Below are 138,261 nucleotides of genomic sequence, written 5' to 3'. Positions count from 1 at the left end.
GTGGCTGACAATGGTGGGGTCACACTGCTTGCTGTTCCCCTGCACCTCAGCTCACGGATCACCCATGGAGACAGATCTCATCCTCCCAAGTTATCTACCCTACCACATTCAAGCCACGCCTCTTCCATGGCTGTCTGCAGTGTCCTGGGGCCTTGCAAAGAAACCCTTCACCCCACAGTGCTGGGAGCTTCTCCCTCAGGGTATCGCCACCTCCCTTCTCCCCCCTCCCTGCACTGCAAAGAGGCTGCACACATGCGACCTTCGCCACGCTCCGGGGGAAGCAGGTGTGGGGTCCTGGGGAAAGGGCAGATGGACTGAGCAGCTATCCAGGGAACAGCCTCTGGCATTTCTCTTCTTCCCATCTTCTGTCTATCACAACAGCATACCTGGAAAAGATCGTTTTGGATCTCCAGCACCTCCCTGGGCAGCTGAGCGATGCAGCAGAGTGCTACAGCTGGGACACAGTGGATAATGGCCAGATGAACCAACCTACAGAGGGTTAATGGTGACAGGAGAGAAAAAAAAGAAAAATAAGTCCTGAGTGCCATGCTCAAGAGCAGAGATCCTTCCCTGCTGCATAAAGGAACAACCTCCCTGCCTCTTCCAGTCTCCTTCCCTCCAGCCTTGAGGTCCTCCATCTTGCCCTCTCCCTGGGGAAGCTCAGCAGAAGGCCAAGGAAGGAACATGGTCTGAGGCTCCACAGGGCAGTACTTTACTCTGATCCCCATGGGGAACAGACCCTCTCATCGCTGCTAGGCGACACAGGGTCCTCCCTCAGACCTCACAGCATGTGTAGTAGTGTTTCAATCTGCCCAAAGCCATGCCTCCAACTGGTGTAGGTCCAAAGAGCCTGGGATGTCTTTCCCAGAGTCCAAGAGCTGAGTTGCGTGGCTGTGGAGAGAGGTCTGGACTCTGGCAGCTGCCTGGGGAATTCCGGTTCCCTACTGCCAGCTGCACGCTGTACTTCTGCTTTCCACTCCATGAAGGCAAACAGTCAAAGCTGGGCAGGAGCCCAGGGCTGGTCCAAGATCACCTGCATGGCACAGACTTTATGCCAGCCAACCTGCTGGCCCACACCGATTTCCTCTTCTCTCCCCCACATCCTTCCCTTTTAGCACTGTCATGGCAGGGCTGGCACGCAGCCTGTCAGCACAGAGGGACACCAGAGATGCAGCTGTCAGAGCCTGGTGGCAAGCAGGGAGCCCTGGTCCTCAGGACTGCGGTCCCCATAGCCATAGGGTGGCCAGGCACCTCAGAATCCCCTAGCTCAAGGACAGGTTTAATTTCCAGACGGCCTCTGCACAGTCAGAAGAGAAGCGAGAGCACAACAGAGGCAGAGCTGAGAGGGAATTTCCAGTCATCCCTGCCAAGCTCCTGTCTCCCAGGCCCCCTGCACTGAAGGTCCCATCCTCCCACCACAGAACAGCCCCCTCAGGCCAAACCTGGCCACCGGGGTCAGCAGCGAGGAACAGGCAGCAGCTCCCACTCTGCACAGCAAGGCAGGCATGAGCTCAGCCTCCTGACCCCTCACCACTGCATTAGAGTGCCTGGGAAGCCTCTGTCTCTGGAAGGAACCAGCCCCAAACTGAAGGCTGGGCTCTGCCACCTATGCTGCTTTGATGGAGACTGACAGGGCCAAGAGATGGAGGGTGAGAGCTGTGCCAGCCCTGGGAAGACACCTCACCCTCCAGAGAGCCCAGCTTTGGGATGCCACCTGCAATGTGGGGATGGAGAGCATCCCTCCACAGGCAGGATGACGACACCTGGCCCTAAAGCATTGCAGACAAGAAGTGGGGCTAGGGCTGCCTTTTTGCCAGTTGCACTGGGACATGAATGTGCTGAGAAGCTCAGAGGCCAGTCCCCAGGAACGTCCTTTACCGACCTCCTCCCAAGTGCTGCTTGAAGATCAGGCCAGCATCTGGGACTCCAGACATCTTCAGATGAAACCTGATTTTGAAGGCAAAACAAGGCCAGTTCCTCTCCACCCTGCTGCCAGTGGAGGCAGTGCCCAACAGGAGAGGCTTTGTCCCCGGGGAAGCCCCAGGCTATATTACAGAAGGGAATTCCCCACTGGAAGGGGGGGCCACCCGCATTTGCTTGCCATGGGGTCCCCCCTCACTGCCAGCACTCCCAGGACGGGGAGGGGGTGCAAGCAGGGAGCATGCAGCCCCATGGGCAGGGTCTGGCCGCCCTCAGCGGACCATGGGGCAGAGGCACAGCCAAGGGGCTCAGCCCAGGAACAAGCAACCAGCTGTAAGAATAGCCCTCCTCTCATCGGGCTTTTGTAACCCTAGCCTACATACGATCTGAGCAGGGAGATTCCCTGCTGGGTTTTGCATCAGGCCCCCAGTCCCTGTGGTAGCACCTCTGCTGAGGTGTCCTTTGCACACTCACAGGGACAGCCCCTGCTTCTCCCAACTTGCCCCCAGGCACCACGTGCAGGAAGAGGCTGCAGGATCTGCCTTCTTCAGGTACAACAGAGTTAAGACTGCTCAAATAAGGGACTTTCCACGACAATTCAGCTTGAACATTAAACCGCGGGTGCTTTCACTTTCCAGAGCCATGCTGGGCTCCCCAGGGGAGAGCGGCGCTCAGGGTTGTGTCCCACGGCAGACAGCCCTCGTGCCCCAGGAATCCCCCGGGCCCCTCTGTCACTACCCACACCACACTGCCCCGTCATGTGGGGACCAGTGGGGCAGTCATCCAGGGGAGATGGAAACCCCCGAGCAGCCAGCCCTCCGCCACTGCCAGCACCTCACTTTCCCTGGCTCGGCTGCCTTTGCAGCTCAACAAGGCAGTGCAGCCGCTCGGACCTGGGCTGACACTGAGCTACTTTGAGCATCCATGCTGCAGAAGCAACGGGGGTGACCATCCCCCTGGCCAGAGCTCAGGCTTTCACCTTGCAGCTGGGATGTGCCGGCTTTGAAGGACTGCTTTCCCTCCTCCCCTTTCCTTCTCCACCCGGGCGCAGCCTCCTCCGGGGCTTAGCCTCCTCCCGGGCTTTCATTTCTGCATTCGTTCTCGCCTTTCCTCATTACCAGCCCTCAACTTCCTGAAATGGCTTCAAGGACCTGAGCTACTTGGGGGAATCATCACAAGGCCAGTGGGCCGGGAGGAGCCCACATGTGCACGGAGGCACCCTGTGCCACCGGCAGCGCTGCCAACCAGGAACTGGGATTGTCTCCTAAGGCAGGAAACCTTACACCCAGGAGACCTGAGGTGCCAGTCTCCAGTTTTCCACCGAGGCTACAAGCACACCTCTCTCTGTGTCACAGCAGCTGCGTGGTCCAGCTGTTGATGGGCTGCTGCCTGCTGGCACACCGTGTGCCAGAGCCAGGGCATGGCGCTGGAGAGACACCTGCTCGTTGCCAGACCCTCTCCTCGCCCAGCCACAGCAGTGTGCCCTTGCCAGAACAAGCCCTCCGCCCTGCCACGCTCAGATCTTTCCCCATCCCGGGCCACCTGCACATCTCTCCACTGCTTTCCTCTACCTACCTGCTCCTCTCCTCCCCCTGCTCTTGCCTGCAGTGCTCCTGGCTGCAGGAACCGTTAGGAAAGGGCAACAGGGAGTTTTGGACAGGGCAAGGGATGTGGAGTAGCTGTGAACAAGGGAAACCAGCAGGAGTACAGACTGCTGGGCTCATTCTCAGCTTTTCCACTCGCTCACCAGCTCTGTCCTGGCATAAGTGGACTCAGCACTCTGAATCACAAAGGCACAGGACAGCCCTGGCACAAAGTGATCTACTCATCATCAGAGAGATAACAACCCTGGAGCAGAGAGGCTGGGGCTATCCCCGGGGATATCCCTGGGAATGAACATGCCATGCCCAAAGTGGTCCCAAGTTTAGGCACAGGAGAGCATCCATTTCCACAGTGCTGTCCATCTCCAACTTCTGAGTGACCTCAAGTGTCCTGTAGGAAAAGTTGCCACACACGACTGGAGGCAGGAGAACAGGGTAAGGGGTGACATCCAGCTCTGAGACACAAACAGAACTGAAATCCCACCAGTTCTCTGGCTATCCTTTTCCATCTCTCTAGAAAAGGAGCTGACCATGCAGATTCCCCCATCTGTAGAGCAAGACACCTTGTCCACAAAGCAGCCTCTCCCTTCACCATCTCACCCCAAAAGCACCTTCATCAGGGGATCCAGCATTCAACTGAATTTGCTTTGACAAGTTTTTCTCCCTCTCTAGATAAGGTTCCTATCTGCAGCAGGAACAGTTCATTCTCAGCTCCTTGTTTTGGCTGAGTGGAGCAGTAGGAAATCACACAAACAATTCACACAAGAGAAACTTGTTCAGGGGAGGAAATGGCCCCAGCAGCAATAGAAAAAAGAACAAGGGAGGAGGAAAACAGCAGGGGAATTCCACGCTTACTCTGCTCTCTTGTTCCAGCTCTGTAACCTGCACTGCTAACCGCTTCCTCAGCCACCAGCATGAACCTCTGCCAGGGGGCCTAGCAAGCACAGCTCGATCCTGCCCTGCAGCCCTGAACCAGCCCAGCCTGGCTCCCTTCCTTCCTCCCCACATACCAGTGCAATGCTGCCCTGCTCCACAAAGCTATTCCAGCTGCCCTCTGGCAGCTCCAAGGGAGCAGTGGATCTCAGCTGCCTTATCCCCTGTTCTGCGCTCCTGCCCTGCAGGTTTTGTCAGCCCTTCCTTGGGAAGGGCACAGCTTGAATTTGAGTGGAGGGGGGAGGGTTGGGATGGGAGTGGAGGGAGGTTGGGCTAGAGGGATGTAAACCCCCTTCAGCCATGTTCAGCATTCCCAGTCTCCAGTCTGGGCAGCAGCTGCTTCCCAGCCTGCTGCGGCTGGGGCCAGAGTGAGGGGTGGGAACCGACAGGTGAGCAGAGGAGATGGTCTCACCTTTCCTGGGGTGCTCTGCAGAGCGCCTGGTCGGAGTGCTTGAGGATGAGGGGAGCTGGAGGCTGACTGGCAGGAAAGGCATTGCAGGACGGCTGTGGGTGCCTCATTTTTCAGTGAGGTGGGGACAAGAGGGTACCCTGACCTCACAGCCTCCAGATTCTGCACACACACATGTGAGAATTTTGCTTCATTTCTGAGCAGATGGTGGGTCTACGATTGCAGAAGCACTTAAACATCAGATGCATGTGGGCTGTTCCCTGCAAAACAATGGGCCTGTCCCATACTGCTATCTATGCACAGATGGGCCAAGCCAGAAAACAGGTCAGCCCACCCAAGCAGGGGCCAGTCACCGTCAGAGAGGCATGATGAACAATTTCAATAAAAGCAGCAAACATCCCAGAAAGTCCATTAACTGTGGACAGTCCATTTCAAACAGCACAAACTCACACCTGACTCCTTGAGAGGCAAATACATTCTACCGTTTCTGTTACACAAAGAGATATCTTGAGGTCAGAAGAGACTCTTACAAGAAGAAAGTGCCTGGACTTTGCCAGAGCCTGTAAAACACACTCTAGCAATCATTTACAACCCCACAGGTAACCTCACTGTCTCAGGATTTTCTTTTAACAAGGCATGAGCCGTGGGTCTAAGATACCTCAGGGCCCCCCTCAGCTCTGGATCTGCCCCAGTCAGAGGGGCTTCCCAACTCTATGACGCAGAGAGCATCCCACGCAGCTCATTGAGAGGCACTCTCACAACTCAGATCCCACAGCTTCTTCCTACACACTCACGTCTGACTCTTCATTTTTTCACATTATACTAAAAAAACCCAAACCCAAGCCAATAAAAAATAAAATTTTTTGTGTTAAGTTAGCTGAGCTCAACCCTTTCCCAGCAGCAGTCGAGCCTGCCTGCAGGGTGCAAGGACCTGAAGCCCTCCGCACCTTGGCTGATCTGTTACAGTCAGGCTTCTGCATCCCAGGACACAGAAATTTCCAGCCATTCTTTCCCTTCCTCTATGCTGAAGTTCCCTGTGTTTGTCCCCAACTCCGAGGCAAACCTAGGCAGGCGGAAAGTTTGAAGAAACTTCCTCCAAGCCAGGCTGAAGTCATCCAAACAAGAAAAAAAAAACTCTTGCATGCACGATCTCAGAAGGCTGCCAGGACTTACCCACTTTACGCCAAGGCTGTATGTATGTGACCCCTGCAGCAGCCAGCAGCTTCTGGGGCATTCCAAAGCAGCTTGTGCAGAGCTGCCTGGCCTTGCTCAGAGGGACATCAAGCTCTCCTGTTTACCAAACTCCTGAGCACACAGAGAGGAAGAGCTGAGAGTTCAGGGACAGGGAGCTAGACACGGGAAAATCTCCCTCCTGACAGACCCATGTTAGGACTCACTTCCTCCAATGCCCCACAATTGGCAGCACGCTAGGGAATAACTTGGGATGGACTTGAATCCTGGCAACCAAGCAAGGTTTCTGAAGACCTGCTGGTAAAACCAAGAGCATCCCCACTTCCCACTAACTATGGCCATCCCACTGCTGGGCAGCTGGCAACAGCCCAGTCCAGCCCAGCAGAGGGGCTCCCAACCTGACCAGCAACAAGGCGTGCTCTCTGCATCAGATTTCTTTAATCCTTCTCCTAAAACTGAGTCTCTCCAGTCCTCTGCTTCTTTCTCCTTCTTTCCTTTCCTTTTGTCTTTGCTGTCACACTCTGAGCATTCCCCCAGGTACACAGGGCACAGCGGTTCAGCAACACCCTTGTATAGCAGGGCAATCAGTGAGAAAGCAGCCACACCGGAGCAGACAGCCTGAATGGGGACAACTTCTATTTCTCCTGCTCAAGGAAGACCTGCAGCCCAGGACTACATGAGTAGAGAGGGCTATGATTGGCACATGCCAATGAATGGTTAGAAGTGGCTCCTGGCCCCTTCAAGATGAGCCCTCATGCTCAGCGACAACCGCTGCAGGCAAAGGAGGCCCCTTCACTACCATCATGTGAAGAGTTCAGAATGTCAGCTCCCATGGGCCCTGATTTTACTTGATTAACTGTCCCCAAGCCCTTGTTAAGACATTTCAGCCCACAAGTCACTGGCACGTGATTTCTTATCAGCAGATGGGGCAGCACTTGTCTCTGGTGGAAGGAGGAAGTCAGGCTTCCTCTGCTCCCCTCCCTCCCTGAAACAGGCACCCAACCAAAACCGCACGGTCCCATTTTCCATCTGAAGGAGGCCGAGGCCTTCCTTTTGTGACTGCACTGGGGTCCCTCGACCTTCACCCCTGCAGAGGTGCTGCACTGCTTTGCATACAGAGCCCCACGCAGAAGACAGTCACTCCTGCAGAGGTGCAGCCCACAGCCTTTCCATCACCACGGCACCAGGTGCAATGGCAGACAGTGGTGTGTGGCCCAAGGACCAGCACGGGCAGAAAAGAAAACAAGTTTTTAAGTTTAAGACAGACTATATAGTACTAGAGAGAGGAAACTCTGCTCAACTTCACACACTGATGAATCAACTGTGCCTCTCCAGAGCTGGCAGAGGCTGACATCAGTCCATGGAAACAGGGAGGTTTTCTCTCGTGCTGGAACAAAAACAGGTGATCCCTTCACACCCTATTTCACCTCGAAGGAACTGGCCCCATACTCATCCTTTTCCCAGAACACTGGAATTGTGCATCTGCTGGGTGAGGCTGGGAAGGACAGGGTTTCCTCAGTGAATCCTCACAAAGGCTGATGTGGTCTGGACTTCGGGGCACAACAATAAACCTGCCTGCAGTCCACTCAGAGGCACACAGTCCTACAGCTGGAAAGCCCCTCTCTTCACTCCCACACAGGGCAGTCCCATCAGGACCCAAGTCAGCAGAAAAGGAGCTTGTTTCCATGGAAGAGACAGATATTTGGAGTTTTGGGTCACAAGGAAAAGACGGATGCTTGGAGGAGACCATTTGAGCTTGAGTGCACAGGGTTTGTTCTCCACCTTCCCACACGTTAAGGAGATCACTGCCCAAAGTGCGCCCACCATCTTCCGCTTGCCACCCGACTCCTCATGCTTGACTTCTCCTGCCCTCACAGCTGAACCACACTCTCTTGGGGACTAATGTGCCTGATCCCTGTGGCTCTGACTTCCCTGAAGCAGAGGGACTGCCAGTGGCATTGTGGAGCCATGGAGAGAATGACATTTGGGCAAATAATTCTTGGAAGACAGCACCCACGCATTTCACTGGCCATCATACCCCCATCCTTCCTGTTAGCCAATTTCCTTCCTGCTAAACTGAGACTCCTTCTAACTTTGGGCACAGAGGGAGACAGTTTTAGCCCCATTGCTTCATCCTGCCTGCTCTGACGCCCCTGTCCTGCAGAGGCAGGCAGGGAGGTATCCAAGGAAGTTCCTGCTGACGCTCCATGCCCAAGCACATGCTCTTCACCTCCGCCTCCACCTCCCGTTCTTACCCCACAAGTGCCAGGCTGATAAACACAGGCACACCTTGAGATGGCACAGGTGGGTGAGCCTGAGGGAGCTATGGACAGTGAAGATTTTTGTCAGATGCAGAGCCAAGACTTTTGCCAGCTCCCTCTGTGCAAGCCCAATGCTCTTCTCAGCTCAGTACCATCCAGGGCATCTGGGGAAACAGGAACTACGTGGCCAAAACCCGTGAACTTTTTGTATTTTCAAAATTACAATTACAGAGAAGTGTAGTTGCCCGAGTCTTCTGAAATATAATGATAGTATGATTTCAATTCTCTGCCTGGAGCTGTTTTGGGGCAGACATTTAAAAAAAGCACACAAGGAAATGTGCTGCTGACAGACATGAAAAGAAGAAAAGAAGATGGGTTTGTCTGGCCGGATGAAAGGGATGTAGCCTGTGGCCATCTGATCCCTTCTCTCTGGGGACTTTCTGTCACTGAATGAGCAATTGCACCATAGACTTCAGCATTACTGTCAGCCCTGACTCGTTTTCACACACAAGACCTGTGGCAGTTCAATATGTTGCTGGGTGCTCACGGTCCCTGTTTGCATCGACCTGAGTGGTGGATGTTCAGCACTTCTAAATATAAATGCCACCTACCTCTGCCGCAGGGTCAGGAGGAGAGACAAGAATAGCGGAGGCACAAATCCACAGCCTCACCACTCTAACCACAAGAATAGTTTTTTTCCCAGCAGTGGGAGTAGATCCCAGGAAAGCCTGTCTCCTGCATGGACATGGTGAGCCGAGAGCTGTACAGCCAGCAGACCCATCGCTCCCTACCTCACTCTTTACAGATTTGCTGTTCTGAAATGCACTGCGAGTGAGAGAACACAGAAGAGCAAAGGCAACCATTCGAGGAGCTGTCTGAGAGCCTCTCCTGCCTACAGTAACCAAGGCACCACTGATTAATGTTTTCCTAGTTAATAAGATGTTTGTGTTAGGTCTCTCCAAGCAAGTCTGACAAGCAAAAGGCTTCAACCACCAAACAAGACAGCCTCAAGCACTAAAAGCATCTCCAAGCAGCTGCATCTATGGGGCTCAATAATAAAACAGTAAGCGAGGAGCCCTGGGCACGCCGTGACAGACAAACCTGGGGGGAAGTGTTACTTCCATAGCTCTGATTAAAAGATGCCTGGCTCTCTCCATGGGCACCTTGGCTCTAGCGTTACAGCTGGGAAAACTGGCAACGCTCCTCCATTCTGAGGAGCCACAGAATCAGCCTGTAGATAGGACAGGACTAGAAAGCCTGTCTGGGGAGTGTGGGAGGCTGGGTTTAGTCTAACTTTGCTTGCCGTGAGACTTCCAGCCAATCCTCAGAACAGATTCCACAGTCAGCAGTAATGAACTAATTAGCAGATGCACAGACTCCTTCCTAACAGGGAAGTAAACACTCAGGCTGTCTCCCAGCTCATCTTCACCTTCAATCCAGATGTGCTCTGCCAGGCAAGGACACAGCTTTCTTGCTGTTCTTGCTACTGAAGACATTTGCTTGATCATGTCTGCCTCTAAGTTTCTCTTCCTCTTGCACCATTACCCGGTATTAAACTCTAGCCTGGTTTTGGGGCAAAGCTTTGCCCTCAGCTGTGAGAACGCTTCGCTCATGCTCTGCGTGTACACTCATAATGAAAACCTTCCATCGAGGGAACGTACAACATGAAAAAATGCTGTGATTAGCTGAAGGTAATTACCAGAAGCCAAACCAAATAACTCTGGTGTGATGCCTCTGCCCCTGAGAGGGCATTAGGGTTGGGGGAAGCCTCAAACACTTGTCTCCATCACAGAAGTTCAGGAGGGCAGCCCCACATCGGGGTGTGCATCACAACTCTGCCAAAAGCTGCGGCTCTGAGGACAAGTTGGCAAAGCAAGGCGATTCCCACCTGAGAACAAACAGTTCTTGGGTTGCTCGGTTGAGCAGCTTCTAACACAGCCATCGCAAGGTCTTGCCTTGCATGGCCAATCTTGTTTCAGGACTTGCTACGTGCCATCTCAAGCAGCCAAGCCTTTCCCATTGTGGAGGAAGTGTTGCGTTCTCTGGGGAAGAGACACTAGCGGGGGCTTGATTTGCTCCCCCCTTTCTTCTAGTTGCTAGCAGCCCTATGGCAAGCGGAAGCTGGCTTCCTATGGTGGGTCCATTCTGTGCCATGTAGCCTGCGGCGCGTCTCTTCCAGCTCACTCCGCCGGACTTGGCTCAGGTACCTCTCGGGCGGTGAAGGGGGTCATCCCCCAAACCTGAACGCCAAGGCTCTTAGGACAGGGGCCCGGGGAGACCTTAACAACACGGCTGAACGGGCGCTCCTCGGAAGAGGGCTGGGGACCACGGCAAACACAGCCCGGCTTATCTCTAGGCATCGGCGGCGCCCCGTCGGCCGGCCGGCCGCAAGGGGAGCAGCCCGGGGCCGAGGGGGCAATCGCTCGCAGCCCCCGGGGGTCACTCACGTGTCTCCGTCCTCCGAAAGGTAGGTGAGGGCCTCCAGCTGCTGCCGGCTGAGCCCCTCGGGCCGGGGCGGCGGCTCCTCGGGGCGGTCCCCCGGAGCCCCCGGCAGCCCGGGCAGAGCCTCGGGCAGGGCGCCGGAGCCGTAGCTGGAATCCAGCCGCTCCTCGGCGGCGGCGGCCTCGGAGAGGGTCTCCTCCAGGGCCTCGGGGGCGGCACGGGGGCCCTCGGGCGCGGCGGGGGTCTCCCTGCCGCCCGGCAGCGAGCGCAGCGACTCGATGCCCGAGTCGCATTGCCCGTCCTCGCCCTCCCAGCCCGCCGCTTCCTTGCGGCACTCGCCGCCCGCCGCCCGCGACATGGCTCAGCGCCCTCCGTCCGCCGGCCCCGGCCCGGGTCCCGCTTCCGGCCCCGCTGCCGGGGGGCTCATGGCCGGAAAGCCAGCGAGCCGCGGCCGGCGCAGAGTCTAAGGCGCCACGGCCCCGCCTCCGCCGCCTCCTCCTCCTCCGGCTGCCCGTGCCCGCACTGACTCAGTCGCGCCCGGCCCGCCCGCCCGGGATTCCCCCGCCGCCGCCCCGCCCCGGCACAACCAGGGGCTGCCTCTCCCCGCCCTCTTCGCCCGGGGCGCGCAGGGGCACCGGCAGGAAGGGAAGTTACGGTGGCCACGACGGCGTGGGCGAGGGCCGGCACCCGCGGTGCTCGGGGGAGGGAGCGCCGGGGCAACGCTGCGCTTCCCTAGGCCGGGCAATGCGTGCCCGTGTGTCCTGGGCCTGCCTCCCGCCCTGCCCGGTTGGTTTGGGTTCTTTAAATAGCAGGCAGGTCTGCCAGGGGAGGGAGAGGGATCTCGTCCAACCAGCCGTGTGTGGGTGAGGATGCTGTTGCGTGTGCAGGTGCTGAGTGAAGACACAGGCCCTGTGGGAAACAACATGGTGGATGTCGCTTGTGGCAGAGGTGCAAACAAAACATTTGCTTTTCCCGTGTGCGTACATTAAACCGTTCCACCCACTAAGACACCTTCTCAACTAAGACACGGTTCTGCCTTTACAGGAAAAGCCAGGAGGTCACTGCAGCTGGCTGCACAGGCCCCTTGGTTCAGCCACTTCCCAGCACCTTTCTGTGTTGCAAATAGAAAATAGTAGGTTGAATGAAGGCCCAGCTCACTGCCTGTGAATGATTGACCAGACTGCATTTCAATGCTCTCTTCCCAGTGCCAAAACTCCTATGGATCTGCACAGACGTCATGTAATTACTTTCCAGTGTCCCAAGCAGTGGACCTTCCTCAAAAGACAAATTAAGTTCTAAACACAGCTGACACTAAAACCAGTTTCACTTTTTTGCTTTTATTGCTTGAGATGACTTTCTCTCTCTACAGGATGCCCATTCTTGCAGTTCATCTGAGCAGGAGGAAAACGGTCTCCTGCAAGGAGGCTTACCTGGGAAGAGCTTGGTGATGGATACTGGATGGATTCACAGGAACCACATACAGAGCGACAAATATTTCCCTATCCCACACTGCAGCTGTTGCTTTGGGTTTGTAGGAAGAAAGGTTTTGGGGTATGAGGGCAGCAGCAGGGAGACAGGTAAGTCTCTTTCAGCATCAGTGACTTCCAGTCACAAGTTTTCCTCCCATACTCTGTCTTAGTGTCTCCAGTTGGTCTCTGGTACTGTGTCACTGCAAGATTACAATTATTAAAGGAAAGGAGCTTCTCCCACATCTTCAGCTCTGTCCAGTGCAGTGTGGGGATCTGGGTCATATATCCATCTCACTCCCTCTCTCACCCTGGCTGCATCCTAGCTCCACCTGTAGCTGTTGTTCCTGATCCCCACACAGAATTTCTATTCCTTCAGGTTTCCATACTCAACTACCCATACTAGGTTATCCATCAATTGCCTTCTTAGATGCCTTTGCCATTTTCTCTAGTAACATACTAGATACAGCTCCATTGTGGAGTGGTTTCTTTTGCACTTTCCTATGTGGATATTTTTTCCACTATGGAAAAATTGTTCAAATCTACACAAACTTGTGTGGTGATACACAAAGTTTTAAGTTTTCTGTGAACGGGTTGCAGCTTATCTTTGCATCGAGCCCCAGTCACACCTTGATTATATTGTGATGTGCTGTTCCAGTTGGGAAACAGGTGTGAATCCTGATTCCAGGACTAGCACATGTCCAGGAACAGTTCAGCCAAATCACAGAACCTGGAGTAGCAAGCCCTAGACCAGCTCTAGCAAAGAGGCAACTCAAGACCCACCACCGAGGACTCTATAGACCAGTCCATTGCAAGCTGTCTATATCTCTGGCTATCAAGTGGCCTCTGGAAGTGCCCTTCCTTTGCTGCTGATGAGAATTTAGCTGGAGTTTGTGATCTTGCAGCTTCCTTAAGGTGAGCCATGAACCATTTTGAGCTGGCTAGTGCTGTGCCAGGGCTGTGTTGCTGTGGTCTGCTGCAGCTGAGTGGGGAGACCAGGCACGCCCCATTAACATCAGCTTTGCCCCCAGGCATCCAAGACCAGGCACTCTGCTCTGACCTTTTAGCTACAGCCACTAACAACCAGCTCAGGCACCATCTCCTGCCAGCCCTCTTCTGGCTGGGTGTGCTTCTATTAACCTTTCGGACAATTTTACTGGAAAGACTGAAAGAGGAACTTGGACACATTGCCCCATTATTTGCCTTCTGTTACTCATTCTGCAAGGCTTGGGCTCCCTTTTCTGCTGCCTTCCTAACAGAGGACTCTTCTGCCTGGCTGTGCAAGTTTTGGACTTCCATTATTTTCAGAGGCTTTAAACACAAAGAGATATGCATACGCATAGATATCTATATATAATGTACTGAAGACAATGGTAGAAGGATTAAAAACAATTAAATATAATTTGAGGCAAATCTTCATGTTCTGATTTAGTTTTGAAGGTTTTAAAAACGAAGCTCTGATTCTTGGCTCTGTCCAGCCCCCTTTAATATGTGTTACTTAAAATGGTTAAAACTGCGGGGAAAATCTAAAGAGGAAGGAAGGGATCTATTCCCACTAGAGGTCAGTGTCAGCACACGCTGTTCAAGGCACCAGACTCCCCCATCGCGCTGCGCTGCGAGGAGCATCAGGTCAGAGCGCCGACATGGGAAAGAATCCCTAGGCTATCCAGACCGCCAGGTATTGTCCCTGATAATGTCCTGTCCCCAAGCACAGCCCTCTGTTTGACTAAATGAAGCGAAGGCAGCGAAGGGCTGGCCTGGCACCAGCATCTTCTCTGTTCCTTGAGCTGTTAATGGGGTAAAATAAAAGAAATGCAGCTGAAAGGGAGAAAGGGAAATTTATACCCAGCCTATGTCTGGTCTGAGAAAAAAAAAATAATGGTCCTTTAATTACCAGCTGCGGTTCTGTCATTTATAAGCAACATGGGTTACCTGAAATTGTGATAAGCATTTATTGCCACCAGGTGATGTGACTAGTGCTACCTTCCCACCATGGAGACTGTCCACTGCACAGCTTTCATCCCACATGAGCACTGAGCTGCCCCATTCCCTGGAGATGCAGCCCTTTTCCCTCATCCTCAGAATCAGAAATGCTGAGTCCATAAGAAAGGTGCTAGATCCCCACTTGAGGAAGCTCCTGCATTTTCCCCACCAGAGAGGTTGCTGGGCACCCCAAGCTCCAGCTCCAGCTAAAAGAGCTCAGCCTGTGAGCTGGGCATTCAAGGGAAGCAGAAGCCCTGGAAGAGTGATGAAAGTTGCAGGAAAGACAACAAACTCTCTGCTCTGACTGTGATCCCATATAACTGACATCAAATCAGCTCTGTCATGCACCAAACTGGGTCACTTCACTTTCTGCCCCAATAAAGGAAAGGAGGAACATGACTTTTCAAGATTTTATGCTCAGAAGCAAAGCCAGACTTTCCAGCAAAGCAATGCAAAGCAATGCAAAGCAGGTCCTCCTCAGGTACCCATTTTCTGGGGTAGTCAGCCCATAAAGCACTGGCTGCCCTCTCCTGGTAAGTCTGGCTGAAGTCACAGGGTCACTTTGAATCTCTCCAGGGATGCTGCTCTGGGCATCTACTTACTTTTTCAATAAGAGATTATTTCCAGACAGAATTCTCCTTGCAGTCTGTGTTGGATGCCTCCCATACTTCCATTGTGCACCCCTGTACTGTGTTGGAGCCATTGTGCCATTGTGGTGACACGACCCCGAGCAGATCAGGTTTGTCTGCACGTGGTAGGTGGTTGGCAAGTTGCGCAGCTAACGCCCTTCCTGAGAAGATTCCCACTGCTGCTCAGAGTCCCTCAGTGAACAGGGAAGTTTCTACCTTCTTCTGTCATTCACTGTGTATATGTGTGTTATGATGTGTAGGAAGCTGGACAAGAGGATTAGTTAATTCCTTGAATGGGGTTCACACCTAACCCACTCTGCTCTCTGCCGCGGCATTCACTTCCACAAACACAAAGTGATCGGTGTAAAGGTGCACTAAAAATCCTCCACCTTACAAAGTGAATGAGCAAATCCCCTAGATATTTTAACAGAACTTCATTCTAAATTATATCCCTCTTGTGTAATCCCTGTCAGGCTGGTGGCTGCAGCAGCAGCAGCAGCAATGCTCTCTGCTTGCATCTGGGCAAACGCATGGCTGATAGGCCTTGCCATGTATTTATGTGTGTGTGTGCACAGAGCTCTCCCAAAGATGGCACATGTGGTTATGCATGTGGAGGGAGTGGCAGATGGTCTTGGAGAACTGATAATAAACCCATGCTTAAATAGATGGTGAAACTGTGCCCTAGGTGAGAAATCTTGTCACCTGGGGCTCTCTTTATAGCTAGTGATGAGACAGACTCATTTCAGAGGGTGGCTCTGATAACTTCTGTCTGGCCACGTCACTATAATGAAGAACGCTCCTCCCTCCCCATGGAATAGCTGTGGAAGACAGTGCTCCATCGCCGGGCTATCATTTATTCATGACTCTCTAAGTACAGTTCATCTGGCAGAGACTGCCCAAGACAAAACAAAAACCTCAAACCCACTCAAGCATCACTCAGCTCTCCTTGCCGGAGAGCGCAGGACAGGTGCTGCCATTGCTGCTCCTGGGCTTCAGCCTTGCCGCACTGGACCTGATGGCTGGCAGAAGGGAGGAGGGGTTAATTTTCATGGCTTCAGTTGATTCCGCTTGAGTCGCTTTCTGCGTCACCTCAGCCCCTCACCGCAGCCTTGCACCCCCCCTGGCCCAGTCCTTGTCTCCTAGCAGTGCTCAGAGTGGCTAGGTATTACTCATGCAAGCTCAGCTCTGCTCTCAGGAGAGTTAAACCTCCCAGCTGCCAGACCGAATTAGGGCGTGTGTCTTTCCACACTTGCATCAGAGTGAGTTGGGAACAGGCCTGGTGGAGCCACACTACTGAAAGCAAGTGAGGAGCCCAGGCAGGCACTGGGAGAGAGGGGTGAGCAAGGTGGCAGGGAGGGGAGGTGGGGGTGAGTGAGCTGTTTGAAATATTCAGGTGCTGAGCAGGAGCAGGTGGCCATCCCGTTGGACAGAGCAGTTCTGACACCATGAAAAAGTGATGACCGAGTCTGTGTTGCCCAGGCGATGGGGCACACAGAAAGTAGGATTGCAGCCAATCCCCAGGACCCTGGCCACACTGACAGACCTGGCCTGTACAATGACCCCTAAGCATGCAGTGGGTTATAGCTCCTTCCCCAGACCAGCGACTTCCCTGCCTGCCAGGTCCATGGGGAGATCTTGGTGGAGCAGGGATGTTTTTCCAGATCAGGGTATGTCAACTCCAACCCTTCAGTGTGGGGAAGGCAAGTTGCAACAGAAACCCATTTTCTGCTTTTAGGGAGGTCACTCATAGGACCATAACTAGAGATAGACTAAATTCTCTGAGCCATTGGTTTCCCTGGCTTATTCCTTTCTGGGGGTGATGGGCCAAAAATTTAAGTGAGAACAAAGGCTTTAGCAAGGGAGGATTTGGCTCAGTTTCCAGGCACTTGGGGTGGTTGCCACTGCTCTGGAGTTATATCGGACAAAATGTCCCGAGGACTGTCAAACAGCATCTGGGCAGTGCTGAATCCGCTTTTCATTTCTATGGGGGATGTGAGGGAGGGCCCTGGGTATCCTGCTGGGCAACTGCAGAGAGGAAAGTGATTTAACCTGACCCAGAAACCTCTGTGGAGCCTAACAAAAGCTGTGATGATGACAAAATAGACTCTCATGAGGCTGGATGGAAAAACAACAAACTGCATACAGGCAGCCTGTTGGAAAAGAAAGGATCAGAGCGGGGATCAAAGACTTATCAATGACAGCAATTCTGTTCTGTGCCCCAGACCAGCAGCTACAAACCCACCTACTTCGTGAGGTTTAAGATTTTTGAATGTCTGGGGACTGCAGTCATGTACTCCTGTTAGTGATGCTAAACAGAAATGAGCTCCTCAGTCACCAATTAATGACCCCCGGGGGTTTCCTTCCCACAATAAATAAAGGCACACCTGGATTTCCTCCCAGCACACATGAAGTCTGAGTGTAGCAGACGAAAACATAACTAATGGTACATATTTCCTTGAGGACAAAGCTTGCAGAGGTAGATGGCACCCAGAGAGTCAACACCACTGACCGGCAGTGGCAAAGGGTTGTTGCTTAACTGGAGCAAGAGGCACATTCCTTCACCCACATTCCCCTTGTTGCATTAATAAGGAGCAATTTAATTGGAGTGACACATTCTGGAAGGCTCAGGCAGCCAGCACAAAGTATCCTTGAAATTTCTAAATTGAATAGGCATTAATTTCTGAGCATAGAAAATCCTGCATCCTAGCACAAGGGGATTCTCTGCCACACATCTTCTTAAGAGACAAAAAGCACCACACCGCTAGGAATCATTGATTGCTTTGGAACAATAGACTGAGTTTTGATCACACTTGGTCTATTGGAAAAAAAATAAGGCTAAACACAATGATATATATATCTATACAATGCTGTAAAATCCATTTTTATATTTAGGCTACAAATACCAGCACAAGGACAGGTTATCTATGGCCATCTGGTTTAAAATGCAACCTCCGTCAAATTTTTTTCCTAGAAATTGAACACAAATTTGCTGCCTGGGTAAGGACTAATAACACATTTAAGCAGGAACTACAAGGCTATTTTCTGTAACTACCAGAGACAGGAGAGCGAGACCTTTTGCGGTTTGATGCATTATGGAAAGTGAGCGAATCCTGCTAATATGATGTCATGCTTTATGCTTGCTTGGAACAGATATGAATGTCTCTGCAGGGTGGCAGATACAGGGTTTCTGGAGAACAAACCTATTGGTAAGGGCACCACCTCTGCTTCAGTTGCTGTGTCTTCTTAAAAGCCTCCCTGCCTCTTTCAACCATTTTGTCACATCAGAAAAGTCTCCATCCCGGAAATGCCCCACTCTCCAACATGATTTTCTGGTAGAGCATCCTGAAACTTACAGGAATAACTGGAGGGAAATCTCACATATTTTTGTCTCTTGCCCCCAAGAGAAGGAGGGTTGAGTGGATCAGGCAGTGTGTTGTAATTACAACTTCTGGGTTCTCTCTCTGATGATAACACAGAACACAATCTTGGATGCTCTCTGTCTTGCTTTAGTTTCCGAAAGGCCTGAGCATCATATAGTCTTATTTCTTCCACTCCTGTGAGTTCTGTGCCCTTTGTTACACATTATCAGCCATGCCTTTGGGTTCCTGTCCGAGGGTCGAAATCTGCCACGTGCCTGTTTTCATCAGAAAGTGGCTGACAACTTACACAACTCCTGTTCAGACAAAGCAGGGCACACAACCTCTTCTGTGCCACCTCATCTCAAAAATAGCACAGCTGGTGATGTGCTTGACAATGCTGTCTCCAAGATATGCTGCCAAGACCAGTATCAAAGATGCCTGACAAAAAAAAAATCTTCCTCTGGCTCACCGGTGGCCACTGACTCCACCAGTGTAGGATAAATTGTGTTGTGGGTCGCTCCATAAGGGTGGTGGCAGCCTGCTTCCCGAGGGTTAGTGGATAAAAAGCCCATCAAAGGAAACTCCTTGAGTCTGTGGGTGTGCTGCAAAACTCCTTGCCACAGAAGACATGAAGCATCTACAAGTCCAAAATCAAAACAAATTCAAAAGTGAATGGACAAATTCCTTGGAGTAAAAAACACCATGGGCTATTAAATGCAAAGACATAAACTCGTACCACCTTTCCCCCCTTCACGCTTCTGCTTTGCTCTTTTTGTGCGATATTCATGTATTTGAGATGAAACCAGTAGTGTTCCCGGAGGGCATTCATCCCTCAGGCACCTTTTGGTCTAGCTGAGATCACATACTATAAAAAGCAGAAATGCATATAGGAATGCAAATCATTTACAACTGTCTATTGGTGTGCATGGAATAACATTCAGTGCTGCTACAGGATTTGTGGCAGCTCTGGGCTTGTGCCTCTTTGCCTTGCTCTGCCGTGACACAGATGCATGGGTGAGTTCTCCTTGGAGACACGGGATCCATCACGTGAGGGTGGGTCCAAAACCCCCAAGAGCCGAAGTCTGCCGGGATGATTGGGCAGGGGGGTGTCTGAGAGGTAGGCAGCAAAATTCCAAGCAGGCTGCTCCTGCTTGCTGCTGTTCCCATGGAAACAGGGAAAAGGCGAGAGGAAACACATCCCCAGCCTCTTTTGAAGATGAGCTCCTTCAGCAGCACCCCCGGCCATCATATCTGCTCCCGTAAAGAAGCAGGTATTCCTCTCAGATGCATCTCCTTGAGTGAGACCATCAGGCCTACACACTGTTCCTTCCTCATCCCAGGCAACAGTGGACAAGGGCATGCCGATCATCCCATCGCCAAGGCTGAGCCTCAGAGCTCAGAAAAAGAGAAGTTTCCAGCAAATTCCAGCTTATGCTTCTCCCCAGTTTAGATCTGGGGAAGCACCCGCAGAGACACCTGATTTCCTGACTGTCAAGGAAGCCGGGTTGTACCTGCAATATCCAGACCTCAACAAGTACAAACCCCTGCCAAACCCTGTGTCTGCCCTGTCCCCTCTGTGAGTTTAGATTGAGGGTCTGAAGAGACTTTTCCACTCATCCCTGTAACCAAGCAGGTTAGCTCCGTGGAGAAATAAGCCGCAGTTGGCTCTGCAAGAGCTAGCTGAGAACCTTTGGGCCGGGTGCAGGTCACAGCAGGGAAGATCCTGCCCAGCCTAAGGTTTTCAGCGGGTGCCAGCACCGGCACTGACGGTCACCACTACCCCATTTCCCCCGACCAGCTGGGGTGCCCACAGATTAGAAAAGCAGACGGGGCACAGGTAAAATGCTCCTGGTTCTCCCGCTTCATCCCGAGGGAAGGAAAACCCACGGGACCCCTCACCTCTCCATCAGCTGTCCAGCCGGGACCGAAGCCAACCTGACGACCCCTCGGCGCGGCCGAGAGCGGGAGCTTTCCCCGACAGCACCGGGCGGCCGCTCCGCTCCCGGTGGGGCTCGGGAGGGGCGGCGGCACCGGGCTCCCTCCCTCTCTGCCGCCGCCCGGCGCCTCAAGGTCACCCGCCGCTCCGCTCGGGCGGCCGCGCATCCCGCCGCGCCCCCGTCCCCGTCCCCATCCCCATCCCCATCCCCGTCCCCACGCCATCCCCGCGCCGTTCCTCCCGCCTCCGCCGCGGCCCTCCCCCCGCGGCTCTGCCCGCCCTCCGCCGCGTGTAGCGGCGCTGCGCTGCGGCGGGGCCGGGGCCGGGGCCGGCGGGCGGCCAGCGCTGCCGCCGAGCCGCGGTGGGGGCGATGCCGCCGCGCCGCCCGCCCGCCGCGCCGCCCCGCCGCCCGCCCGGCCAGCGGCGAGGCAGCGCCCGGCGGCGGGCGGGATAATGCGGCTGCCCGGCCCGCAGGCACCGCCAGCGGGGCGCCCCCGCCGCCATGTCCCCCCCGGCCTCGGCGGCCGCCGCCAGCGAGGGAGGCAGCAGCACGCCGGTGCCTCCGGAGGAGGAGGCGGAGGGGGCCAGAGAGGAGGTGAGGAGAGCGGCCGCCCCCCCCGCCCGGGGCTGCCCCCTACCACCCTCCCTCCCTCCCTCCCTCCCCGGCCGCTTTGCATGGCGCGTTCATTGACCGCCCCGCCGCGGGCCGGGCCGGGCTTTGCCCGCACAGGTACGGAGCCGCTCGCTGGGAGCCCCTCTCGCCCCGCTCCGGCCCCGGGGATGCGATGCGGGGCGGGCGGGGGGTCCCGAGGGCGAGGATGCCCGCCCGTCGGTCCCCGCCGCCCACGGGCTGCCCCGGCGCGCCTCTTCTCCGTCGCTCGCCCGTCACCTGGGGATCGCCGCGGAGCCTCCGGGGCTGGAAGGGGAGCAGCAGCCGGCGCCGTCCGGAGCGGGGGCCGGGGCTGGAGTGGCCGGGAAGGGAAGGGAAAAAAAATCACAAACGAGAAGCGCAGGGCACCGTTTGGGCTTACTGCCGCGGGCAGAGCTTGTAATGCCTCGGAGGAGCGGACGTGGAGACCCTCTCCTTTGCTGTGCGCTGACTTCTGGGGGGCATCCAGGATGTGGCACAGCTGCCTGGGTCACTGTGAGGAAAGACGCTGTGGGCAGCAGGGTAGAGGGCTTGGAGGCATGGCAAAGCCGGGGGCGGTTGCTGGTGGCTGCTCCCAGCTAGAGGCTGGCTGGGGGAAGTGGAAGGTGCAGACTGGGGCAGGCCAGGTACCAGCACAGCCTTGCCTCCAGGTGTGCTGCAGTCTCCCTCAGCAGATGACTTTTCTGGAGTCCAGGCAGCAAATGCCAGAAAGGGTCAGGAGCGGGGTGCCCTGTGCCTCGGGAGCACCTCCAGGAGGCAGGTGTGCCAGCCCTTTTGTCTGCCTCTACAGATCCTGCTTGCAGCTTGGGCTTCCCAAGAAGAGAGAAAGCAACTGCACTGACTGGTGAGACTCACTTTATGCCGTGGGGCTGTTGACCCATGCAGGGCAACTGGGCAGTGTAGGAAGGGCAGCGTTCTGCTGTGGTGGGCTGTCCTGTCTGATGAGACCACAGCTCAGAGGGCAGCTTGGAGGGGTACTCAGAAGCTGGTGCATCAACTTCCCCTGCTGCTACTGAGCAGCTGCAGTTTGTGAGTGCTGCATAATCCTGGTATTCTCTGCCTCCTTGGCTTGGGCAGAACATGCATGCCCATGCACGGTTATTCTATATATACAGACTTATATTTAGATACAAATAATTGCAGGAGAGGAATGCTGAAGTTCAAGGACTGGGAAGCTGTACAAATACTGTATACTCTGCCCTGTGTCTGTTCCTCTCTGCCTGCCTGCATTCAGCCACTCCTGATGACCTGAGCCCAGCTCTTCAAACAGATCCCGACGAGGGTAGCTGAGCTGTGAGGCGCATTTTTAGCATGAGAATGTGCTTGTGCCGTGCTGCAATCTGGTCTCTTGCTGGTGGCACTCTGGCAGTGTTGGTTCTACTTTCAAGACTTTTCAGAGGTGCCAGAGCAAGAGCCCGTTTGGGTGAAAGAAGTGTAGCAGGGGCAGTGCCCAGACGAGTTTCCCTCACCCACAGTGCCCCCTGGCTCGCAGGGATTATAAGATTGTCTGGTCTTCAGCTACGCTGTGATGGCTGCCAGCTAGGGTGTCAGTATCATACTCGTGGGAGCTGGCAGAAAGGCTCTAGTCCATGACCTGCTCTGTTTAGGCAAAGGGCATCCTTCTGGTGCCCAGAAGCTATCACAGACTTGCATGAAGCAGCTGGTGGAGGAGAGGGAAGCTGCAGCCTCTCGTGATGGTGCCGTGCTTCCTGGTGTCTCATCGGATGCAATGAGGAGAGACTTTAGTGGTGAGCTTGGATTCATGGACTGACCTAGTGCAATCCTCTTGTCTTCAGAGCTATCAGGAGGGGAGAACGTTCCTCCTCCCGTCTAGTGCCGTGTAACACCATACGGGCTGTGCAATGTCCTCATTTCCATCAGAAGCAACTGCTGGCGCCAGCGTTGCTGAGTGTCCCTGCAGTGTGGCTGATTCCCACATGTCAGGGTCCATTGGCCAGGGTGAGTGGGAAGCCAGGGAAGATGTCTGGAAAATGGGTAAAGTGCCCTGTCCTGTTTTGAAGGTGCCTCGTCTTGATATCTCAGGTTGCTGTGTCTGGGAACCAGGCAGGGCTTCAGGTGCTTCTCAGCTTGTCCCAGCAAAGCAAGTAGCAAGAGCTGCTAGCCAGAGCTGACCGAGCCCTTGTTCCATCTTGGCATCACATGCCTACACCCACACTTAGTGGTGGTGAACTGAATTTCACTTATCAGTGCACGCTTGGAGGGTAGGAGATGCCAAGGGACAAGTTCTTCAGCCTGGGAACAAGCAAAAACGTGGCCTTGTCTTGCTGCTCAGGTGGGATCTGATGGAAGGAACCAGTCCTCTTCCAAGTTGCCGTGTAAAATGGAGACCTTGGTACCGCTGCAGAAGCTGACTGCTGGCAGGATTCCCTGTTGATGCTCAGCCTTCCTCTGTCCTCTGCAGTTGGCAACACTGCTAGCCTGGGACCGAGCCACCTCTTTCTTGTAGGCAGGTAGTTCCTGAACCTGGGTTGTAGGGGTGGGATGTGTGATGTGGGTATTTGCTGGGACCATCATGGCCAGGTGTTGCCAGTGTTTGTCCAGAGCCTTGGAAGACACTGGTAATTCCTAGAAATGACTGGATCCTCCCTACCTCCCTTCTTCTCGGGACTGGAGATCAAAGGGATCAGGGCTTATTCGTTTCTTGCATGATGTAAGTGAATCCTGGGGACGAGCCATGGAAACTGATGCTCAGGAGTCCCTCTGGAGTCCCCTGCAAGCTGCTGCCACCACCTGGCACTGGGGAGCTACCTGGGCCTTCGGGCTGCTGCTGCTCTGGGGCTTTTTCGGATTGTTTTTTCAGCCCTCTAGAGGGCTGTCTATAGAACACCTAACCATCTGAACCCCGGGCCGTCTCAAAAAATGAATGTTTAGCTTTTTGGAGGTGAATAGGAGATTTCACAGAAGTCTCTGCAGGGAGAGGCGGGTGAGAGGCATGGGAGGTAATGACATGGAAACACTTGTTAAAAAAAGGGACAGTGGATGGGACCAGGGCCAGGCTGTTACAAGGAGTAGCTTGAAGAACTTGAAGAGTTTTGGTATTCAGAGTTGCAGGGTCAAGGTTACAGGGGTGATTAAGGGATTTTGAGCCATGTGTTTGGCCACTGAGGTGCTGGGCATGTTTGTCCCCTTGAGGCTGTTTTTTCAGAAGAGGATACCCCACATCTCAAAGAAGTTTAGGGCAAGCAGTGATGGGGGTACTCTCTTCTACTGCTTCTACCCTGTACATTGTGGGATCTCCTTTTGCTTCACGGATGGATGTGAGTCATCCCCTCCATCCCCTTCATCCCATCCATCCCTCCCCATGCATCCCAAGCAGCAACTGCAAAGTGTGGGCCTCCATCTCTGTTTTCTTCAGGGGCAATGTCAGAGGTCAGTGCCACACAGGAGGGAGGGAGGCCCAAGCAGCAGCCTCCCCCTTGCCTTTCCCGAGATGTGTCTCTGTTAGTGCCTGCTGGGGGTTGCTCCATGTGTTCTACGAGGTGATCTGAACAGGTTTGGCTAAGCTGTGGCCAGCCTTACCCCCTAGCACTGCAGAGATGTTTCAGTGCACCTGCAATGGCAGATTTGCTTGCCACTGTCCAGTGCTGGAGCCTGAGCAGTGAGGGAGGATCCCAGAGACGGAGGGAAGCCCTGTTTGCAGAGAAGCAGGGCAAGTCTTTGCCTCCTTCCATCAGACTGCAGCGGGCAGATGACGATGGCATTTATATCGGTGCCTGCTCCCCTCCTAGTGACACTGTTCTGAGACAGATTTTTCTTTCCCCAGCTTTTTCATCTGCTTGTTTGCTATGCTGGACTTATCCAAGGCTGGTTAAGAGCTCAAGGAGCCAACTTTATTCAGCTGCTTCTGCGGGGGAATCTGTGGAGCTGATTGTTTGCTCCTGTGAGCCCTTTGCAGCCTGGGAGAGGAGCAAGGATGCTGCAGTTCCTACTGGGATTAGACTCTGCATCTGGCTCCTCCTCTGTCTCTGCTGTGGTTGCATCCCGTCGCTGGCACTTGATCAGCTTTCGGAAACCCCAGCAGTGCAGCCGAGGTGCGTGTGTTTTACCTCAAAAGCCTAGGATAAAGCTGGCTTGTAAACAGGTTACAGCAGGGGTTACTGTGACCCGGTGAAAGCGCCGCAGTATCTAAGTACTGCGTAGTCCTAGGAGGAGACTAATGCATGGGCTAGAGCCCTGCTAACACAGTTCCTGGAACCAAGCCGGGGCTGCATCGTGCTCCCTGCCCTGGGTGGGTAACCGCAGTGGGGCTTGCCTACGTCTCTGCAGGGTGACCGCCGGCATCTCCCTTCCCCTGCGACACGGGCGGTGCGGGAGGTGAAGGGCTGGGGAGCGACTATGAGGTGGAATTTGCTTTTCTGAGACAGCCGTGTCCAAAGACCTGTCATTCTGGTGCCCCTTCCCCGGCTGGTAAATGAATGAGCTGGATGCTTTGCTTTGTTCCTTGTTCTCCGTTTGCAGATCTGCCTCCTAAACAAGGTGCCGTTTCTCAGCACTCACACCCCACAGACAGCCCAGGTTTGGCATGTACTGCTCCAAGGGCCCTGTTCAGACCCTCTCCATGCTCCTCCTTTGACTGAGCAGCTCCTTTAGATCCTCACAGTCAGAGCTGCCGCTGCCAGGGAAAGCCTGCAACGCAGAAGGCAGCAGTGAGAGAGGAACCCTTTAGCTGCCTGGGTAGTGGTACAGTATTCCAGCATGGGAGAGCCGTGCTGCAACCAAGCAAAGACAGAGGGGTCTGAACAGGCTCTTGTAACTGCAGCATTGACCTCAGGAGGGAGAGCACAGCTCAGGTGGCTCTGCCTCCTGAAAGGCCTCCCCTTCTCCTCCTCACTCCCATTTCTCTTACCTGGGGTTGCATTTTTGCCCCATGACTGAGAGGCTGTTGCAGTGGTCACTGGCACTGGGAAGACTGGGCTGCACGTGTGTCCGTGCCAGCACTGCCAGCAGAGCCACCCTGCACCTCTCTGAGTTGCCTGCAGACCAGCACCACCCCACCTGCCAGCCCTGGGCTCTGTCTGTCTGTCTCCAGGTCTTGCTCTCAGCTAGTGGCTTCAAAGAGGGGAGCTCAGCATTACTGACACCTGGCACTGCCACTGGGATGTGCCACCATTCCCTTTTCCAACAGGGGTTTCTCTGGATGTGCCGCTTGCTCTGCTCATCGTGGGCTGGCTGTTGGGGTGGGCAGGCAGGGGACCTCCATGCCTCTAGGAGAGAAACCTCTGTTGGAGATCTGGGCGGGATCCAGCCCTGCTGAGTGCAGTGACAGAAGTCCCCCTGGCAGGCTTTGACAAGGGCAGGGAGGAAAGGTTGGCTGTGGGACTCCAGAGCACCAGGCCAGCAATGAGGGGCTCTTCAGAAGAGCAAGATGCATTTCTTAAAGGAAAGAAGAGCCCCAGATCTATTCCTAGACCTGCCAGTGGCCTTGTGATCTCCGGTTCTTGCTTTAATTTTCCTTTTCATGCCAGAGTGAAAGTGCCCCTCCTGCTTTCTAACAGTGTGAGCCCATTCAGTTGTTTGGGATTCCTGGATGAGAGGCCTCTCCAGCCATGCTCAGGAGTGGAGAATAATGGAGCCAGGCTTGGCGTGCAGTGCCGTGAGCAGTGTCATTACGGCTGGCGTTGTCCCCTGCCACAGCAGAGGTGAGCTCAGGAGCTGCTGCTGCTCGCCGGTGCAGAGGGAGAGCAAAGCTTGAAGCCTCTGAGTGAGTTTTGTGGCATCTGCACAAGGCTGAGGTTCTTGACCCCCTCTCTCAGGTTCCACCTTTGGAGATTGCTGGACGAAATCTTCTGTATGAGAAAGCAAATAATTACTTTGCCTGTTCTTCCTTTGGGTGGGATGATGTCAGATCTCACAGACAAAGCTGGATCAATATTTGAGACTTCAGATTGTTGCAGAGTGGCAGAGGTTTCCTTAACTAAGTTTTTTTTTTCATGGGTTTGTGTGAAACCCTGCACTGTTCTATGGTAAAGGCACAGTGAAATCCCTTTAAAAAGTCCTGCCACTGAAGTTCTGCCTTTTCCTCACCATGAAAGACCTAAGAGCAGTTTTTTGAGAAATATGGGCTGTCACAACTGAATCCAAGTGCAAGCAGGCACATTTGCCAGCAGCTGCGAGTGGCCTCTTACCCTCCTTGCTGCTGCAGATCAGTAGGATGCTCCTCCCTTCTAGCCTGAACGCCTTTTGGGATGTTACTCCATATTTGCTTTCTCTCCTACCAGAGGTGGCTTCATTTCAGTAGTGGAAAAGTACTTTCTTATTGGTGTGGTTTATAAAGCACTTGAGAAGCACTTCAGAGCTCCTTAGGCTGCCAAGTGTTGTAGTGGGAATAGTCATTGCCAAACACAGACCTTCCCAGCCACAGAAGGTCTGTTTCTCCACCTTACAGGCACACCAGGCAGCTTGTGCCGCCCTGGTGGAGAATTTGGAATGTTGCTGTTGGTCATTACTGGGAAGGGGAGGAGAGACTTGCGTACAGTGGGGTGAGCTGTGGTGAGGGTTCAAGTGGGATGACATCAGTTAGACCCGCCTCTGCTGGTGGGGTGGGTGCAAAAGCTGAGGAATGTGGAGGAGATCACCCAGACTCTTACCTTGCGCTCCAATAGCTCTCCCTGGGAAATGGCAGTGGTAGGGGTTGCTCCCTGTTGAAGAAGGGGGATGCTCGGCTGACAGAGCTGTCCTTTGCCGCTCTCCCCCACGTCCAGCTGGGCTCTGTCTGTCTCCCAGGGAGGGGCAGAGCACCAGAGAGGGAGGTGGGGGTGACAGTTGCCTGCACTTCATGGCTGTCATCCTGTGAGGGATCCCAGCCTCTGCCCTGCCCGCTGAGGCCAGGAGCCCCACGGCGTCTGCTGTTTTGTCTCTGCTCGCAGAGCTGTAGGTGCTACCACAGCACCCTGCTGCCTGCTCCCCTTCCCCTGCCGCCTACTGATTCCTCTCTTGTTTTCTCTCTCTCCTTCTCCCCGGTCCCCCGGAGCAGCAGCGGCCAGTGAAGCAGTCTCTCAGCAAGTCCCTGTGCCGAGAGTCCCACTGGAAATGCCTGCTGCTGTCCCTCCTCATGTATGGCTGCATGGGAGCCATGACCTGGTGCCACGTCACCAAGGTGACCCGGCTGACCTTTGACAGCGCGTACAAGGGCAAGTCCATGATGTACCATGACAGCCCCTGTTCCAACGGCTACGTCTACATCCCCTTGGCCTTCCTGGTGATGCTCTACGTGGTGTACCTGGTGGAGTGCTGGCACTGCTACACGCGCAACGAGCTGCAGTACAAAGTGGACGTGGAGAGCGTGCACGAGCGGGTGCAGCGGATGCAGCAGGCGACCCCCTGCATCTGGTGGAAGGCCATCAGCTACCACTACGTCCGCAGGACACGGCAGGTCACCCGCTACCGCAACGGGGACGCCTACACCACCACGCAAGTGTACCACGAGCGGGTCAACACCCACGTGGCGGAGGCCGAGTTTGATTATTCCAACTGTGGAGTTAAGGACATCTCCAAGGACCTCATTGACCTGGAGAGCTACCCAGCCACACGGCTCCGCTTCACCAAGTGTTTCAGCTTTGCCAACGTGGAGTCCGAGAACTCCTATCTGACCCAGCGGGCCCGCTTCTTCACGGAGAACGAGGGCCTAGACGACTACATGGAGGCCAGGGAGGGGATGCACCTCAAAAATGTGGACTTCAAGGAATACATGGTGGCCTTTTCCGACCCGGACAACCTGCCTTGGTACGTATCTCACTATGTCTTCTGGGTGGCGGCTCTGCTGACCCTGTCGTGGCCCCTGCGGGTGCTAAATGAGTACCGCACCTCCTACGTCCATTACCACGTGGAAAAACTCTTTGGGTTCGACTACGTGGCGGTGACGCCGGCCGAGGAGCGCTCCTTCTGCCGGAGGATGCCCCGCGTCAACACGGTGGACAGCACCGAGCTGGAGTGGCACATACGCTCCAACCAGCAGCTGGTGCCCAGCTACTCGGAAGCGGTCCTGATGGACTTGGTGGGGCTCTCCGGCTGCACCAGCTACTCCGCTTGCCGCTACGGGGGCTACCGGCAGAACTGCGAGCGCTGCCACAGGACTATAAGCAGCTCCTCCATCTTCTCCCGCAGTGCTCTGAGCATCTGCAACGGCAGTCCCAGGATTCCCTTCAGCAGCAGCCGCTTCTCCCTGGGCCGCTTGTACGGCTCGCGACGCAGCTGCCTCTGGCAGAGCCGGAGCGGCAGCCTGAACGAGCAGAGCTGCCCCACCGAGCAGACGCGCCTCTCCAGCCAGGTGACTGTGGAGGAGGAAGACCCCCCTCCTTATCAGGATGCCCTCTACTTCCCCGTCCTCATTGTCCACCGCAACGAAGGCTGCCTGAACCACGACCACCGTCACCTCCATCGCAATGGGTCCTGCGTGGAGACCTCACTGTGAGAGCAGAAGGCGGTGAGATCTCATTGTCCATTGCCTGGCCCGAGCCAGCGCAGGATGTGGGGAGAGGAGCACGAGGGGGCGAGCCTAGGAGGATATCAGGATGGAGTGGATGTGGCATCCTGCTCTGGGAGCCAGCAAAAGCTTCCCCCGCTGTGGCTCTGACCTCCCAGAGGGGTGGATGCCGATGCTCCCCCTGACACGGCAAAGAACTCTAGACCGATCACCACATGCAAAAAAAAAAAATAAATTCAACCAAACCAACTGCAAAACTATAATTCATGGTATCAAGACCCAAAAGGGGGAATAAAACGGCAGGCCTGATGCAGGGAGGGGGTGGCTTCAGCTCCTGCCCCTGGCTCCAGGCTGGCTCGTGCTCCAAGGAACCAGCAGCCGCCAAAAAGCACCCTGCTGCACCTCTGCCCGCCCTGCTTCCCACACTGGAGCGAGACCCCTCACAGGGTGGAGGAGAACAGGCCCCTGGGAGCAGGGTGTTACTGCCTGTGATGGAAGATCACCCTGGGTGATCACGGGTACCCAGGCACGTGGAGCTGAGTGGCAGGTTAGAGCAAAGGCTGAAAGCCACAAATCTGCCTCTTCCCCTTCCCCCCTGACCGTTCCCCACCCTCCCCAATTTTTTTTTTTAGACCATGCTCCGACTGTTACTTTGTTCTCACTGCTGGGAATGGCATTGCCTCCAGAGGATCCCAGGCTCAGCTCCTTAGGAAGCTTTGGTGTGCCAGCTGTGAGTCAGCATCCCCTTGGTAAAGGGTTTTCTGTTTGGGCATGCAGCACCGGGGAAGGGATGAATGTGCAAATCCAGGTGGAGCAGAGATCTGCAGTGCTACTGATGTGTTTGCTGGAGGAGGGCTCAGCTGGAAAGAGAAAACGAGAGGCCCCTGGTGAGCTGGGGAAGGGGAAGTGGATGGCGCTGGGACAGACATTGTGGTATCAGGTGGCACGACAAGCAGATGGGGACCCTTCCTGGCTTTGAAGTGGGTCCTAATTGGTTCAGCTAAGCATCAAAGAAGTCTCTGGTAGGTTCAGCTGCAATTCACCTATTGATAATGGAGCAGCAGGTTGGTGCATGTCTGCATGAGTGAATTTTGCGTGAGATCCAGCTGGGCTCTGGCTGTGGACTCTGAGTTGCAGGCTCCTGGAAGCCTCATTTTGGCAGAGAGCTCTTAGGGGATAGGAGGGACAAGTGCAAAAGCGTGCTGGAGAATTGGGAACTTCTACTGGGGAAAGGAGGATCAAAAGGATTTTGTTTCTGTGGGACTCCACTAGTGGTGCAGGACCCATGCAGGAGGCATCTGCAAGATGGATGCTCTGCAGAACAGAGGCTGGGGAGATGTTAGAGGAGAAGCTGATTAAAACTTAATGTTTTGAACAACAGAGGTTTTTGCAGAGAGGTGTCAGGCTGTGAGAAGTGAGGTGACTTCTGTGTAGCTCCTTAGCTACGATGTTCTTCTGCCTTGGTCTTGTCAGGGCAGGTTGCTCTGAACTGTACGCTGCCCCTTCTATCCCGCTGGAAAGGATCTCAGTGACATTGGGCAAAGACCCTTCGTGTCACTGAAGCTGCAACAGTGTTTGCAGCGTGCAGACACCCAGCTTTTCCTCCTGCAGCAATACATCCCCAGATCTCTTGTGTCCCTGTTCTCAGAAAAGCTGTCTCCTTTTCACTCGGCTCTTCGGGAAGTGCGTGCCAAATCAGCCAGCAATTTCTCCAGACAGCACTACTGAGCATCACCCCGCTTCCCTCATCGGCTGTGGTGAACAGAAGCTAAGGGCAGCATGTCTTGGGTGACAAGGGCAAGTCCATTGGCACCTGAGTATTTGTGCTTGTTGTCTGTCTCCCCATCTGCTGCAGAAGGGCAAACAGTGAGGCGTTATATTTACTCCAGCCATCTTCCTCCTGGCAGCTATTAATGAGGGGTCCGTCTCTCATCGTGCTGCTGTACTGCTTTGCCTCCCAGGTCTTGAGGAGGCTGCAAATGCACCCATGTGCCACACTGGTCCTCTTTTGAAAGTCATCTCCTGCTGGCAAGCCTGGAGTGGTCAGCGCTTGTGGGCGTTGTAGGGCTCCACTTTTCATTTCCCCCAGAGCAGTCTGTTCTGCTCTTCATGCCCTGCATATCCGGGTTAGTGGCTCTTGCCCTTCGAGTCAGCTTGTCCTCCTGGATCTCAGGTGCTAGACTACAAACAACAGTGGTTTGAACAGGAAGTCTCCTAAAATCTCACTCTGTTTATGACTCTGTCTTAGCATCTGCCCTCACTCTCACTAGCAGAGCTAGATGTTGGCTTAAAGAAGAGGGTCCCTTGGAGGACAGAAAAGCATAAGGTCTCCGGTGTAGGCACATCCCTCTCTGCGTTTTGTTCTCATTACTTTTGGCATAGATTCAGACTGGGCGAAAGCAGCCCTGGGATTTCCTTGCTTAGTAATGACGTTTGGCTTGCTGTGCACTCGTGCTTCTCTCTCCAAGGGCCTAATGTAAGCCAAGGCCACTGTGGAGTGTCCTCTTGGCTCCAGGGAGATAATGGTGTGTGCTTGTATGTCCCGGTGAATTGAGACAGTGGAGCTGCAATGGGTCATTAGTGAGGAATGAGGTCCCTGCTTGTCCTTCCTGACTGTGTTCTCTTTGAAATCTCCTGCACATTGCTTTAATTAGTCTGTAATGGCTCATCTTCCTATCTCCAGCCTCCAAGGTGCCTTGGACAGATGGATTTATCTAAGTTTTGGCAGGTCTTTTAGCTCCCTGGGGCAAAGACTGTTTTCACAATGGGGACATATTAGCAGGGTCTCTGTGCCCCCCGGCTTTTAGCACCTGCAGCAGAGTTTCAGGCGCTGTGTCCTTGGCTTTTTCTGAGGTTTTCCATGAGAATGTCTTGCCTTGTTCCTCTGACCCCATTTTCACCTATGAAATCTTATTCTGGAGGTGGACAGGTGGATCTTCGAGGCACGGCTGCTGCTCTGACCCACGGGATCCGTACAGTCTTCCTGTTGCTGAATACCTTCCCCAGGTACGTGGTGCCAGCTGTAGTCCCAGTGCTACTGTCTGTGGCTGCTCCAGACCCACAGTACCCTGAGAAGTGGGACCTCTCTAGGCAGTGTTCCCCACTGCATGCCAGGATTTCTCAGAGATCCCATCCCTCATATTCCTGCTACCCAAATGCACCTGGTAGAGCTGCCCCTCTGGTCCATCCTATCCCATTCTCTCACGGGTGGAGACATGCCTCAGGCTCAGGAAAGGGGGATGGTGCACTTGGACATGGTAGGGGAGCAGGACTGGGCAGCAGGGACAGGAGCTGCCTGCTGGCTTGACAGGGAAGTGGTGGAGCTGGAGGAGAAACTGAAACTAGGGTTCATCCTGGTATGTCTAGTCAGGCAGAAAAGTCCAGAGCAGAAAACTGGGCTCTCCCTTCTGTCTCCTGGCATGGGACACCACCAGCAAAGGCGTTTCCTGCTAAGGGTTGGTGAGAGACCGCAGTGCCCCGGGCCAAGGGCAGCTGCTATAATGCTGCGTATGGCTCGGGTTACGAGCACGGATACGCAGAGGTGCCTGTCCCTGTTCTGGTGCACAGCCTCTCCGAGGTGGAGTGGTCCCATCTCCTGGCACATACTCATCACCCACCACAGCTCTGGGCTGTGCAGCAGTCAGGTGTCTGCTCTTCCTGAGGCTTGTGTCTGCTCTCTGCCATATCTGCGTTGGTGATGACGATTCCTTTGGCGGCTTATTCCATGGCCCAATCTGCTCCTCTCAGGATAGCCTTCTCCCTTATACCTGACCTGAGTTCTCCCTGCTGTATCTTAATCCCCTTACTTCTCCTCCATTGACTGGTGAGTCTAACTGGCTCTGTTCCTTTTCCTCATGGCCTTCCTGACACAGGTGGGCCTGTTATCTGTAGCCTTCTCTTCACCAGTCCCAGAGTCTTGATCGCACTTGCCAGACCCTGGCTTGAGTGATGGTGCAGAAGTTTTCACTCTGTAGTGAGTATGTCACTCCTGCTCTGAGCCTGGCCTGGGCAAGCGGTGCCTTGGTCTGTCAGGGTGGCTGTGTCCTCATTTCTGGTGCAGAGGAACTCTTCAAAGTGAGTGGACTATACAGAGCTGCTGGCTGCTTACACAAGGAAAGCAGGACAGCACATATCCCCCTCTGGGAAGGTCAAAGCTGGGTGCTTGTCAGTATGATAGGGGCAATAACTAGAAGGATCTCTGCAGTCAGATGGCTTTGGTTTTTTCCATACATCATTCTAACAGTTCAGTTTTCTATGGGGTGAGGGTCAGGCTCAGCATTGCACTTAGCAGCAGGCTTTCCTTCCAGGAGGGAGGCAGGAGTGCTACCAGCTCCTCTTCGTGGTCCTTCACGGTGCTAATGCAACCCAGAGGAGGGCTAGTCCTTACTGCTGCAAAGCTGGAGAATTAGTTTGGGCTATTTGGGCTATTTGGTGTTTCCCATCTGTCAACGTACTTGTCAGGTACTTAAAAGCTCTCCAGCTTTTCTGAACTAGAGAAAAAGAGAGAGAGAGAGAGAAGTGTGTGAGAAGCTCTGGATTAGTTGATCATCAGGACACATCACCACCCATTTATCTGTCTTTCAGCACAGTGGAAGCTTCCCACATAGTGCCTAGCACCTTGCTTTTGCAGAAGAAGTCGGTGACACCATCCAACCAAGTGGTAATTCTTTGAGCTCTCTGCGTGTCATGTCTCACTCCACACCAAAGAGGGAGGTTTCAGAGAGGGCTGCCAGGGTGAGCAGCTGTAGGAGCATTCATTAGGGTGGGGAGAGGGAGTCTGAGCCTATGGCCGAGGCCAGGCCTTCCAGGCAAATACACAGTATTAAGGCTGGGGAAGCTGCCGTTCATCTATTATCAAACAAATGCACCCCTCCTTCCTTTCTGCTCCCTGTGAAATGCGCATTAGAGATCCAGCTGGTCCCTGCCCCTCCTTGTTTTCTCTTCACTCCAGAGGCTGCAGGGTTGTTTAGTAACTGATGGATGCCAGTGGGCTGAGAACTGCAGGAAAAGTTTTGTTGAGTGGAAATTTAAGAAAGTTGGGCAGCATCCGGTGGCAGTAAAACAGCACCTACTGATTAGCGGGTGGGATGAATAATCTCCCTTCAGCCTGTCCAACCACAGCTTCAATACTGCTATATAATGTGACCAGGGTGCTGCCTTTAGCAGGGCACAGGCTTAGCTGCAGTGTGCTCCTACCCTGCTGCAGTCGCTGTAGGGTCTGAAATTCTACACCACCACCACCAAGATGTTGTGGTCCCAAAGAGCCGTGGGTCTCACGTTGGGATATGTCCTTCTGATCGTGTTTCATTCACATTCAGTGGTTAGAATCAAGTCTGTAGAGTTATGCTCTGGAGCCAGGTAATGTCAGAAATGAAGCATAGTTTAAGTGATAGGTCTGTCTGGTGCCGCTGCCTCCTGTGGTGCACTTGGGCCTACACTTTCCACTGAGCCAGGTATGCATGGGGACCAAAGCCTGGTTCATAGGACCTGGGACCCCAGTGGGGACTTGGGACTGAGCCTGCCTAGGACACTGCATTCTGGAGAAAGTGGAAAGGGGTCATCATCACACTTCAGGTAGAAATTAATGGGCTGTGTTCATTCCTAGTGTTATTTTACTGAAGCCAGTGGTACTATACTAATGTGAAGCTGGCTTAGCAGCTCCTCAGAGGGGTCTGTCCTTGAGTCCAGAAAAATTGATCTGTCACAGTGTTGCTTTGATGCATATGTTGCATGGGGCTTGGCCAACATGAATGAATGTTGAATATCTGTACTTTCTACGAGCGGTGGGTTGAGTTGTTCTGCTCTACTGCCTCTATCGCAGCTGCTCCGCCAAGGGGAATATTATGCCTGTGGATGTGATTTCATCAGCTCCCTCAAAAGCAAGCTAACAAGCAAATTGACCTCCACAGCACTGGGAGAGGAGCCTTCTCCCACAGGACCATAGTCTTTCCACCTCTGGGGTAAAAGAGGTCCCAAGGACAAAACTGAACCTGCAAGACCCATGGCCTCATGGCCTGCCCCTCCTCCTTCCCTCCTTACCTCATGTCTGTCTTGGAGAAGGGACACTTTCCCTGTGGAGTTCGACACGCTCCTCTTCCTGCAGCTCGTAAACAGGCTCTACTGACAGGTATATCATCCACCTATGCAACTCTTCCAGAAGCTGCCAGATTTTCAGGAGCCCATTCCAGTGTGCAGCATGGCCATCCAGCACTGAGAATAAGCACAGCGGCTGCTGGAAAGCTAAGTGGGTTTTATTCCTCCCCCATTCCCCGGGAAGACTCTTTTTGCTGGGCTGTTTTGTTTGTTTGTTTGTTTGGTTTTTGTAAACTTCATTTGGGGGGAATGAAGCTTGTGAGAAATTGGTGCCCATCCCGAACCCTCCCCAGTCCTTCGAACTCTGTGAATGGATGGATCACCTGCTGTCATTATAATTCAGTGGATTTTGTAGAACAAAATAACTTCGCACACAGACACATGAGGTTCTTTCACTCTCCATCAGCACAAGCTGCTTCTGCAATCTTAGCTACTCACATTAGTGAAAGAAAAAGCCTAGCTAGAATGTGGTGAGATGACGTAGTACCCTGTATCAGTCCCACGGTCCCGACGTCCATTAGCAGCGCTGTCAGCTGCCGTGACATGAATTCAGACTTTGGATGGCAGCCCATGGGCCAGTCAGGGTGAAAGTCTGGAAAATCCCAAGCCTGAGTCTATGCACATTTCCAGAAGCAGATGCAGAAGGAGGATCAGCTGAAGGCAGGCATCACCTCCTGCTCGACCCCAGCAGAAGCTGGTGGGCTCTGTTGGTGCTGCACCTGCCCCCCAGGAAGAGCCTGTCCCCAGGGGCCGAGCAGAGGGGAGCGAGAGTGGCAGTGTGTCTGATGGAGCAGCACTGCTCAGCTGGCTGGGGAAACTGGTGACAGCTAGACCCCAAAATAACAGGATTTCACTTTGGGAGTGCCAACGGCTTTTTCAGACTGAAATGCAGCTAGAAGGCCTTAACAGCTGTGAGAAATGTTTCACAATGCTGTTCCTTGCTTAAAAAAATATATATTTTTGGTGATGATGTGGGTTTAAACTCTCCACTCCTTCCATCTCTGTTAGTAATGTGCCAAGCTGGTGGAGAAGGGTGGAGAAGGCAGATCAGGATGGTGGCCCCGTGGCTTTGCAGTGGGTAGGTCGATCAGGAATGGAGGCCAGAGTTTAAAATCTTTCTCTGCCCCTGGAGGCATGGCGTGGCAGGATGGGGTTCTGCGTGCTCGTGCACAGCTGGGACCGGCGGCCCTGCGGAGGGTTGATGAGTCTGTGGCTTTGGTGCGGTGGCACCCATTCACCCTTGCAGCAAGGGCTTTTCAGGGTGACAGAGCACTGCTTGTTCCTCGTGAGAGGAAACTCCTGACCTGGTTTCTGTGAGGAGATGGTGTGAAGTGTCACATTTGCTGCAGCGAGTGGCGGGGAGCAGGGATAAAAGCACGGAGCAAGCTGTGTTTGAGAACACAGAAGCTAATCCATTGCTGGCCGCCTGAAGCCGGAGAGCTGCTGGATCTGCTCCCTGGACAACGCTTTCCAGCTCTTCTCACTCTCCCCAAACCCGATGTGCAAACTGTCATTCCTCTGAGCTAGCCAAAGCGCTCCCCTCCCCGGAACTCCTCCGAGGCCGTGTGTTCACACCGTTTTGGTCCCCTCCCTGCTGGGCGCCGTGGGCCAGCTGTGAGATGCCGGCAGATGCACGATGACCACAGACATGCCGGTGGCCAGCCCTCACCGTACCCTGCCTGTGCACAGCCCGCCAGCAGCGCTCCCCGCCCTGGCGTGCCCACTGCATGCTTGCTGCAGAGCAACCGCAGCACATCCTGGCATCGCTTTGGCATCGCTTTGCGCTTTCCCAGAGAATTTCACAGCGCTTGTCCTAAGTTAGAAAACAGAAGGCCTTGGGGTTTTGGTAATCCTGGTCTGAGGAGAGGAGAGGAGAGGAGAGGAGAGGAGAGGAGAAGAGAGGAGAGGAGAGGAGAGGAGAGGAGAGGAGAGGAGAGGAGAGGAGAGGAGAGGAGAGGAGAGGAGAGGAGAGGAGAGGAGAGGAGAGGAGAGGAGAGAGGAGAGGAGAGGAGAGGAGAGGAGAGGAGAGGAGAGGAGAGGAGAGGAGAGGAGAGGAGAGGAGAGGAGAGGAGAGGAGAGGAGAGGAGAGGAGAGGAGAGGAGAGGAGAGGAGAGGAAAGGAAAGGAAAGGAAAGGAAAGGAAAGGAAAGGAAAGGAAAGGAAAGGAAAGGAAAGGAAAGGAAAGGAAAGGAAAGGAAAGGAAAGGAAAGGAAAGGAAAGGAAAGGAAAGGAAAGGAAAGTCAGCTGTTGTGGCAGTGTGGGACCAGGGGACAGCATCAGGGTGAAAGCAGCTTATCTGCTGGAGAGGTCTCCAAATGTGCTTCTCTGCTGGGGCCGAGGGCAGCTGACAGAGGGCAGACTAGGATGTGAATGCTCAGCAAGGGAGGAAGAGAGCTGGTTGAGAACAGCTGTAAAAGGCTTTGCAAAGGTGCTGGTTTTTACAGGAGACAGAAGGCAAAATGGGGCAGGAGGATGCGGTGCTGGAGCAAGGGTGCTGCAAGGCAGGGAGGGTGGGGGGAAATGGGGCAGGGCATTTGATAGAGAAGCTCAGGAGCAGAGTGGGCTTTCAAAGAAATCTGTGCATGCTCTGGCTGAGGAGAAAGGCAGGAGGTATTACTTAGCTGGGGTGCCCAGACCATGTCTCGCTGCTTGTTGGAGCAGCAGTGTCGCCTCCAAGCCCAGCAGTGACAGCTTGAGCACGTGTCATCAACCACGATGGTTGATGCAGCCACAAGGTGTAAATGTCACTAATGAATAAATTGCCTTGTGCCTTGGAGAGGCTAATCCATCACGGCCAGAGACAGGGATCTGACAAGCCTGGCTATTTCAGGCATACCCTGTAGGGAGGAGGAAGGCTTCATTTCTGAGCCGTCCCCTCCACCTAAGGAAGCCGGTGCAGGGCTTGGCTCTGCGCCACTTCCCATCTTCCCAGCCACTTGAGCTCAGGTTTCCTTCCTCTTCACTGCAACTGAAGAAGCATGAAAGCATCTAGATTAGCCAAAAGTGCCCTGTCAGCAGGGTGGTACGTGGGGCTAGGTGGTAATTGAGTTTGGAGGGAAGCTGCTGGACACAGGGCACGGGTGCTGTAGGGGTGATGGAATTCAGTGGTGGGTCCCCAGTCACTGGGAGAGCTTGTGTTAGTTGTCTGTGTGTGTTTCAGGCCAGGAGTGTTTGGCACTATGATTTAGAAGTGTGCTGTTTCCTCCTCACCCCACTGTGCTGTCCCAGAGGCAGTGCACAGGACCCCCATTTTCAGGAGCCCTGTGCTGTTGAACCCCAGCCACCAGCACCTTGGCTGACTGTGCAGGGGGCCAGCAGGTACCAAAGGGGCAGGGACAGCTCAGCCTAGACAAATCCAGCTCCATGGGAGCAGAGGGAGGCTGAACACAACAACCATTTATGCGCACAGCCTCTGCTCATCGTTGTGGCAGCCTGCTCCTCCTCCCCAAGTCGTTGCTCAAAATCAACCTGCCATCCTGTTTGTGGCATATGCCAGTGTGACACCTTGCAAATCGATGCCTGGGTCTCTGTGAGCAGAAACCGCCAGGCTTGGGAAGCTGGCCACTGTCTCCTGCTGCCGCGTGCGCTCCGCTCGGAGCAGCGGAAGCCGGGCTCGCCATCTGCTGTGGGAGGGAGCCAGCCGGGTGTCCCTGCTCCGGCCTGATGGGACACCCGCCGGCACAGCCCGAGTGCAAGGCCTCGTGTCATTCTTTACCTTCTGGCCACCTGTTTCTCACCGTCTCTCTGGCACAGACCCATGGGTGAGGGGATGCTCCCAGCCTGACCGCTGAGTGCTGCTGATGCTGCGTTGGTGGGTGGTGGCGGTGCCCAAGCTCATTCCCGCCTCCAGATGGAGGCCAACAAATGACCCTCCCCCCCTCAAAGCCTGCCAATACTCCTTGGGGATAGACCTCCTGGGAGAGATGAGGTATCTGTTCTGGCCCTGCACTCGGCACAGAGTGACCAGCTAGTCACCCACCCTGTGGGTGGTGGACCTGGAGCTGACAAGTGACCCACCAACAGCAGGAATGTTCACGCTCCAGCAGTCTGCTGTTGCTGTCTGGCCAGAGTGCGTGGCATTTGAAATGGTTTCAACCCTTGCAGACTGGCAGATAGTTGACTGTTGGTCTTGGGTGTGGGCAAGTGGTGCAGGCTGCTTGGTTTGGACTTTGCTTTTTGGCCAAGAGATTGATGGGAGAGAGGGCAAAGAGCTCTCCAGGCAACAGCTACCTATCCAGGCATTCCTGCGCGTGGCAGCCCAGGAATGGGTTTGAAGGGTGCTTAAGTGGTGTTAACAGTCTCAGCTGTTAGCAGGAAAATGAGCAGTAAGTATCCCGGAAAGCGGGTCAGAAGTTGTTCTGGTGATGGCATGTTTTCCCAACCCCTTTTTTTTCTGTCCCTTGTCCTCACTGGCTCTGGTGGCCAGTTCCTCCTCGTGTGTCTGCTAGCATGTCTGCAGGATCTCATCGCTGCCCACCAAGCATGAGCTTTCATTGCACAACTGACTGACCAGCTGCAGCCCTGTCCTTGGAGCTACAGGCAGGCTTGCCTAGGACCAAGCCACCCCCATTAAACCCCCACCCTCGCTGCTGGAGCCGTTGCTTCATCAGCCTGATGCTGATCTGGGTCTTTTCTGCTGTTTCTGAACATGAGTTCTCATCTCATTGAGGTGTGTCATCCAGTGAAAATATTTTGTAAATGCAAATAAAAATAAATAAGTATATTCAATACCTCGGTCTCGAGGATGGGAAACAAGTAGTGGGAGACGCCCAGGTAATGAGGTTTCACAGCTGCTGCTGCTGCTGGTTAGGAATTCTTCTGGACGTAGCCCCCGGAGCATCCGTCAGTAGTTGGGAAGGGAGCTACACAAGCCTGTGAGGGCTTGGGGCTGAGCCCTGTCAGCAGACCTTGTGTGGTTCCTGCTGCCAGGGTAGCCTCGCACTCCATCCTTTCTGATCTATATGGGTGTGGCACGGTGCAGGTGAAGGTCCTGTCGGCCAGGGGCCAGCGGCACCGTCGGTGTCTGTATCCATCAGGCAGGACAAGGCAGAAGCGGGTACGTGGTGAATAAATTCTTTTGTGAACACTGGGAAATGGTTTTTACTTTTCAACTCTGTCAATATGATCTAGCTCTGTCTGTCTCTCTATATATGTACAAACAGTATATCACAATGTTGCCTTTTTTGTTGGAAATATCGAAGTACAAAGATTGTAAACCAAATCGGTGTAATAAAAGTTTCAGATGATTCACTGAGGTGGTTGCCAGCAGTGGGTCTGTGAGCACTGGTGTTGGGTGGGGCTGGAAGGTGTGGGAAGATCCTGCATTGCTCAGAGGGTGGGACGGGATGGAAGTCAACCCACTTGCTTAATTCCCTGGTATCTCCTGAGCAGGGTGGTCAATGGACCAACTCACTCAAGTGTGTGCCTTGTCCCATCCTCAGGTGACTACAGCCTGGAGAGCAAAAAGAAACTGCACTGTTTTCAAACTTGTGAGCCAGCAGCCCTGAAGGGACCCCTCTAGCTTGAAGTTATGCAAAACACAGATTGTTTTGGACAGGTTGGCACAGAAGAGCACTACTAGGTAAGGTAAGCGTCTGGTTGTAAAGAATTCACCTGTTGCAAAGCAGGCTAACACTGAACAAAAGCTGAGCAACCCAAAGCAGGAAACCACGATGGTGAGACCTCTTGATTTATTGAATTTATTTCTATTTACTTTTCACCACCCATATCAGACTCCAGACAGATTTTACTATAAATCCAAATAGATTATTGAGCAAAATAAGAGCCAGAAAAAGCTGCTGAGGAACTAGAAGCAACATTCCCTCCATCCTCTATGCCTCTTACATCCCCCTCAGCAAAACCTTTAAGTTAGGTCTGGACTAGACCATTTAGGTGGCAGAGACTTCATCTTAGCTGCTTTACCGGTGAAACAATATTCAGTTGCCTGAACTAAGCTTGCTGCTGGAGAATATACAAGCATCACAGGAGGTGAGATTTAGGGTGCAGTGAGAGGGCTTAAGAGGCAGATTGCTCTGTGGTGCCACTACAGTGCCTTGAGCTCTAATGTCTGTCTCCAATTAAGTCCACAGGTTGGATGATGGGGGTCTGGGAAAGGCTGTGGAGGCAGCCACAAGTTAAGTGTTTCTCAGAATAGCAAATAAAACCAAGACCCTGAAGTAAAGCGTTTCCAAGAATGCACACCCAAAGCTCATTGCTCTCTGCAGCACTTTATTCAGAGGGGTTCTGTGGTGGGGTGCTGCAGAGATGCCAGCCTCGCCGCTTCCCGATTGGCCCAGACGATTCCATGAATGAGGAAATCGGTCTCCTGTTCCACCTCCGCGTGGCGGAGATCAAGCTCGGTCAAAGTCTTGTTGTTTGCCAGCCCTTTAAGCAGCTGCTTCCCACCATCCTGCAAAAGGACGAGAGAGGATGGTTAAAGGAGAACATCCAAAACAGAAGAGTATTTTTCCTTTTCCCTTCCCCCCAGGGCAACTTCTGCTGCAGTCAGTGGGTGGTCCATGAGATGGTGCCAAGAGGAAGAAAGACCTCCACCCAGGTCTGAAATGCTGCTCACAGGAGAAGTGCAGAGGAGGAGTGTAACCTTATGCACCTCTCTGTGATGTGACACATGCTAATGACTCCCTCCGGGTACCGTGTCAGGAGTTCTCAAGCTCACGCTGGTTAATAACACATCTGGCAATGATAACCTGAGAGGAGTCTGCGCCCCCCCTGTCCCTTGGTTCCCAGCTTCCCGCTGTCTGGGGACAAATGGATTAGAGTGCTGTTCCTCATCTTGGCAGTCCTGAGAGCCCCAGAACTGGCAGTTTTCTGTCTGGATGCCATTTCCCAGGCTGGGTTGGCTTTCCTGAGGGGAATATCTCATGTAACTGCAGACCAGCCAGTGTGAGACAAAAAATGTGATGTAGCCTTAGGGAGGCAACCCACTCTGAGGCAATTCCCTCCCATACATGAAGCACTGTATTCAGGGATGTGACAATTTGAACCTTTTTTCTGTTGTTGCTCTTTCCTTTCAGGTACCAAATACACCTCCTGCCCCTTCTCCTCCATCCACATGGTCCCCTCATCCCAACACCCTGCCTCTTAGCCCTTTTGCCAAAAAGAGCAGAGCAGGAAGGACCGGGAAGAGGCACTCTTTTTAAAGGGGTACAGAGGTCAGAGGTGAATGCATCTCTAGCAAAACTCCCAGTTTTCCCAAAGATGATACTACCAGCCGCCTTTTGGGCTGCCATGAAACTTCACAAATGGGTAACAGGAGAGCTCATCAGAAGGAAGATGCTAAGCACAGAGATTATTATTTACTAAACAAAAATTCTTCTATCCTTTCCAACCTTTGCCCCCTTGTATCATTAAACTCAAATGGTTTTCCACATCCAGGACCATAAAACTCAGAACTCACAAAAGGTTTTCTGCCATCCAAATCCTTTTAAAACCCTTGTCAAACACATTGATGCCAATATTCCTGCCAGCAGGGACAGCTGGTCTTGCTGTCTCTTTATTTGACAGTGAGAATAATTGAGGCGGCACGAAAAGTTTAAAAGCCAGCATGATTGCTTTTGGCTGTCTAGTTTCAGATTTCTGAAGCTCTTTCTAATCAGCAGAAGAGAAGCGGTCTGGTTTGTGGGCATGTTGCATACTGCAGCTCTTAGGGATGTAGTAAGATCTGTGGATGCTCTTACGTCTAGAAAATGTAAGCCTGTGTTTTAGGAGCCACTTACAAGCACACAGACATGACACTCCTGACCCACCACACCGCTCCCGGGCCGCAGGGCGAGTTAAAGAAGCTCAGCTACCAAGCCAGTTTTCTAGCAGTCTCCTCTGAGCGTGTGATGGACAGGAGAAATTCCGGGAAGGGTGACACTATCTGTGTGCTGCTGAGTGACAGATGGCACAGCAGATCGAAAGCACGGAGGATATGCATGAGACCCTCATCTCATGCTGCCTATCGTTAACTAAGCTCACGTGCGTGAAGCGTCTGTGATTTTTCCCAGACGTGCTTCCTGGTTTTCAGTTTCCTGGGGGGAAAACTCCTCTCTGCCCAAAAGCCCAAAGCCTCAAAGACAGATTCAGCCCTTTGAACAGAGCTAGATGTAACAAGTGAGGTAAATGCATGTTTATGCAGAGAAGGTGTCCTTCTTTTTCCTGACATCTGCTACGGTCTCTTCCCTGCTTACAACTGATTGTTCTCATAGCAAGAATGCAAACTGAGGGATGCATTCACCTCCGTGGCTTTGAGATAGGCTCAGCACCTGCTTTGGAAGGCCACCACACAAGCTCACAGACTGCAGGGAGAAGAGGCTTCTCTTACCAGCCCCAGGTGGTTGCATGAGAAGTTGATGCTTGTCAGAGTGGTGTTCTGAGCCAGGACCTGGGAGAACACTGCTGCAGTTGGCTCTGACAGGTTATTACTTCCCAGATGGAGGGACTTCAGGCTGGTGTTGGTCAGCAGGGCACGGCCAATCGCCTCCCCACCTTTGTCCTCCACGAAGTTGAGGCGCAGATTCAGGGAGGTCAGGGTGGAGCTCTCAGCCAGGCCTTGAGCTAGAGCCTGAGCCCCTGCATGACAGATCTGGTTGTTACACAGATTGAGGGTTTCTAACTTGCTGTGGCTGATCAGCTTGCCAAGAGCTTGTGCCCCATGGTCCCTGATGAGATTGTGGGACAAGTCCAGCTCCAGCAAGCAAGGGTGATGCTGCAAGTTACGGGCCAGGAGCTTGATCTTGTCATCATCCACTTTGCTTTGTGTCAGCTTGAAAACCTGTGGGCATAAAAACCACAGTCACACAACAGCTGATGCTTTGGACTGAGCTTAGTACAAGATCATCGTTAAACCTACAGTCCACCACACAGGATTCATCTCCCTTCACTTCAGACACCTTTAGCTAGCAGGCTCATGTAATTGCTGTCCTAGTGGGCAGATACTTCCGGCAAGCAGGGCATGCCACTGACATCCCATGCCTGTTCTAGGGAAAAAGAGTTTGTCTCCTGGAAATGCCTGTTCCTCTCCTCTGACTGCACAAGATCTCTAACTGAGGGCTAAATTAAAGCAAAATACAGCTGTTGAAAAGTCTGCAGCAACTAGCAGCAGAACCGCCCCCAGATCACAGTCAAACCTGCCTGAATTAACAGGTGCACCAGTGGTAACCGCAGCATAATGTCCTGTGTGGCCAGGGCAGATTAATAGCCACAAGAGAGGTCATTTGTCTTCTGGAAGCCATGTTTCCCAAAGCATGCCAATCTGTGGGGAGTTCATCCAGCTTACTCTGGCTCTACTCTGGATAGCAGTGTCCACTGATGTTTTGGAGGGGCTGAGTATCTGCCCTGCTGTTGCCATGGAGCTGAAGATACTGTTAGTGCTTAGGAGGAAAATCCCTCCTTGCTCTAAGGCAAGTGTGAGTGTTTCCCCATGCTGTTCTTGGGGGTCTTTGCTCCTCTGGGAGAGGTTGGCATGCATTTACTGAGAAAAACTACCAAAAACTCCATATGAGAAGCTCTCTCTGGACTTTTCCTCTCCTCCCTCCTGAAACTATATGAGGAGTTAAAACAGTGGAGTGCTGCTGCTCCTTAGGCTACAGGCAACATGTTTTGTGGGAGCAAGTATTTTTCTCACTGATCCTTTGATAACGCATTCTAACAAGGACATGGCAGAACAAGCTACTCAGCACTAGGCCAGCAGGTTAACATCTCTGCACTCTTGACAGAGTCTGTAACTTGCAAAAGGAAGGGTGCTACCAGCAAGCAAAACTGATCCCTGTATTTCTATCCCCAGGCAGTTTGAAGATCTAGCTGAGGGAGTGAGGTTCACTTTGGGGTATATTACTTTCAAGTTCCGGCACATCTTCACCGCAGCAGCCAAGTTGGAGCAGTCCAGCTCAGTGAAGTTAAAGAGGCTCCACTCAAAGTTCATGCCACAGCTCTTCACACCATAAGTGAGATGAAGCTCTTGAAGGTGTGGAAGAGAAGTAATGAGATCTTTCAAGTCATAGTGATGGGTGTAGACCTCACCAAGTTCAGCGTCATCCTCTGTGTCAGAGAGGTCATTGCTCTCCTTCCTTTGATCCACCCACAAAGGTGGCAGGAACTGATCGATCTCCAGTTTCTGCACGTAGGCTTTGCAGAGTGGGATGAGCTCTAGGACCTCTTCGGGGTTTGTGGTGTTAGGGATGAAAAACTTGAGAATGTTCTCCAGGTGACGTTCAAAGAACATCCGTTTCCAGCTGCCTCCATAGTTGGAGACATCACACACTTGCCAGCGCTCCATACAGCACCTCTTCCAGTAGTCCTCATGGCTCACTATGTTGGCAGTCACAGTGAGTGGAAGGTTGGTGGAGAGCCTGTCCACCACTTTCTTTTGGTGCTCAGGCATAAGATAATTCAAAATAGGGTTCTCTGGAAGAGATAAAAGGAATGAGAGGTTGGTCTGGGCATAGGAACAATTGCTGACCCTATGGTTCTGCCCAGGCCCCCAGCTGTGTGCCCATGCCCTCCCATCTGCTGATACTGGCTCTCTCCTCAGTTGCCAGAAGCTGGAGCACAGAGCTAAGCTGGCAGAAGACATGTAGGATTTACTTCTACATTATCATACATGATTTCTAACTTTTGCAGTGAAACATCAGTGTAATTGGGTTTACTCTCATAATATTTGGGAACCGTGCCAGAAACTGAGCTCCCCATTTAAACTTAGTTTGAATGCAGTTTATATTCCGAGCAGGAATTCTGCTCCCAAGAGAACTAATTCAGTCTTACAGTGCTGGGAGAGTTTGGCCTGCCATTTGTTGAACTTTGGCCTGCCATTTGTTGAACTTTCTCCCTTTTGGTTTCTAAGCATATTGAAGAACAGTGTTTGAGAACAACTGTGTGCTTTTCATGCAGGTCCTTGGCCTGTTTATCTTAATTCAAGCATCGGTCTTAACTCAAATTGATTCCTGTTCCTTTTTGCTGAGGCACACTCCTAGCTTTTTGGTCCACCTTGTTTAAATAAGAGCACTGTTTTTCCAGGTACTTTTCCCCCTGAGTCTCTTTCCCAATGCTTGCCCTAAGACTCAGCTGTCTTCTCTGGTGAAAGTTCTTTGTGACAAGAAATGCCAGAGAAAAGCCATGTGTACTCACACCATGAATATTTGTTTACTGTGTACATAGTTGTGTTGAGTAGCATAAATCATCAGTGGAGAAACCTATCTGTGTATGGGAAACCAGATTATCAAACACAAAGTGGAATTAGCTTTATATTTCCCCTATTTCTGGGGCATTCCCTTCCTAAGGACACTGACAGTTTTACCACAGCCTCTTCCTGGAGTCTGTTTTCCAGCGTCCCACAGCTGACACTGCAGTGACCTTCTCTGCCAAGTCCCACGACACAGGCAGAGGTGGGACACATACGTGCAGGGCTGGGCTAGCTTCACTCAGGCCCACTCAGGCCCCACCAAGGGCAAGGTGCATCCTCACAGCTCGGGTAACAGCACGAGGCTCCCCATGAAAACGAGCACGCTGGTTTTATGCATGCACAATGCAGGTCCAGTGCATTTGGCATCAAACTGACTGATCAGGCTGCTAGGACTGCAAGGCTGTCCCATCTCGGACCCTCAAGTACCATCAGCTGCTGGCATAAGGCAGCGCTGAGCTCCTCTGTACTGTCTTACAGTCCCAGTGTGGACACAGCCTTAAAACTATCTTTGGTCTTTGCTGCCACTTCACTGAGTCAGCCAAAAAGACAGGTAGGCCCTTCTTTTTCCCCTCCCAGTCAGTTCTTAGATGAGACATGCTTCTTGAAACGGTCCACCTGTTTCAAAAGCACCTTCCCTGCCTGAGGCTATAACTTGTCACATCACCACCAGAAGCCATGGAGGAGGGTTGAGCCTGTGAGTACAATACTGGGATGAAAGCTCCTCTGGGCAGGGAGCAACTCTCCATCTCTTTGTGCAGCACTCGGTACAACAGGGCTCCATCCTCGAGCGCTACCCTAACGTCTGTATGAATGAAGAGCAGCAAACAGCAACTGCACAGCCCCGGTCATGGTTGAGGTGAGTCCAGAAGAGCACGGATGGAAGAAGATGTGATGAAACAAGGTCAGAGTCACATCCTGGACTGCAGCCCAGAGGACTACAGCCATCCCTGGAGCATACAAATACATGCTTAGCAACTAAACAGTTTGTTTAACTGGCTGCCCAAGGGGATATTTCTGTTCCCCATCTGTTCCTTTGACAGGGCTGGGTGCCACACTGCCTTTCAGATGCATCTGCCTGCCTTGTTGACCCTCTGCTCTCTGCGACAGACCCTCTCTCCATGTGTCCTAGAGTAACTGTGCTCCCACTTACTTTCGAAGTTGTGAGCAATGTGCTGGAGGCAGAGCTCAGTGAGGTGGGGGACAGTGACCAGGGACCAGCTGGGATCCTCGGTGATGCAGCGGCGTGTGTACAATGAGCCATCAACGAGGCTGGCCTGAGGTGGACATGGTGGTGAGGGAATAGCTCTGCTCCTGTCACCAGCTGCTGGCTGCTGCATCCTTGCTCAGAACCTACTTCTCCTTCAGGAGAAGCAAGGGGAAAATTGCTTGAGGGTCACCACCGCGTAGTTACCTGCAAAAGGAAAAGGCAGCTTTAGAAAGAAGCCAGCAATATCAATGGTCAGCTCACACTGCTCTCCTGTAACACACTTGCCCTTTGCCTGCCTCCTCTGCTTTGGACTGGAAGCACTGCAGCCAAACAACTATTACTCAGCCTCATCTTTATACCCTGCCCTGTGCAAAGAGGTCTCTAGGCACCACATGCAATAAGGAGATAATAATGTGGTGTTAATTCAGAGTGCTGTTGAAGAAGATGGACAGGAATTGATTGTTTACTGTCTTTTCCAATAAAAGTAATAGGGGAAGCTGGCAGGAGCTGGGCTTAAAGCAAAGGGTTCTTCACACAGGCTGCATTTGAACTGGGGAATTCCTTGCCACAGGATGCTGTGGATGGTGAGAGTCTGTGCAGACTCTCAGAAAAGTCCATGGAAGGGAAACCCTTTGAGAATGATGAAATACACAGAAGTCATGTGGCTCAGTGTGAGCAGTTGAAGACAGCTGGAGGTGGGGAGAGTGCTGGAGGAAAGAACACACACTTGCTTTGTTTTTCTACTCTTCCCCAGGTGTCTGCTTCTAGCCACTGTCAGAGATGGGGTTTTGGACCAGCTATCCCCTGGGTTGATCGGGTATGCCTGTTTTTATGACCCCATAAAGACAGATGCTTTACAGATGAATACATTATAAGTGTATTCTTTTCCTGCCGTTCTCCATTATTCTCTGGCTGAACTCCTTCCAAACATCCATTTACTGATGAGATGGGTCAGACCTGTTCAGACCACACTGAGCCTGAACAGATATGAGCCAAAAGAACCAGCCTGGAGCAGAAGGAAGGATGCCTGGTCCTATTAATTTTGCAGAGCTTTCCCAGACCAAAGTTTTCCATTTGCTGTTTCCTATTCCAGCCTCAAGGCCAGCACTCTCAAAATCTCACGTGTGGTTATTGCCTGGAAGTCCTAATGTTTCTCTAACCAGCCAGTGTGAAAGAGGCAGAAAAGACACTAGGAAGGAATCATCCACTTGAGTTCTGGGTTCCACAAGAGCACCTAGGTCTGGTGAGTATCTCCCAGGGCTTAGAGACCCATGCTGATCCTTAATGGGGCTAACTGGACTTAACAGGGCTGCATCACAGGGCTGGGCAGTCCCAGGCTCTAGGACACCTAAAAGAAGCATGAGGCAGAAGTGGATGGCAGTGTCAGAGGTGAGAACACCTTCCTGCAAGACCAAGAGGATATCTCAGGGCAGTGGTGGCCTTGCACCACCATAGGGTCAAAGGATCCTGTGGAAGGATAACTGCCATGTAGTATCTTTGGCCACCATATCCCTCACCTGAAGGGTGGTTTGAGCCCAACCAGCTCCTCCTTTGTGAGGGATGTGACACAGACAGTGGTCCCTAGATGAACCCTTTTAGTCCTTCCTTCCCCTGCGCAAAGTTGCTCCTTTCACCTCCGCCTTCCCAGCCGGTGACGCTTCTGCAGTCAGCACTGCCCTCTCCCTGAAAGCTTTGGAGCTGGCTTTGCTAGTGTGACTCCCTCTGCTCCTTCCCCCTCCAAAAGGCAGCAGAGGAAGGGCCTGCAAAAGAGGGAAGAGAGGAGATGTGTGAAATGCTGAGGTCTAGAAGAGAGGAGCAAATGATTCGTGCTGCAAATATGTCAGCAAAGGCTTCTTCAAATGCACTTGAAGCAGGCCTGAGAGTGACAGTCAAGAAAGGGTGGAGATGGCAGTGGAAGGACATTCTCTGGCCCAAAGCAGGAGGATGAAGGGTGCCAAGGGCAGGGAAGCTGTATTTCCTGGGAGGCAGTAGTGTACAGATGACAAAGGTAAAGGCTGTAGAAAAAGGAAGCCCGATCTGATGAAGGGTGGATGCGGAAGGAGAAGGCATGAGTGGTAGGCAGCTGTGAGAATGGACTGGGAGTCCTTTCCCTGCAAAGGGCCTTGTGCCCTAAGGAGGGTGCTGTGATGATGGGTCATCTTTCAGGGGGAAGAGACCTGATTCTCCACAGCACACTAACCCAGCTGAGACCCAGCTCCTGGTGCTCAATGGACTTCAGTGGAAAGGCAAAACACAGGTAGAAGGCAGAGGTGGCATTAATAGAAGTGACTGGGAAAATTGTTTTAACCTTGCTCAGTCCTTTGTCCTATTCAAAAAGCATCTGTATAATTTTGTCCCCCAGGCCAATCACAGCTGATTGGAGCTTCTGATGGCTTTCCTGACCTTTTGGAAACAATCATTAAAGGCCAGCTGTTGAGGAGAGCCAGTGCAGCATTGGTGGCCTAGGATTATTTCCTGTGTGTTCCAGCAGATGATCTGATTGCCGGTTTACCGATGGCAGATTGATTTTCAGAGGGTAGGTAACCCATGGCACATGCAGGGCTGCTAAGTGGGCTCCAAGAGTCGAGGCAGGAGACACAGCTGCCCTGAGGCAGAGCTGCTGAGAAGCTTTCCCTTGATCTGAGCCCCAAAGCAGGTCATCTCAGCTGACTCCATCATGCCCACTTGTCATTCACTACGAAGCCAACAGGAGCAAGGCTGCAAAGCATCCAAATCAACGGCATGCCTGTGGTGCCAGGTCTGACGCCGAGCCACTGCTCCCAATACATCCGTTCTCACCACGCCAGCGTGGTGAGCACACCTGCCAGGTGCCCTTACCACCAGGGGAAAGCTCTCCTTCAGTGCTCACCCCTTCTGCCTCGGCTGTGGGAGTCTCACCCAGCCAGAGCTGAGACTCAAAGCCACTTTCCAGAGCCAGGTTTGCTAAGCAGGTGTTTAAACACAGGGATAACCCTGTAATTCACTATCAGTAAACCAAGTCAACACTGTTAATGCACGCTTCTTCCCACCCACTCTATATACATGTCAGTCACCTATCCTAAAAAGGCTTTATTAGACAATATACAATGAACAGAGCCATGTAGTAAATTCCCAGGTTTTGTCATTTACCATCCAGATCAGACTGAAAAGTAAATAATGCTAGAACTTCTTGAAAGAATAAAGGTAATCACACTGACCTTCCCCAAGAGGAACTGGCAGAAATCTGCTCATACAACGAAATTATGCTGCTACTAACATGCCTAACAAACCTTCTTCAGCTGAACCAGTTTTGAGCTGGAAATAAAAGATTTTATGCTCTTCTCATTCACACCAAATCCCAGAGAGACCAAAAAAGAAGAGCTGCATGGAAACTGGTGACCTTTGGCTGATGCTCCTACCAGCATTACAGAGATCCAAGAAATGGAACAACTGTAAACACTGTGCTTATTGGAGAGTTTGTAAGAGCAGGATGAATTATTTCTGAGGGTGGTTATGCCTCAGCCAAGACTGCATCTGCACTGAAGCTCTGTCTGTCCATTAATTGAGGAAGCTCTTACACCATTGCAGCAGCACCCTGAAAATGCCAGTTGTGCTGCAGCTGTGCTGACCTCAGACCTGTGTCAGACCTGTAGTCCAGGCAAGTGATCCTGAGTCTGGCTAACATCACTGATTCCACCGACACCTGTGGGGATTTGCTATGCCCTGCGGCACTTGCAAAGGCTAATGCTAAGTGTGCATTAGGACACCGTGTTGCAGGCTAATCCAGGGCCTGAGACACTGCAATGGGCTTGAAGTGAGTTTAAAAAATATATATACACACACATCTACATACACATACATACATACATGCATGTGCATGCATACATACATACACACACACACACACACACACATATATATATATATATATGCTCCAATGAGGAATCTATTTAGCTTCAGGTATAACGAAATTTGTCTGTAATGGGAGATTGGGCAGAGTGAGGCCAGCTGGCCGTTTGGGAATTTGGTTAACGTCACCACTGGAATCCTGGCAGTGTGAAGGGCCAAAACTGTGGTCCTGGATCTCTCTCAGCACGACCTGGAGAGGGCGACTGCCCCAGCGGGCTGTCAGCAGAACAAAAGCCCTTTCGCACCCGAGCGCTGCTCACCGCAGCCCCGGTCACGGCGCAGCAGGCTCTGCCGTGCCGGCTCCCGGAGGCTCGGAGAGGGATCCCTTTCCCAGGGGGCCGAGGAGAACGCCCGGATGCTGCTGAGCGCCGCGGCCCCCGCCAGCCCCCCCGGCCCAGCTCCGTGGGATGCCGGCCCTGCGCTCCCCGTGCCAGCCAAGCTCCTCTCCGGGGGCCCGAGAGGGAAGGAGACTCGTTACCGCGGCCGCTCCGTTACGAGTCAGACCTGCGGAGCGTCCTCGGCCCCGCCAGCGCCGCGGGGGCACCGGGGCGAGAAACGCGAGGCGTCCTGCCGACCCCTGGGCCCGGGGGGTTCCGCTGCCGGCTCCGCCCTGCTGCCGCGGGGCGAGGAACGGGGCAGGACCGATCCCGGCGCCGGCCACCGCCGCTGTCTCCAGGGACGCGGCCGTTGCCGGGGCGGGGCTCCCGCGGGCCGCGACCCCGGCCGGGCACGCCCGGGGCTCGTGGGGAGCCGGCCCGGCCCGGCCCGGCCCGAGCCAGGCCCACGCAGGGCGCTGTCACGGGGCCTGCCCGCTGCCAGGGCGTGCGGGGCGGCGAGAACCGGCAGGAAGGCAGAGGGATTTGGGATGCCGCTCCCCGTCACCCCGCCCCGCTGCAGCTGCTGAGAGTTAGTGCCGCGGTGAGTAGGAGCCCCCTCTTCCAGCACAGAGGAGATGCGTGAGCTCACCACCGTGATCCACGAGTGCTGCGTGAGGACGGGGAAGGGGCATTTACCGAAGTCGTGGACGCTCCTGCAGCAGCAGCAGCAGCTGCTTGTGACATCATGGAAGGAATGGGGCGGGGTGTGCAATGCGAAAGGTTCGGTACCAGTCAGTATTCAAAGGGTGACTACATTGTTGTCCTCAAGAGACCCTTTTCATTGCATGTTTGTATGGCTAAAGGAACGCTGTCTGTGCCTGAAACGGGCTTGCTTCAAGGCCTCATATTTTGGGGCAGAACGACATCACAGGCAGGTCTGAGGGGGAGGAAAGCAAGAACTGAGAACTCCACTGATGGCAGAAAGATCCTGGTCCATCTGCTGTATGTTCATCTCTTCTCCTTGATCAGTTCGTTTTTCATTCTGCTGTTAAGCATCTTCTACAGAGGTGGGGAAAGACCAGAATCCTCTTCAGGGCACACATCATGCTGTGGAATATAAAGAGTAAACAAGGGGATGAAAACATGCATCTCCTCTTTCCCATTTCTCAGATCTAAGCATTGCAGTATTTGCCAAGGCATTTCCAGCCTGAAACAAGATTTCCTTTCACACCTTTGGAATGCTGATGTAAGAGGCATAAGAGGAGTGCAGCCAGCCTGTGCCCTGTGGGAGCATACATAACACTGGTGCCAGCTCTCATGATAGTCCTGCAAGTCCCATAATAGCTGGCAGTTTTAGGAAGCCGTGCTGACTTTCATATAAAATTTACCTCCTGGTCATGAAGAAGATGTTAAAAGCATGATCCCAGATCATCCCAAAGGCTCAGCAACAAAACAGTAAATGCAAAGAGGCATAGATTTAAAAAAAGGATCAAGACTCTGAGGCTTCCTTTGTGAATTTCAAAGATGGAAAGCTAGACCTTGGCAGCAGTGTACTTCTTTTTCTAGGTGTGGCCTGATTCTGTCACACAACTCCCCAGAAGATGGTGACACTGCCTGTGAGTCAAGCTGGTGTTTAACACAGTGGGGTAGTGAGGAGCCATGCAAAGTCCCTCACAAACGCTGGCCTCACACTGACCATGTTGCTCCTGGGAACATATCTCCAGGGCTTTTGAGACTTTGAAAAGCAGAAATGAGAGCGACATAAAGCCAGAGATATTTTCTCTTGCGCCGATTTCCGTGCACGCATTCGGTCAGACTTCTGAATTGCAAAGGAGATAGCCAAACCAGATCCACAGAAACAGCGCCTCTGAGTTGCCTGCGTAACAATGATCAATTTCTGAGCTGAGCCCTCAGCAATCCATCAACACTGAGGTTTTTTAGCCCACCTCGTAGCCAATATAATGCAAATGTCATGTTTTGGAGACTTCACAGCCCAACGGAGTCCAGCTGTGTCTACCCAGTCATTGATTCCCAGAGACAACAGTGCCCAATATTGCAGTCAGTTGTCAAGATGGATGCAATCAGGTGTTGAGTCATATGCTGAAAAGAAGTAGTGGTACTCAAAAAATAGCTATGTTAACTCTTTCTCTACCTTTATTTCCATGAGTGTAGACATTAGTGTTGTTCCCAGTGGGGTGTGCAGTGGCAGCTGCTCCTTAAATGCTGTGCAGTAGGGATGCAGGGTAAAGTACTGCATCCATTCCCATTCCCATCCCCACTGTTGACATCTGAGAGTGAGGATGAGGGAAAATGCTGCTTCCTGGCCCTGGTGATTAAAGCATTGTCCTACCAGCAGACCCCAGGTGCCCTCTGTAGCCCTCCAGCTACCAGGTCTCATATTTCCCCCAGACAGCACCTGTGATGGTGTTGTGCATTATCAGCTCTGCCAGCTTGGCCTGGAGTTGGAGGACAGTGTAACAACAGTTAAACCTTATATCACAACAAATAAATTGGACAGGAGCCAGGTCCTGCAGTGCCTTGTGCAGGAGGAACACATCCCACGGGGCATCTTCTGCTGCTAATGTGAAGATTCAGGTGCTGTCCTGGAAACAGCTACGGCTGTAGGGGGACAACGTTTTTTAGTGTTCCAGCATGATGGACTAGAAACGTTATCCTCCCTGGCTTTGCCCAGCCACCAACACAATCTGCAGCCAAGCACTTCTCCTCTCCCTCTCCCTCTCCCTCTCCCTCTCCCTCTCCCTCTCCCTCTCCCTCTCCCTCTCCCTCTCCCTCTCCCTCTCCCTCTCCCTCTCCCTCTCTTCTCTCCAGTTACACCAGCCCCAGCTGTCTCCTCAGGGACTGCAGGAACACATCTGGTGAGCTTTCTGCCCACAGCAAGTAGCAGGCTGTTTCTTTGCAGTGGCAGCTGGAGGTAGAAGGAGTGAAGAAAACCCCTCTCTGTGCATGTGTCCTCCTGGTCAGCTCTGCTAGTGCAACTCCTGCAGCCCCACTGTGTCCTCACATCACACCATGATGGCCAGAAGCCACCACACCAGTCCAGGATATCATTTCATTTGAGTCCTGTACTCCACGTGGGGCAGCCTCTCTAGCTGATGCCTGCAGCAAGGCAGATCTGTCAGATGTGGTTCATCTCTCCGTGGGGAAGAACCGTGGGCACAGCTGAAGGTCAGCTTTGAGAGGAGCCTATTGGTGTTTCATCTCTGCCTGACACCAAAGGGATTCACCAGGGTAGGAGTCAGTGTGTCCTCAGCACTGGTGGAGTCCTCTTTCCTTAATGGCTTCTACCCTTTCAATGAGGAGCACAGAAAGTTGCCAAAACTGGGCAAGATCAGAAAATTGAGGATGCTGAGGAGCAGGGACTGGCTCCAAGGCTCTATTTCCAGGCCTTCCTCTGGCTGGCTCCCTGCAGCTCTTGCTGGAAAACACTGTTTACAAGCAGCCAGCAGTTCCTGAAGTCCTGGGGGAAGCAGCAAAACAAATGACATCCTGGAAGGAGGAAAACTGCCCAGTGCTGAAGGATGAGGGGGCAGGATGCTCTCTGTGCTGCTGCTCTCCCAAAGCTTTCTGCTCTCCCTGGGTCCCAGCAGGAACCATGCAGCTGCTGACAGCTATTAATAGATGGGGAGAACGTGGGCTCTTTTTCCTACTGCTTCCTGGAATGAATGGTAATTACCCTTAATGAGACTGGATTTGGTTCTACCTCCCACCTTCCAGCCCCCTTGCCTGCGCTGGCAGGGAGAGACCAGCCATCTGCTGCCTGCACTGGCTCTGTGGGGAGTAGAGCCTGACAGCAGGAGTGGAGGCTCATCTCCCCAGGACATCCCACAGGCCTTGCTCGAGGATGCTGGGCACAGGGCAGGAGGCAGAGCCTGCCAGGTGACAGGCTGCAGCAGCTCCCCTCGGCCTGGCCTTTCCAGTGGCACACGGGAGCCCCGTGGGGGGTGGGATAAATGATCCCACCACAGGCTGAGGGTGGCTTGGATGCTCTCTCTTTGAGATTAATTAAAGAAACAAAACAGCGGAACAAATAATCAGGGAATCTGACCCGTTGTTGTGATTGGCATCCCCATCGTCATGCACCACACCAAGGTTTGTGAAAAGGGGTATCCTTCCTCCCTTGCTGGTGCAAATCCAGTCCCAGAATATTCCTGGACTTGCCTCCATCTTCCACAGGGCACAGTCTAGTTGCCATAGGGTTAATCAGGATATGACCTGCACAAGGAAGATGGTTTTGTTCTTCTCACACCACCGCACCTCTGGCCTGAACTCTGAAGCAGGAAGGTTTCATTCATTCAGGTTACTTCAAATATACTGCATAAATAGTGCAGGAGGTTTTCTTCATCCACTGGGAGGCTATGCCTCCTAGGAGTCACCTCCTAGATGGGGGCAAATGTAGATGGCTGTTAAATCTTCCTTGTACGTCCCAGACTCTGTCCGTGGGGCAGGATATCCTCTGCATTAGTGTTTGCCCGAGATGCTTGGTAAAGCTGCACTTCACACCCCCACCTCTGTGCTGTCCTGCCCACCTGAACAGCCACAGTGCCTCAATGAATCTTTACTGTTCCCTGAAAACTTAGATTTTTCCTTTCTTGGTTCAGATTAGCAGCTGGTAACACTTTCCACCATGAGAACCCCTTCCCTTCACTGAGCCTTACAGCAGGGCAAGGGGAAAAAGGCTGCCCCATTTTGCTGAGCTGAAACTTCCTAGGCAAGACAGCTTATTTGCCTCTTAATTTTTAATTAGTTTTTTCCAGATCATATGTTTTCTTGACTGAAAACCTTCCTGCAGGCAGGATCTGTGCCCAGTGCCCGCCTGGTTCCCATTTGCAGACCCCTGCCTCCTTGCTTCTGAAGCCCTCTCTTTTTCCCTCTCTCCGAGATCCCTCCAACGTCAGAAGTTTCAAGTCCCTCTGCTGACTCCCACTCAGCCCCTTGTGTTGCATCCAAGTGCCAGATGGCACTCTAGGCTTGAGAAGGAGCTGTGCCAGGCTCCCCTCCCTTTCCCTCCACCCTTCAATCTACGGGAAAGAGGCAGAGAACCAGCACTACCAGATTTGAGGCTGCCGTGTTTGTGCCAACTTCTGTGCTCTTCAGCCCCAGCTGCGCTGGGATTGATATGGGAGGTACTGGCACAGCCCTGGAGCGAGGGGTGCCAGGGAAGAAAGGACCTACTCTGAAGCTCCCCTCTGTGCCCAGCTCTGTGTTATAACTAATAACCAATGCCGAGGACACAACCACAACCACAACCACTGCTTCCTCCATGCTCCCCCAGCCCTACTTCCTTCTTTTCTTCTTGGAAAATTTCTTGTTTGTCCAGGGTTGCTCACCAGCACTGGGTAACTGCCTGCAAAGGTAGTTACAGGTCTGCAGGTCTGAAGGTTTAGCAAGCTCCTCTTGGGCAGGAGAAGTACCCAGACTCCCTATATTGAAAGGAGGAGGAGGAGGAGGGGATAAGTAGAGTGACTGCCCTACCAGAAAGTGGGTCACAGAGGCTGTGGGCAGCAGAAACACCCTGTTTGTGAGTCCTGCTGGGAGCATGGGGTTGTGTTTGGACAGCAGAAGGGACCCTGGGAGGATGTGCTCAGATACTCCCAGCCTCTCTGCTTCAGATAGCTGTGTTAGCACAGTGCCTGCTGCTTTTGGCTCAGAACTGGCTGGCCCCTTGAGTAATCCATCCTTTCCTGGAAGGACTCTGGTACTTTTTGCTGGCTCTTCTTGATACTCAGGGATGGGCATCTCCATTAGTACTGCCTCAGCTCTAGGGTCTCTGCTGTCACTGCTGTGTCACAGCAGTCCCCACAGGTCCTGTCCTTGGAGCATGTGTCTCCTCACTGACAGATTGCTGTCACTCACCTCCTTGGAGGAGATGAGGAAGACACGACCCTTAGATGAGTCCAGGAGGAGACATGCACAGAAGATATGAGATGCATCCTGCTGCAAGAGGGAAAGTCTCAAGGGGGGTAGTTAATATAGAAACGTTGATCACCGAGATTTTGCTAGTCCTCCTCAGTTCCTGGTGAATGGGGTGCTGTTGTGTCCTTGCCAAGGATGCCAGCCGTGGCCAGCTTGCCTGGGCTGTGCTGGTCACATTCTGCCCTGCCCTGCCTACCTGGCTGCTGGCTGCAGGGCTCTGTGCCAGGGAGAATGGCATCACCACTCGACCAACCTGGCAGCGGGCGCGTGAGCCAAGCTGGGGTGCCGTGCGGGAGAAGAGAGCTGGCTGCTTATTTGCTTGGAGGAGGGAAAGCTTCTAGTTAGTGACTTCTATTCCTGTCTGGGCTTGTTGCAGACTTCACGACATTCAGAGCAGGTGTGAAGCTTTTCCTTTACCAGGCTGGGGATGAGAGTTAGTGGGAGGCTGTTTTCCAGCACTCTCATGGAGATGATCCATTGGTTTTGCACGGTCTCTTTTTTTCCACAGGATGGTCCATGATTTGCAATTTAGCTTGTAACTCTGTGTCATTCCCTTCCTTGCCCCAGTTTCCACCTCCCCTTGTGCTGTATTTACATAAATCCAAGTGCTTGCAAGTGTAGGTGTTCTAGAGGGATGTGAAGCAGGATCAGGTCCTACAGCACAGGCAGTTCACTGTGAGATTTTGGAAATCCCAGAGGAGGCAGTGTGTCATCCTTCCCTAGTGTGGCCACCAGAAAGCAGCTCAGAGGTCCATGGTCCTTGTTATATTTGAAATGAGGGCATCCTCCCTGCTTGCCTTATTTATCTTTTAAGGCCAGCTTGGCTGTGACATCCTCTGCAGAGGGAGCAACCAGCACCCCTCACAAGTATGCACCCCTTCCCTTGGAGGCTGGGGAAGCTCCCTGGAGCCTGACCCACAGAAGGAGAGGAGTGGGAAGGGGTTCAGCTGGGCTGTGTGGGCTGGGGAGGTGGGGGGGCACGTGGGGAAGGAGGCACATTTTCCATCTCTCAGGCCCTTGGCGTCTCCCAGAAGCAGCTCCATGTATCTCGTGTCAGGAGTTGCAGGGCCTGGCACAGGGCAACTTGCAGGAGCAGAAGGGGGCCCTGTTCACCCCGTCACGGCAAGAACAATGTCGGGGCGGTGTCTGTGGTGGGAGCTGGACACTGATGGGAGAGGACAGCTTGGGAGCTTGCTCCCCAAGGGCTGCTGAGTTGACACTGTCCTTTGGTGCCCTCTTCCCAGCCCAGCGGAGCCCAGCACCGGTAGAGCTGTGGAGCTGCCAGCTGCCATCACTGTCCCTGCAGAGCTATGCTCTGTGACGGATGTGCTTCCTGCTGCTGCGCCCAGCTCCCGGGCACTCCCTGGCCGCACTGCAGGGGATGGGGCAGAGCCACGGTCCCCTTGGTGTTCCCTTTCAGGGCTCGGCTGGTGGAGCAGGCCCCCCAGGCACTGTGCTGCGTGCAGGGCGAGCTGGGTGCACGCTGCAGCTCTCTGCCACTGCCTCCCTGAAAGTCTCTGCCGCGTCCAGAGCATCGCAGGCCAGCTCAGGGACAACCACTGGCTTTCCCTCTTGTGCCCCATTGCTGCATCCGGATTATGCTGGCAAAGGCAGCTGGGCTGGCATGCTGCAGGCTCTGCCTGCAGCTGCTGAGCCAGGCTGCCTGGAAACCCTACACCTGAGGATTTATTCAAGGGTCAGAGATTGCCTGATGCCTGCAGGGTGGTTTTGAACCTGCAAGGAGCAACCTGGAGTGTTCCCAAGGACTTCTGCAGTGCCAGCCACGTGCCAAGCCCAGCTGCTGCCTCTGTGCCTGGTCTGTCCCTGGGTTATGCCCTGTGGTGCTTCCTCTGGACCAGTGTAAAGCTTTCCATCCCTGATTCTAAGTCCAGCTGTCCCCCTCCACTGTAAGGCCTCTGGCTCTGCCTGCTAGGGCCAACTCATCCCACTTAGCTATGGTTTTTGGCTGCACTGTTTGGTAGGTCTCTGCCTCTTCCATCTCCCTGGCTGGGCGCCCAGGGTGATGTTGCTCCCTCAGGGCTGGGAACCCCATCTGCAGAGCCCTCACTTGATGTCTTTTCTGCAGAGAAATGCCAGTGTGTCAGCTCCACAGCCCTCAGATGTGGACAGGGGGGTCTCTTCTCCCAGAGCCTGCCTGGTGGGGACACCGCAGACATCCCAGCTCAATCTGCTGCTGCAGTGCTGTGAAAGCCAGAAACTCTTGGGGCAGCCAGCTCTAGCAGGAAGCTCTCCTGGCTCTCTGGATGTCCAGTCTGTTCCAGGTGGGTGATTCCTGTGTTTCTAACAAGGCAGGGGAAGAAAATTAAAAGCCCAAGTGAGCAAAGCAGCCAGGCTGAGCCAGGAAACGTCAGAAATGCCTCTGTCAACACTGCAGCTGAGGCAAGCAGGCAGGCAGGCAGGTTCTTAATTATTGATGGTACTTAAAAATAAATGCTGGGGCAGGGAGGAGAACAGAGCACAAGAGCCACTTCTGGGTGGGGGAGGGAACCTGAGAACTTGCTTGTTTTAGAGGTCATTTAGTTTTGCCTGTTTCCTTTTTTTTCTGTAAAACTCGGTGATATTTGAGTTGGTGGATTATCTTCCCTGTGCATCTTTTGCACCTGCCTAACCTGGCCAGCCAGGAGGAGAGAGGAAAGACACCCATGAGGGCAGTGAGAGAAAGAAGGGGGAGGGAGGGAAGAAACACTGTGTGGAATGTGGGACAAACAGGCAAACGAGGAGACAACGAAATTAGTAGAGCAGCAAATCCCAACCCGAGTGTAAATAATTTTTCACCATGTGAAAAGAAGGTCTATGTAGGCTCAGATTTATCTTCCTGTTCCTGGAGCTCAAGCTCAGGCAAACTCTAATGCAAAGCAAGAGGAAAGTGCGTGACATGAGACCAGGCAAGGACTAGAAGGAGATGCATGGATCTTGGTTAGGGACTGGAATAGTAACCCAGTGTCTGCATAGCCTCAGGGATTTTTGCAGCAGGGTCAGGGTGGTGTGTCCCAGAAAAAAACAGATTATCTGATGATAGTTCTGGGATAGGGATCCCACATTCAGCTGAAAACACAGGAAGAGTTTTGGACTGAAATCACATCAGTGCTTTGAGACTGACTGCCCCATAGGAGTCTTAAGTGATTGTGCATGGTAGGACTTCACAACTTGGTCTGAAGCTCTCCAGCTCACAAAAGTGAGCACTCAGGCACTGGGTGCAATACGGGCTCAGGCACAATGGAGCTCCTTCTAGTCTACACCACAGCAGACACTACAGGGTCATCTTCCGTCCCCCCCAGCCTCAAGGGAGTCACTTCATGTGGTGGGCAGCAGCACCCCAATGCCTGGGCTGGACATGGGTAAAGCTTTGAGTGCAGCTTTGCTCATCTTTCCACTGGAGCTGCCATGGTTACACACCTGCAGGATGAGCAGCTCTGCAGTGCATGGGGGATGCAGCAGCACACGTTTCTCTGGATGCAGACTGGGTAACACCAACACAGCCTCATTGCATTCCCTCTGTGCTGACACCCTGGGACCCTACAGCCACCCTCCAGTGACCCAGAATGACATCACTCAATCAAAATTCAGCCCTTGATGGAAACGGGCTGCTCCCGGTCAGGAGGGTGGGCTCAGTAGCAGGGTGCTCCTGACAAAAGTTGGGATGGTGATGGGGAGGTGATGTAATGGGAAGCAGAAGCATTCTCCCAGCCTTCTGGAGGAGAGAGGAGCTTTGGGTTGCAGCTGAGGAAGCTACATCGCTCTGCAAGCGGCATGGAAACGCCGGCTGCAGTCCGGGCTGAGGAGCCGAGTGCAAAGTGCCGGTGCTCTCACGCAGGGAACCAGCCGGCCGTGAAGGGCACGGGAAAGGCGGGCTGCTGGGATTCCCCAGGAAATGCCTCTCCTGCCTTCTCGGGCGCTCGGCATGCTGCTGTGGGCAGCCTTCTCCTGCGGTGGCAACTTCTCTTCCCCAAAGATGTTCCCCAGAAGCCGGGGACCCAGAGCTGGAGGGGTGGTTCAGCCATGGGGCGTTCCTGCCCAGCCCGTGCTGCCTGTCCCACAGCTGAGCGCCTCTAGCACAGAACCATTCCTCTCCTTTCCCAGCCATCTGCGATGTAGACGGTGAGCAGCAGCACCAGCTCGACACAGCCCCCAGCTGCTCCCGAGGGACGGGGAGTGTCTCCTCGCCATGGCTGCCCAGCCCAGGGTTCCCCTCCACAGCCCTGTGCGTCCTGTGCAGCAGCTGCCCGCGAGTGGGTGTTGGCTGCTGCAGGAACAGGGAGCCTGTGGTGCAGGGCGGTGTGAGGGTGAGAGCCTACAAGTATAACCCAGAATCCCAGATCTGTGGATGCTTGGGTTCCTGGAATACCCTGCACAGGTGGGATGTGATCAGTTTCAGTGCGCACTATCGCTATGCATGTAGAATCACGGAATCACAGAACAGTTTGGGTTGGGAAGGACCTTTAAAGGTCACCTCTGGTTCCCTGATCCTGAGGTGCTCTCCCTCCCAGCGTGGCTCAGCTTGGACATGCTACATTATGTTCAGTGTCTCTGGGAGAGGGCTCAGCACCAGATCCGATGGAGCAAGCCCCACAGCTTTTGAGCCTGTGGCTCAACATGCTTTTAACATCCTCTCCATGGCTCAGCTCTACTGCTACCATAACAACGCCAGGACCTTCCTGAAGTGAGTCCTATGGCACCCAAGGTGCAGCATGTGAAGGCCCTGCAGCGGCCTGTCCCAAGGCTTGGGGTGGCAGGAGAGCCTAGGGAGAGCTGGGCTTCTCCCAGACGCTGTGCCAGCCTCCCAGTCTGCAGCCCAGGCTGCTGAGGGTGGAACTCCTGGAGCAAAGCGTGTGGGAAGAGACACACAAGTACTTTCTGCTGCCCTTTTGCCAATGTCAGCTGGTTGCCTGGGGTTGATGCTGGCAAGCCCTTGCACTGCAGGTGCCCTTAAGGGACCTCGGGGTCCATCTGGCCTTACAAAGGTGTTGCCAACCTGACAGCACCGGCTCACAGCAAAAACCCCATCGTCTTTTAATTAGTTTTCCACTTCCTGACATCCCTTCTGTGTGCATGTGTTTGGAGGTGAAAATGCATGCCCAGGATACTGCTTACACCTTAGATCTGTGATGTTTGTAAGGGAACGTAGGCTGCAATTTTGGCCAGAGAACTCTATTTCAATCTTGTGTTTCATTTCCCAAAGCCTTCCCAGCTAGGCATTGCCTGACCTGCTGCTGACATGCAGGACATGCCAGGTGCAAACGTGGCAGCTGCTGCAGCTGCAGCACCGTCTGTAAATGTCTTGTCCTCCTGCAGCAGGGAAAGAGGAGGACGGGATGGAAGTCTGTGCACTAGGATTTCACCAGGAGAATGACAGGAAATGCTTTCTCCTAGAATCAGCACCCTGGCATGGCTGCAGCACAAACTCCAGCATTTCTACTGCAGTGACCCACTTTACCAGCCTAAGGTGAAATGGGCACCATGGATGACTCCACAGAATCACTCTTTGGTAGGATAAGATCCATTTTCTTCTTCAATTCCAGAAAACTTTTAGTGCTACTGCACTTGCAAGATCAGGATTTGGTTGTGCTGTGACATCATTGATTCTTGCAAGCTCAGAAAGGATATGGGAAATACTGAATTTCATGCCTATAAAAGCTGAGAGCAGCAAAGGAAGAGGAAGAAACTGGGGTTCCCAAGACAGCCCCAGATGAGGCAGAGGAGCACCACTGCAGCAGCTGCAGCCCTGCTAACAGACCAGGTGGTTCTTAAGGTTTATAGGAAGATAGTGCAGGAAATGAAGCAGCCCTGGTTGTGGTGGGTGCTGGGGCTGCTGCAAATACCCTGGGAACAGAGAGTCATTTTCCTGTGGAACACAGGAGGGGATGAACAGACCTGAAGTGCCAAGGCATCAGGTCTTTGCTGCTCACTCACACACAGTGCTGAGAGCACAACAGCTCCAGCGGTGGAGATGGATCTCCTTCCAACAGCTCCAAGAGCCACCGCTCTGTGGTGCCTCTAGCAGCAGCCCTTCACCTTCCACGAGTGTGGTGTCAGGGGCCCAGTAAAGGCATTACCTGCAAGGGCAGCACCCAGAGCTCTGCCCTGTAAGGGGCTGGCCAAAAGTCTATGAGGTCAGTGGCTTTTAAGCTAACAACCAAGCCAAAGCAGGTTAATTCCATAAGGTTGCTGCTGGCAAGCTCAGGCTCTGCCTTTGGAGTATCATGCAGGAGCAGCTCAAGCCAGCATTCCTTCCCTCCTCCTCACACCCACTCTCCAACACCGAGAGGAGACATCATCTGTAGCAGCTATTAATAAAGCAACACAACAGCACTCTGGGAAAGTGCTTTCCCAGCAACACAGAGCACCCATTCCCCTCCCCGCCTGGTGCTGCTCAGGCCCAAGTGAAACAGGAATTGTGCATCACTGGGCACTGACACTGCTTCCAGCTGATGGCATGAACCATCCTCTGGGACTCCACATGCCCTCTCCAGCCCCCTACCAGCCTTTCATGAGGGCCCTGAAGCACCGGGCTGTGTTCCAGCTCTTCCCAGTGCTCAGATGCAGGGATATTAGGAGCACCAGCAGCACCTCTGCATCCAGAAACGGAAAGAATTTTGAGAAGGCACCAAGCTGATGTGGTACAGTGGAACACAGGTAGGGTCTGGGATGAGCAGCAACCTGCCCTACTGGTAGTGATGAAAGAAAGGGGCCTATACACCCTTTGATGGCTGAACCCCTGGCAGCAGAAACAGATGCCTGAGACCTTGGCTCACAGATCCTTTTGCAATAAGCCCTGCTTTAAGCTTCCTGGCTGAAAGCAGCAGTTACTGAACCAAAGGCTTAAGGTCTGCACTCTTGCTGTAGTTGTCAATGATTTGGGGGAGAAGGGAAGGACAGCTGGGAGCACCATCACCCTCTAAAGACTCCCCATTCCTTCTGCCTCCGAGTCCTCACACTTATACCTGGCACTTTCCAAGGCAAAACCAGCTGCTGACACTTTGCAAAGATGGTAGGAGCCACACTAAACCATAGGGACCACACATGAGATTCTGGGCTGGACAACCACTGGGATATGGAAGAAAACCCCTTGTCTGCTTTGGGATGCCCCCCAAAGTCCACATCCCTTTTTCTCATAAGATAAGGTCTTCAATGAAGAGAAGGGAAATGAGGTTCTGCTCACAGCAGTTATTCCCCCTCCCTCAGGCAGACAGGTAAGTGGGAAGCCTAATCCATATCTATGTGACAGCCATTTCCTGCCACCCATCCATCAGCATCACTGTGCTTCTACCCTTCCTCCCTCCCTCCCCAAAGGCAGGCAGCTACTGGTCCTCCATCTCCCTTCACAGTGACAGGCAACCCTACCTGCTGGTGAAACTCATCTGTGTCAGGCTGCTCTTGCTGCTCACATGGTGAAAACCTGCTTGTATCAGTATCCTGTTGCACTTTTGCCTCAGCTACCGTTTATGATCTCAATTTAGGTCAATACTGTATCTAAAATAATGACGCTTTTGCCAGGAGCTCTCAACATCACTCTAACAGTGCAGTCTGAAATGTCTTTATGAATTGAATTTGTTAGGTCCAGCACTGCTTGTGAAAAATAACCAGTTTATGAAACCTGCTCACCTCAAGACAAAGCAGGGCACAGTCGTGCTGCAAGGACTTCCAGGCTGCAACACAGCAACAGTTTCCATTTGCACAACTCACTGTATCAGTGCTGGTTTTTGGGTATGAGCCGGTAAGGAGACAGAAGGAAGGAATTGCAAGGGAATTGCAGGAAGAAACAGAGGTAAGAACATTCATCCAAAGCAAAGAGGTGAAGATGGGGACAATTTCGTTTCCTCAGTGCTGAGGACTGGCCTCAGCACTACCCATTGCATAGCCTAACAAGCCTGAGCCCACAAGCAAGGTGGCATTTCTCTAATTTCTAAATTAGAGTAGCATTTTTAATCAGAAGGGTGTCCTGAGCTCTGCAGTAGGAAGGAACTGCTGACTTCTGGAGCTGCAGCAGCAGAACGAACCCCTCTGCCAGAGCAGAAAAAAAAAAAGGTGCAGCTAACAAGAAACATCCAGTGATCGGATACTCTCTACCCTTTAATGGCTTTGAGGTAACAGTGCCAGCTCCCCATGTTCTCACAGAATCTCTGTGCTGGTCTTGTGGCGAGATTTGCCTGAGAAGCAGGATCTGCTGTTCCAACTCTTGCTTTCCAAGGCTCCAGCCCCATGTGCTCGTGCTGAGAGCAGGCAGCACCATTCTGTCAGCGAGGTCTCTGCTGATCCTGGATGGTCAGAAGTCAAGTGCTCCAAGGCAGTGCTTGCAGCAACGTTCAGCTGCTAATCCTTTCAGATGGGCAGAGTATATGCTTGGTATCGAGTGTCCAGCTGGGTGCACACAGCTGTCCCGGCAATAAAGCATCACAGTTTGCTCTGAGCGAACTCCAGTGCAGTAGTCAGGGCTCCCTGCATGCCTTTGGCATTTCCACTGCCCTTAGCTACGATGGGAGAGCCTCCTGCCTTCCCTTCCATCTGTGTACAGACAGCCACGGCCCAGTCAGCAGCAGAGAACGCAGGGAGGCAGTTCTGGGGAAGAGACATAGACGAGTTATTGGTACTGTGGGGCAGCCTGCAGTCTAAGAATAAAGAAAGATAACAGCACCCTCTCCTCACCCAGCCTGAGGCAGTCATGACCTTGAGGACCACAAAGGCTGAGCTTACATGTTAATGCTGTGTCTTGCCCCGGGCAAACACAGCCTGGAAGATCCAGGGATATCTGTGCCCTGCAGAGACTGAAAGCACAACTGGCCCCAGTACAATCATCTCAGGTCCTGCCCCTGTGTGATTAACCACCAACACTGGGAAAACACCAGGAAAAGCCTCAAGCAGGACCTGCTGAGCATTGGGTCCAGTCCCCCTTGGCAGGCAGGTTCCCCTTGTCTCCATCAGGGTTCTACTTACCTTGGATACCTGACAGGCACAGAGCACCTCACCCGAAGCCTGAGGGCTGAGCAGCAAGACTGATGTGCCAGGAGACTTGTCACACAGCTGGTTCACTACTTTCATTAGGATCTAGGAGAGGCAGGGAGAAGAGAGGTCAGGCACAGCAAAGGAGACCAGCATCCAGCAGGAAATGTGCCCAGCAACTCCCTCTTGCTGTTTGCAGCACCTGAGGGCTGGGCCAGCAAAGAATGTGGATTACTCACAGAGAGGGAATCAGCAGGGACAGTATCAATGATGACAGGCTGGTTGCAGTATTTTGCTAGCAAGATTTGTGCTGCCTTCTCAGCCTGGAGGGAGGAAAACACAGCACTTTGAAGGGTGACTGGTGGCACAGGGTGGGCTGGATGGGGATATATCCATGTAATATATACACAAAAGGAATGCAAGTGCTGCTCTGTGGGACAGATGGAAGATGGGAGATGTTTGATAGCAGAAGTCAGACTAGCAGACTGAAATGTCCATGTGGAGACCTGAATAGCCCTCCTTCCCCAAATGCAAGCAGAGATGAACCCCTGCCAAAAGTGGAACAGAGAGTGATTCATTCAGTCCCCAGCCTCTCTCCTGGACATATACAACGCCACATGTCTCAGGAAGGCTTCTGTGGCAAGATGCTCCTACTTTAAGAAAGGGATAGTTCTTCCTGAGATCTCCGAGTTACCAAGAAGTATTTCTAATCTGCTTTTAATGTAAATTGGCAGAACACAAACACATGTGGGAAGCACAGCAATATCCATGTAGCTGGAAGAAAGAATCTGTCCACTGTCTGATTGTATAACTTTGTTAAGCCCACTGTGAGGACTATCTCACCTTCTCCATGCACAAACAAGGAGGTGATGATGCCCAATGCTTATTGGTGTTGGCCAAAACCGCTGGTATGGGGCTCTCTGTTCTCACAGGCAGGGAGACATGGAAATTCTGCAGGTCCTAAAAGCCCAGCCAGTCATTCTCTGCACTTTGAACAATGGCCCCATAAACAATGGCCAGTGAAATCAACCCAACACAGGGCTTGTGTTGCACTGCCATGACTGTACAGGCTTTCTTCTGCCTTCTGAGACCCCTGAGTGGCTGTGAAGTGTGATAGACACCAGGTCCACTGGTGTGTGCTATCAGCTGGCTGCAAGTCAGCCTGCTGCTGCCTCAGTACCTGCTGCAGCTCCAGTTTCTTGATAGCTGTGTTGGCTGTTCGCTGTAGTGCTTTCAGGATGGTCTGTAGTTCTTTTCTTTGCCACTGGGGCATTGCAGCACTGGACACCACCTGCAAGACAATCTGCTCTGTAAGAACATTAAACTGTACCCCTAGACACAAAGTGCTAGTTCTCTGGGAGGTCAGGCTGGAGCATGGCCTCTTCCCTGACCCTGCTTTAACCCTTGTGGTGAGGGCAGCCAGTCACTGTGCTGAGCAGCTTTCTCTTTTCAGCTGGCCATCTGCAACACAGCCACCTGGACACTGGCAAAAATCCTTATGACCAAAGAGGCAACAGCAGGCAGCAACTTGCCCTTGCTATTGACCATGGTGAGGCGTGAACCTGACAGGGAAAAGTCACGTGTCTCATGTGCCCATGTCCATTCCTGTACAGGAATGTAATCCTTACTTTGGTCAACTGGCCCACTTCTTTGGAGAGGTTTTGCATCTCAGGAATAGAGGTGATCCTCTGCTTCATTCGTAGAGACACAGAGTCCACTTCCATAGCCAAGCACTGGCCTACTTCCCGGGCCTGCAGGGATGGAAGGAATGCATGCTTCACACGCAGCAACAGAAATAGTTCACAGGGATGGGAAAAGCGGGGAGACAGCAGGGTCATGGAAGTGCTGCTCAGAATCCAGTAAGAAAACACCTACAGATGGTTTAGGAATGACTGTTCCTGCAAGACTCTGAAATACAACATTCCTCTCTAGATGTGCAACCAACGCTAGATGGTCACACTCAGGCAGACCAAGCTGTTGAGCTTTATGTGGTATTTATGGCCAAAATTCACGTTTCTTCAAAAATTTGCACCAAAATCATCAGGACTTCATCGAGGAAAAACTGGGGAGATCTGTGGAGCATCTTAGAAATCTTTTTCCATTAGCAAATGCAGTCTTGAAACTGATGACTGAAGAAACAAGAGAAACACACTAAAAGAAACCTCATCAGCCATTCAAGCATATTTCCTGAGTTTACCTATCCTGATATATTTCTTATTGTTTTCACCAACGCTACTATTAATAATCTTTAAAAAAGCTATTACAAGCTTTTTTCACCTGTGCCAATCCTTATGGTTTGGAGCATTTCCTCCCTGCCAGATCTCTGTGCCCAGGATGGTCCTGCAAGTCTTTAGTGCAGGCCAGCAGAGGACTGCTCTGCCTAGATAGGATACACAACCCTTGTTCCCAGCAATTTTCTCATGCCTGCACGCTCCCTTGTCTCATTAACACTTGCACAGAGCTCCTCTCGGGGGCTCTCCAGGTCAGCACTTCCAGCAAAGCATGCAGATGTGCCCTGCAGCTTTTTGTTCTTCTGCATGAAGAAAATCCTCTCTGGGACACAGATGCACAGGGGCCAGCCAGCCAAAAAGTAACACATTTGCAGGGGTGGGCTTTGCCTTTCCAATTCCAATGACTATGAGTCACTTTCCTCTGACAGCAGCCTTAAAGGAAGAGGGAAAGCTTATGGGGCACCTGACACTTCCAAATACTCAAAGGACAGAGTGATCTCATGAATACAATAGTAGGTTGCTCACTTTTTATACAGAACCAGCCAGACCAGAATCACAGTTTAGCAGGAAAAAGACTAAAGAAAGGAAGCAAAAGGGCTGTAAGACTGAGGCCAAAACCCTGTAATCATAAAGTGCAAATCCAGCTGTGATAGGCAGGAGGCAAAATCAATGCACAAAGAATTACACCATGAAATACCTACTGGGGGATTGAAATTTATAGACCAGAGCCTTCCTGATATTTTGTGCAAGTTTTTATCTTGGAAAAGGGGGTCTGAAGGAAAAAAATGAAGGTCAAGGAGACAGAGAACCAGGATGGGAGGGAAATGAGGTGAATGGTGAGGTATAGCAGCAGAGGTGAGCCCAAAGGCTGAAGCAGGAAGCCAGATGAGGCACAGCAGGGAGGCTCCAACCAAAGGAATGGGGAGCTAATTATTTGTGAAGAACCCACAAAGTTTGGTCCTTCTGGCACTGCCTTGACATGGCAGAAATCTCAGTTTCCTCTTTCTCACCTCTTTGGCTCGTCCCCCTGTGACTGCAATGACACGGCTAATCCCTCTGACAAGCTGACGCTCGCTGATGATGGCCAGATCTTCCACAGATCCTGTTTGGAGAAGATGCCTAAAATGTCAGCAGAGAACAGGAAAGAAAGCACGTTGCTCTTTGCAGACAGAAGTCAGGAACCCTGCTTCCTTTTTCGAAAACTCTGAAGTCCAGCGGCCCTTTCCTAATCCTAATCCCAATGCCTTGAATCCTTTCCCCTCCCTAAAATCCTGATGGTACCCTGGCAGGCAAGAGACAGCAGAGTTGTGTCTGCTCCAGAGGAACCTCTGTGCTACCTGTCCAGCAGGCTCCAGTCAAACGGTGCAGCCAAGTTCTGTTCCCCTTTCCTCTCTTTCAGCAGTGAGATGAATTGGCATTTTCCTCTTCTACTCAGCTGCTACTCCACCACTCTCTTGTCAGGCCAGCTCACTGCTTGGCTAGTAGACTCCAGATAAAGGACAGTTGTGCAGTCTCAGGACACTGACAGCCTCCCTTTTCCATCTTGTTTATTCAACACTGGATATGAAAACTAAGGTGTCTCAGGTTCTGTTACCACAAATAATCATTCCAGACATCTTCATAAGAACCGATCATCTCTTCTCCCATTCAGTTTCCTGTCCCACTACTCCCACAAGAGATCTCATGGCTACAAAATTGCTCCTTTTCAGCTCTATCTGCTCTACCACCAGTTTGTTCCTTCTATTTTTTTTTTTTCTTTTTGGTGTCAGCATTGTCCTAAGATCGATTAACTTTTCTTCTACTCTCATTACTGCTAAAAGCAGAAGCGGGTGAAGATAATTAATTAAAATAATCAGAGCAGTCTCAAGTTCATTGGAGTCTCCAGTTGGGTCTCCAGCCCATCTGCAACCCCAAAGTCAAAGCACCACAACCCTGGTGTGACAGGTCACACACACCTTTCCCACACTCTGCTGCTGCTCTCTGGCTTCCAGGTTGGTTTCAGACTATGAAGTAAGGAAAAATGCTGTGTATTTCATTAAAGTTTGCTCAGCCTGGAACTTCCAAAGCTTTGTAACTAGCCCATCCTGTCTTCACAATATTTTTGCAGTGAGGAAAGTTAGTTTCACAGGGAGGTGAGCTTGCAGTCATGTTTCTACCTCAGCCACCAGTGCCCACAAACATGCCTTCTGGCTGCAAGTAAAAGTCACTTACGTCCCACAGCAGAGCTCCACAGAGGTCTGCATTGCAGCCTCGGAGTCACAGGTCAGCACATTCTCCACAGGGACCCCCAGGGACACTATCCTCACTGGATCTGGATACCCCTGACAGAGGAGACAGGGATCAGCAGCTAACAACATGGCTGTTCAGGGGCACTTACAGACTAACTACATGGCTTCAGGTGTCTGCCTCATGTTTCCCCTATTCCAGAGCAGCCCCTGAGTCAGGGGTGGCACTACTGCTGCCCCACAACCAGCCACCAATGGGGAGAAAGAAACAACTTGTGACACGACAGGCTTTCGGTCCACAGGCACAAACAGAAAGCCTGTGCACCACCAGTCTCCATGTCTTACAACAGTGTCCTGAGATCTCGTCTCTGTCCTATTTTCCCTTCTGAGTTTTGGGAGACAATTCCCTTGCAGAAACATGTTGTGTCAACATCTTGTGTCCCATATGATTCCTGCTGAAGGAGGAGGCTCATGAAGATGTGTGCTGCCATCCTGTCATACCTCATCCACTGCACGGAGTCCCTGAACTCCTCTTGCCAGTGCGAGGGGGACTTCAGCCATATGCACCACCTCATTTTTTTGGATCAGATCCTGGACAACTTGCTCCACTTGCTGCAGCTGCTCCACGGTCACATGGCCCTGAGGAAGCAAATCAGCCACATTTAAGAGAAGACTCTTGAGAGGTACAGAACGAAGGAGGGAGAACTGGGGCACAGCTACTGGATGACTCAGCTTGGGCACACCACTCTTCCCCTGCATCTCATCTTCTCTGCTTGTAATAGAGAACTGTGAACATCATGGCCCTCCCACCTTCTCCTCCTATGAGAGATAAGGATTTTTGATGCAAGAGCATCAGCTAGTCTTCAAAAGAGATACTGGAATGAGTGACAGGTTACCAGGGCCAGAATGACCCAAAGCTTCACAAATACTCTCATCTGAATGTCCAGTACAGATATCAGATAGGTGCCACAGCCAAGCATCATCTCTCAAAGACTCCTTTACACCATTTTGTGTTAGTCCCATGACCACTGGCCTTGCCAAGCCCTTTCCCTTCTGACCCCCATTCATCCCCTCAGCAAGCCCTGCTCAGGGTGAGGTCAATGCAAAATGTCACATCCAGTCACAGTCACATCCAGACGACCAAGCTCCATCACTTGGATAAAATGTGACTTGTCCCTAAAGGAGTGATCATGGAGAGAGGGGAAAAATCCCTGGAGAGGAGAGCCATACTGGAGCGTTGGTACTGCTGAGAACTAGGAAGCTGGATTCCAGAGTCACCTTGGTATCAAAGTCGAAGCGCAGCTGCTCTGCTGTCACGTGGGAGCCCCGCTGCTCGGTGCTGGCACCCAGGACACGCCGGAGCGCGAAGTTCAGCAGGTGGGTGGCAGTGTGGTTCGTCATGCAGGCCAGGCGCTGTGCCTGAAAGCACACACCAGTCAGCACGGAGCGCTGGCTCTCCACAGCTCAGGGGAGCAGGGATGGCATGAAAAGATAAGGAAAAGGCTGCGTGTGAGGCGAGAGGAGAGGATGGAGGAAGAACAATGGGTAGTACAGCTGTCTCATGAGTTATGTGACAGGGCAGATCTAACTCCTTTTTCCATGGGATCATCTCTGTAAAACAGTAAAGGGGAGGCTGGATATTTTTGGACAGACCAATGGATCACAAAGATTATAGAGTCAATTGTGCTATCTCCTTCCCACTGCACACTGATGAAGAACAGTCTCAAGAATACAAGAGACAAAGATCTGTTGTGCACGGATTACTCAGGACATCCCAAGGAAAAGGTTAAGAGCACTCGGGTATCACCTCATCCACAAAGAGCTGCACTTGGTCACCAGCACGCAGGGTTTCCACAGCAGTGACCTCATGGATCACATAGCCACCACAGAGACGAACTGACTCGACAGGGAAGAGCACATCCTGAGCAAAGAGACAGAAAAATGAGTTAGGGCACAGGGATGATCCAAATACCTGTGCCATGTACCTGCTTTACCTGACTGGGAAATGTAATTCCCACCAAACCCTAAAAGACAGGGATGGGGTGGGAAAAGCAGAGAGAAGCTTACTGCAAACATAGCCAAAGTGTCTCAGACCTCGCCAGTACCTGGCCACTCACTACACAGTATGTTGTGGCTGCCAGCTTGCAGTGGAGGGGCAGTAATACCATCCATGCTGGAAAAATTTCTTAACAAGTATGCTCATCCATGAGAAAATGAACAGCATCTCCCAAGGCACGTATTTCTGGCATCCAAGGTACCATTTCTGCCTCTCTGGGATGGCAACAAAACTGGACCACCACTTTCGTTTGGGGAGAAGTGCTGAGCAAGGCACTGTAACACTCTGCAGGGCTAAAAGGGCCCAGGGGTGATTATCAAGAGCTGGAAATGGGGGAAGGAGAAAAGGCTGCAGTAACTGAAGCCCTGTGTAACTTCCCAGGACAGCATCATAGCTCTCCCTTTGGCAAGGCTGAAGGAACATGCTGCAGAAGTGGAGATCCTCCCTGATATTCTTGGGAGGAATAAGAGTTTTTGCACTGGGTCTCAGGTTGGGCAGCACTTGCAGCTGTCCAGGACTGACCACAGAGAAGTTATTCAGTTCACAGACTCTCTGATCAATGCTTGCCTTCTCTCCATTACAACCCCAGCTGGCAAGAACACAGAACACTGAAGGAAGACCTGAGAAGACCTTCATCTTCCTCAGCAAGATGAAATTGCAAAGGGCTGTGAGAGACAATCAGAGCAGCAAGAATGCCCTTGTGAAGTTACTGCTGATTCTGCCTTACCCCAACAATTCTGACGCTAAGCCAAGGGAACTGTCAAGAGTCAGCAGCTTGCAAATTAACACAGGAGAACAACCTATCACTTGGGGAATTCTGCCCGGCCTCAGAACCCATGGCAGCCTTGGGTTAGGCAGCAAAGGGCCTTACCTGCTGTCCTAAACGTATCATGTAGCCTTGGTCAGAGTCTTGCCCTCCCTGCTCTGCATAGAAGTTAGTCCTGTCCAAGATGACACCGCAGCGTTGCCCTGCCCCAACCTCCTTATGGAGAGACTGATCTCTGTACAGCATCAGGACAGTGGCCTGGCATGGACTGAACTCTGTCAGGGGGAAGAAGACAGCAGCAGTTAGTGCATACAGCCTGTCAGATTGCAACAGGAAAGGAGGGATCACTTCCCCTGCCAACCCCGCCAGGCTATACCCAGGCTACGCTGAAAGCTGGCACTTTGCCTTGGTAGATGAACAGCTACTGGCAGAAAGGACAAAGGACTGGAACTAAGTCACCCCTCACTTACCTAATGACAGAACTGCTGAGTAGCTGCTAAGCAGGCAGGGTACCCAATCTGGCTCCACATGAGCCTGGCAGAAGAAAATGTGGCACAGACACATCTGCATCTTGCTACACTGCAAGCTTGGCAAACCTGACTGACTTTTATGAAGATGTTGGGATAGGGGACAGCAGGGATGTCACCTTCCTGGATGCAGCAAGCTTCTAACGTGCTCTCCCGTAGGCTCCTTGAACCCAAACCTGGGCACTATGGACAAATGGACCACAAGGTGGGTGTGTAACTGGCTGGGCAGAGGGCCTCAGTGAGAATTGCTCAGTAGTTCAACATTCAACTGATATTCAGCTACTAGTAGAGCTACTTGGTGCCTGATACAAGGGCCAACATCACTTAACATCTTCATTAATGACTATCCATGACAAAATGGGATGTACCCATACCCCACTTAATTGGCAGGGACTGGCTGATACACTGAAGAACTGCACTGTTTTTTGAAGGCATTTGAGCAGTCTACAGAAATGGACTGGCAGAAATCTTAGGTTCTCCGGAGCAAGCTGAACACCATCCAGCAGGGTGCCCTTGCAGCAAGGCTGCCTGCCTGCTGAGCTGTATGAACACAAACATAGCCAGCAGGTCAAAGAAATAGGTTATTCATCCCTATTTAGCATTTGGGAGACTACATCTAGAGTACAGGAAATTCTGGCTGTATGTAAAGAAAAAAACCTTTACACACTAAGAGTGATAAAGAACAGAGAACAGATAGGCTGTGAGATTTTTGTCCCTGAAGATACTGAAAACTTAAATGGTCAAGGCTCTGAGCAATGTGATTCAACTGTGAAACTGATGTTACTTTTAACAAGAAATTGGACATCCAGAGATCCCGTTCAACCCAAATTCAGAAGCTGAGAGAGTGGGACAGTTCTAACTTGGAAATTTCAGCCAATGCCACTGCTACGCTCTTTTCCCCCTGTTGTGCTCTTGCTGTAGTATATATAGCTTGAACTGCCACACTTTCTGCTTAGCGTGGGCTGCCACCGGCACACTGGGTAAAAGGGAGCTGGCTGTACACAGCCATCTCTAATGGTCTGTGACAGCCACACCACCTCTTGCTCCCTGTGGCTTATCTCCATGCCTTCCACAGAGCATCAGCAACCTCAGTTACCCTGCACGACAAAAAGCCTGCGCTGGCACCTAGTGGTCCATCACGAAACAGCAAGGGCACGGTCCCACACAACTACCTAAAACCTCTGTGAAATTTATCCTTCCTCCTCCCGAGCACACACACACACAGAAGCCTAATTGTTGGAGATAGACTTATCTCTACAAGAAATCAACAGTCCCTGTTTCACCACCTGTTTCACCCAGAGGTGCCAACCCAGCGCTCAGCCTCGTTACCAGCCCAGAGCCTCCCAAGGGACGTACCAACAGCGCCAAGAAAGCTCACCAAACTCACCCAGATTGGGAGGAGGCACAGGGGTAGGGAAAAGCTGTGGCAGCAAGGTGGTCAGTTTTGGACCCCGTTGTGCACGCATGGGGTTAGGCAGCAAAAGCAGTCCTGTGAGGGACTCCAGTAGAGTCTGCTTTGCAGATGGGCCGGGCACTCACCGTACTGCCCGTGCTGCCCCAGCGTGTAGGCGTACTTTGGAGCGTCGTCGGTAGCAGGCACGTTGCTGCTCTGCAGCCAAGCCAGCGAGTGCACATCCAGGTGGGTGTTTGTGTTCTCTGGCTGTCCTGCCTGTGGGCCACCAGCCTTGCGCTGCAGCAGAGCAAAGGCACAGTTAGATGGGAGATCCCTGGGGGCAAGCAAACAGGTCACTGGAGCTAAAAAGGCTAGGGACGGCTTCTTCCACCTTCACGGAAAAGGCTTGTACAGATCCAGGCTGATGGACTGCTGTCAACTAACCCCATCCCTTCAAACCTCCCGAATACCACGCTGCGCTAGCCTTGAGCCAGGCCATACCAACTGTTAACGCATCCCTCCTGGCACAGCTTGCTGTGTAGCTGTGAAGCTTCCAGGCCATTAAAGCTCAGGAGAGCAAGGCCTAAAAGCAATCACTGCACTGGGAGGTGGTGGTGGTGGGTGGGCAGTGCAAGTATTTCAGCACTACAGAGATCAAGGAGATTTTGTAAACTCTCCATAAATAATCTGCTGCTTGAGCTGTCTAAGCTGGTTCTACTTTGCGTGAGAAGTTAGACCACGTAACTAACAGAGGACTGTTTTAACCTATATAAATCTTTTAAAACCTTCACTCCAGCAACAGTCAGCATCATAAAATACCCGAAGAAAAATCACCAACCAATACTTCAGTTCTACATTCAGAAACAAGGGGATTGTGATGACATGCTATTTCAGACTCATTTCCCCTTCACGGAGAAGGCATGTCACCCTGTGGTGCTCTGAAGAGCCTCAGCAGTGAAAGGGATCCTGCTTCCATATTCACAAGAGACAAGTAAGGCTTTGAGTTATTCTGACAAGGCAGGTCTCTCTCCTACCTTTGCATCTTCCAGAGCAAGTTCGTTAAAAGCAGCTAAATCCAAACTGATTCCCTTCTCTTCAAGCATCAAGTCAATCAGGTCCAGAGGGAATCCCAAACTCCCATAGAGAGACCAGGCTACTTCGGCTGTAAAACAAAAAGGACAAGAACTCTGTGCAAACACAGAAAGAAAAGGCATCTCAAGATTTGTCTGCGTGGGGGCAATCTAGTGTGTGCTTTGGTAACTGGATCCACCTGTATTCTATGCAACTGTGCAGTTAATGGGGAAGAGAAGCCGTGGAGTTCTTCTTGCATGGGACTGAGTATTAATAACGCTCCACAGCCCCATCCCTGCTGAAATTCAGTGCCGCACATCTAGACAGGCAGCTGCACTGTCTGGGTCCTGTGCTACTCCTCTCAGCTGTGTCTTACAAGGACCTCGTTGATCAGTCAATAAAACAGCAAGGGAATGTTTCTAACTTGCCTGGTGCCTACTTTGTTGTGAGGACAAAGTACTAGAAAACAACTGCAATCTGGAGAAAGGAACATCTGCTCTTCTGTCTGGGGATAGACAATCACAGAAAAGGCAGGGGATACAAACATCCACCAGATTTGACTGCAATGCTTGTGAGGACCTGGACAAACTGTCTCTAAGTGCAGCTTGTCAGAAGAGGAAGACTCACCTGGGAAATGTGTGGAGGGTTCCATCTGCTGCACTGTCCGCTCGATGATGCGCCTCCCACGCTCCAGGGAGGACAGGAATGCGGCTTCGTTCTCATTGATGGTATCACTGATCTGCCCAAGGATCAGAAGAAGGGTTATGGACATTTCAGGGAGTTCCCCAGCTCAGCTCAGCCCTGCTCAGTCAGCTCAAAGCATATCAACCAGCCTTTTTGTTCTGCACATATCCATCACAACACGGCTCCGATGCCTTATTGAACAGTGCCAAAGTCGTTGTGCCTCCTGTCACCATTCCTGTCAAGGAAATATTGACCATCCACAGGGGAAAGCTTTCGGCTGATAAATACTCCCTACTGGGCATTCATATCTGTGACCCAATTACAACTGTATGTCTGGAACAGCCAGAGAAGTTATTGTCAGTGGAAGCAAGCTGGGACTAAATCATCACTACACTTTAGACAAAGGGTACCCTGGCAAGGACAAGCTGTACTTGTACTCAACCAAAAAGCTACTGTAGCTTTTTTAGAGCAACAGCTGCCTTACACAGGACAAGCAGTCCCTGGTAAGGACCTAGTGGAGCTCCCACATGGAAATCTGCCACAGATACTTCTTGTGCCCAGCGTATCTCAGCTCACCCACGAGAACATGGTTAAGGAGGAGGCTAAGCAAACTCCTCCAGCTAAGTCCCAAGGGCAGGCTGATTTCTGGCCCTAAGAGCAGTGCCTCACGAAAATAATGAGACAGGGAGATTCCACATTGCTCACCTGGCTGGCATTCCTTGCTATCTCTGGATAAGCATCTCCCTGTGGAAGTGAGTCACAGTTAGTGAAAACATCCTCAGCATCTTCCTTAGGGGATCTTGAAGCATGTCACAAACATAATAGAGGTTACTTGCATATATTTACAGATATTTGTGCTGACTGTACTATTGATGACACTAGGCCCCCTCCCTCCCACAAGTGATATGAGTACAAGAGGTTTTTAATGCTGGAATGCATAGTATCAGGTACTGGAGCTCCTTCACATCCAAGATTGACTTCTGACAATGTGCAGAAAAGGGACATGGGGCCAAAGAGGACATGTGTGATGACCTTTTTACCCAAGACAGCAGTTTTACTCACCAGCACTTCCACTACAGTAGGCACCAGGGAGGCCAGGAGCCCAGGTGAAGCCTGTAGAACTTCGGAGCAAAAGCGTACAGCCCTGCGCAGGATCCGACGCAGCACCAGTCTGAAAACAGGGCAGGATTTCTCAAGCAGCCTTGTGAGCACCCCTGCCCAGCTCCCACATCCACCATTCCCCAGCTCCTCTGGAATGATTCATTAACACAGGCCGGCTGCTCCAAACATTCTACACCCACCCAAGGGGAAGTCTGCAGATTGGAACCACTTCCCGGCTCTCACCTTCCTGCCTCCCCAAAAGCTCATGCACTCCCACTCTGGGGCCCAGAACCAGAACTTCTTCCCTGGCTGTTCATATTCCTCTCTAGAGCTAACTTTCTCCACCCCTCGCCATTTCCTTATGTCCTTACTCTGCTCCAGAGAAGCCTGGGTAGATGCCATCAGAGATACACACGCACAGGGTGCGCACGTGATCTGCCACCACGCGGTAGGCCATGTTCACATGCCCAGCGTCAGCATCCCCGACCAAACCTCGGTACCTGGGTGCCCTGCAGCCCTAGAAGAGAAAGCAGGGAGACAGATCAGCAGAAAGTAATGGCTGCAGAAGTTTCAATGCAAGAGGCAGCCACCACGCCATCGTGTTTTTCAACTGCCTCTGAACCTCGTGCACCTAAGATGTACTCATTAAACCTTCCACAGTGCTACAGACCAAGAATTCTGTACCTAACATGGGTCAGCCAATGCCTTGGCACAGAGAAATATAAGACACTTTCAGGGAAAAACACATCAGCAATGCTGATATTCCTGCAGATTTCCAACCTGGAATTCTCCCTTTTTTCTAGAACACTGCATTGGACCTGGCAGGACATAACCTCCTGTCTCAAGATACTGCTCAGGAACATTCAGAGAGGGCTGTACTATGCCACCCAGCAAGCAGTCTGTGTTCAAGGAGCTTTTGTTGAGCTGTGACTCTGAGCAGAAGCACCATCACCTTGTGAATGGCATCCAAGATGGGAGTGAAGAGATCTGTGTCATAGTTGGACCGTTTGTTCTGCAGAACTGCCACCAGCCTTTCCAGACCCATTCCTGTATCCACATGGTGCTGTGGCAAGGGAAGGAGATTCCCTTCCACCTCCCTGTCAGCCAGGCAGGAAAAATAAAAGGTAAAAGAGAAGCAAGGATCAGTTCATGGGCAAAAATAAGGAACAGGTGAATCAAAGAGAATGGGAAAGTGACAGGGGATGGAAACAGTGGGTGACCCAGCACAAGGAAGCTCAGGGACAAGAGTGACAGCAGCCTGTCAGGCAGCCAGGATCTGACCATCACATAGTCAGGACAGACTGCAACGTAAGGAAAAAGGCCTTCCCTAACAGGGCCAAAGGCCTTCTCCTCCTCCTCCAGGCTGCTTCAGACTTCAAGAGATCTCTGGAATGCAGCATTAAGGGAGACTAGGCAGTGAATGTTGAAGAAGACAAGAAAATAAAGGAACGGGGACAAGAGACATGCTGGACAAGTCTCCAGAGCTTCTCTCTTGCTCCTGGTATTGCCACCTTCTGGGAAACAGTGATAAGTCTGAGAATATACACATGATTTTGGAGTCAGCCTAGAGGGAAAGGCTCTGGAATTCAGAAGAGATGCTTGGTACCTGCTGTACTGCATGAAGACCAAGTTCCAGATCTCCACTACATCAGGGCTGCCCTGGTTCACCAGTGCTGCAGCATTTCTGCCACCACCCACGTGGTCATAGTGGATCTCTGTGCAGGGACCACAGGGACCTGTGTCCCCCATCTCCCAGAAGTTATCCTTCAATGGGAAAGGAAGCACGTGACTGGCAGGAACCCTGGAAAGGCAAACAACAGAGGTGGCAGTGCTGAGGCATACACACAAACCACACAGTAGCCTGGATCACAGAGAAAGCTGGAAGAAAGGAATCCTTCAAACACATCAGAATTCCTCTGCTTCTTTTCACATAGAATTCCTCTCCTTAGCAAGATTAAGTGGACCAAAGGACTTAATCCTGAGACAGGACCCTAGTCTCAGCCCAGAATGACAGGCAAACACAGCCTGGCCAAGACAGGCTCTCCAATGGGTCAGTGGAGCACCTTGCTCTTTGGAGCAGAGGCAAGATCTGAACACTATCAGTGGCACAGAGCTGGCTGCCTTGGGTTCAAAGCCTACATACAGCCTGGAACAAGCTCCCAAAGCTCTCTACACCAGCTGCACCCTCTCACTGAAGCAGCCATTGCTCGCTTTCAGAGGAGAATGTACTCTCGTGATGGAGAGGAAGCAAAGGATTGGAGATCCTGTACACACTTCATCCGGGCCAGCCAGTTTTAGGCACATACCCAGCCCCACCAATACTATCTGAGAATGAACCAAAGTTCGAGAGACCCAGTGAGTTCAGAGCCCAGCCAACTTTTAACAGCTCATAGAAACCAGAAACAAAATGGGTTTAAAACATAATCTCTGGCCCCTACAGCTGATCAACTAAAGAGCAAATGCAAAACTGTGGAAAGTGAAATGACAGCACCTGCTGCTCAGAACCTCTTCTCTAACACACTTACCCCAGGCGGAGCCACACGTCCCTGCACTCCTCATCTGCGCTCAGCCCCAGCGAGGGGTCTCCACCAAAATAGGTGACGTAGAGACGATCTCTGGGGATCTCATAGACCTCTGTCAAGAGCTCCCAGGCCATGCTACATGCCTCCTCCTGAGCAGGTAGGGAACATAAATGAAACACAGTAGTTCAGGAAGGGCCTTTAGAATGGGAGTCAAACAACAAAGAAGTTAATTTCAGCTGTTCATCTCCGTTCCTAACTTTCAGGTGTACTGCAAAGGGCAGGATGAAGGTCAGGAGAGTGAGACAGCTCACTGCTGCCAGTGGAAAACTGACATTCCTAAAATGTTGCGAAACCTTCAGCATGGTGTGTGTCTATGTGCTTAATGGCAGAGCTACATGGATTATTTTCTTTCCAAAGAAAAAAAATGTATTTGCCACCTAAAAAAACTAGCATCCTTTATTCCTTTTCCCTTTTCAAACTTTCTAGAAATAAGCATCAAATGAACTGGTAACCTCTTTTTACCATATTAAGCGGCCAACACTGGCATTCTCACAGAAAACTTTGATTTTTATGTGTTGGTCACAGCTTTGACAGGCTGAGTGCTTTGAGAGTCTGCAGGACACATTCAGCAACAGAGCCCATGAGCTGACCACCTCTGTTCCAGGCCACAGAGCTCCCAGGAATGAATCTGGATCTTATCAAAACGCCTTCTGCACAGTCCTACGGCACTAGAAAAGAACCCTAGAAAGGGTTCACTCCTGTCACCTCACCTTAAAGTAATCCCCAAAGGACCAGTTCCCCAGCATCTCGAAGAACGTGTGATGGTAAGTATCTCGGCCCACGTCCTCCAGATCGTTGTGCTTCCCTCCCGCACGCACACACTTCTGGCTGTTCACCACCCGCCGGTGCTGGGCCAGCTCGCTCCGGGGGTGCACCGTGCCCAGGAAAATGGGCTTGAACTGCAAATGAGAGATACCCGCTATGGACAGATGCCACCCAGCGCAGGGAGCTGCGCCTCAGGCTCCTGAAACACAGAATGGGTCAGGTTGGAAGGGACCATAGTGGGTCATCCGGTCCACCCTCCCTGCTTTAGCAAGCTGGTTCTAGAACACAGCGCACGGGATTGTGTTCAGACAGTTCAACTTTCGCAAGCGAGAGAGACTTCCGCAGCACTAGGGCACTACGAGGAGCGCGGGCAGCCCAAAGCAACGCCGGACATCTCCTTGGTAGGAGACACCGCAAGCCCGGCCGCGCTCCTATGGAGACGCGGAAGCGCCGGTGAGCCGGAGAGAGGAGGTGAGGGAGCGGGGAGAGCACCTGGTTCATGCCCGCGTTGACGAAAAGGAGGCGCGGGTCGCCGCGGGGCCGCACGGGGGCCGAGGGCAGGCGGCGGTGGCCGTGGCGCTCCTCGAAGAAGCGCAGGAAGGCGGCGCGGATCTGCCCGGCCGACGGGCAGGCGGCACCGCCGCGGCGGGGGCTGCAGCGCCAGCGCCACGGCACCGCCAGCAGCAGCCGGCGCCGCAGCGGGGCGGCCGCGGCCATGGCTCCGCAGGCCGGATGGCAGCGCCCGGAAGGGGCGGCGCCGGGGGGAGGCGGGACACGGAGGGCCGCGGCGGGACTGCGGGGAAGCGCCGCGGGACGGTGGGAAAGCGCCGCGCCGTCGGCCCGCGGGCCCTGCAGCGCAGGCGCGGGCTCCGGGCACGGTCGGGCACGGCCGCCCCGCCCCGCCCCGTGCGAGCGCCGTCCGCGCCGCGGCCATCGCTCCCGCCGGGCACGGCGAGCGGCGCCATGGCGGTGCGCGGGGTGCCGTGCCTGGCCTGGTGCCTCCGCCGGGTCGGGGCCAGCTGCGACTGGCTCCTGCTGGAGGCCGGCACGCAGGTGAGCCGCGCCGGGCTCCGGCCCCTCTGAGCGGGTGGGTGGGCACGACTCTCGGGGCGCTGTTCGGGGCGGGGGGGGAGTCTCGTTTCTTACAGCGTTTCCCAGGAGCAAAAAGCACCTCCTCGTCCCGCTGAAGGAGCGGCCGCCGTTGGTGGCCGTTCGCAGGGGCCGCCCGGCCTCCCCGCCCCAGCGGACGCCGTTCTGCCCGTACCGCCCGAGGGCCGGGAGGGCGCTCCCAGGCGCTGGAGTCGCCTTGACCAAGCATTCGCTTGTTTGTATCTTTAAATTCTCATGCCGTATTTAGACTGAGATATTCGTGTGACGGTAACGTAGGTGAGGACGAAGGGAGTCCGTAGCCTAACTCAACTAACCGGGCGGTGCTTTGGCGAGCTTAACAGTGCGTAAGGCGTAATTTAGTCAGGTGTAAACGAGGTCACGTTTAAATTGTTTTAGTTGTGCTTTGGTGCGGTACAAGAATAGCCGGATTCTCGGCGACTGTGTTTTTTTAATTGAAAAATGGGCCCTAATAATCCTACCTAAAAGCCAGCAGGTTTGGTGAGGTTGGGGCAGTGTAAAAGGGTTGCCGTTCTGGCGGTCAAAATTAGGCAAGAAGTTAGGTGGTGTGAGTGATGTGACCAAGGCCTTGTGCTCACACACTGCAAAAGGCACCCATCCAAATGTGTGCTTTTGTTACTCTCCCATCATGGATTTGAAGCCCTGAGATATACGGATGTCCTGGGTGAAGGGCTGGAGGTAACACAGCTTGCAGCCAGGGCACTGATAATTGTGCAGAGAATCCTTTTGGGATATTACTGCTCTAATTGACTGCACAGTGGCTGTCATAGGCAGCAGGGAGGCTGATGGCATCTGGTGCTGTAGGTGTTCCAGGCCATAGAGCACAAAGTGCTTTTGCTGGAGATTTAAATCATAGTCATAGAATATCCTGAGTTGTTAGGGGCCCACAAGGATCGTTGAGTCCAACTCCTGACTCTGCACAGTGCAGCCCTAAGAATCACACCCACATGCCTGGGAGTGTTGTCCAAACGCTTTTTGAGTCAGGCTTGGTGCTGTGACCACTTTGGTGCCAAAGGACATTGCTGAGGTGTGGGGATGTGCTGTGACTTGCCAGTACTGCTGTGAGCAGCACTGCACTGCAGCAGGTGAGTGGTAACATCTTGGGTCCTGTTTACTAAATGAACTTGATCAAGGGGGAGTTTTGTGACTGACCCTGCCTGCTCTCACTCATATGGGTGTGTGAGGTCCTGCAGATGTGTGTGACTGGGCCCTGAGGATGCCACTGCAGGGACAAATGCAAAGCTTATTTTATGTTTGAATCCTCATGAAGAGGGGAGTCTATCCATTCAAGTCTCTGTACCTCTTACGTATGCAATCCATGCTGAAGAACACTATATGAAATATTTAAGAGGTAGGCACTAAGGTGGTTAAGTTTGCTTTTGTCATCTTAGTTTTTTTCCTTGCCTTTGGTTATGACACAGGGGTCTGAGTTCTTTCTCTAAACTTAAGGTGAGAACTGCTCAGGTAATGCAGTGCTCGGATGAATTAAGAGAAGTGTGCAGAGGAGGCAGCAGAGGGAGGGAGAGCAGGGATGTGCTTTAAATGGCAATATGAAATTAGATGAGATTTAATAAGATACTGTGCAATAATACAATTAAATTATGTCCCTTCTTCCAGAAGATAACTATTAGAGTCTAATCCAGTTATTTAGATCACTTTTACTGCTGGTTATGAGCTGCATGTAGCTTAGATTCTGAGCTGGAAAATCAACAGTGTGATTTACAAAAGTATTGCGTATTTGGGGCAACGTTGAGTGTGCACTTTTTTTGGTGGCAGTTTTCTGGGCTATTTTTTCCTGTATCTTTCCTGTTCACAAATGGTTGAACAGATGCAACTAGCAAAGGAAGAGGGTAAGAAGTAATCTTGAGGCCCACACATGACTGTGCTGGTTTGAAGAAATGGTGTTAGGTTAGGTAACGACTGAGGTGGGATACAGATGGTTTGTCAGTGGCTTTGAGCAGCTTTGCTGCTGAAGATTTCCATGAAACCAAGGTTGTAATGTGCCTCAGAGAAATCAAATTTTCCTCAGTGGGAGAGAAAGATAATACTTCAAACTTTGTAAGCTTCCATTTTCTATCCACTCTTAAATTTAAATGAAAAAAAAAAAATCATATTATGGCAGCCTTCTTGGAAATAACCATAAGATGTTGATCTAGAGTTTTGCTGTACTTAAATTGAAATGACATAAACTGAATTTACCATGTCATTACTGGTTGCAGTAACTAAACTATTTTATTTTTAGGTGACTATAGGCCGGGGATTAGATATCACATACCAGCTGGTGTCAAAAACCTGTCCCTTGATGATCTCTCGTAAGCACTGTGTCTTCCAGCAGAATGCAGAAGGGCAGTGGACTGTCAAGGATAACAAGGTACAGAGACCAATTGAAGACCTGAGATTCATTGAATGGATACCATTGCTTTGGATCTAGCAGCGTATGGGCTGTGATACAGTGGAAGTGTTATAGAAGGTCCATGGGAATGTGTCTTGCCTGTTGTGCACTTCCAGCAGGAAACTTCAGTCTGCTGCAGTTGGGATGCAAACTGTATTACTTTCTGTATGTAGATCCACTCTTGGTTTAGCATTTTTCAGGCCAGTGTGGCCTTGCCAAGGGCACTTTGCCGTCTGTGAACTTGTATATCCTATAGGAATTTTAACATAGGGTCTTATCCTTTCAAAAGGGTAACATTCCTGTGGTGCTAATGAAAAGATAAAAGTGCAACTCCTTGTTTTAGTGACACAATTGCGTTAACTATAATCAGCTTCCACAAGAATCTAGTGTTAGAAAACCATGCGTCATGTTCAAATGAGTTTCTCTTGAAAGTTCTTAGCTGATTAGGATAAAATGCTGATGTCAGAGTCCTCCCTTGGGTCTCACTTTGACTTCAGTAATCTGTTTTTTATGTCATGATCTTATGTCACTTTCTCATTTGGTCTGAAAACAGTAAAATGAGTAATTTGCTTTAAAACAGCTCTGGTAGAACAAAAATGTTCAAAACATCATGCAGAATTGAAGGATGTTTGTGTTGACAGCAGATTAGTCAGAAAGGAATGGAGTGGCTACTATTAAAATGACAAAACCCTCTTGTAGTACATGTATAAATTTGAAAACTTAATGTTACTGCATGATAGGAAACATCTACCATAGATTAACTATTAACACTTCCTGTCTCTTTTCATTGTTGACTACTTGGTCAACTTGTTTCATTGACATATCTCATTGAGATATGTCAGTTCCTAGTGTTTCTGTAGTTCCTCATGAGCACAGAGTAGTTTTGCTGTTTTTGAAAACTATTTCTTGGGCTAATTTTGAAACCTTTTTTGTGCTTTGAGCATTATCTCTAGAAGAATATTTTCCTTCTTCTTTATAGTCTCCTTGTATTTATGGAAAACTTTGTTTTCTTCAAGGAGTATAATCAATGCTTCTTTTTCTCTCCTATTGTTTTTTTCTGGAATTTCAGGTAACATTAATTGTCAAGAATAATTACTGTAGTATTCTATATTCCTGACAATGATCTACTGTGGAGCCATTTTATTAGTTAGTTCTTATTTCTGAAGCTTTTGTGCAGGTTTTTCTCCTCAGGGTTCGTTGTTTTCCTTCTGCACATGCACGTATGTCAAAATGTTGTTCTTGGTGCTTGTACACAAAACCTGTAATGCAAGAATAATGTGCAGTAAATAGTACAGTGCAGTAACTGTAATAAATGCAACACTGAGCTGATAAACTGGATATGACAATGTTTATTTAAAGAGGTGGCTTGTTCTGATTGAAGCACTGAAGAGGTTGGCTGTGTTTATTTACAGTTGCCAGAAATAACTTTCAGAGGATTCTGTAACTGCGTATTAAATTTTGGTGATTCTGTGTTTATTGGCAGAGCCTAAATGGAGTCTGGCTTAACAAACAGCGCCTGGATCCATCAAAAGTCTATCCTATTGCTGAAGGAGACCGTATCCAGTTGGGAGTGCCTTTGGAAAACAGAGAGACTGCTGAATACGAGTATGAAGTAATTAAAGATGAATGGGAGAAAATTAGACCCTTTTTAGCCCAAAGAAGTGACCTGGGGAAAGCTAAGAGTTCAAGAACTAAACGTAAGTTTAGTTTGGAGGAGTTGGAGACATCTGGATCAGAAGGCCCTTCAAACTCCAAATGCAAAAGAGACAGAATGTCCTGTGACAGTGAACCTTTAGATGAATCATGGGGACAGGCAGGAGTGGCCAAACGGCTGACAGAGAAGTTGGATGTCAAGCTGCCTTCTCCTGGACCCAGTCAGGGGGATAGTGGTCTAGTGCATGGTAACCCTGTTCACACCAAGAAAGCTGTGACTGTCCCCCAGAAGGACCAGAAAGGCTCCGGTCTTGCAGAGTCATGGACTGGCTTGAAAATGCTGAGGAAATCGCTAGTAGATACCATGAAATTAAAGGTCAAAGTGCAGGAGAAGCAGACTGCAGTTCTAAACGTGAAGCAGAAGCACAGGAAGTGTGATCAGAAGGAGATCCTGGTAATGGAACAGGAGCTGCAGGAGTTGCAGAACCAGCTCTGCATGGAACAAGAGCATCAGCAGCAGCAGGTGGAAGAGCTGGAGAGGACATTCTGTAAGGAGCAGCAGATGCTAGAGGTATAATGGTGGTAATAATTTTGGCATGTGTCTTCACTTCTATGGAATGCCTCGTATAAGGCATTGATCCAAAAGAAGCTCTTGAACTATACAGTAACATAAATAGTGTTTGTGTGAATTACCCCTGCTAAAATTTTTGTGGAAGTATTTAACTTAGCATGTAACAGTGCATGTACCAAAAGAAAGTGCAGAGACAGAAGAAATTTTACTGCATGGGAAATTCAGAAAAGGGTACAAAATAAAGCATTTCAGTCGATAAGGAAGCACGTTTTTAAATAAAAAAAGTATGAAATTCTTTGCCTGATCTCTCATGCTTATAGAGAGGACAAGTTGCAAAGTAATCACTTCAAGTGTGAATTTCTCTCAGTATATGGCTGAAATAATGCCCAGTTTGCATGGCAAATGCACTGTCTTTACAATCAATGAAATATTGCATGTCTTAATCCCTGGAGAGAGGGAGAATCTTTTCCTACTCTCAAAAAAAACATTTCTTGCAATCTGTAAGTACTTTTAAGCAGTAAGCATATGTGACAAGTTGCTTTTTTTGTAACAGACCGAAATCTGTTCAAACAGTTGAGGCTGCTCAAAATCTGGTTTAAAGAAAGTGAAGATTCATCTTGGAGTGAATCTAATAATTTATTAGTTAATTCCTTAAAGTCTGCTGCTAAAAGCAAGACACCAGTATCAGAAGTACAGAAAGTTTGGAGCTGTGTCCAATGGTTTACCTGAAGCTTTAGGTCTCTGACCTCTTTGAATGTGCTTAAAGGGCTTTTAAGCTGTTGCTGATCTCTTTGCTTCTATGAATATGCTGGTGCCTTTTGAGCTAGAATAATTCCAAATAAGGAACTGTAAATGATATATCCATTTTAACTCTTCACAGTAAATGATGGCTCTAATTTCTGTTGTACACATGTAACCCTAGAGTGGAACAGCTTGCCATTTGTCAAAAATCAGTGCTATTTCTTTAAGCATATCCTCTAAAGAGAGTGTGCAGAGTAGTAATTTTCTGTCTCTTACGTTCTTGAAGTATTTTTCTTTTTTTTGTCCCACTTCTTACCCCACCCAGGGAGAAAAGTGTCAACAAGGGGAAGAGAATCTGAAGGAGCAGCTGGCCCAGGTCCTGCAAGAGGCAAGTGATTATGAGTCTAGGTTTGGTCTAACTGTGTAACTTGGATATTTAAATCTTTCTGAGTGCTGTGGCCTCTTGGTAGAAGACAAGGACTTTGCCTTAGGTGACTGTAAAACCTAACTGAAGTTGAAAGAGTAACCTGGAAGAGGGAATGCAAAGTGTGATGGCACTGGGAAGGTCATAAATAACTGGCAGTGCATTCCAATTTAAAGTTAAGGCTAAACTGCCTTAACACCTCAATTCACATGTGTTGATCTTCCAGGAGAGTAAGAGAAATGAGTATGCTGACCCTTATGACTATGACCATGTATCTTTAATAGGATGGCTTGTAATGGTACTCATATAACTCCTGGAATGGTATTGTTACAGCATCGTGCTTTGATGGAAGAACTGAATCGTAATAAAAAAGATTTTGAGGAGATAATTCGAGCCAAGAATAAAGAACTGGAAGAAACCAAGGTAAGGAATAACTGCATTCTTAGTTTTATTCATAAGTGAAACATGATATGCTGCAGAAGAGGAAATGGTTTATTTAACACTTGTCTTGGCTCTGCCTGGCCACCCATAGTGCAAAATATCTGTGTTTTGAGGTAGCAGCTGACTCTGGTTTCCAGCACTGGGGGAGGAGGCACCTTGCCCTTTTCATAAATCAGTGTTGAACAGTTGTTACTAGATCCTTCTTGATCATAAAGAAACCCCAAAGCACCTGAACAGTGCATTGTGGAAGAGAAATGGGCGCATTGCACTCTTTCTTTAAAAAACAACAACAAAAAAAATCAAACCAGAAATAACAGGAAAAAAAACCAGTGACAAACCAAAAGTGTTTGAAAAGTGAGGTGCTTCATTTTCAGTTAAACTGCATTCAAGTAAAATTGCACTGTTCTATAAGGAAGTGTAGGACCGAAGCGATGCGGAATTTGAATAATGAATGTCCTGCCCTTGACACAAAGTGATGAGTGGAAAATAATTAAGGAGATCCTTTCCTGTGTCTTACTTTTGGAAATCATCACATTATCTACCACTGACAGTTTGCTTTGTTTTTTTAATGTCATCTTTGGAAATTTGTTGCTTTTTCAACTATAGCTTCTATTAGAAGAATTTTCATGTTATTTTTAGAAGACAGAGCAGGTACCTCGCCTAATTGGCCTAATTTAGCTCTTAACAAGCAAACAAAAAGGTTATTAGGTTGTTAAATGCAAGTAAATGTTTTAAACTTTATTTCTTCCTTTTTTTTTTTTAACATTTGAGGTGTTTAGTCTGTTGGGTGGTTTTCTTTTTATATCAGACACCAAAAAAAATTGATTAAAGCCAAACTCTTGCCAGGAACCAGTTGAAAAAGATTCTGAAAAGACTGATCAGCTGGTAGTTCCTTTAGGCTGAAGGGAATTCTGGTAATGGCTGCTGTTGCTCCTTCCAAGTTCTCTGTAGTGGGTAGGAATATTCTCAGTACTGCTGAGACTACAAAGAGGAGAGAGGTTACAGATGTGGGTATATGATAGATACCCACTCCACTTGACATGTAGAGATTTGCAGTATGATTTTCTTCCCCTGCACACACACTTCCTGCCAGTTGAGAAAAATCTTGTTCTTTGTTGATACACAACCACGTGTACTTTTCCACTAGGAGGAGAAGGAAAAGGTGAGAGCCCAAAAAGAAGAGGTGTTGAATCAGATGAATGATGTGTTGGAGAATGAGTTGCAGTGCACAATCTGTTCTGAGCACTTCATTGAGGTATGTTTAAACCTGTATGGCTTTGCCAGTAAAAAAGAGACTTGAGAAGCTTTCCATAGTTCTAGTACAGCAATATTTAAGCCCTTTTTCTTAATTCACTTGTTTAACAGTCCCAACAGACCCACAGTGAGTTCTTATGGGAAAGAGTTCATCCAGAAATCTGTTCTGTCTGCCTTGACTCTTCTTTGCTTGACAGCAAATTCAGCTTTAATGTCTCTATCTGAATAGACATGAGTGCTTAATCCTAAAATGCACATAAGTTTGGAGCACTTGTGTAGGTTTTTGAACTGGTGCTCTGAGTTGCTGTTGACAGCTGCTTGGGGAAGAATTATTTTATAGCTGACCTTGCTTTAAGCTGACTAGAGTTGGACTGTTTGAGGTTTAGATATATGGAGAGGTTAGTAAAGGCAGAGAGGTAACAGTATTCAGCCAAGTTTTGGGGTGTTTATATTGTTCAGATAAACACTTTCTTTGCGAAATTGGCCTGTTTTCATTTGATTCTACAAGTAATAGGCTGTGATTGTCATGTAGGCCTTTATTTTTGTTCATGTTTTGCTAGTAGGTCAGTTTCATTACATTTTTTACTATGGGAAACCTGTTGTGTTAGCCTTGTTATAATGGTTTAAGAGCTAGCTGAAATTTTAATTTCTGGTTTCTCAGTATATTAAGATGCTGTTTTACAGTATCTGAGGTTTTTTCCGTAATTTATCCTTTTCAAATTAGGGTAACTTGTAATAAAATTAATGAATTCTGTCTGTTTCTGACTTGCTATGACTTACAGTGACTGCATTAACTGACTTGTAAAGCTGGCCTGACCTCTGGCATGGGGAGGTTTGTGTGGGGCCTGCAAAGGCCCCAGAGGCTTTGGGCTCTCCGGTCCCTTTCCCTGTACAAAGTATTCATCTAATATTTCCCTGTGCTCAGTGTGTTTTTGCTTGGCAGTGCCTGTGCGAGCATGCTGTGACCAGTATCCTTCTGCTGAATTCCACAGGCGGTCACTCTGAACTGCGCACACAGCTTCTGCTCCCACTGTATCAATGAGTGGATGAAACGTAAAGTGGAGTGCCCAATCTGCAGGCAGGAGATCCAGTCAAAGACACGCTCTCTGGTGCTGGATAACTGCATTAACAGGATGGTAGAAAAACTGGATATGGAAATGAAACAGCATCGCCTGAGCCTTATCAGAGAGCGGAAAGGTGAGAGGTGGGTGGATGTGGCATGATGAGCACCATCTTTTATTCTGTCTGTTTTGGACAACTTTCTTTGGCACCTATATACCAAGAAGATGCTCAGGGAATGCTGCAGAAACACTAAAAAGAGAAATAATGAGATCTCTTGACTAACTAGCTTTACTTCACAGTAAAATAAAATTAGTATAAAGTTTGGAAAAAAACTTCATTATGAATTACACCGTCTGGTGGGACAACTTCATTTAACCGTGATAAAGGTTATGCTCTATCAAAGATATCACTTAATAAAACCAAAAATATATAGAATGGTCCTTGAAAAATTTACCAGGCATTTTTGATTAAACTGTGGAGTACATAATTCCAGAAACTGAGCAGACCTGACGAGAAGCTCTGAATTCTTTTCCGTGTGGTAGATTTATATAGGAAATCTCTGAGACACTGGTATATCGTGGCTGAACTGACAGTTGCTCTGACACATTTATTTTTGTGGAATTAAAGCCGCTGTGGCTTACAGGCATTACATCTTGCCTAGTTGTTGCTAAAATAGTGTGCATGATGGAGATTGCTTTAATAAAAACCCCAGTATGGGTTATTCCTCATCTGCTTCCTTCTTCTAAATTTCTTTCTAGAGCACTTGACACTGGTATCTAGGTGCTGAAGTGTAGATGTCTGTTCCTGCTATCCCTTAAATTTCTTTTGCCGTGTTTGTTCTCAAGTAATTGTCTTGTTTTCCCTTCATAGAGATGAGTGCATGATCCTTAATTTTGCAGCGTATCAAGGCTTTTACCAAAAGAAAGGTGCTTTTGAAACCTTTCAGATGTGCCATGGGGACATGGAATGACATCACTAAGCAGTGCTAGTTCCAGCCTGAGATTATAACCTGTGTATCCCTTTCAGTCTGATTCCCTCAGGAAATGCTGCATTGCTGAGAGGCTGCCCGCCTCAGCTACAGGAATTACTTTCACCTCTGCGGAACTGAGGCAGCCCTGCAATGCATGCATTGCAGAGTGCCACAGCGCTCCTGAAGTGTCTCGTCAGGTAGCTAACGGGCACTGCCTGAAGTGGTGCCTTCACTGGAGCCCAGTGTGTGCTAAACCAGCGGTCTTCATCCCTGTTTGAACAAAAAGCAAATGAGTTCGTAGCCTACCTTCAGAAGTAACTACCAGTAGGAAATCGTGTAAATTTACTGTGACATGCTTCAGCTGGAAGATGAAATGGTTTCTGTGCCTCTTTTTGTGCAGTGATGGAAACATTTTGATTGAAATGAAGATAACCATTTGTCTATTTAAAATTAATTCCTAAGAAATATTCCTGTTGAAAGAAGAATGATGTTGCAAGGGGCGCTTGAGAAACTGTCAGGGCTTTCCAAGAGTCTTAGTAGCCCTGGCACTAGAAGGACAGCTTGCAGTCTTAAGCAGATGAAGCTTTTGATGAGGCTGTAAATGTCCTGAACAACCACTACTTGTTTGAGAGCCCCTTGCCACATTTTTTCTTTCCTTTTGTTACCTGGCAAGATGCTGAAGTAGTTAGCCACTTGCATTGCCAGTTGTGTGCCTGTGAAGGGGAAGAGAATGTCTCTTCCTCATCTGTGTTACCTCAATAGGAGAAGACATCTAGAACACTTTAGAACACTTAAGAAAACAAGCAAACATAAAACTCCCATACCTTTGTTCTTTTTTGCTGAAAACTGAAAAGGAAAATGAATATGTCTTGCAGCTTGAAAGACCTATTGCAAACTGACAGTGAGAAACTAAAATATAGTTTCAAAGACAAGTAGTAATTTAGCACTTGTGGGTACTGTGGTCATAGCTAACTTTTGTATCTGTGTGTTTTGAATGCAGAGAAACAGAATGTGGTGGTGAAACCAGCCACGGACAATGACAGCAGTGTCCCTTCTTCCACCTACTCCATCTTGGCAATGAGCAGTTGCGACAGTGAGGACTCTGTGGGGGATTCTTCCCATAGTGAAAGCTACTATGTAACCTGAACGTTGTTACAGCAGACTCATTGTCCCTGTGCTGCCTAGAACCAACCTAATGCTATTTGGTTGACTGCTGCTGGAGGAATGGACTGGGCACCTGGAAGGACCTATGAAGAGGTTGGAGCTGTAAACTAGGAGCATGTGGAAGAAGGATCTTGTTTTCCAAGTGAATGCACAGAAGCTTGATCTCTAAAACAAAATTTGGTTTGTGAGAGAACAGACTGCCGTTATGCTGGCTAATTGACATACAAACCCTAAACTTCCACGTTAGCTTGTGACCCGCTTGGTGTAATGAAATAGTTTGTATTGCATCATTGCTCTTTCCTTAGTGAATTACATGTTTGCATCAGCATCCCTTATTTCAGGCAGCAGAGGGAATGTCCCAAGCCTTTTGAGAACTTGGCCTTCCCCACCGGCAGGCAGGAGATAGGTATATCAGGAAAATGTGCCAGTGTGGGTTTTTCTCTTGAATTTCATTTGGCAACTAGAGTCATCTCAGGCCTTTGACATTAAAGGTGATAAAGGGTGGGATATGGACACTGTTGGCTGCAAGTGCATTGTAAGCTAGCTGCTGGTCATTGGCTTGCTCTGTTTATGTAGTCCATTTTCCGTTAGATGGGGGTAGAGAAGATTAAATCTTCCAGAAGTCTTTAGCTAGTGTTCTTTTGATGTAGTGTCTTTGGTTTGTTCCCTCTTCAGGCTTTTGCATAAAGGGTTTTAAAACTGGGAAGCAGCACCTCCAGAAATTTTTAGCAATGACTTTAAAAACATATAATCAGCAGCAGGAGAGGAATCTCTGCCTCTTCAGGTGTGCGACTCTCCAAATTATTGAAATGTCATGTTGGCAGGGTAGGAAAGCAGCATCTGTAGACAACCACAGGTACAGAACAAAGCACTTTGTTTTATTGTTTACAAGACATAAGTGTTGAGTGTGGATTGTACTACCCTCATGACAGATCACTCATTCATAAAAGACTGATCAAGTCTTGACTCATTCTATCATGCATTTGTCTATTGAGATCCATTTTCTAGTAACTTACGCTTTTGACTTAGCTGTTACATGGAAAGGACTTACACTGTGAGAATGGGATGGGGAAACCCTCCTCATCTGTAATATTTCTTTGGCTCTTTGTATATATATTTTCATTTATATGTTTATTTTGTTTGAGAATGAAAATATAAATCCATTTCTGCTTTAGTCTTCTTTGGTGCAGCCACTGAGATGAATGTGTTCTAGTTGTCTTTAGACTTTTTTGGGAAAACAGACTATCTCATTTAATGACTTTGCTTCATGTTTTGATTGCTATACACAATGTGACTACTTGAAAGTTATTTGAAAGACTTTTGTATTCAGAAACTGATAAAAGACAACCCAGTCCTTCAAGACTGTGACTACCCTAATGCTAATTTAATAGCCACAATCATACCTCTTACTTCTTCCACCAAGAAAGATTCCATTAAAAATGTGCATGAATGATGTCCTAAGGAAGTAGTGTATTCTGGCATATTTGGTTGGTAGGATTTAAACAGGGGAGGCCTGATCTGTAGGCCAGGTAGCTTGCTTAAAACCTTAGTGTAAGGTTTCTTTTGTGAAGGAGACATATCTTCTGTATTCTTTCTCTTTTAATGTTCACTTTCTGTGTGTACTCTTGAGAGTTTTTTTTGTGAATAGATGCTTTCTAGAATGTGCAAGAGAAGAGCATTCCTCAAAATGCTCATGAAATAGGCTTTTGTGGAACAGGCATTTCTGATGAAGAGGAGTAGAAGGAAAGTACTCTGGTTACGTAGGACTGCAAATTCTTCTACTCTGTATCTCTTCCATACTGCTGTGCTTTTTTTCTCATATCATTTTGCAAAATATATATTTATTTTATTATGTTGGTGTTTATGGAATAGTGCTTCCCCTGATAACAGAGTGGTAATCTTTGGTTTAATTTCTGAGTGTGTCCTCTTTTCCCTAGAACACTAAGAATGTAAGTAGTGTGTTCCAAATTATTTTCACTCTTACTGGTAGGTGCACAATGTGTAAACATCATACTATCCACTTAAAAAAGCTTTTCACTGACAAAAGCAGACCTGTATATCTGCAGTGTGCTCTCCTTTGCTCTAAGGTCTGCATCCTTTCTTCTACTTGGTTGTCTCTTAGTTGTCTACCTGGTTTTACTTGGATGTGCCCTTGGAGATGTTATGCCCTGAACTGTTACCTGTCTTGGGCTGGCATCAAGCAGATGGTAGGTTACAACTGAGCTAGTCACAGATGATGCAGGGCAGGTTCAAGACTTGCTGTTTTCCCTTGGAAGACAGCTGTCTGGTAGTGTGACAACCAAACACTTTCAGAGCAATACATTGCCAGCATCAGCAGAAGAGTTGGGAAGGGGTGCTAGGGAAAGGGGACCATCACAGAGGGATGTTTAACTCATACAGGTCTCTGGAGTCCAAGACCAGTCTGACAATCTTGTGCAAGAAAATTATACCATGTGTGTGGTGAGCCTGTCACAGTCAGAGTGGGAGCTTCAGACAAAGTTTATTGAAGAAGCCCTCCTGTTGAGTCACGAGGTGCAGACAGGGCCCCCTTGCTTTCTAAAATCCTTCTCAGAGAGGAGCCTGGATGTGGCTGGATCCAATCTTAGCCCCAGACTGTCAGTGGTTTATGTGTAAAGGATTATATAGGTGTAAATCAACCTTTAAACAACTTTGTTCTGGAGGATTTAAGGATGGCAAAACAGATCTATAAATATGTATGATTTATTATAATGACTGGACAAAAATATCTTAATCAGAATTATTTACTACACAGTATAGAAGGTAGAACAGCTCTTATAGTGCACTATGATGCAATTTTGTTATGAAGCAATTGTATTAAAGCTAGGGAAAAAAAAAACAATTAAGTGGAGATAATGTTATTCGCCCATACCAGTGACTGTGGACGAATTTCTTTTGCTCACTCATGAGGAGTAACCTTGAGCAGCATCCCCAGTCAAGGGAGAAATCGCCACACATACACTTCAAGAGGGGGTATGTTAGAAGACCCTGCCCTCAAAATTTGGGACTGGGCTTTATAGTATCAAGTTATTGACTGTGAATCATAGGTCTCCAGGCCAGCTGTGTCAGCTCAGCAACTTTAGATAAATTATCTGTAGTATCACTTATTTGTTCTGGGTATTTTACCTTGTCTACCAAATCTTCATCTCATCATCAGGATGTTTAACTTTGGGACTGATGAGTCAGACTGGTTTCAGCATTATTGAGCACCAAAAGCAGCATAATGACCCCTTTTTCATTTACCATGGACAGCTTTTCCAATAATCAACAATCAATTCCGATTGTTCGAGTTGTTTTTCCCATTCCAGCGTCCTGCTGCAGAGCCTAAGCAACAACCGTCAAATTTAACTGTGCAGAAGATGTAACATGCAACTCAGTAATGCAGCTGTGCCCCCCTTCCCCCAAGTGAAATGCAGGTTTTCTTTTCCAAAGGTACGCTCTGCCTAGTCAAGTGTTCTACTTCCTCATCCTCCTGTCCTGCCATAACTCAGCCTATTTAGACACATAGTTTACAGCAACTGGATAACCATGAGCTACACTTCCCAAGTAGGATCCTCTTGTCTCTTGATACTACCGTGTTTGCTTCGGTTTTGTGAGACTAAGCATTCAGGCCTGTGTGCTGAGCTGGATGTCCCCAGGTTTTAAGCTTGATGCAAAAGACAAGACGGCTCCCACGATGAGGTTGGAAAAGGCCTCTGAGGTCATCGAGTCCGACCCGTGACTGAACACCACCATGGGAGCCAGACAGCGGCACTGAGTGCCACGTCCAGGCTTTCCTGGAACACCTGCAGGGATGGGGACTCCACCACCGCCCCGGGTGCCACATTCCAGTGTCGAATCACCCTTTCTGCTGTCCAACCTGAACCTCCCCCGGCGCAGCCTGAGGCTGTGTCCTCTTGTCCTGGCACTGGCTGCCGGGGAGAAGAGGCGGATCCGGGCCCGGCTACGGCCTGCTTTCGGGAGTTGTAGAGAGCAACAAGGGCACCCCTGAGCCTCCTCTTGTCCAGCCTAAAGACTCCCAACTCCCACGACACTGCACCATCGATAAGCATTTCTACATCCGTATATTCACAAATTTTTAAGTCTGCGTAGCGTTTTACACAGAATCCCGGTGTTTTCGGCCCGGGCCCGGCCTGTGGGAGCCGGCCCCTCGGGGCGCGCGCGGGCGCTGCGTCACAGCCGCGCGCCGGCGGCCGGGAGGCCCCGCGCGAGGGGCGGGCCGGGGGCGGGGACGACGCCGCGTCCGAGCGGGGAAACGAAAGCGGCGGCCTCGCGTCCTGCCCTCGCCGCGCCCTGGGAGCCCGAGCCCTTCCGAGCAGGAACCCCTCGGAGCCGGCCGCGGCCCGACCCGCCCGCCTCGCTTTCGCCGTGAGTGCCGCCCGCTCCGGCACGGCGCTGTCCGCCGACCCCGGTCGTGAGGGGTCAGCGCGGGGCGCGGCCGCCGGCGGCTCCCGCCGTGTCCCCGCCGCTCGCCCCCCGCCTGCGAGGGGATCTTGGCTCGGCCTCCGGGACTGGGAACTGCGCGGCGGGCCGTGCGACGGGGGTGAGGCAGAGAAGGTGAAGGAAGAGAAGCGAAGCTGGTGAAGCGTCTGGAGGGTAAGTACTGTGAGGATCGGCTGAGGGAGGTGGGGGTGTTTAGCCTGGAGAAGAGGGGGCTCAGGGGAGACTCTGCAACCACCTGAAAGGAGGCTGCAGCCAGGTGGGGATGGCCCTTTCTCCCTGGCAACCAGGACGAGAGGACACAGCCTCAGGCTGCGCCAGGGAAGTTTAGATTGGACAGCTGGAGGAGTTCCTCTACAGAAAGGGTGATTAGACATTGGAATGGACAGCCCAGGGAAGTGGTGGAGTCATCATCCCTGGAGGTGTTCAGAAAAAGACTGGACGTGGCATTCAGTGCCCCTGTCTACTGCCCACGGTGGTGTTTGGTCATGGGTTGGACTCGATGACCTCAGAGGTCTTTTCCAACCTGAGTGATTCTGTGAGGGGCCGGTAGTGCAGTGCACGGGGGCTGTGGGGCATGGGTGGGCATGTGGAGAGGCTTTCCCTCGCAGCCGTGGGGCTCCTGAGGGGCTGGGTGTCCCTAACTTGTGCCTAATTTTGCATGGTTTGAAATTTGTCAGGAAGGCAGGTGCGCTGAGGGACCCTTAGTAGGGTTTGCAGGGTGGGGGTTTCGATAGGGAGCTGGCAGGGGTGAGCTGACAGTGCGTTGGTCTCTCATTTGGCTCTCTCAGAAAAAATATAAAATGGCTGGTTTGTTAGAGATAAACAAGGGAAGAAAACCAAACTCCTCAATTGAGATAAGAGCAGATAAAGGTGAGTTGTCTGTTATACACCTTCAGGTGGAAGGGAGAAGACTTCTTGGCCATGGTGCAGTGAGGTTGTAGCATCATTCTGCAGTCAGAGTTGAGGGGAAAAAGAAAGGATTTGGCCTTAAGCTGTCTTATATGCGTTTGTGAAAATAAGTTTGATGACTAAAGATTTGAATTGGTAACCTGGGGCATCTTTAATAGCCCAACAATCCTATGTAGAATAATAAACATTTATCAAAGTTCTGTTTAATATTTTTTTTCAGCAGGAAGGAGGTTTTAGCTGGTGTGCTAAATATTTTTGCCTTTAATTTTTTACCTGCTTTCCCTTTCCTTGCTTCTTGTCTTCTGCAAGCCTTCCAAGCTGGCTTCTATTATCTCCATCTTAAGCATTACATCTTTCTCTGGTTTTATGTAAAATTTATCAGCCACATCCAGAAGCTGCATAACTTGCCAGGGATTCCTGGTGAAAAACAAATCCTCATACACAACTTGAGCACTTAATAAAGTTCTGTTATAAAAGTCATGCAGAAAAGCTCCTTTATTAAGTAAGATATGCAGAGGTAAGGTCAGAGTCATTTGGAGTGTCGTCAGAAATTGGTTCCACCTTACATATTCTTCATTAGATTGACCTGACAATTTTTTCAGTGTGTTTGGATAAAATGAATCTTTGAATCAGCAGTAGTAATAAACTACCATATACTTGTTATCTAATTGTCAATGTCTGGGTTCACTTCATCTACTTGTATTTGGGGATGAGTAGGTTGTAGAAGTGATTTGAAATTTACCAGTCATAGGGAAATTTCCATATCAGTTTCCTGTTTGATTAGTTAGGCTAGGTGTTTAAAAAAGTGCATTCAAAAGAAGCTAAGACTTTTACCTAAAGACATTTAAGTTCAGCAGCCTGATACTGAACAACATAACATGATCTATGCTACCATGCTGCTGTGCATTACAGAAAGCTAACTTGCTTAATGTTTGCCAAGTGTGATCTTCTTTTAGCATTTCAGGAAAACATGAAGAGAAGGACAGAACCCGAATTTAGCAGCCCCCAAAATAACCAGAAGAAGAGGAAGGAAGACTTGGGATTAACCCTCAGTTCTACTTCAGATGATGAAAATCAATTTAGTAATCATACTACTCAAGGTAAGGTTGGAGATCTGAAATGTGCTGCTGCAGGGGATGCAAATAATAACCAGGAATTGAACCGACATCTAAGTCCTAATTGATAGCCTGAATTTCAAGGGTATAGGCTCTCTTTAGGAAAAATAATCTACATTATTTCTTTTCACAACCTTGGATTGGTGTGAATTCATTTAGGGTTTTAAAAATCTTATGTAAACCTTTTCATGTGGGAACTGTATGAATTCAGACGTAGAAAAGTATACTTGAGGTAGATGACATGTGCATAATCCAAAGCTCTGAACATTCTTGTCATATTGATCTTTTCAGTCTCAGCAGTTATTTCTGGTTTGGAAACTCTCAGTACTGAGGCGTTGTGGGTGTTACACCACAAAGAAGCATCATAATCATAATTTTATTTAAAAAGGAAGAAAGAAATCAGTAGTCTTATCACATTTCTGCAGGTGGGAGAAATTGAGATGAATACAAAGGGGCCAGTTGGTTGGGGCTTCTACTTTGTAGGACTATCTCTTATGCTGGCTCAGTGTGATTTTTCCAGGGGAGAACAGAGTTATGAGAGCTCCCAGGTGTTTCTTTTCAGAAAGAAAATATATTTCAGAGTTAACTAACTGCCTACTTTTTCTTGGAGTGTGCTTTCTTGCCTGGAGTTGGGATATATCACAGATGAGGCATGTGACCTACACAATTGGTATCGCTGTTGTGGGACAATTTAAACTCTCCCAAGATGGTAATTCAGGTTGTCTCACTGTCATGCCTGCTATGCAGAGTCTTAGGATTTCTCATGGTCATGAAGTGTTCAAGGGCCTGAACCCATAAAGAAGTCTTTCCCTGTGAAACTGGAAGGGGGTGTGTGTGGAAGATGAGTGGGTTGGTTTGGGAGCAGCTGTAGTTGCAGGGTATAGTGTGCGTACCTGTCTGACAAGACCCAAGGTGAGTGAGGAGGCTAGAGGTGCAGAATGTGAGAGATGGGGTAGGGAATGCTCTGTGCACTCGGGGCTGAGCTAAAAAATTCAAACCAATGGGTTTTTATCATTTTTGATCTCTTCTGATTATTGAGTTCATACATGAGTCGAAATAGGCTGTAGGCCTTAATGTTTAAGAAACAAATTGATACTGTTCAAGGACAATTTTTTGGGTAGAGATAATTGTTTAGTGGTCTATTACATCCATTGTGGTTTCTAATGAAAGAAAGAAGGTTGGGGAAAGAAGTGATTTGAGATTTAATCTCAGCTGAGCATGGCTTAGCAAGCCTTAAAAACGAGAAGAGTTGTAAAGGGACTCCATTGAAACTTATGCAGTGGGTAATTGTGTTTAAAGCACTTTATGAATCTCTAGAAAATAAGACACAGCTCAAAAGCAGGTAGCAAAGTTAACTGAAGCTGTGTACTGAAGAAGCAGAAAGCAGTAACCCTAAAGCAAAAGTCCTTTGTGAGTGTGTTCTTAGCTAAAAGCTCTGTGAAAGAGACAGAAATATATCTTGTGTGATAGTTGTTTGAAAATCAAGATGGTTATAGAATGTTGCAAACAGGTTGAATCATAGTGTTCCTTGCCTGGAGCTGGAAATCTCAAATGTTGATGTTGTAAAACTCTAGTGTAGTATTTATGTGGGGACACAAGTCCTGAATCTTAAAAACTGATTGCTCAGCAACAAGCACTGAGGACACATTGAAAGGATTTTAACTACAGTTGTATATTTTACTGTGGTGTCTTTCATTTTTCACTTTCTTGTGATGGCCTTTTTTTTTGCTAATTTTTCAGTTGTTTCCTGTTACTTCACTGATGGTCAGTTTTCCAGAACAGGAAAATACAGAGATCTGTGAGTTGAGAGAGAAATAGTCTGTGTTTTTTCTTAAATTAGACCAATGTAAGAAAAGTTCAATCCTTCTTTTTAAATATTATAATATCTTTTGGGGTTTTTTTAACACTTCTGTGGAGCTAAATTATTCCTTCTTAAGAGATGAACAGAAAAAGATCCACTCTGCTAACAGTCTTCTGTTTTATGTCAGGGCAGCTTCTGTGGTTCAACTTCCCCTAGTTGTACAAAGCAGCACAAAATGATTTCTGGCACTTGGCAAACAAAGGAGCTCAAGAGGCAGAGGGCCAACACAGAGCATGGCTGTGCTTGCTGTGGATTGCAGCTCCTGTAGTCTGTATGAATTAGCTGTAGTAAGAAACTTCTGCCACTGCTTCATCCTCATGGTGATATTACCCCAGGAAAACCAGAAGGCTCCTTGGATTGTAGGGCCTCCCTTGGCACCCAGCTGGTACAGAGCAGGCTGAGACAAAGGAGACTGCCATGATTCCTGCCCAGATCCCAGTTACATCTGCCTGGAGTGAGTAGGTTTGGGCATCTCACAGCTGGAGAGCACCTGTGAGGACTATACAGCTCATACAGGCTCATACCAAGTAGATCCCAAGGTGGAACTGGGCACAGACAAAGCTTCATTATTTGGTGCCCATGAAGGTTCTGGTGCATCAGTTTCTGGTGAGAAAGTAAGTATCAACATACACAGCAAGCGCTCAAACCTATCTTGACTGAACCATTGACTTGATTAAGTTCTTCCTCAAGCCTCTCTCAAAGTACTTCATAAAAGATTGCTGTCTTCTTACCTTATCTTTCACTTGAGTTTGTTTGTATCAGTAAACTCTAGAGGTGAAGAACTCTCTCACTTGCTGTAGTGAACTTGGAGATCCTTGCTATTTAACTGGATAGAGGGGGTCAAACTGAAATATAATAAACTTAACTTTTTCTTCTTTCTGCAGTGTTGGCCATTTGGTAGAGCCTGTGTACAGGCCCAAGCCTGTGTAGTTAATGTGAGTTTTTGGCTAAGTTAGGGAGGTATTTACACTTGTAGTTAGGTAGAATATGGAGGAAAATTTGGTATATTTCATCAAGGTGTAATTGTCACTATTCTCAGGAGAGAATCCCCGTGGCCGTTCTCAGTTCCTCAGGATCATTGCAAAGGTCAGGCACACCACAGTACTGTTGTGGTCATGCTGTGGCTGCTCTGCTGGTGTGATGGGGTTTGCCCAGCCCTTTGTGGGGCCTGGAATCCACAGGGTCAGAGAGGTTGTGTGTCCCTGAGGCAAAAGGGAAGATAACCAAGTGTTGGTTGCATAGGGTGTATTGTATTACACCTGCATGCTTCCTGTAACGCATTTGAGATACTGAAGTGTCCTCTGTGTGAGTGTGCAGAGGATTTAATGAGTTTCACTGTATTCTAATGTGATTACTGAGATGTCTTACTTCCATTTTATTTTTGTTTTCATTTTCACTTTTTTGTTTGTTTTCAGAGTCTTCCAGTAGTACCAGTGGGTCTGACAGTGAAAGCGATGATAAAAGAGCGGTCTTCAGCAATGAGTTCAAACAAGACTCTCTTGTGGAGGGTACTTCATCTCGCTACTCAATGTATAACAGTGTCTCCCAAAAGCTTATGGTAGGTCAAAATAGCTTTCGACCAAATTATTAAGAACTGATGAGAGCAAAGTGAAAAGACCATTTTGTTATAAAAATTACTTTGATCCTCTTTGTAGCAGGGTTCTTTGTCTTCTATTTCCTTACTGTCATGTCCATCTATGAAATGGACTGCATACCTGCTTTTTGTTATTGTTCTCTTATTGCTAAAATTTACTGAAAAGCCTGAAAAACTAGCAGATAATGAACATAGTTCTTTTAACCTAAGCGATGTCTATGTGTTTTCAGGAACAGTGTCTCTCATTCCTCCTCTGAGTTTTATGTGAAGTTTTAACTGATACTTGGAATGCATGCAAATGTATGTTCACAACAAAGAATATCACCACAACATGAATTTTTCCTATACCAACATCTATTTTTTTTATGAACCATCCATGCTTACTGAAGCCTGTGATGAATGGCTCCAGGCTCCTCATTACTTTTCTCTCTGAGCAGGCTGTTCCTTCATCACTGAACCTTTTGTAATTCGCTGTCATCTCAAACATCATTCTTCAGATCTAGTTTTTTTCTATCCTGCCTCAGTGAAGTGAACTCACTCGAAAGTCCTGAAATCTACAATTGAGATTAAAAATGCTCAGTGCCTTCAAGTCACTTCAGAGTGATGTGCCATTTTCCCCACTACTCTTTGTACTTTCCCACTGCAGACCTTAGCAGTAGTACATAAGTTCACTTGCCTCAGAGTGCTCCCTTTGCTTCCTTTGTAGGCCAAGATGGGCTTCCGGGAAGGAGAAGGTCTGGGAAAATACGGCCAAGGCAGGAAGGATATTGTTGAGGCCTCCAATCAGAAGGGAAGGAGAGGCTTTGGCCTGACTCTCAAAGGATTTGATGGGGAGCTCAATATTGATTGGCAGGATGAGCCAGAGGTAAGTACTTTCTGTTTTAAGTCCCATTTCTCTTGCTGTGTTCAGCAAAAACTGGGAGAAAGAATGTGTAAAGCCACTGTGTTTTTTCTTGACAGCTGTCTCTTTTCCAGTGTCTCTAGTACTTTGAGTACTAGACTTCTGTTTTGCCTTGGTTATCAGACTCTAATAAAGGGGAACATGGTGAGGGTTTTGTTGTTTGTTTGTTTGTTTGTTTTGTTTTTTTTTTGTTGTTGTTGGTTTTTTTTTTTTTTTTTTTTTTTGTGGTGGAGGTATTTGGGGTTGTTTTTAATTATAAAAATAAATAAGTCATGTTTTAGTCCAGGAGGAAAAAACTCTACAGTTGGCACTAAAGTCATGACATACCCCCTTATGCTAGTATTGGGAGGCAAACTTTTGGGGAACAATTTTTTAAAATATTTTTCTAGTAAAAACGTCTTCCCATGACTTGTGTTTGCAGCCTAGTGCCTACGAGAAGGTGGACTGGTGCCCTGAGTGTACCACAGAGATCCCAGATGCCCAGGAGCTGAAGGAGTGGATGACTGTGGGGAAGGTAATTTTTTATATCTTGGTACTTACTAGCCTAAGACAAAGCAGGAGTACTCAGCCTGGGATGGTTGCCATGTCAGATAGCTGTAGAATAGCACAGACTGTGAACAATCACCTGAAGTTGCTGGTTTAGCTTCCTGCTTAAAGCAGATCCAGCTAGATCTGATCAGGTTGCTCAATGCCTTCTTTAATGGAGTTTTGAGTATTTTCAAGGATGGAAATTTTACAGCCTGTTTAGGCATCTGTTCAGTGTTTGACAACCCAGTTGACAAAAGAAAATTTACATATGGCTAATTGGCATTTTTTAATGTGGCTTTTGTCCATTATTTTGCTGTCCATCTCTAGGAGCCTAGGTCAGTCTTTTCTGTCTCCTGTTAGGGACTTGTCCCATTGTTAGGTACAGCAATAGGATCTCCCTTACTGTATTTTGAACCAACAGTTCAAAATACCCTTTTGCTGGTTTTGTTCCAGTATGTCTGCTCTTGTACTAGGGAGTGCTAAACTGGACACAGTATTTTGTATGTGGTCTCAAGATGCCTAATGGGAGAAAATTCCTCAGCCTAATTGCCACGCTTTTGCTGATACAGCCTAGTATGTGATTGGCAGCCTTCATCCATTTCTGGTACTGCATTCTGAAGTGACAATATCATGCTTGCTAATGGCTCTCTGTGCTCTTGTCCTGTTGCAGAGGAAGATGATTATTGAAGATGAAACAGAGTTCTGTAATGAAGAGCTCTTACGCAATGTCCTGCAGTGCAAGGTGAGCCTCCGTTTTAGAGAGGAACTGAAATTTTGGGGAAGCAAGTAAAATAAATAATTAAAGAGGATTGAGTAGTTAGGTAATTGACAAGAGCTCGGAATGTCCTCTGTCGCCTTGATGTCACTGGGATGACCTAGCATCCTGGTTTTTACTATCTGTTCAGCAGCCTGTTTGAACATCAGCCTTCTAAGAGGTTGTGTTGATTTAACTCCAGCTGGAAACTAAGCCCCCTGCAGCTGCTCACCCACTCCCCCACCAGCAGGATTGGGGAGAGCATGTGAAAGATAAAAGTGAAGAAGTTGTAGGTTGAGATAAAGGCAATTTAATAAGTAAAACAAAGGCCACTCAGTGGAAGGAAAGCAAACCAAGGCATTAATTCACTGCTTGCCATGGGTAGTCAGGTGTTCAGCTATCTATCTCCAGGAGAGCAGGGCTATATCACGTGCAAGGGTTACTTGGGAAGACAAAAAACATAACTCTGAATGTTCTTGGCTTCCTCCTTCTTTCCCCAGCTTTATATAGTGAACGTGATGGGGTATGGAATATCTGTTTGGAGAGTTGGGGTCATCTGTCCCAGCTATGTCCCCTCCAAACTCCATCAGAGTGCACTCCCAGCCTACCCGCTGGCAGGATGGTATGCTGCTCAAACGGTGCTCAGAAGTAACAAAAACATCTCTAAGTTATCAACACGGTTTCCATTGCAAATCCAAAATGTATCTCAATACTAGCTACTATGAAACAAATTAACTCTACCCCAGCCAAAACCGGCGTGGAAATGATCGAAAGCAGTCACCCGCCCTTAGTCTGACTGAAAGGCTGAAGGCTTGAATAAGCTAAGGAAATAAGCTCCCCTTCTTTTCCTGTCTGTTTAGTCTTTTCTCCTAGGTTTTATCTTGCCTTTGTATACTGCAGTAGAGTGTGTGTGTATATATGTGAAAGAAACACTTTAGACTGGGACTGCTTTTGAGGTGGCTAACCAGATTATCAGGATCTAGAGCTATCAGTACAGAATCTGTCAATGTTATTAAATTTGCTTAAGAGCTGAGGTGGCTTAGAAGAAGAACAAACATCATTATGAGGCAGAAAAACATTTTGTATGTGTGAACCCAGTCCTGCATGGAGTTTGCTGTCTAAGGAGAGAGAAGCAAGAAGATATGAAATGCTGATGCCTACCTATCCCTCCAGCCCTGTGCCAGGTCCAGCTGAGCCTTGTTTCTGTTTGTGCAGAGCGTATTTGATGAGCTGGATGGAGAAGAAATGCGTCGAGCCCGAACAAGGTCTAACCCCTATGAGATGATCCGTGGAGCTTTCTTTCTGAACAGGTTTGTAGAATGTCTGGTAGTGTAGTCCCTCTCCCATGTATGTCCACTTCTAGCTGTGGGAGCCAAGGATGAAACTTAACCAGGCCCTATGTACGTGTTCACAGGGCTGCAATGAAGATGGCAAATATGGACCATGTCTTTGACTACATGTTTACGAACCCTAAGGACTCCCAAGGGGTGAGTGCCTCTAACTCTCAAACAGTAATGCTTTCTCAGATAATGTGGAAGGCGGGAAGAAAGGAGAATCTTTAGGATGCTAGCTGGGAAAACAGGTCTGTGAAAGATTCCTCTGAGCAGTGTGGTTTGTAGTGTATGTGGTTTGTCTGACAGGAGCTGTTACGGGTCAGTAGTATTTCCTCAGTTTCCTTTTGCAGGTGCCTTTGATAAAGGAGTATGATGCAGAGCTGCTCTACTTTGCTGATGTGTGTGCTGGTCCTGGAGGCTTCTCTGAATACGTCTTGTGGAGGCGGAAGTGGCACGCGAAAGGATTTGGCATGACCTTGAAAGGACCAAATGATTTTAAACTGGAGGACTTCTATTCTGCCTCCAGTGAGCTCTTTGAACCTTATTATGGTATGTAGTGCGCCCATGATGTTGTTACCTGATGTTTTTGCTTATGCTGCAGCCTCTCTATTAGTGGCAGGGCTGGTATTGATACCAGCAGGGGGATCTAGGAGAAGCCTAGGGAACCATTTTGCAAGGTAGGAGGCTGTCACTGGGGAAGAGGGTTGAGATTGGTGAGCTTGCATATCAAGTCATTTTTCTGACAAGTAATTTTCATTTTTTCAAGTCATTTGCATTTATTACCAGTCTGGCCTGGGAATACGTTTCCTTGTAGCAGTTGATATTTGAGTACTTTGCTCATCTGAACATTATAGAGTGCTTAAAGATTGCTTGGCAATGCTTTTCTCACATCACTGAGCTCAGCCTGAAACAGAGTGAATGAGATGCTTTATCATAGAATTGTGTGGATTGGAAGGAACCTTACAAATCATCTAGAGCCAGCCCCCCTGCTGTGAACAGGAATACCTTCCACGAGACCAGATTGCCCAAAGTCCCATCCAAGCTGGCCATGAACAGAGACTGGGCATCCACAACTTGTCTGGGCAATGTGTCCCAGTGACTCATCATTCTGAGTAAAGAATTTGTATATGTCTATTTTAAATGTACCCTCTTTCAGCTTAAAGCCATAATGCCTTATTCTATCACTATAGTCCCTGATAAAAAGTCCCCTCCCATCTTTCCTGTAGCCCACTTCAGGTACTGAAGGATGCCTGGACTCCTTAGAGCCTTCTCTTCCCTAGGCTAAACAGCCTCAGTGCTCTCAGTCTATCCTCAAGGGAGATGCGCTCCAGCCTCCCGATGTGCCCAAAGATCTATTAGCAGAGCCAGAGATAGAAACCTCATTTGCCCCACTGTCAGCATGTTTCTATATCAGACCTTCCTAGCTGTGCTCTGGTAATTGATTGTGGGCTCTTAGTAAAGATAAAGAAAAGAGATTTGGGCTAGAGGCTGTATCTGAATCACTGTGACTAAATGAGCTGCTTAATCCAAGGAGGTTTATGTTAACATGTTTTACCTTGCTTTGAGACAGACTTAAACAAGTGTACAGACAATTGCTGCATCTCATCTCATGCACTGTAACTTGTTAATCTTAATGATGTGTTTGAGCCCTCTATCTGCCTTGCCTTTAGGACTAGGAGGGGAAATTCAAGGATTGCTAGTATTTGGGCTTCTTATTTCAGACTGCATAAAAGAAACTGGAAGGTGACTGTCTTGTAGAGCAGAGGGTTTGCTTTTCTGTTGTTGTGCCTTGTGTGTTTTTTTTTTTTTTTTCTCTCCACCACTGACTCTTGTTGGCTGCCACTTTTGACACCTGATGAGCTCTAAGAGAACTGTTAGTAGCACTTAAGGATTAGATCTTAGTTAAAGTGAGGGTTCATGGCAAGGGCAGCAAGGCAGATAAACACCTTGTTCTAATGGCTGCAGTGTTTGGATCTTCATAGTTCATGGCAAACTGGTATTACAGAGAGGAGGAGATACCTGGAGAAAATAAGCCCAGTGATTTTGATTAATTTTCTTGATCCCTTTCTGTTATGCTGTGAGGTCTAGTGAGGTGTGTATGCACGCTCTTCCATTGATGGGAAGGATGTTACCTGCCATGATATTTCTGCTGTGAAGAATGGTAACAAATTCCATTGTCACTTCAGTTATTGACAGGATGGTTGGTGAGGAGTTTAGTTATCAAAACCATATCATGCATCCTGATCTCTTCTGCTTTCTAGTCCTTCAGCTGAGGTAATAGAATCTATAGTTGTGGAAGATTTACAGGGACTAATGCCAAATAGAAGTTCAGGCTTCCTTAAAGCACAACTGGTGAGCTCTAGAATACACCTTAGGTCAGCTGTCTAAAACAATAGCTGGGGGACAATGTAGCTCTCTTTTAAAAGAGCCATAGGGGAAAACTGTATGAGTAGTTGTGCACAAACCCTACTGTCTCTTTCCCTAATCCCTTTATAAACTTGTTCACAGTTTTTTGGGGGGTGTTGCTTTTTTAAAGCCCAAATTACACTGTGTATGAAAACAGACTAGTATGATTCTTTGGAATGATTTGAATCCTTAGTAGAAGGTTACAAATGCACAATATAAAGAATTTTGCCATGTCTGTAATAAAATGTTTTTAACAGGTGAGCTGTGCAGTGAGGTCGAATCTTACATATTCAGTAGGTTCAGCTATGTGCCATTCCTGCTTGGATGAGAATATTATGTTGTCATATAGTCTTCATTTATCTTTTGCTGAGGCTAATGTACAACTCATCATTTGAGCATGGTTATTGTATGGTCTTGTTTCAGCCTGACCACTCAATCGGAATAATTTTTCTGAATTAAAAAGCATCTTTGGTGGTGAACAAGGGACTTTGTTAATGTTTATTCACCTATCAAGGTCTTTGTAATTTCTAACTAAATTGATTGAATACAATAGATCATCTGCACATACTCATCTTTTGTTTGTACTTGCAAATGTGTTATTGATTATCTCCTTTTTTTCCTTAGGAGAGGGTGGGATTGATGGAGATGGAGACATCACTCGATCAGAGAACATTACTGCTTTCCAGAATTTTGTGTTAGACAATACTGATCACAAGGGAGTGCATTTCTTAATGGCTGATGGGGTAAGTTAATTTCTTTTTCTTCCTGCACTAAAAAAAGCTGACAAAACTGACACCTTGGTCTGCATACAATAGGGTGTTTGATTTGTATCTGTAGCTACAGTGTGAAATTCTACAAGCCTTGCCATTAAAATTTCTGGTGTTGATTGTCTTACCTTAAAGAAACAGAAACCATTATTCCATGATTTAGTTCCTCAGAATCCTTTGATTGACTAACAGATTTGTGGAGATACTAATATGCTATGGACTTTGCAGGGCTTCTCAGTAGAGGGTCAGGAGAATCTGCAAGAAATCCTAAGCAAACAACTCATGCTTTGCCAGTTCCTTACAGCCCTGTCTATTGTCCGAACAGGTAAGTTTTGTCCATTGATCTTCTTCCTTCTGTAAGGTGTGGGTGGCACTGGGGAATGTTGCTGTACAATTTTTAATAGTGCCTTGAAGTCTACTCTGCTGTGAGTTGCACAGAATTGAATGCGTGCACGTAAGTCCTGAGTTGGCTGTCACAAAGGTAAGAGATCTGGTCAGAAGAATAAGCTAATCTATGTCTATTTTGCTTTTAATTAAAAGCATGAGCTAAAATGCGTTTTATTTAATTTGTTGGATTATGTTGCTGCCTTGGGGTAAGGTCATGCAGTGTGATAACTGGACAGTCTGACTGAGTTTTATGGCACTAGTTGGACCAACTTCCTCAATATCCCAGCTGATTGGAACAGAGTGGTCTTTATCCACTTAGGTCTTCCTTTCCCCTAGCTTCTGAAGGTTTTTCTCCTTTAAATCTGCCATCTCTTTGATAAGGACAAATGATGCCTTACTCTTGATGTCTTAGCTGCACCTCATTGTTGTTAAATGATGGACCTTACACTGTGTATGGTTCTGATGGCTCCTGTCTTCCATTGAGTTTAGTTAGCCTTTGGCACTGATGTAGAAGACAATTGGTAACAAAATGATGATTTTTTGTCTTGTGCCCCATGTTTAGAAGAACCCGAGGCAATGATCTACTAAGCAGTAGTCTCAAATGTGATATGATAAAAGGGGCAGCCTTCTTTAAGTCTTTCCGACGTGGGTAGATGATCTGTAACAATGCCTGCTTTTTGCTTGGGGAAATTGGGAATCTTGTTTGAAGGAGAGGGACAACACAGACTCTTTTCTCTCTAGATGGCAAATTGTTCTGTTTAGGTAACATCTATTAAACTTCTCTAGTGTGAAGTTCCTTGTTGCATATATCAGGGCTCCTCTTCCCTGGAGGCTTTGGGATAGCATGCTGCCAGGCTGTAGGGCACAGTCTGAGCCTAGAAGGGAAGGATGAGGGGGGAGATAGGTTTGCTTGTGAGACAGCCTACATACAAATTAGATTCTTGCCAAGGGAATGCTTTTCTCTCTTTGCCGCAGAGACAAAGGGAAGAGGTTTCATGAAGCCTTGCTGTCCCACTTCATAACTGTGTCCTGGATGCTGTTTAATTGGACAAAAACCCTGTTACTAGTTCTGCAGAAGGATTGAGGTGCTCAGTATCTCCTTGTCTCCTTATAATCTGCTGGCATTGATGTACTTCCCTTTTTTTTCCTAGGAGGACATTTTGTCTGCAAAACCTTTGACCTGTTTACTCCATTCAGTGTGGGTCTTGTTTATCTGCTGTATTGCTGCTTTGAGAGAATTTGCATCTTTAAACCTGTGACAAGCCGCCCTGCTAACTCAGAGAGGTGAGATGCTTGAATATGAGCCTCTACTAAAGACAACAATCTTCTAAATACAGTGATAGATGGATATGGGTAAGCCTAGTGAAAGCTTTGTGACCTGCCTCAATTAGCAGCTGTCTTGAAGGAGGAAACATTTTAGATGCTTGGCAAATTATGGACAAGGTAAAGATGATATCTGCCGAATTGCCCTTATGGGAAGGAAGCTGTGGAACTGAATATGTAACAAATCTTGTTTTGCATGGAACAACTATGGTTTCAGTGAAGCCAGAGGATATATGAGAGGTTGGACATGAGCTGGCACTGTGTGCTCACAGCCCAGAAAGCCAATTGTATTCTGGGCTGCATTCCAAAGCAGCGTGGCCAGCAGAATGAGGGAGGGGACTGTGCCCTGCTACTCTACTCTGGTGAGACCCCCACCTGCAGTGCTACATGCAGCTCTGGGGTCCCCAGCACAGGAAGGACATGGACCCATTGGAGCAAGTCCAGAAGAGGAACACCAACATGATTTCAATGATGGAGTACATTTCCTATGAGGAAAGGCTGAGAATTGGGATTGTTCAGCCTGGAAAAGAGAAGGCTTAGGGGTGACCTAACTGGGGCCTTCCCATATTTGAAGGTACTGGATGATCGTTAAGATCCCTTCCAACCCAAATGATTCTATGATTCTGTGATATTATCTGTGTTTTCATTGTACCTGTCAAGTTTAGCATAATTGATTTACTACTTGAGGGAGATCTGTGGGGGGTTTACATAGGGTTTTATTTCCCTGTCTTTCCAGAGCTTAGAAAATGTACGATGACTCAGTCAGTGGTAGGTGAGTTTGCATCTTCTTAAGGATATTCAAGAGGAAAGAGTTCCTGGGATTTGGGAAACTGGGAGTGTTATATAGAGTAGAGTATTATAAGAGTCCTTATAATGGGAGTGTGGCACAAAAGTTGGCTGTATGAAAGAACTGAGCCCGCCTGATGTCTCTGCCTTGCTCTGCAGGTACGTGGTGTGCAAAGGCCTGAAGTCAGGGATCGAAGATGTGCGGGCTTACCTCTTCACAGCCAACATCAGACTCAACCAGCTGCGCAACTCTGATGTGGATGTGAATCTTATTGTCCCACTGAATGTCATCAAAGACAACCAGGATTTCTACAATTACGTTGTCCAATCCAATGAAAAGTGAGTTATTGTGGGTGATGAGGGCTGCTGGCTGTAGGCAGATGAATTTAGCATGGCTTTCAGGTGTAACTTCCTGCACTCATGGAAGTTGATGCTGCCACACTGCTCTGCTTTTGTTCCCTGAGAGGCTGAGCAGAGTGGGGGGACTGTGCAGACAGAAATGCTGTATTAGTTAATGACTGTTTGGCCTCTGATTACTGCATAGAAAAGAAAGTACTACCTAATTTGTTCCAGTCAGTTTGAATCACATTGGCTAAGATGCCTCATTGCTCTGTGAATCAGACTGGCTTCCTCCTGTTGTCCCAGCACTCTTTCTTGTTTTGAACAGTAGAACAATGTTGCTGCTGATTAATTTACTCCCCGCTAAAACTTCTTCTTCTCTTTTAGCCACTGCAAAGTTCAGATAAAGGCACTAGCCAAGATTCGTGCCTTTGTTCAAGACACGTGAGTATATATTCCTTTGGCTTTTGGTGAAGACGGGATTAATCTACTATTACATGGATTGTTTTGCCCTTGTTTAATAAGTTATTGATTTAAGCTGGTACTTGTCTTGGCCTCTGGAGCCAGGAAAGTGGGGGAAAAAAAAAAGTGCTTTTAGGTAGCTCAGTTTGTGTCTCTACCTGAGTTATTTACAGAGATGTGTGGGCAGCTGGAGGAGTCCTGAAAATTGATGGTCTGTTATCATCCTTGTTGAGAAAGCTTTCATGCATTGCATGATTTCCAGTTACCATAAGTGAGCTTGCTTCTTAGCAGGAATATAAACAGAAAAGTAACTTACAGCTGGTATGTTCAATTCAGCAGTAACCATCCAAGTTGAATGTGGTTCATAGTTGTTCATTTTTCCAGGGGCAATTCAAAACATCTGTGTTACAGACCTAGAATTACCTAAAGCTTGATGTTAATTTCTTGCATACAACTAAAGCTATTGCAGTATTTCCCTGCCATGGCTTCTCTGCTCAGGTGTTATTCAGACAAAATACAAGGTAGAAAGTTGAGTGAATATGGTGGCTAGAAATTATCTTAGAGCTGATTCTACCTTGACACTGTTTATTGTATGGCCTTCAGCACGTCTTCACTGTTATTCTTAGGTAGGGCTGTGTACCCAGCTTTGGAGATTAGCATAAATTTGTACAAATACATAATTTATTGAAAATATACTCAGTGGTACTTCATGGAATGAAGTGATGGCTGATAGTAGTGCAGACTGTGAAACAAGGCTAAACACAGGAACTGGAGGGTGGAGAGGGAAGGCAGCATCCTCTTTCACACAACCCTTTGTGGATCAGTTCATGTTTGTTGTTCCCAAGCCAGATGCTGAAAGTTCCAAAATTTATAAGGCTGGGATATATAATACTGTAAGATCAAAGAGGTTTCACCATGTTAACAGTCTGTTGTCTTTCTTTAGAACGCTGGTTGAGCCACGGCAGGCTGAAATCCGAAAGGAGTGTCTCCAGCTGTGGGGGGTACGTAAGGTGTCAAACAGGCAGATTGTGAAGGTGTCCTTGCTGTAGTGAAGCAAGATTGGAGCTGCAGTAAAGACAAGACTTTCTAGACAGAGGTTTAATATCTTGTCTTTTGGGAAAGTCAGAAAATGTTTCAAGCTGTTATGTCATCAAACAGAATGTCCCTGATTTTTTGTGTATGGCTTAACTGAGCAGGTTCTTTGCATTTGAGAATGTTTCATTGTACACGGAGTGAACTCAGCACCCAGATCCCAAGCAGCAGAGCTCTCCGAAAGGTCTTACTTTATGAGTGCAGTTTCTGTTTCCTGAGCTTTTGACTGCAGTGGGGCTATAGATACGGCAGTTAGTTTCACAGGCTGATAGTATGTCTTTGATGAAAAAGTATTTCATCAAAACATGCATGATATCAAAAGTTTGGACTAAATCTTTCTGGAGTTGCCAGTTGGTGTCTGTGAGATGTGGTATGCCTACATTAAAATTGCAAAACATGTGGGACATTTTTATTTGCCACATGACATCTCTTCTTTACCTCAAATCCCAAGAGCAGGAGTTTCAGAGGCAGGATATTCTGTCATACATTGAAACTAGGATTGTTCCTTTGAATGTGCCAAAGAATAACACTCAGTATCAATTGTTTGGATTTGTTTTCAGATTCCCGATCAAGCTCGTGTTGCTCCTTCATCTTCAGATCCCAAGTCCAAGTTCTTTGAGCTGATTCAGGTGAGACCTTGCCTAGAGTCCTTTCATACAAATATAACTTTCTTCCATATTGGAATTAAGAGATGAAGCTAGTCCTGGATTATTGTTTCATATTGTTTCAGAAGTTGTGTTTACCTGCCTGTTGATGTATTGTGTCTGTCTTGCTTTTTCCATACTTTGCTCTTTAGGGCACAGACATTGATACCTTCAGTTACAAACCCACTCCTCTGAATTCCAGCACACTGGAGAAAATTCGCCAAGTGTTAGATTACCGGTGTATGGTGTCTGGAAGTGAGCAGAAGTTCCTCTTGGGATTAGGGGTAAGTGCTAAGGACAGTCCGGGAGTTTTGCTGATTCATTTTAATTCTCCGGTTCTGCCTTGCCTTTCATCCCATCCTCTCCTGTCCCTAAAGGCCTAAAAGAATCCTCATTAGCAGTACCTGAGACTGCTAGTTATTTATATTTCTTTCTCCTGATGTCATTGCTTTTCACACTAGTTAACCCTGTTTCTGTAATCTCAGCCTACACAGAGACCTGTACTCCTGCTAGTGTCTCTAATTATCTTCACTGTCCTTTCAAAGGTGTTCTATTTCTGGTTCTTAGTGTGGGTGTGAAAAGTCACTGGTAGATTAGAATCGGTGGTTTTGTTCCTTTGCTGTAGAGGTTAAGGTTCTTCCTTAAAACTTATGACAAAGAAACTACCTGTGACAGCCTAGGACAAAAAGATTCTCTGAGGGCTGCTCTGCAGTTAGAGGTCTCTTCTCCACCCCTGCCCTCAGGAAGCCTTGGCTGAATCTGAGTCTGTCTCTGTGTACAGAAATCACAGATCTACACCTGGGGTGGTCGCCAGTCAGACCGCTGGACAAAGCTGGATTTGAAAACTGAGCTGCCACGAGATACTCTTCTCTCTGTGGAGATTGTTCATGAGCTGAAAGGAGAGGTAGGAGCCTACTGTCTCTCTTACCATGTTGCTGCAAATACAAAGAGCAGTTTCACCTAATCTCTGTAAGATACTACAGAATATATGTTCCATCTATGCAGAGACCAAGGGTTTTTTTCGTTTATGATCTTTAGAGTAACTGTTTTGGATTAAGTTCCTTCTTTCTGTCCAGTGCTAGAAATACGAGCTTTCAACATTATTTTGAAGACGCTCTAGACCTGATGTGTTGCTGTTCTAAGTGGAGCTGCTCATGACATTGCCACCATGACTTCATGTGCCTGTGGCTCTCTGGGTACATAACTGCTCAGTAGTGACTGCAGGCTATGGGGAGGAAACCCTTGTGGTGTATTTGCAGTGTAAGGTGAAATATCCCAGCTGCCTGGGAAAAATCCCTGCTCCTTTTCTCTTGCACCTCAGACAAGGGTACTGCAGTGTGCTGGGCTTTGTGATGCCTGATAAGGCACAGATAGGTGATGGCAGCCGTGGTCCTGCCCTCTCCCTCCCCTAAGACAGAACCGGGTCTGTGAGTGAGATGCACCAGTTCTTGGAGGATGCCATGTTCCTGTATAATGAGCAGCAGGGAATTTTTCTGCTTCTAATGTCTGGAAAGGTACCTTCTTGTTAGAAGAGATGTCCTGTCAAAAAAACAGGCTATAAAACAAAGCTGAAATATCAACAGTCTGAATAATGTTTGTACTGCCCTCCTTAGGGGAAAGCTCAGAGAAAAATCAGTGCCATACACATCCTTGATGCCTTGGTGCTGAATGGCAATGATGTTCGAATGCAGCATTTCAACCAGAGGTATGTAGGGTCTGGAGAAGCTCTTTTCTCTACATGTGTAGGAGTGCCTGGGAAACAGTGTTTAGACAAAAATCAGAATGCTGAGCACCGGGAGACAAGTGCACTCAGCTGAAACACTGCTATGAAGATGAACTGTGAATGAAGCGGCTATGAACTGACGTACATATAGGCTTTTCTAACTGTATGTTCTCTGTGTATGAGGGCAGCTCTAGCTTCTTTCTTAGTGTAGAGTGAGCCAGGCACGGCTGGGGTAAACTGACCATTCTGGGAATATAAATGCGCTGAGAGAGAAGGAACAAGCCCCTCTGTTTCCTTCCTCAGGGACATAATGTCTCTGCTAGTCCTGCTAGTCTGATAAATATACCAGTGTTCAACAGCATGTGGTTACAGAGTAAAGTTATGGACACTCATTCCTAATGGATAGTAGGCAGTATCACTGGGCACTGAATTGGAAGGGTGAGGTGGAAAGAAGTCTAGCTAGACCCATTTGGCTAGCAGTGGAGGAATTCTGCACTTCCTGAGTTGTCTAATGCTTTTTTGAAACTGTTACCTACCTGCTGTGCCAAAGGCCTCATTAAATTGCTGGGTTCTCTTTCCATGTTCATTCAGGATTCGGCTGGCGGAGAAGTTTGTCAAAGCTGTTTCCAAACCCAGCCGGCCAGATATGAACCCCATCCGGTGAGTGACACCTCCTTCCCTCAGCCTCACTTCCTTTGGTGTCAGTGTGTTGGAGGACCTGAAGGGGAGTTAAGTTTCAGGCTGATATTCATCGTTCTGTTATGTTCTTTGGAAAGAGACTAAAAGCTTTTAATGTATTTAAGGTAAATATTGTTAATGGAAAAGTCGTGCCATCCTTTCACATGTCAACCAGTCACATTTTCATCATAGGAGAATTGGCTGGTGTTGATTCCAAATATCTGTGATTGTGGGTCTAGCACCCAGTGAGCTTAGTCACTGCAAAGAATTCTATCCTTGTCTGCCCTGAAGGGTCAGCAGCAGTACAGTGATGTTGACTATGAGTGAATGCAGGACTGACCAGCATCTATGAGGACAAGGCTTTAGTTACAACCCCAGGAAAGTTCCTGACAAAGGGCTTCAGCTTTGGTTATCTCCTGGCCTTCCATTTCACTAATTCTATGGCAGTGTAGCATAAGAGCAGCACTGAGAAGGCATCAGATACATATTATGGACAAAACAGCTTCTCATTCACAAGCTGAAGTGCAGCAATACCATGAAAAAAATCTGGAGAAAAAGAAAGAGGATCTCCTTGATGGCTTAATGAAAGGTAATGAGTGGAATCTCCACCTAATGACAGAGAGTTGTAGTAATTTGCAGGAGACAAGATGCTGATGAAGGCTGAAGGTAAAGTGAGAAGGAGAGCTGGGGAAATGGATTGTAGTGGGGTCATTTGCTGCTTTTGTGGAAAGGTGTTAAAGTGTTCCTGCTGTGGTCTTTGAAGCCTGATGCTTGTAGCAGTATGTGGGAAATGTTGGGGTATCCAATCAGAGGCAATGCTTCTTTAACTTACTGATTGTTTTTCTGCATCTCAAAACAACAAAACCAGTTTGATGTAATGACAGAATGAGGACTCAAAATAATCTTTACTGATTTAAAAAAAGCTCTTTTTTACCTCAGGGTAACTAACAAGTCTGTTGCATCTCTGAGGATAATAATGGTGAAGATCAGGTTTATTTTACTGTGAAGCCACCATGCAGAGGCCAGAACCTGCCTGGGACTGACCTTTGTCAATTTATCTGATGGGAAAACAAAAGCACCTGACTTTCACTGTTTTTACTTTTCTGTATAGTCAACCTGAGGTAAAAATGCACAGCTTCCTTAGCAGCAAAGATATTTGTGTGCTGCTTACAGCAATCCAGCCATGAGCATGCAGGTGGCTGCACCCTGTAGCTGGGTAGAAAAAAAAAAGCACAGTTGAAACTTTTTTTAATAATGTTTTTGTCTTTTCTTCCCAGAGTGAAAGAAGTGTACAGATTGGAAGAAATGGACAAGATTTTTGTGAGGTAAGTGATTGGTACAGATAAAACTTCAGGGCCCACTAAGGCTGTCAGTCACTGGTGCACAGGAATGGGAGAGATGTTCTGATCTGTGCTAGCGCAGTCAGAGAAAAAGAGCTGTTAGGGCTTGTGGTGGCTGCTGTTCCTGAGATAGTGCTCACTCAGAGCATCATTCTGCTGCATTCTAATGCCGTAGATGTGGCCAATTCACTTCGTAACAGCTAGAGTAGCAACAGTGCCTGAGTTTGGGTGCAGAACTATCAGTGGCTTCTCAGTGGCTTGAAAGGTCAGGAATTCACACTTGAAATAGGAACCCCATTTGGGTTAAATATGGTAGCTCATCACAAGATTTTTTACCACAGCACTCAATTTGCAGCCTGATCTAGACAGGTCTGACTGGTTTCTCTTGTCCTGTGTGGGAAGGCAAAACCACCCCAGTCCTTCAGGATGTGATGATTTGATCCAGTCCTGTGCAGTGCTGTCAGTTCTCGCTGTGATGCTCTGGAGAAGGGGTACAGGTGGTATGGTATGTGTACAAGTACAGTAAGGGAAGAAACACTCTACCACTGCCTTCTCTCAACATTTAGGTTAGAGATGAAAGTCATCAAGAGTTCAGGGGGAATGCCCCGGCTGTCCTACACTGGCCGAGATGACCGGCATTTTGTGCCCACAGGACTCTACATCGTACGGACTATGAACGGTAGGAAGAGACAGTCCCCCTCCCTCTTAACTTTTCTTTGTCTCTCCAAGTAAAAAGTATTGACCAGGCTTGCTCATCTTGTAACTTGGCAAAAAATTAATGGCAATATTCCAATGGCTAGAGATTAAATGTTTGCATGTAATGAGGGTAGCTTGGATTTGGGCAAGGTTTAGGGTGTTTATATAGGTTTTTCTGTTGTGGGTTGATCAGCTATCATGTGGGTAATTCCATTTATTCACATGACTGATTACCTTCTTTTTTAATGAGATAATAATTTTTCATCAAGATGTTTTCCAGAGTAATAGGACATGGAAATACCCTGTTTCAAATGTCAACTTCTAAATGCAGAGAGAAGGGATTTTTCTCAGTGCATAGAGAACAGCTTGGGAAGCAGGTTGTCTTGGGGAAAGGAAGGAACAAGGAATAATGGAAGGATCACAATTATTCTTATAGATTCCTCCTCCCTACTTGCACTGTATGTGCATTTCTTCTGTGATTTTTTCCCCCCTTTTATTTTCTACCTGATTGATCCCTGTAACCCTTCCGCTAGATCCCTGGACAATGGCATACAGCAAAAACTTCAAGAAGAAATTCTTCTTCAACAAAATGACCAATGTAGCGACATACAACCTCCTTCCTGAAGCCATTGCACCCTTTCAGTGAGTATGAGCCAGAGCTGAGGCTATGGATGGGTATCTGTGTGTGTGCGTGCTTGGGTGTTTGGAAGGGAGCTCAGCAGTGCTGCGTCCCTACAGTCGTTTGCAGTGCAAGCGCAGCTGGTCACCAGCAGGGTGTGCTGCAGGACCCGGCATCAGGCCTTCAGGAAACTGCTGATGTGGAATCACGGATTTTGCAATTAATGGCTATGAATAACAAACCTCTCACAACTTTGTTCTGCTGTCTACAGCAGACTACAAGTTACTGAACCTCCTGCACACGGGGAAATAGAAATTGAGCCCAGCAACTGTAGTTTGTTGCATCTCTGTATTTGTTTGGTTGGAAGTTGCTAATTTACAAGCAAATCCTAGTTGATTTAGCCCACACTCTGGAATAACCTGTGGGAAGCATGGAGCTTTTTTTAAAAAGAATGAGAGAGAACAACAGTGGCTCCCTGGGGAAAGATGGAGGGGCTTGTCATTGGACAGTCATTAATATTGTGGCTGCTGAAAACCATCTGTGTCTACTGAGTACTAGGCTGAGGGCATTACCCAACTACAGCAAATCCTGGGTCTGATGCCTCAGGGCTCCTGGGTAGAGATGTTCTGCATTACCACCATTACCCAGGACTGTGCCTCTGAGTGAGAACTTGGTATGAAATAGCACTCCTGATTTTCTCACCTTGAACCTCCTTACCTTAGAGCTTTTAAGAATCCTTAAGCCTTTCTTCATGTGGTAAGTAGCAGAACAGGCTTAAAAGGAGAGGCACATGATGCTTTTTCCCTCGGTGTGCAAGGCTGGGGTTAGTTCTGCCTGTGTACTCTGAAATAGGCCAGCATGAACCTACAGGAATGGCTGAGGTGGTGGAAGAAGTGCTTGTGTGGGACTCCAGAAGGGATGTGTTGTGGTTAGTGAGTACTAATATGTCTATAATTAGCCACTGACATGTGCTCTTGTCTCTGTGCTAGTACTGCTTTGTTAGAACAGAAGCACTAAATAAGCTATGAATATTAAGTGTCAGTAATTGTACAAAACTAAAGGCTGCTGTGTTGGCAGTAATTAGCAGTTCTGATTTCATTATGGCTGGGACTGTGTTGATGCAGTGAGGGAGGGCTGTGCTTGATGGATGGAGTGGGAGATGGCATTGTAGGACCAGAACTCTCAGCAGCCAAGCAGTGCTCAGTTATTTCACGAGGGGAAAGAGGGAATGATCCTAGCTGCTTTTGTGCAGTGGGAGGTGCTGTTTGTTTGCAAAGCTTCATAAAACAGCTGTTCCTGATTATAGTAGGTATGTGGTGAGGGATTAGGTTGCTGCTTCTGGCAGACTTTCTAAATTCTTCATTAAGGTCTTTCAATTGCCTGCAATGACAGTTTTATCCTCTGAGAAACTTGGGAGGAGGTGGGGTTTTTCTCTAGTGACCTGACTTCTTCCAGCAGGTACTGACCTGAATTTGAGTGAAGCTAGAATTAACAAGTTTGCTTCCATGGAAATTTCTTAGGCTTGGCTGTTGCTGTACTTTTAGGGCTTAGAGTTTGTAAGGTGAATGAATGAATGCATGCACGTCTTTTCCAAGGCACCTGTTCTGAGTATTTCTGTGTGGCTCCCATAGCAAGGGCAGCAGTCTCTCACTGGGATGGAAGTGTTTTCCTTTCCCTTCCCTGCCAAACTAATCTTGCTCTCTTCTCTGCCCACAGTATCTGCCATTACAGCCGCCTCTTCTGGGAATGGGGGGAAGGTGTCAAAGTGCACGACTCCCAGAAAAGACAAGATCCAGAGAAGCTATCAAAGGAGACTGTCCTCTCTTTCATCCAAGCACACTACCCCTAACCCTGCTCTCTTGAGGGTGCAGGGAGGGGCTGAGCCCAGCTTGGATTCTTCAGGGACTGATGGGACTGGGAAGGCTCCACAACTTCTATCCTGGTATTCTCCAGAGCTGATTTCCTGGAGATGACTGAACCCCAGAGGGTGGTATGCAGAAGGCACAGGATGAGGCTTTACCCTGGTAGTGTATATAAGAGTACAGTCCAGGTAGCACCTGGTTGCCAGAGTACCCAAGGTGACTCCTGGAGCTGTGAGGCCCAATGTCCTTTTGTCCTGGCATACTGCATGCATGAGGCCAAGGGGCTGGCAGCTTTCTTTGCTCCTGTTCAAACATTCAGCAAGGTTTGTGGAGCTCTGTGTGTGCCAGAACTCCCCAGGCTTTCGCTTCTCTTGCAGTGTGGGAATGAGCAGAGATGTTTTGGTGGCAGAGCTGGGCAACAGCACATTGAAGCAGCCCTGCATTGCTCCTGGTAGCTGTCTCCTTGGCCTTGTCAAAGGCTACACTGTCCAGTGGAGGGTGTTAAGTCTTCAGCGAGCTGTGAGCAAAAGTTAAATATTCTTGTCGGTGTCTCCAACGCTTCTGTTTGTCAAGGCACTCAGCTAGCCACTGGCAATTCTTATGGCTCCCTGTTGGACAAAGGCCAATGCAGGTGACAAGTACAGTTCCTGGCACAGATGTGATGTGTTCACACCCCTGCAAGCTGCTGTGACGAGGATTTCCCATCTCAAGGTTAGTGACTGATGCCAAGCCAGCAGCCTGGGGCTAATTTGTGAAAATGTACCATGGTTGGTGTACGTGCTTCGTGGTACTTCTGAGACCAAGGTGCTTTGGTTCTTGGTACTCTACATTAATACCTAAACTTTCAGGGAGGAAAGTGTGGGAGGGAAGACACACACAAGCTAGGATGTTGTAATCTCTGGAAGAAATTATGGGAATGTTCAACTTAGTTAAAAAGACCCAAGGCTTCAGTAGAAAGTTATCTTGACTTTACCCATGTAGGTTAATCAGAAGCAATCCTGTCCCCTGACTGTGCCCACTGGAAAGGTTACCTGATTTTCCTTTTTAAATATCAGAGTGGCTTTGAAATGCTCTGTATCTCATTTGGCTCTGGAACTGCATCTTGAGGTGAAGGCACAAAGCTGGGAAACGTCAGTATGGCATTTGTGTCAAGACTTCTCCATGCACTTCTGTGCCAGGCTCAAAGTTGGCTTCTGTTGCATGTTTTACCTTCACTTCTGGCTTCCATGGCACTTTGCCAAGTCTTCCACATAAATCAGAAGATAACACATAGTCAAATGCTTTTGGACAAGCAGCAAGATCCCTTTTGATTTTTTTTTTTTTTTTGGTTTTGTTTTGTTTTGTTTGATTTTTGTTTTGTTTGTTCTTGGCTTGTCTTTAAACACAGATTGGCAGTAGGGAGAAAAGTGATTTAGGGGTTTGTCTGAACTGTGCCTTAAGGAAAGCTATAGTTCTAGAATCTATAGAGGTTGTTTAGACTGTGTCTTTTTCTCCACGTCCTATGAATGATTTGAGCAAGCCTGTGCAGCAAAACATAGAAATTTTGACTTAGACACAGGTCTGTTGAAGGACTGCAGGCTGTTAATGCATCCTCTTGGCTGATCTGTAGACCCTCTGGTCTCAAATACTGGTAAAACATGTATGAAACAAATAGTGGCTCTTCCCCCTAAATAAGAGGTGTGTCACTGGTAGCTTTGTCTTGGCAAAAGCACTTCCATGAGAGATGGGGAGGAATCTCTCCCAGTGGGCAATAAAGTCCCTCAACCTCTGGTGTCCAGGCCTGTATACAGTTGGCTTTTTAAACCAACCAGCAATTTCAATTGTGAGGACCTCTGTGGACTGCCTTGAGGCTCTTCCAGTGCCACAAACGCCTGCTGCTCCCTCTGCCAGGCTCCTTTGCGGAGTGTTGTGTCCTCAGCTCAGAGCGTTAACTGCTGTGGGCTGGCAGACTGAAGAGGGACTAGGAAGTAAACTAAGATCAGCGCAGGCCTCCAAGGGTACAAAGAAACCTGGTCAGTCTGCAGGCTAGCTTTTATGAATGGATACTTTGTTTACTTAGTTGTCTCTAGTTCCTCATTTTAATTTGCTTTTATTTTTATTTTTGACGCACTGAACCTTGATTCCAAATCTCCCTTCAAGGCAAGCATGACCCACCAAGCTCCTTGCTTCCCTGCTGAGGGATTATGTTGGGAAGGGTGGGTGAGGAAAGTCTGGCTGAAGGGAGTGTTTATGTATGTTAATTGCACAATGTATTGTTATTAGCCTTTGTATTATTTTGCATTGACTTCTATGCTTTCATGTTCTATTACCAATACAGCCCCTTTAGTTCACAGCAGTGCTTCTTTTCTTTGCTTCCCACAAAATTTGGGCCAGCAGTGTCTGTCAGTGTGGTAACACAGAAATACCAGCAGCGTTAAATTTTCAAGGCAGTCCATTTTAAAGGTTTTTGGGGCAAGTTTAGAGCATTGGAATGAGAGGGGAATTACAGGGGACAGTCTCTGGCACTCTTGCAGTATGGGTAGGCTCCTGTTCTGCTCAAAGGAAGTACATTCCAGGCCACAACAGACCGGTAAGCCACTGCTGAGAGCTCGCTGACCAGGGGATTTGAGTGCCTAACCAAGTGTAGGCTTACCATGGTGCAATGTGTGCCAGTAGGGAGATAGCAGGATGAGAATAAAACAGTGGCTGAGAAACAGGACAGAAACAGAACCAGGAAAAAAAAAACCAACAACCAAATAAACAAAAGAGGAAACTAAAAGGTCAAATTATTTTATTTAATGCTCTACAGAAGCACTTCCATCTCTGGGAGTTGATAGTAAATTGTCTTCTGCAAACACTGATTCTCAAAGGCACAAAATGGCTACCAATATCTGATGCACTGGAGAGGAAGGCAAATCATCTCACAGCCCAAGAACACAGATCTCAATGGATGCTACCTGCTTGCAGAGATACCTACATCCCATCTGTTTTTGTGGAGGTAGGATTCTTTTGGTCCTGAAAGTCAGGGTGGAGGAGGAAGCATCTTTAGCTCAGCTCTGGGAACATATAAAATCACAATTCCTACAGATTACCCCTTGAATCAAGAGCTTGGCCCCTTCAGTTTATGACTGTGTCACAGGACCCAAGGCATGTATTCCGGCTGGGCAAAAAGCACCTGTCTGTAATCACAGAGGTCCTCTTCAAAAGGGAGAATGTGTTGCCTTCCTGGATCAGGCTGGATGGTCCTCACTGTGTTTTGGTTAAGATGGCACCACCTTGAGTTCTGCTTGACCAGATTTCCAAGTGCAAGTGTGCTGTGGTTTCTGGTTTGTCTCCTGTCCTCCTCAATTTGCAGAGAAAAATCTTCCCCACAACAAGGCTTGGAGACAGTAAACAAGAACAGTAATTTGTAATGCTGATCCTCACCCTTGGGGAAGGCACAAGGGTGAGAAGAGGAAGAGCTCCTTGCAGGAGTCATTTGTTCAGCAGGGAGAAATCTTGAGTGCAATCACATTGTCCAGCAGGCGTAAATAAGAGCAATCAGCAATGCCACGGCCACAGCAAGGGCAGCATTCTTGCGATTTTCCTTACGAAGCACACTCAGTTCCTTCTCTGGGAAACAAACAAAAGACTTGCCTGTGAAGGTCCTTCATGTTGCAGCTACACCTCCTTTCAAAACTCTCTTAGAAGCACAAAGCTACCTTGGCCACAGGCAAAAATTTTGGGAGCAGTATGCAAAGCTGCCAGTTATAGGATGTGCTGAATGGGAAGTAACTACTCAAACTAGCAGGAACCCTTTCATTTGCTGTCATCCTGACACTTGTGGTAGCTGTGCTTGGGAATACTTCAGTGCCAGACCAGTTCCTGTTGGCAAATGACATTGCTGTAGGCCTCTACTAAGGACACACTGTGTCATCAGAATAATTGCTTGTTCCCTGAGAGAATGAAGGAGACAGGAGGGCAGAGAGCTATTTCTACTGTCTTCTAGATGTAACAGCCTGGTAGCTCTTTCTTGTGCTAAAATTTAAATACAACTGTGGCCACCTTTAAATGTTACAGAATCTATGCTGCCTTATACCTCAAAAGGATCAGTGTGGAAAGGGTCTGAACCTGGACACTCTTATTTTCTTGGGGTCTGAAGCTTTTTAGAGATCAGTAAACCAGGGTGAAGGAAAGAAACCTAAGAAGCCTAGATGCAGAGTGAGGAAGACAGTGGCTACTTCAAGTATGGAGTCTTGCTGATCTCCATTTCTGTTTGGTTCCCTTTACCAAAGATGAGAACCCCACTCTTGCTAGTTCTGTTCCACAAAACTTTGCTGGCTGGCACAGGGAAGCAGTGAGGCCTCCAGCCTTACACACTGCATGGCCAAACAGCACTGAGTGTTTGGCAGGCCAGGTTGGGTGTGGACTGTCTCCAGAGACAGACTGCTTTTGCTGCCCAGTTCATCTGCAGACACTGCACAGGTTACAGCCTCTACAGTTTGCACAAGCAGCCTCCAGCAGTTCCCCAAGTGGTGCTGGTAATCAAAAGAGCCTTTTAGCTGTTCTTTCTGCCCCATTCTTCACCTGATACAAGCATTCTCATGCAACCACAGAGCAATCTCCTTGAATCTGCAAGGCCACAAAGGAGGTGACAGGGTCACATAACCTCATGCACAGCAGTGCCAGCTTAAACTGATACTGACAATACCTCAAGTGCATCAGCTGGAATAAGGAAAGATTTAATCAGGCGCCATAGTGATGTCACCATTAGGTGAGGCTGTTGCTGCTGATGCCAGCAGGGATGGCTGACTGCTGGCTGGTAAAAGGGTGGCAGCAATTTTCAGTCTTCTGCTGTCTCTAGTGGTAGGCCCTTAGGGAACAGCTTTCAGTCTGTTTAACTGTTAGTCTTCTGGAAACAGTCCTCTAACCTGAGTTATAATTACAAATTTGCTGGCAAAACCCCAGCTTTCAATCCTCTAGACCTAAAAGAATACTTGTGCCTCTTTCCCTTGTGTGAGCTCTGCTGCTTGCACAGCTGCAGAGTACTGCCACGCAGGTAACACACTGATCAATACCAGGAGCCTGAAGATGTGCAAAGCAGCACCTCTAGTGGAATGGAAATGCTGTCAAGTGTGGTGTCTCTGAGAGACTTTCATTCCTACTGTCTACAGCAGGACTTGCACCAAGGAAAGACCCTGGCTCTCTAGAAGTGCAGGTAGCACATCAGTGTGAATCACTATGATCTTGTGCTGAGTTGCCTCATAAATTGATGCAGTCAGAACCTTCCCCAAGGAAGGTATACTTTGCTACACTCCTGATAGCATTTGCCTAACAAGCCTCTACTAGGGAGAAAAAAGAAAAAAAGTGCTACTTGAGCCAATCTGTTAGCTATGATTATCTAAAGACTGGTAATTTGGGGTATGTAGAGAGGACATTTTCTCCCCTTCGTGAGCTGATGCTTGTATTTTTCCCTATGGAAGAACAGCTCATGTAGGAGGATGTACACTCCTATTATAATATGCTGACTACATTTCCATTAGTCTAGCTCCCTTTGGTTGAAGCTAAATTCAAAGGCAGAAGTCAGAGGTGGCAGGAGCTTGAAGACAAAGCTTAAGCTGCAGTACTGATCCCATCCTGCCCAGAGGGACCATTTTTAATGAAGCTCTTACCATAGTTGTCAGCTTTGGTCATTAGTAAGTTTCGCTCTCTCTCCAGTGACTTTCTGTAATGAGAAGAGGAGTTCATTACCTGCAAGGCACAACACAGCCTATTTCTTTGCTTACGTGATGGAAGAGAGACTGTCCCCACTGCTGGGGATATCTGCTCAGATGATGAGCCCCTCACCCTTCCCTGGTGGAAGGGTGACAGCTTAGAAATACCCAGTTGTGCAAAGAGAAGAGATGCAGCATTTTAAATTATTTTTTCCTTCCCCTAGATAGCTTCCTGTCTCTCCTTTCAGGAGAGCAGTGTAGGCAAACTGCTAGAAAGGGCTCTTGGGCCAGTCCCCTACTCCAGCTCCCCCTGGGTGAGGCAGGAAGTTCTGACACAGGGTCCTTTTATGTTCTCTGGAGGATCCTACCCCTCCACCACATCGGGCTTAGTGCTGGAACAGTAATTCTTCTCACCATTTGAAGCTGGGATCTGTTTGTCAGAGTATCTAATTTACAGAAATTGGGGAACTCAAGGAAACAAGCTGACTCCAAGCCCAGTACTATTGAGTTAAACTACCTGTCATAGACTGAAGACTCATAATAACAGTAAAGACTAAGCCACACCAACCCAGCCCTTGTCTTAAACTGCACAAGATGATTAATTAATACACAGCTTAAAATATAAACCCAAAAGAGAATTCCTGAAAGCAGCAGCGTTTCCATTATGGCAGTCGGGACACAGTCCTTTCAGACTGTGCACATAAATAAACATTCAGTAATAAATTATCTCCTGGTTCAGAGATGGCAGCAAGTGTAACAGAGTTTGTTGTTCCCCTTGGGGAGCAGCAAGAACATACCTGTAGGAGGAAAAAGATCCAAATCTATGTGTACAGCTAGTTAAGTGTAAGGGAATGCAAGAAAGCAAGCTATGTCAGGAGCAGCAGGAGAGGAAAGGGCTCTTAAAGAAAACTAGGGAAAGGCAAGGTGGAGAGCAGCCAGAAGGAAGTGAGAAGACAGATTTACCAAACACGATTGAGCTGCTACTTAGAAATTTGCCTTGTAAAGGGAGTCAAGGGAAGAAGCTTTGAGAATGAGACATGAAGAAACCATGACAACTGAACTTCAAAGTGGAAAAGCAGAGCTCTTCTTTGTGTGCTATGCACTGAATCAATAATTTTGATCACGGCACCTTCCCTCCAGGGTTGTTCAAACCATCTGGAATAGGACAATGGAAGTTCTGTTTCTATTTCCATAAAAGCTGTAAAATTCATAGAAGGCCCCAAGAACCCTAGTTCATAATTCTTTGCTCTAGGCCCTATATTTCAGACAGAAACCATCATATATCCCATCCTGTCAAGTTATCGCAACGGTAGGTTTGATTGTTAACCACCTAAGTACCAGATAAAGAATACAGACAGTAAAAATAAGGAGAATTTAGGCCAGAAAAGGACTGTTGAGATGAGAAGCTAAAGAGATGATGGACAGGAAGAGACAGGACCCTGCCTAAATACGGATGGGCATATAAAACTCCACTAAAGGAGGAGGGGAGAGTACAAAGGAGAGTTTAACAAAGAAGGTAAACTGAGCCTGATAAGTATCAGGGAATGGAGACATCAGTATTGCTATGATCATTTCTAATGGGGTTCTATAGAGCAGTACTGTAGAGCAAACATCAGGATCATCAGGACCACTCCCTGGGCCTATGACTGAGCTTCCCAGCCATTTTTTTGCTAGGAACAGAGCAGAGAATGCTAGTAACTGAAAAAATGTTCTCAAGCAGAGAGATTTCAGAATCAGCTAAGAGATCTAAAATTGCTTGCTTCACACTCAAAACAGCAGGTTCTGCCTGAGTCTGCTACAAAATCCAGGGCAAAATCCTTGCTTTAGTCCCAGCTCTAGAAGCCAACAGCTGCTGCCTCTAAAGCAGCCACAGGTTTCTGGGGAATTTTCCCTCTTAGCTTTCCCAAGAAAAGCCAGTGCATAAATGCATTCCTACATCCAGACACATTAGCAACACAGACACAGATATTTTCCCTCAGCTGCTTTTGCAGCTGGATCCCAGCCTGGTCTGGCCCTCAGAAGCAGTTGCTGCACATCTCCCTGATTGAACCCAGCAGCATGCAAAAAACCTTTGCCAGACTCACAGAGCAAGTTCATAACAGACCAGGAGCCAGATCTACAAATGAACTGGCAAGGTTCAGACACTACTTGTCTGGTTGTGGCACAGCTTGGAGTCAGGCTGTTAATAAAAGACAGCTCTCTCTATATATCACTACACTTCTCACAGAGGCAAGTTCCTCAGTAAGACTCCAAGCTGTGGGAAGAGAGTCTTGTAATGGGGAAATCACACATTCCCACCCTTTCAAGAGCCCTTGCTTGGTCCTACAGCAGGATGACAGCTAAGCTGAAGTGCACATACACAGCTGTGTAAGGAGATGGTCAGCAATACCTTCCTTCAGGGCTGAGCTTCTCCCTGCGTAGCTTAAGATCCACTTCTTCCATGCTCAGTCTGCAGTGTGCTAGCTTCTCCTCCAATCCATCAATCTGAAAAACACCACACCAGTCACAATCAGCTTACAAGGACTCATTCCAGCTTACAAGGACTCATTCCCATTCAGATGGTGGCAGCTCAGCCACTCTTCCTCCCCAAATCAAGGGAAGAACCACAGACCTGTGTAGAGATCACAGCACAGAGAGCTCATCATCTCCCAGATCAGCCTATATTGTAGCCCAGACAACTTGTAACATCATCATCCCAGACACAGCCAAACAAGCCCTGACACTGCCTATTGTGTGGTTGGCCAGCACCCTTTTGATAGGATCTGATCCTGTTCCAGCCTGTTCTAGTTTCTTTGCATGGGGCTCTACAGGCAAAGGTGGTGATTTAAGATATCTTTATATAGAGAATAAAAAGAGAGACAGTGGTCTAAACCAAAACCTGAGGGACAGGGTCTTGATTTAGCATTGTGAATGAGTGCAGAAATCTACAAAGCACCCTCAGCTCTCTGGCTGAGTGAAGAGGGAACAAAGGGATACCTCCAGTCTCTTACCTAACTAAATCTACAATAGCCACTGGAGTCTGCACAGTATGCTCAAGAGAGCATTCGCCACTGCCTCCTTCAACCTGTATACCAAGCACTGACAGTAACGTGTTTCCATGCAGAAAAACATTGGTTATCTCCTTGTGTCTCTTCATCAAGTACCCCAACAGCCAGCCCTGCATCTTCCTGTGGAGGGGAGTAACCACAGCTAAGCACAGGAGGGCTGATTTCCTTGGATGCAAACAGACTGTCCAGGAGGGAGTCCCACCATGGGCAAGTTCTGGGAATCATTTCTCTCTTCTGCCTGGGCAACCACACCATAGACATCCCAAGGAAAACTTAGTCTCTCAAGCTTGCTTCCAGCAGGGAAACAGTGAGACTAATGAGAAAATGGGAACACAACAACCTAACCTGAAAGAAAACAGCCTCGGTGCACTAAGATGGCAGTGACCTCTCTTTTGAGCTACTTAGTGCAGCACTCCTGCTGTGCCTGGTTCTCCAGGGAAGGCCAGGGCTGGCAGCACGGCCTCCCTGTGGTGGGAGCCTTCACACTCCAGACACTAAGAGGCAGCACAGTCCCGGGTAAAGGTGGAATGAGCTGCCTGGACACCAGCCTCAGAGGGAGCCCAGAGCACAAACACAATCATAAACTGTAATAAGGGAAACAAAATCAAAGGTAGTGATCCCTAATTATTGCTGCTTTGGGATCAGCTCTGTTCTGATCAGCTCCTGTTAATGAGCTCATTAACAATCTCACACCTTCTGCTCAGGAAAGGTAGGCAAGCATTATAACTAAGCAGGACGGGAGAGAAGAGGCTTGACATAACGCAGACCATGAAAAGAAGTTTAACCAGTCAGTTAAAGAGTCTGGAAGGAGCACAGCAGAGCTGGGGAGTGGGACACAGATAACAAAGCTCAAAAACATCTTCGATTTATCAGATAGCAATTTCAAAGTCCTGAGTTATTAGGCAACTCTGCCAGCGCTCAAGATGCCAAACTCCCCAGAGAAACATGCACAGCTTCCTGAGCCCAACGGGAACACCAAGGCATATTACCTGATCCCAAAGCTCAGGGAACAACACTTCTGTGTTTGGCAATGCTTAGGTTTGCCTGGATGAGGATAAATGTCCTTCTCCATTTCCATCTGTGCCACTTAAGAATGTTAACTGCAGCTGCTCATCGCCATGTCATCCACTGTCAACATGATGCATTGCCCCAGTCTGCTTCAGGGCCAAGAAAGGACTTCACCCAGGCCAGCTCTGACCACGCTTACCAGCAAGTTAATTGAATAGCAGAGTGTGGTACAGCAGAGGTGGGGCATTGGTCCAGTCAAATTTAAGAATTACCATCTCCCTCACCAGTTCCTACCATTTGCAAATGGCTGTTTTCTGCTCCTTTAGCTGTTGGAAACCCTTACATGCACACACAGGAAAAGATGCTGCATGTGTCACCTGGCTCCTCCTTAGCCTGTTAAATTATTACAGTGCATCATGGCTTCTCTGGAAATACATTTAAAAATAATGTTAAATAATACCTTAATGAATTAATGAGAGCTTTAGTTAGTCAGCTGCCAACCTCAACACTAAATTATCCATGCTACTGCACTCCAATCCTCTCCTCCATGCCTGCTCCTCCTGCTCAGCTGGCAGTTGCTCTCACTAGTATATTCTCTGCCCATACTTCCCTCATTTCATGACACTTAACAAGAGTATATTCTGCCCAACTTTGTCAGTGCTTTTACTTTCTGCTGACTAAAAATCTCCAGATTCCACATAATACTTTAAAGTTTCAACTGGTTTTACTGCTCTTGAATCAAAACCCAAGTTTGGGTCCCCTGCTGGAGAGCAATAATTTGCTAATAAACCACATGGCCCAGAACTGCACCATCAGCTGTGCTGAGCTGGGGGCACAAGGGATAAAAAAATAACCAGGGAAAAAAAAGGAGGAACAGATTGCTGAATGAACAAAATACTTTTCTTTCAGAATCTCACTACTTCTTCTGGCCTGGGTTATTAGGCATTATAAGGAAGGACAAGAGTGAGGATTCACTGATGTTATCCATTCACTGTGCCTCAGTTTCCCCACTTAGAAATTAAAACAATATAATCTGCCTCCTGAAGGCAGCACATTTGAGTAAGAAGCCTCAGACACCGACCCAAACTGTGGGCAGAGCACTATCTTGATATGTAAATGCCATTGCCTTGCTTGGCATTTAGGATCTGCTCCTGAAAGCCAGGAGTCTCTCGGCAACTCAGACACACAAGTAACTCTTCAGGACAAAAGAAACACAGAAACAGAAAATAAGCACAGGAAAAATCAGAGTAATGCCTGGGAACTACTGAGGAAACTCCTACGGGGGTCCATAGTCTGCAAAACTGTAGCACAAGAAAATCTGTAGGGCTTTCCTATAACTCCCTGCTGCAGCTAGTTCTCCATGAGAGCAATCCTAGAAGCAAATGCTCACCTGAGCTTGCCGTGGATGGAAAGCTTTCCCTCCTACTAAATAATATATGAGGTTAGTTGGGGTACATACCTGGGCACACTGGAATCCCACAGGGAAGCAAAGAGCCAAGCTCGATTAGCTGAACCACCCTTGCACTAGACACTGCCTTATCTCTTTAGTGGCAATCTCAGCACAGTGCCTCCTAAGTTGCAAAGATGAGCCCTTCCTCCTTTTAGCTCTCCTTTCCTTGAAGGGGATCCTCTGGGACAGCTGAAATGCAGCAAGCAGAAAGCTCACATAACAGCCCCTCAGGTTCACACAGACGGCAGCAGGGATTCAGGACTTCACTCACAGGAACATCTTTAAGTAGTTCCAGTTAAGAAGGGGGAGTGAAACATGTGCTTCACATCCAGGCAGCAGATCTGGGCACACAGAGCTGCCCTTCTGAAGCTCCTCAGGCAGCACTCCAGAAAGTCAAGTCCCAGCAGCTTTGGATGCACACAGGGTTCAAAGACCAGATGCCTCCTTTGCTCCACAGGTATGACGAGGCATTCAGCTATTTTTGCTGAATTCTGGAAAACCTTGCTCATGATCTGGAAACTCTTTTAAATCAGAGAGACCTGGAATGGATTTCAATCCAAACTGACTTACATGCTTATTACAAATTCCATTTGTCGGGATCATCTTAGGCAGGGAGCCCAAAATGGCTCACATAAAGGCAGAGACAAAGAGAGAAGTGAAAAAGAAGCAGCTTTGCTTATAGAATTGAGCTGGATCCCATTTAATACATTTTGTAGCGAATTAATGGAAGCTTTCTTTCCAGCAGAAAGGCTAAAACCACTTTTCAAGAACCGGCATCCACCCTCTGCTTTTATGAATTCCCTAATTAAGATACTGGCAAAGAGCCATATCACACACGTGTCGACATCCAACAGCATTAGGTAATGAGGTTTTCATCTTCTGACCCTCATAAAACAGATCAAAGCCAAATGAGGAGGTAGGGGCAAAGAAAAAAACCCTTCCCCTGAGCAGTCTTTACATGCCTTGACACCTGCCAGCACACTTGAGCTGTTCTTTCACAGAAGAATTAATGGTTCCCGCATCCACAAATTTGGCTGGATTATTAAAATCAGTCCAGCAGAGACACATTTTGTTTAAATTCAATGGCTAACTTGCTGTTCACGGACACACTTCCATCTTCTCCATGTTCTTGGAATCATTTTGCGCACTGGAAAATCATTTCATAGACATTCCGCCCACAGCATGCTTGGAAATATTTACCAGACAAGTATTCACAGCAGAGGATGATCTACCAACAAAGTCTAAGATGACTCCTGCAGAACAACCCTGTCTGTTGCTAAAGGAAGAAAGGCTGGATCCTACCTACACCTCCTCCTTCAGCCTTGCAGGGACCATCTCGCTGGTCAGCGCATCCTGCCTCAGTCCAGACCAGCGGCTTTGCAGGACCACACGCAGACGTGAGAAGAGAGCACGAGCCAGATTTTGGAAAAATTCTGCAAGAACAGCTTTACTGAGCATGAACTGTGCCGGCCTTTTCCCTACTCTTTACGCTCTTTCATAGACACTGACCAGCCATTGCCCTGTCAGAAGCAGCAACACATGTAACAGCACTTTCTAGAAACACACACCTGACATTTTGCTGCTCAAGGCACTGCCTTTAGTTTAATGCACTTTTCTGCTTCCCTGTTTTTTGTTTTTTTTCAGTTGTTACCTGAGCCACAAGTATATTTTTAATGGTTACAATATCCTTTGGCAAGAAGTTTCACAGCAGGTTATGGGAAGAATCAACCCCTCCAGTTTGTTCTGAGCTTGTCAGCTGCTGGTTTCATTTGATAGCCCTAACTTTGTATTGACAGTGTATGCTCATTCTTTTTCACATACAAATAGCATGCAGAGGATATAGACCTATATTGAGTCCCTTGCAGTCATATTTTCGAGTTTAAAAAGACCTGGAATGCCTGGCAGTTTCTTGCATAGAAGTTCTCCACACCTTTGGTCACCTGTGTCAGTCTCTTCAGTTTAATTCCATTTTCACTATTTTGGTACAAAATGGACCAGTCTTGCCAGTTTCATTTTCCTGATGAGTTTCCTCAAGCAAGTCCTGTGGAGCTCAGCATTGTCAATAGGGCTCCCTGTCAAAAGACTAGAGCTATATGAAAGAAGGGGCATGAATTTAAACCACTACAACATTTTGGAGACCCATTTATATCTATTTAAACCAGATCATATCAATTTCATCTGCAATTTGTAAGTGCAAGCTAATCTGATAAGTATCCATATAGAAAATTGCATTCATTTAGCATCATGACTTCAGTTAAACAAGCATGACTCTGCCTAGATGAGGCCTTTCAAAGCTAGTCATGCATCATGCCATATTAAGACTCATTTGAAAAGTTTTCTTTACAATCATAACAGCTCAGAAGGTAATACTGAACAGAAAAATTTAAAGTTATGAATCAAGTATCTTGGTTGTCATGCAAACTGAAACACAGCCCTCTCTTCCTCTGCCTTAAAGGGATTTTTTTTTTTCTTTCTCCCTAACCTCTCTTCAGTAGTGTTCTCATCACTGCAAGTGGAAAGAATTTTATCTTGTAGTAGTGTCTTTGCACAGAGATTTTCACCTGTTACACACAAAAAAAGAGTAGCTCTACAATCCTTTCAAAACTAGTGTGTTCCATCATGAAAACTCCTAAAAAAAAAAAAAAAAACAAAAACCCAACCACCAAAACCCCCCCCCAAAACAACCAAAACGTAATCTAAAGCTATTACAAGTCCTCAAACACTTTGCAAGAATTTGGGTTAGAGTGCCCAGAACTGTGTTTCTCTCATGAAAGCCTAACCAGTGAAACACTAGAAAACCATAAACTGAATCCCCATTCCACACAGCGGGATGGGAGGGGATCTCATCAACACATATAAATTTATTAAAGGTGAGTGTGAAGAGGCTGGTGCCAAACTCTTTTCAGTGGTGCCCAGTGACAAGATGAGGACCAACGCCCATAAATTAAAACACAGGAAGTTCCACCTCAATGTGAGGAAAAACTTTTTTTACACTGAAGGCAGCAGACCACTGGAACAGTCTGCTCAGGCAGGCTGTGGGATTTTCCACTCTGGAGACATTCAAAATCTACAGGGTCACGTTCCTGTGTGATCTGCTCTAGGTGACCCTGCCCTGGCAAGGGGGTTGGATGAGATGATATCCAGAGGTCCCCTCCAGCCCTAAGGATTCTGTGATACTCAGCTTTATGTTACTAGCTCATGACACATATGAGACACACCCTGCCACTTCCCTGGCCTTTCCATTCTGGTTATCTTGGTCTGTCCTGCATGTGCTCACCTGAAAAGATTTCAGGGCAGAGAGGTGACCAGAGAGATTGAATTCTGAATGAATGAATTCTGCCCCATTTCAGCCATTTCTGAGGAACACTCAGGATTTGCTGTCCCCACTTGAACAGACTTGAGTCCAGACAGCGCTGTTCAGTGCAGGAGCCAGAAAGATGTTATGCTTCAGAGAGACCTTAGCTACCACAACTCAGTTTGCTAACAGAAATACAAAGGCTCAACAGAGCTTAGCAGCAGCCCTCCTGCCACCCAGGAGATCACAGAATGGGTAAGGTTTGAAGGGACCACAGTGGGTCATCTGCTCCAAGCTCCCTGCTCAAGAGTCATCGTCAAGCACGTGGCACAGATGGAATCTCCAGCGAGGGAGAGACAAAACACCCAAGCACAACAATAAAAAGGCAGCTTTAGAAGGGAGGCATACTCTCAAAACCCAGCCCTTCCCCTCTCTCCTCGGTGTAATTTACAGGCCCCTCGCATGCTGCTTTACCACTGGGCTCCTCTCAAGAAGCAGCAGCACACGGCTGACTTCCAGCGCCGCACGGCCATGACGGGCTGGCGGTCACGGCCCGCCGCAGCACTCCCACGGGCACACACACCCACCGCCCCTACGGCACTGGCCCAAGGGCTCGGCAGGAACGAGGACACCGCACGCCGTCGCTCAAGGCCGGCTGTAAGGCTATGACTCCGAGCCTCCCACCAGCCCGGCCGCAGCCGCCGCGCTCCCCTCACCTCCCGGGCCACGCTGGGCCCCGCTCGCCGCCTGCCCATGGTCCGGCCCCGCCCGGCCGCGCATGCGCGGGGCCGCCCCGCAGGCGGGCTGGGCGGGTGCCGCGGCGGGGAGGGCGGCGCTGCGCTCCGTGTTGATGGCGGTGCCGGGCCCGGCCCTGGGTCTGGGAACCCTCTCGGCGTGGTTCCGACACAGCCGAGGGCGAGCGGCAGCCAGAGCGGCGCCTCCCGCGCCGTGCCGGTGCTGCCCGCATCCTGCTCTACCCTCTGTAGTGTAGCGGATGAGGGGTGGCTGGGGGAGGAGCGGCAGGTTGGGAAGCTGAGGTGGGACTTCTTGGTCGTGCCTGGGCCTGCCTCTGCACCCCTCAGAGACCCCGGCTCCTTCGGGTGCTGTCTGGGCAGATCCGAAGTGATCAGTTTGTTTTCCCACAAGTGGAGCCAGCGCATCCCTGGGCACTCCAGACCGGGTCTTGGTGCTGGGGGTCGGGGATCAT

The 138,261-nt window shown here is 49.1% G+C and overlaps 7 protein-coding genes and 1 long non-coding RNA gene across 16 annotated transcripts in view; 3 read left to right on the top strand and 5 right to left on the bottom strand.

The window, feature by feature from the left end:
• NFKBIE (NFKB inhibitor epsilon) overlaps positions 1–11,115 on the bottom strand; it is a 13,032-nt gene extending 1,917 nt beyond the window's left edge. The window contains exons 1-2 of the mRNA XM_040058748.1: positions 10,763–11,115; positions 387–489 (exon numbers count right to left, since the gene is read on the bottom strand). Of these exons, the coding sequence (XP_039914682.1) occupies positions 387–489; positions 10,763–11,115 (456 nt within the window). The remainder of the gene's footprint in view (positions 1–386; positions 490–10,762) is intronic.
• A 6,590-nt stretch (positions 11,116–17,705) lies between these two features.
• On the bottom strand, positions 17,706–20,220 carry LOC120750658 (uncharacterized). The gene is made up of 2 exons (XR_005700093.1): positions 20,094–20,220; positions 17,706–18,831 (listed from the first exon to the last, which is right to left on the bottom strand). It is a non-coding gene; the product is annotated as an uncharacterized LOC120750658 (long non-coding RNA).
• Positions 20,221–20,421: 201 nt separating this feature from the next.
• Positions 20,422–37,211, top strand: TMEM151B (transmembrane protein 151B). 7 transcript variants are annotated; one of them, XR_009207607.1, is made up of 4 exons: positions 20,422–20,725; positions 27,774–29,769; positions 29,855–29,952; positions 35,044–37,211. XR_009207607.1 is itself a non-coding variant. In XM_040057477.2 (2 exons), the coding sequence occupies exons 1-2, from the start codon at positions 20,633–20,635 to the stop codon at positions 29,208–29,210; spliced, it is 1,530 nt and encodes a 509-aa protein (XP_039913411.1). In that variant the 5' UTR covers positions 20,422–20,632; the 3' UTR covers positions 29,211–37,211. The 7 variants fall into 7 exon arrangements, 1 of the variants encoding a protein (XP_039913411.1); XR_009207606.1 differs by lacking the exon at positions 29,855–29,952; XR_009207602.1 differs by having other exon boundaries at positions 29,855–37,211.
• Positions 37,212–41,546: 4,335 nt separating this feature from the next.
• On the bottom strand, positions 41,547–47,848 carry TCTE1 (t-complex-associated-testis-expressed 1). Its single transcript, XM_040057478.1, has 4 exons — positions 47,647–47,848; positions 45,153–45,721; positions 43,641–44,090; positions 41,547–41,723 (listed from the first exon to the last, which is right to left on the bottom strand). Exons 1-4 carry the CDS (start codon positions 47,831–47,833, stop codon positions 41,547–41,549), a joined length of 1,383 nt encoding a protein of 460 aa, XP_039913412.1. The 5' UTR covers positions 47,834–47,848.
• An 18,064-nt stretch (positions 47,849–65,912) lies between these two features.
• Positions 65,913–82,918, bottom strand: AARS2 (alanyl-tRNA synthetase 2, mitochondrial). Its single transcript, XM_040057476.1, has 22 exons — positions 82,694–82,918; positions 82,147–82,335; positions 81,380–81,525; positions 80,461–80,655; positions 79,807–79,951; positions 79,226–79,371; positions 78,816–78,924; positions 78,459–78,497; positions 77,697–77,808; positions 77,033–77,160; positions 76,145–76,295; positions 74,184–74,353; positions 73,064–73,177; positions 72,535–72,675; positions 71,758–71,895; positions 71,243–71,352; positions 70,042–70,150; positions 68,429–68,551; positions 67,981–68,091; positions 67,040–67,123; positions 66,795–66,905; positions 65,913–66,419 (listed from the first exon to the last, which is right to left on the bottom strand). The coding sequence occupies exons 1-22, from the start codon at positions 82,916–82,918 to the stop codon at positions 66,255–66,257; spliced, it is 2,961 nt and encodes a 986-aa protein (XP_039913410.1). The 3' UTR covers positions 65,913–66,254.
• Positions 82,919–83,134: 216 nt separating this feature from the next.
• On the top strand, positions 83,135–95,175 carry RNF8 (ring finger protein 8). 2 transcript variants are annotated; one of them, XM_040059693.2, is made up of 8 exons: positions 83,135–83,254; positions 85,572–85,700; positions 87,205–87,945; positions 89,012–89,074; positions 89,444–89,533; positions 90,699–90,806; positions 91,798–92,002; positions 93,838–95,175. In XM_040059693.2, exons 1-8 carry the CDS (start codon positions 83,165–83,167, stop codon positions 93,981–93,983), a joined length of 1,572 nt encoding a protein of 523 aa, XP_039915627.1. In that variant the 5' UTR covers positions 83,135–83,164; the 3' UTR covers positions 93,984–95,175. The 2 variants fall into 2 exon arrangements, with proteins under 2 accessions (XP_039915627.1, XP_039915628.1); XM_040059694.2 differs by having other exon boundaries at positions 91,798–92,009.
• A 3,304-nt stretch (positions 95,176–98,479) lies between these two features.
• On the top strand, positions 98,480–124,914 carry CMTR1 (cap methyltransferase 1). 2 transcript variants are annotated; one of them, XM_040058388.2, is made up of 24 exons: positions 98,480–98,615; positions 100,328–100,471; positions 103,763–103,905; positions 104,648–104,806; positions 105,264–105,356; positions 106,041–106,112; positions 107,340–107,434; positions 107,539–107,611; positions 107,809–108,007; positions 110,489–110,607; positions 110,860–110,956; positions 112,170–112,302; positions 113,287–113,466; positions 113,854–113,910; positions 114,872–114,929; positions 115,581–115,649; positions 115,817–115,948; positions 116,446–116,568; positions 117,278–117,369; positions 117,979–118,047; positions 119,343–119,390; positions 119,972–120,084; positions 120,635–120,743; positions 122,437–124,914. In XM_040058388.2, the coding sequence occupies exons 2-24, from the start codon at positions 100,342–100,344 to the stop codon at positions 122,567–122,569; spliced, it is 2,496 nt and encodes an 831-aa protein (XP_039914322.1). In that variant the 5' UTR covers positions 98,480–98,615; positions 100,328–100,341; the 3' UTR covers positions 122,570–124,914. The 2 variants fall into 2 exon arrangements, with proteins under 2 accessions (XP_039914322.1, XP_039914321.1); XM_040058387.1 differs by lacking the exon at positions 98,480–98,615 and having other exon boundaries at positions 100,314–100,471.
• A 421-nt stretch (positions 124,915–125,335) lies between these two features.
• Positions 125,336–137,820, bottom strand: CCDC167 (coiled-coil domain containing 167). Its single transcript, XM_040058389.2, has 4 exons — positions 137,771–137,820; positions 130,644–130,738; positions 128,213–128,265; positions 125,336–126,173 (listed from the first exon to the last, which is right to left on the bottom strand). The coding sequence occupies exons 1-4, from the start codon at positions 137,807–137,809 to the stop codon at positions 126,070–126,072; spliced, it is 291 nt and encodes a 96-aa protein (XP_039914323.1). The 5' UTR covers positions 137,810–137,820; the 3' UTR covers positions 125,336–126,069.
• Positions 137,821–138,261: the final 441 nt, after the last annotated feature.

Source organism: Hirundo rustica, chromosome 3, assembly GCF_015227805.2.
Source record: "Hirundo rustica isolate bHirRus1 chromosome 3, bHirRus1.pri.v3, whole genome shotgun sequence".
NCBI classification, from domain to species: Eukaryota; Metazoa; Chordata; class Aves; order Passeriformes; family Hirundinidae; genus Hirundo; species Hirundo rustica.
This window is presented reverse-complemented; position numbering and strand designations above follow the sequence as displayed.

Coding starts and splice junctions, on each gene's coding strand:
- TMEM151B (XM_040057477.2), top strand. CDS start 20,633: ATGTCCCCCCCGGCCTCGGCGGCCGCCGCCAGCGAGGGAGGCAGCAGC. Junction 20,726..27,773: donor CGGAGGGGGCCAGAGAGGAG/GTGAGGAGAGCG, acceptor CCCCCGGAGCAG/CAGCGGCCAGTGAAGCAGTC.
- TCTE1 (XM_040057478.1), bottom strand. CDS start 47,833: ATGCAGCAGCCAGCAGCTGGTGACAGGAGCAGAGCTATTCCCTCACCA. Junction 44,091..45,152: donor AGATGTGCCGGAACTTGAAA/GTAATATACCCC, acceptor TTATGCCCACAG/GTTTTCAAGCTGACACAAAG. Junction 41,724..43,640: donor CATGCAACCACCTGGGGCTG/GTAAGAGAAGCC, acceptor GTCCTTTTGCAG/GATGGTGGGAAGCAGCTGCT.
- AARS2 (XM_040057476.1), bottom strand. CDS start 82,918: ATGGCCGCGGCCGCCCCGCTGCGGCGCCGGCTGCTGCTGGCGGTGCCG. Junction 77,161..77,696: donor ACCCTCCACACATTTCCCAG/GTGAGTCTTCCT, acceptor TTTGTTTTACAG/CCGAAGTAGCCTGGTCTCTC. Junction 67,124..67,980: donor AGAAACTGGAGCTGCAGCAG/GTACTGAGGCAG, acceptor TCCTCCCTCCAG/GCTGAGAAGGCAGCACAAAT.
- RNF8 (XM_040059693.2), top strand. CDS start 83,165: ATGGCGGTGCGCGGGGTGCCGTGCCTGGCCTGGTGCCTCCGCCGGGTC. Junction 83,255..85,571: donor TGCTGGAGGCCGGCACGCAG/GTGAGCCGCGCC, acceptor TTTTATTTTTAG/GTGACTATAGGCCGGGGATT. Junction 85,701..87,204: donor GGACTGTCAAGGATAACAAG/GTACAGAGACCA, acceptor GTTTATTGGCAG/AGCCTAAATGGAGTCTGGCT.
- CMTR1 (XM_040058388.2), top strand. CDS start 100,342: ATGAAGAGAAGGACAGAACCCGAATTTAGCAGCCCCCAAAATAACCAG. Junction 104,807..105,263: donor ATTGGCAGGATGAGCCAGAG/GTAAGTACTTTC, acceptor TTGTGTTTGCAG/CCTAGTGCCTACGAGAAGGT. Junction 108,008..110,488: donor GCTCTTTGAACCTTATTATG/GTATGTAGTGCG, acceptor TTTTTTCCTTAG/GAGAGGGTGGGATTGATGGA.
- CCDC167 (XM_040058389.2), bottom strand. CDS start 137,809: ATGGGCAGGCGGCGAGCGGGGCCCAGCGTGGCCCGGGAG. Junction 130,739..137,770: donor GGCCCAGCGTGGCCCGGGAG/GTGAGGGGAGCG, acceptor GGTGTTTTTCAG/ATTGATGGATTGGAGGAGAA. Junction 128,266..130,643: donor AAGCTCAGCCCTGAAGGAAG/GTATTGCTGACC, acceptor TTCTCATTACAG/AAAGTCACTGGAGAGAGAGC.